Here is a 136,115-nt window from a genome sequence, read left to right as displayed (position 1 = left end):
TTAGGTGCTGATTATGGGATGATAGCTACAGGACAAAAACTACAGGATGATAATTACAAGATGATAATTGTAGGGTGATAACAGTTTGGTTACTAAATATCAAAGTTATATTTACATGTTAGATCAAAATGTACTATGAGGTTTTTCAAAAAGAGTTTTTCATGTGTACCAATTTTTAAAATGTAACTTTCTTATTAGAAATTTCATACAATATTTGTTCATTTTATATATTTGTTCATTTTACATAAAATTAGAATTATCTGATAAGAATGTTACTTTTAAAAAATGCCAATTATTTTTTTCATTTCAGACAAAACCAACTCTTCCATATGTGAAAAAGTATGGGATGTTAAAAGGTCGAGTTGGCTTAGAAATCAGCCATGTACAAAGAATTGGTCGACAAGTTTTAGAAGCTTTAAAGTTTTTAAGAGATGCTGGCTGGCCTTATGGTATGTTCACGAGACTTTTTTTTATTCACTAAAATTTTCTTTATCTTTCTTTTATATTTTTATTTGGTTGCACTAGTTAATGTTATGTTGTTACTATTTGTTGTACTATTTGTATTTGTTGTTTAGTTTTACAGTTTTTAAGAGAAGCTATCCTTTTTATCTTAAAAAAAGATGGAGAAAAAAAAAAAAAAAAAAAAAAGAAAGAAAGCAAGTTTTTTATGTTTTTATCGCAGCTTATAAAATAAATTTTTCTATTTTTATGAATTATATTACTTTTTAAAAATTTACTTTTTGGATTTTATTTCTATTGCAACATTTTTAGGTCACTTGCATGCTGGGAATGTTATTGTTGATGAACAGCAAACCAGGTGTGTTATTTTTTATTGCACATTTTCTGTTCAATTTGTTTTGTATCAAATTCAAGATTTCTTTCTTTCTGATTTATTTAAAATTTTTTGGTAGAAGATTGTTTATTTTTTCAATAATGATTATTTAAATTAAATCAACATTAAATTATATAAAAAATTTTTGTTATACCTGATATATGTTATACTTAATATATGTTTTATTTAAATTGTTATACATATTATTTATGGTATATTTTATGAATGTTTTATGTTCTATACAGTTATATACTATTTGTTATATATTGTATATATTGTATACACTGTTGTCTAAAAGTGTTCATTCACTAAATAGTTTGAGAACAAATTGACAAACACTTATTAAGTTAGTTAAAACTGTTAAACCTGTTATGTAAAACCAGCTTAAACAATTTTATTCATTAATTATGGAAATAACCAACAGTCTGTAAATAAAATGGTTTAAAGGTGTTCCTCAGAATCTGTTCTGCTCTAATGACTCCTCTCATAATAGTTTGGTTGGGTGTAAATTAACTACTTGATGATTTGGAGTTTTGGCCAGCAGATTTGGGTTCAGTAACCCCAAATTTTCATGTACTTGTGGTTCTTTGAGTAGTTTTTGACAAAATATTTGAATCTTGACTTAAATTTTTTTTGAACCTTTTCTTTGTTTACATTTGGCAACTGCAAAAAACCTGAAATTTAGATTCATTTGCCCACTAAACCCTTTTGAATTTGTTAAATGTCAAATATCTATACTTCTAGGACCACTGGAGTAGTTTTTTTGTTGATTTGTGGTTTTAAGAGTGGTCTATGCACCAGAATTCTACTATAAAGACCATTTGAGCATAGATTATATATAACTGTATCCATTTAAATTTCCTTATGCTCAATTTTATTGAAATCTGTAGCAATTACTGGACCTATCACTATCTCTTCTATTTGGTAAGTAAGATGATCAATCTGTCTCCTTGTTTTGACATTACATAAAGTCTTCCACCACAGAATCTATCTGTTAGATTCAATTTGTTAAAACTATTTAATTGTGTAAGCCACTCTTATTTGATTTATCTTGTTCATAATCGTCCTCTTTTCTCCATCAAGATTAGCGTTTGGAGGTATTTTCTATATAAAAATAGAAATTGTCTCACTTTTAAAGAAGTTGCTAAACTTTTTATGAAAAAAAAAGTTGCACTCTAACATTTATTTTACGATAATGAATCAATACATTCTCATCATGCCGTAAAAAAATAGCAGCATAACAAGTACATTTTAGAATAAAATTGAATATTTTCCCAGAATTTTTTCATTAAACAGATAAGTAGTTGCTGTAATCAAGCACCTATAAAGAATAAACAACAAAAATTCTAATTTTCTTTCCCAGTGAACTCTTTGCTTATATAAGTCTCTATAAAATTATATTAATTTAAATTTATAAAGATTGTCAAGTTATTTAAGATTTTTTAATTTAGACTTCTTGACATTGAAAATGGTATCTTAGGGTTGTCATCAGCATATCGTTCTTACATGATGGAGTTGAAATGTATTAAGGTATAAATGTGTATGTATGTATGTATGTATATATGTATGTATGTATGTATGTATGTATGTATGTATGTATGTATGTATGTATGTATGTATGTATGTATGTATGTATGTATGTATGCATGTATTTAAAGATATATAATTAGGTTTATTGAAAAAACATCTTTCTATGAGTTTTGTCTTAACAATAACATAGAAAATCGCACAGAAAACAACTTCAATTTAAATTAAAACTCTTCATTCATTTGCAATTATTTTGATTTATAATATATAAACAAAAATATCATTTTGTTGACCATATAATTATTTCAGAAATATAAACAAAAATATCCTTTTGTTGACCATATAATTATTTCAGTTTTTTTTTGGATTATTTAAGTTGTTAAATGGAATAAATCTTAGAAAATCAACCAAAAGCATTTTTAATTTCATAAATCCTGAAGCCATTTCTGTTTGATGCAATTTTAACATATGCTTTGTGTCATCTATTTTGCTAAGTTTTAAACATGTGTTTGTTATTTTATCAAACTTGAAATTTACAACCATCAGAAAATTGATCTTTTAACTTTATATTCAGATAAGATGAAGAATTATAACATTGAAATGAAATAATTTATTTACTACTAAACCCAAACAGAATTGATTGATTCAAAGCTATTAAACTAGCCAAGTATACTAAATTTGATTATTTTAAAAGTTTGATTGCTTCTAGCATTAAAGTGGATTTTGTTTGACTTTTTAGAATTTGGAGTCAATGGATGTTTATTGTTTTGGGCACTTGCTATATGAGATGACATTTGGTGCTTCATTACAGAATGCTACCATTATAAATTTGCCAGAAAGTTGTCCCCCTATATTAAGTAAGAATCCTTTTTTTTTTTTTTTTTTTTTTTTAAAAAAAAAATCTTTCTATTTTCTTTGAAAATAGATTGTGCACTAATTCAGCAAACATTTGAATGGAGATTGAAGAGTATACTGAATTAATACATTTTTATCAACAGTTTAAATTAGCTTCTAAAAAAAGCAAACTTTGGATCTCAACAAAGTGAAAATTGAATTTGAATCTAAATTTAAAGTTGTTTGGCAATGTAGCAACAAAGGAAGTAATAAATATTGATCAAATAAAGATTTTTATTAACAGAAATATGTTAAAAATTAAAAACTTTATTTTTTGAGAAGAAAATTTTTTTTATTTAAAACTTTATTTTTTGAGAAGTTCATTTAAAAAACCAGCATATTTCTTTCTCCTTGCCTGTCTCTGATCCATTTGTGTTAAACGCAAAGGTTTATGCATAATTCTCTGTTTCTGAAGACCAGAATGATAGGAACACATTTCTTCTTATGAATAGAGAATATCTTACAATAAAAATAAAGTCATTATAATATCTTATTCCCATCATACCTTTAAACATGAAGTTTTCTTAAGGGGGTTTTATGAGTAAAAAAAATTCAAGGGTATGCTTCCATGCTTCAGAAATAATTCTCAAAATATAAGAAACACTTAGAGAAGACCAGTCAAGGTTTTAAAAAACCTTTCAATTTGTTTACACCAACTTAATTTGAATTTTAAATTCTATTTGTGGGAAATTTAAAGTTATTTTCTGGTTTTCTTAACCTTCTTGTTGCTAGTTTTTTGTCAAGATTTTACTTGTCATACTTTATTAATAATATTCAATGCCCCCTATCTGTGATAGAATACCTTTTAATCAACTGCTTTTTGAAGTTTGAAAATCGTCTTTTGTTTTTTTTTATTTTAAATTTTATATCAAATTTCAATTTTTAAAACTGAGTTTAATTTGCACAAATTATCATCGAGTGAACTATATTTTGTTGAGCTAATATTTGTTGCTGTTTTTTTTTTTTTTTTTATAATTCTTTTATAAAAATTCAACAATTTACTATTTTTTTTTTAACTTTTTTTTTTTTTAGGTAAATAATTTTTAACAGTTAATTTAGCATATAATTCTAAAAAAATAGTTATTTTAATTTACTAAATTTTTTCAGTTAAGATAATGTACATTTTAAACTATTTTAATCAAACTTCTGAATTAAGTGAAGCTGTTGACTAAATAAAGCAAATAGATTGAAATGAGTTTCAATATTTATATATTATGTGTGTGTGCGTGTGTGTATGTTTATATATATATATATATATATATATATATATATATATATATATATATATATATATATATATATATATATATATATATATATATATAAATGTATATAGGTATATAGTTATATAATAAATAGAAATACAAATATAAAGATGTATAAATGTAGGTATAATTATTGAATGATAATTAACAATAAAACAAAGTACCAACCATAAAAATCTCAAATCAAAAAGATGATAGATAATGACAAATATATAAATTATCCAATACAATTTTATTTCAAAAATATTAATTCTTCAGTACAATTTTGATATACAAATTATTGGTCAAAGTTTGAAACCTTAGCAAAAAAAAATTGTCAATTTCGTCTGATTTTTCAAGAAAAATTTAACATTGAATTTTAAATGTTCAAAATAGGGATTGCAATCCCGCATTAATTTAGCGCATGCAAGATCCCGCAAAAACTACTGCGGGATCCGCGGGATTTGCGGGATTTTGAAACAATTGCTTTTAAACAAAAAAGGTCAATTCTTTTAAACAAAAAAGACAAAAAAGATATCAAATTAAAAGTCTTTATTGTATTTGTGAAACAAATCAATTTAAAAATTTATCTTCAGCTATTAAAATATTTTTCTTAGCTATAAATATAAAAAAATCATTCAAAAATAAGCAATTATTTAGCAAAACATTAGTCGAACTCGTTCAAATTTTTTTTTGTTTAATTAATGATTATGTTGAAATTTTCGCTAATGAGTATGTTCAAATCTTTGTTAATGAGTATGTTGAAAACGTGAAATTGAAAACGTGCGTGTATAATTGTAAAAAATATACTTTTAAAAACTACTTTTTAAAAAGTCTTTAAAAATTATTTACATCAAGATTTTAAAACAAAAGTACTAAGCATGTCGCAAATTAAAACTATATGGAATTATTTTAAAAAAAGTGATAATGAAGAAAATGCGAAGTGCATGTTATGTTCGGCTATTTTAAAAATTAATCAAAGATCAACTAAAGGGTTATTAATCCATTTAAAAACTAAACGTGGCACCGATTTAAAATCAAACGTTTTACAACAAGACGGAGCTTCAACTTCAAAACAGCATGAATCAGTTGAACTAGAGCCTAAAATATACATCGACTGCGAAGACGAAGAAGTAATTCCATCGAAAAAAGTCAGAACAATTGACACGTTTTTCGTAAAGGAAATTTCTATGGAAAAAAATGGTATCGCGCATGGTTGCAAAAGATGGCTTTACATTTAATAGTTTTTGCACATCTTCAGATTTACGGTACTTGTTTTCAAAGAGTGGTTTCCGGCTCCCTACTTCACCTAATACTATAAGATTGATGGTAGTTAAATTCTCAGATTCTGTAAAAACCGATATAATGCAAAAACTCACATCACTAAAAAAGCAAAATCAAAAGTTTTAGATAACGTTTGACGAATGGGCATCACAAAATAGTCAGAGATACTTAAACTTAAATGTACATATAGAGGCGAAACACTTTAATCTTGGATTGATTCGAATCCATGGATCGTGTAATGCAGAATATTGCGTCAAGTTAGTTTCAGAAAGGCTAAATAGCTTCGATATTGACCTCCAAGAAGACATTATTGCCATGACCACTGATAGAGCAAGTGTGATGGTAAAAGTCGGTAAAATGATGTCTTTCTATCAACAGCTATGTTATGCTCATGGAATACAACTTGCAGTTATTGATATCTTATACAAGAAAAACAGCGGAGAAGTCGAAGAATCGTTTATTACATATGAAAATTGTGAAGAAGAAGATGAATGTGGTAAAACTGAGGATGATGAAGCTATAAATAAAGAATATGGTTTGACAATGATTTTGGACCGAGCATCAGCTGAATTGGTTAGCAATTACAAAGATCTCATGAAAAAAGTGAGAAAGGTTGTAAAAATATTTAAAAACTCTCCTGTCAAAAAGGAAATATTTACAGAAAGATATCCTACAAGAACACGGGAAAAAGCTTCAGTTGATTCTTGATTGTAACACTAGGTGGGACAGTATGTTCGATATTTTAGAAAGATTTCATAGACTAAAAGTGTGTATTGAAAAAGCCTTAATTAATGTTGGGTCAGAAATTCGTTTCACCCAAGAAGAGTGGTCCCAAATCAATGACTTAATTATTTGCCTGGCACCACTAAAACTTGGTCTCGAACTTTAATGCAGAAGAGAATCGAACCTTGTCACGGTGGAAACAACTTTTCAATTTATGCTAAATAAATTGCGAAAGCAAATCATCACTTTTGAGCAAAGATTTAGCCGCGGCACTTCGTGAGAGGTTTACACAACGTCGTAATAAGAATTTAAATGGACTACTAGTTTACTTAAAAAATCCGACGAAGAAAATGAACTCGAAGAAAAAGAAGCTGTAGATTTTATTAACAATTCCCAAATACTTATTCCTACAATTCTATCGCTGAAAAAAGAATTGGAAAATCAAGCACAGAAAGACAAGAACAGCTGGACAGAAAATGTAAAGGAGAGACCAAATTTAGATTCTTTAGACTTTGATAAATTATTGAAGCCGGAAATGTCTGCCTATGAAAGTAATGGAGTAAGAGGCACGTTTCTAGATATAGCGCATAGTTACTTGATGACCATACCACCAATAAGCGTAGAGGCCGAGCAAGCTTTTTCAGCTGCTGGTTACATATGCAGTCCTTTGAGGAGTAGATTAAGTGACGATACTTTAAGTAGGGTCTGTTTCTTAAGAGCCCATTTCTTACAATCATTTTCTCAATTTGATATTTCAAAAAACAAATAAAGCTAATAGTTCTACGTAAAGCTAAAAGATGTTCTATGTACTTTGGCTTATCTTTTTGTTCATTAAATGTTAAGAATTATATTGATTTACAAATGAATTGCGTTTTTTGGCTTTATTTACCTTATCTTATCAATCTAATAAGTTGAGTATATTTTTTCTAAAATACTTGAAAGAAAAATACAATTGTCATTTTGCCTTTTATAATGTGCATAAGAAACCTACTAATCCCGCGCGGGATCCCGCGGGATCCGCACAAAAATTTAAAAAATCCGCGCGGATCCCGCGGGATTGCAATCCCTAGTTCAAAAACTGTTTTAATTATTTATTTATTTTTTGTTACTTGTTTAATTTCATTAAAAAATGTTCCAAATTTTCAGTTTTTTTAACTTTCAGAACCTATTTTGCTTTCAATCTTAAGTACAAAGTCATCAAAAATGGTATTACCTACTATTGATGATCTTATTGCATTACCGTAAGTAGTTCTTATGACAGCTATAAAAATTTAATTTTTTATTTTGGTTTTTCATTTTTTAAACTTTACACCCTGAGCTGAACATTATCACAAATTGATGAAAAAGCTTTACATCAAAGCCTCAATTACCCATAAACCTTTTTTTAGTTATTGGTATGGTCATAACTGAGGTAATTCATGACAATTCTTATTTTGTTTTTCAGTTTCAAATTTGAAGCCCTGAATAAAATTTATTTTACTTTTAGGTTTTTTAATGAAGTGGTTGTAGAAGCATCTAAACCATCATTCAAAGTTAGTCATCTTTAACCATTAATGCAATTTTTGTTTTAGAATGTTATATTATAGATATACTGTGTTACAAAATTTGTTCCTTGTATAAAATAAATTAAGGATAGTCAATTCAGGAAAATTCTGTCTTGGTTACTTCAGATTTAGGGTAAAATCTGAAGCTTCTTATTTGAAAAAGAGAGACACTCTTTTATTTTTATTACTGTCTTTATTAACTATAAAAAGAAAGTTTTAAATAACTGCTTATTGTATATATATATATATATATATATATATATATATATATATATATATATATATATATATATATATATATATATATATATATATATATACTAACTAACTAGTATTAGTAAAGTAATTAGTTTTAAAAATGTAACTGAAAAAAAAGAAGTTTTTTATCTAATTATTTTATTAGTCTCAAACATCTAGATGTTAGAAATAAGAAAGTAAATTTTATTTCTTTAAGAAATTATTTACTTTATTGTTAACTCTTTCATTGACATTTCAAATTTATCTCTGTTGATTTCAACATAAATAATAGCAGCATAGAGACATAGAAAGCTAATCTCAGATAGTGAATACAGTTCAGGAAAAGGACTTCATTTGTCTACATTTCTCTAATGATTTTAACTATTTTTCGATTTCAAAATTAAATTTTTTTAAATTTTATCCTACCTATGATAAAGTAACTGAAATTTATTTAAAGTTTTTTGTGTTTTTCACAAAATGTTTGATTTTTAAAAGGTCCTATAACACATTTTAACTTTATATTTATATTCTGTGGCACTGAATATAATAATTGGATTCATTATTGTCTATCACATCAAGATTCTTTTCTACAATAGTGGCCAAAAAGTTAGAGCCCCCCTGAAAAATACTTTTTAGTTAAATTATTATCCAATCATTATACAAACTTATTTTAAAAGTTCAAAGTAAAAAACTGTAGCAACTTACAAGCTTTATGTGTTGATTTTTAGATATTTCGATTGTCCAGGTTTGTTTCGATAGCTTTTTCAAATCCTTTTCAGAAGTTGAGGGTGAGCTGTGGCTTGAACTTTATAACATTCCCAGTAGTTTTCAGGAACATTGAGTTTAAGCAAGTGCATAGGCCAGTTGGGTAAAGTTTCTAATCCATTGTCAATAAACCATTTCTTTTTCACCACTTTTTGCCATATGACATGATGCTGAATACTGCTGAAAGGTTTTTTCAATCACTCAACTGTGTGTGCGTTTTAAAGTTAGTCTCTAGAAATTTAATGTAATTTGCTGTGTTAACCTTCTTTCCCTTTCCGAAAATCTCAAACCCACAAGGTTGTGTTGTTGTTATTGCACCTCAAACAATTAGCGATGGTGTGGATGTTTCACAGTTTTGGTGGTATATTTTGAATTAAACCTGATTTAACCTGAAGGTTGTTGTACATAATTTGAATCTGATTCCCATACTTAAGAAATTGTATTCTTATCCAAAAACATTACCCAGTCTCACTAATCAGCTGGTTTCATCATGTGCATTAATCTTAGCCATGAGTGGTTTTTTAAATGGATGTTGTGCAAGGAGCTTACATCAATGCCTTGATTTCTATGACCGGGGCTTACTTGTAGGTTATAAACAACAAAAGTTTTAAAGATACATCTAATTGACAAGTTGTTTTTTAAATCTGGTTGCACTTACTATGACAATCCCCAGAGCATTTTGCAAAATAAAATGTTTGGATATCTTGAGATGCTTAGCAATTTGCACTTGAGAGTATCCTTCTCACTCAATACCAGTTTGTCCTTTAAAAAAAATCACTAATTCTGTTAAAAGACAACCATCTGGTTTTTTGCCCGTTTATTTACACTTTGCTGTAAAGAAAATGCCTCCACACTGTATTGGTATAATGGAAATAATGTATTCAGAGTAAAAAAATATGTACTGAAATAAATCAATATTATTTGATTAAGTTATTTTATATATTAATGAATTGTATCAATTTGAAGACAACTTGACACACGTATAGCAATTACGGTAAACCTATGGTCATTTTTTATTTTTTGTTAGTAATTTGTTGTTGGTGGTGTAAACAGCTGATACTGACACCAGAGAATGTCTGTTGTAAACCTTTCCTCATGTTTCCAATTAAGTAAGACATAAGAACGGACATCTTTATTAAAATTTCAAATAACAGTGTTTTTTAGGAATCCTTTATTTTTGAATAGATTGTAAATGATTTAAAAGATGATTTCAGAAGTTTATGGTAAAAACTTTCTTTTGTATGACTTTCTACAATGAAGTGCATTAATACAGTCTCTTATCTCAGCATCCCTGTAATATTCCTCAATTTGATGTCCTGGTGAAATCTTTCCACTTGTTCATTACTTACATCACCTAGATTTTTTAGGGAAAGTCTCTGAATGGCAAAACCAAAAATGTACTTTATGATTACAACCTTTTATATTCTATTTTATTTTTATATTTTGATTTCAATTTTTGTAAAAACTGTGAAAGTTTGTTCACGAGTACATGGTCAACTGTTAATTAAATTTGAACTATGTAAATCTTGTTTAACGTTACCAAGGAAATTGAAGAACACACTTCAAACTTTTAGTTTTGTACTGTCGATAAACAGTCTCTGATCAACCGGAGAGTTGAGAGTTTTATATAACCGTTTTATATAAATATTTTATTTAACCGGAGAGTTTTCCACAAGGATTTGTTTTTTCTTTTGAGCAAATTAACTGTGGCAAAAATATCAAACAAAAAGTTTTTTCAAATTATTTTACTACTTCTTAATTTCACAAAAGAAATTCATTTACTCTTTTTCTACTTCACTTACAGTTAGGCAAGTTGAAAGATTCTTTAAAGCAAGTTCAAAATTGCATTGAAAGCAGGCTTCGGGATGATCAAAGGAAGGTTCGTAGGTTCACAGTTCTTAAAGTGTCATGTTACGTTTTTTTGTCATTTTTTAAAAGATAGAATTCGTTTATGATATTTTAAAGATCTGTTTTAAAACTTGATTTTTTCTAGCTGCGTCAATTCCATCGGCTAACAAAAGCACGCTCTGAGATTCTCTCTGAAGAAGAGAAAAAGAAACGGAAAAAATCATCCAATAAAGTATAATGTTCTTTTCTTTTCGCGCTTTGTAAGAAAAATTCTTTTCATGTTTTGTTTCAATGTAAATTTTATTCTTTCCACTTGGCTATATATACTTGTACGCGCATATTACAAACGGATGCGCGGGATTACTTCGATTAACTGATTATTGAATTCGAATCAGTACCTGATTAAACTCCCTGAAAATTTTCAACTTCAAATAATGAGTTAAATATTTCTTTAAAAAAAAAAAAAAAAAAGCTTGTCTCTGCTACCCAAACATGCTCTGATCATTTGAAGTAGTCCTGATCTCTGTTCAAATCATTTGAAATTTCTAGAGTTTTTGTCTTTAGAATGGTTTTCATCGGGAATATAATTTTGACCATTTCGCCATTAAAAGTGTTAAGTTTTAGAATAAAGATAGACAAAATATAGGAATAAAGGCAAACGATGAAGTTTGTATTTTATTTTTAGAAAGTATCAGTAAGCGCTGGGGCTGCTCCTGCAACGCAACAGAATGGTGTTAATAATTCAGGTTTTCGTATCAGCAGATCAAAAATGATCAAATCAAGTTTAGAGCTTGTTTTTAAATTTTAATTTTATATATATTACTTATAAAGCTTTTTTTTTTTTTAGTTGCTGCTCCTTGCGTGAATCAACCGACGAAAACATCACAACCTGCAGTACTGCCTGTTGTTTCAGGACTTCCTCCTCCCCCTCCCCCTCTTGCTCCTCAACTAGCGCTTTCTGCTGTGAAGGGTCCCAGCTCATTGAATCCATCTGAATCCACCGGAAGAAGTGCTTTGCTGTCTTCCATAAGCAGCTTTGGAAAAGGCAATTTGAAAAAATGTCAGACAAACGACAGAAGCTCCCCAAAAATCTGAGCAAAATTTTCCGTTTTGCAAATAACAGCAGTCTTTCTCTAACTAATACATTTGTTTGGGTTTTGTTTCGCATTTAAAGGTTTAAATTCTAAGAAATTTGATTGACTTTCTTAACTACTTCCATTTCTGAAATTTTATTCTTGATTTTCTTCGTTTTGTTGTCTTAGGTAAATTTCTTGATTAAATCATAAAAACTTAAAATCTTTCTCAAAAATCATTTAAAAATGCTAAAGCTGGTTTTTTATAAAGTAAAATTGTAATATTCTCTTTGTTTAATAATTCTTTTGTAATATATTTCCGTCAGAAATTTTTTAATGATGCAATTAAAAAGATTACTTTTTATTTTTTAGTTTTTTTGTCTTGAAAATTAGTTCGATATAAATAGGAGAGGCATGTTGACCCAAGCCGTAAAAAACAAAATATACTTAAGCTTATAATTATTAGTAAATGTAATCCGGGCTAAAGCAAGGATAGCTACAATATGGACCGGGGATTAGGTCCGATCTACAACATTAATTTTGACCCAATTGATTTCGCTCTGCTGAAAAATGTCATGTATGACAACGACTCAACCTGGTAACGTAAAAACGGCAAATAAAAATATTGTTATAGATTGCATTTTCATGGTGTCTACTTTTATGTTTATATATTTTTATAAACACCAGAATGAATTAGTGTATATAGAAGACTGTGTAATAATCATATGAAGGCTTTTCACATTTGACATGTCATTTTTACAGACATTCTGTCAGGTTAGAATTAGTTATTAAATTTTAATAGGTGATCAATATTTTTAAAACAGACTAAACTTTTTAAACTCGTTTTTAAATTATTTTTTTTTAAATAAAGATAGTTTTAAAATATAATTTATTACTTAAAATAATATCAAAATTTTCTTTCAACCTTTAAATGCGAGGTAGAACAATATCATTTTAACCTGATGATTCATTAACTATTGATTAAAAACGTCATGTTTAGTTAAAAGACTGAAAAATCAACTAATGCTTTGACCTAGCCAACACAAAGCCCAGACCTCAATGAAATTGAGAAGCTCTATAAGCAGTCAGGGCGAGAGAGCCATAGTAGCAACCACATCAGACATGACCAGTGAGTTAAAGGAGCTTTTTAAAAGGGTGATGATTGTTTTTTTTTTTATTTTTTTTTATTTTTTTTTTTTTTCATACCAAAAAAATTTTCTTTTTCAAAAAGACTAATTCATGCAATTCGATTGTTGTTTTGAAAACAACCAGATTAGAAAAAGTGTAATGCGAAAAATAAACAATATTTACACAGTAAGATACAACTCTTTGAGATTAAGTGTATTTCTATATTTCAGCATATGTATACTCTAATGATATATATTGAATTACTTCTTTTTATATATAATTTTTTAAACATTATTTTAAACGTACACATGTTGGGGGAAGGGTTTTTTTATTTTTCACTTTCTATTGAGATGAGGCTGTTTTTTAGTTGTATGATGGAATTTCTATCTGTAACCGACCAGGTAACACTGTCGCCATTTTTAAACTTATTTCTTAATTTTGACTCAAAAGGTCTTGAATGAATGTTTTTATCAAACCATGCAACAGTCTTCAGCGATTAAACCCACTATTGTTAATTTGTTTGTAATCTCTTTTTTAAGGCAATTAAACTACACCTTATTTGTCGGTAATTTGTGTTCCTACAGATGTTCATCAAATTTGAATACTTTATTAGTTACTAAATGTTACAATATCTTTCTCAATCTTTATATTTTTTTTAAAACTCGATTTTGTTATTGAAATCAATCTCATAGATGGCTCTATCAAATCAGATTGAACTATATCATGATTATTTTTATTATTTTTTTTCTTCTTTATACTTGCATTAAAGTTTTTCTAAAAAAAATAGCAAACTTGAATATGTTTTACTTATAACTCGTTTTTTGTCCAGTTTTTGATTTTGGTTTTTTAAACTTTGAATCTTTTGGGTGCGGAATTCGTTTTGAAGCTATTAAAGGTATAAGTATTTTTCCCATCGATTTTGTAAAAGAATGTTTGTAAAATTTTAGTAAAATTGCTTACATGAAAATACTTTATCAATTCTTGATTTTTTGTTTACTTTATATATAAATTCAAAATAAAAAGAGTAAATTAAACACTTAGAATTGAAATCTCCAATCTTAACAATAACATCTCTAATGTTAGTAAATATTCTATGACCTAAACGTACTTCTATGCAGAGGTGTAGGAACTTTCCTACTTACTGGTAAAATTATGACTGTAACATTCGGAAAATATGAAAAATCCTTTAAATTGTACTTAATTGTCGTATAAAAAGATTTGAGAGTCCCTGTCGGTTAAATTGCTAATTTTTGTTGTTTTGTTCGTTGATTTTTGTTAAATTCAACTAAGTTTCACGTGAAAGGTGACGCCTCACATATCTCCTTAATAAAACTTTTTGTTTAATAACAATTATTTTGCTATAAGATTTTTATTCGGTTAGATCACTCTTAGTTATACACTTTACTCCAAAAATGCGCAATTTTGAAGGATTTATTTTAGATTTTTTAAATACAAACTTGAGCTAATTAAGGTAATAAAAGCTTACTAATAACTTTAAAATGAGCAAAAATCATAGCAACCTGTTAAATTATTGAACGGTAGATTAAAATAAAGTGTAACGGTATTAGCGTAGGGTATGCACATTGCATATTAGAAAAGAAAATAAACCATATAGAAACTGTAGAGAGGAAACGAAACAAATCCCTTGCACAACTCACCCGTTATATTAGACGTGTTAATCCTATAACGCAGCCTTTCACTGATTACTTTTATATTAGGTTTAAAAAACTAATTCCACATGGAACCAGGTTTAGATTTGTCAAATTTCTTAAAGTGGGAATACCTTTACAGAAAAAAAACAAAAAAACAAAAACAAAAAAAAAACGATGTTTAATTATAATCACAAATGCCGAAGCTGAACTTTAAGTTATTCGTTAAACCAGATCAAAAGTTCCTCATATGAGAATTTACAATGTTGATTTTCAATCCGTCTTCCTAAATATTAAAATTACTTGAAAAATTTGAATGGTTTCCGAACCTCTCATATTCATAAAACGAAAATCACTATAACCAAACAATTTATAGATTAAAAATAACATATTCGCAGCAAGAAAATGTAAGTTTTAATAAAAATTAGTAACCAACTCCGATTACTTTGAAAAAAGTACTCTGTAACGAAGAGAAAACCAGAAATATTTTAAAATTAAAAAAAGAAGCCTAGTTAGGTATTACAATGACAAAAATTAATAAAAAAATTCAATCTTTACACAGCAACATTGAAATTCTTTTTATAAATTTTAACACCGGAGAAACGCCGACCGTGTATCTCCCTTAAAATGCACACAAGCATTACGCGGTGCACAAGGAAGGCAATAAGTTGTTAGAGATAATAGTGCAAAATTGATGTTTTAAAATTCTAGAGTTTGCTATTTTGATAGTTCGTTAGATAACCAATCAAGACCTTCATATAATCCAGTTCCTTGAGGAGCACATGCAGATTGAACGTACCACTGTAAATAAAGTTCAAATCATGGTTATAGCAAAAGAATCCAAAAATAATTACAACCATATAAAAGTATGAAAATACAAAAATCAAAGAAACAAAATAACACAAACTTTGATATGAAATAAAGAAACATACCTTGCGCCCTCGAAGATTATGTAGACCAAGTTTTTCAGTCATTTCAGAAACTGACAAAGCTTGCGGTAGATCTTGTTTGTTAGCAAATATTAGAATCGTTGCATCTTTTAGTTCATCTTCATTTATCTAAAATCAAAACAACTGCAAATTTTATTCATTGGATAAAATGTTCTTTACTTTTTAGAACTTTTTTAAATTTGCTTTTAAAATGAAAAACTCAAATTTCAAATTTTAAATTCTTATTCACAGCAACAAGTAATGATAATCACCATTTTATTCAGTTCTGCTGCAGCTTCAGACATTCTTTCTCTATCATTACTGTCAACCACAAAAATAAGACCTTGAGTATTGGTAAAATAATGGCGCCATAGAGGACGAATTTTGTCTTGACCCCCCACATCCCAAACAGTAAAACTGATATTCTTATACTCAACAGTTTCTACATTAAAACCTAAAAACAAAGTTCTAATTCTTAAAAATCTAGAATGTTCAGCTGCTATATTAACACACCATTATGAAACACAAATAAATAACAGTTGAGAGATAAAATCAAACTCTTACAGAACGAAAACAACACTATTGTAATTAAAAATTACAAACCTATGGTAGGTATTGTTGTAACAACTTCTCCTAACTTCAATTTATAAAGAATTGTTGTTTTTCCAGCAGCATCCAAACCAACTAAAACATATTGCTTTAAAAAACTATATTCAGTACATTAAATGCAAAGATAATTCACAACCACTAATTCAGTATTATACTTTGGTTATTTTACAACACTTGCAGTTCATTATTTGAATATATACACTAAATGTATGTAATTGTATGAATAGATACATTAAAAAGATGATTTTGGTTAGTCTTTTATATATTCATCATCAAAGACACAATAAATATAGAACGATACAGAACAGTAATAAAATTAGTACAGTATAATATACTTTAGTAATAAAAATTTTATAACATGCTACATGGCAAACAAACCAAGTTCTGAAAAAAACAATTGAAAAGGATCTTTTCAACAAATAAGCAAATAGCAAACTATTCTTTTTCTTTTTTTAAAGCAGATTTTCTGCAAATAATAATTTTTTTATTCCTTAAACTATTTGTCGCATCTTTAGAGAATTCAATTTGTTTTTACAAACATTTTTCACAAGTTCAAAGTATCTCATAGTTTTTTTCGTTTTTATTTAGCACCTATTTTATATAATTATATATATTTATTAATATTATGGTATTTATGCAAATTTATTGTTGCAACTGCACAGTTGCCGTATTAAAACATTCACATTAAAAAAATGACTAGCAAGACAGGTTTAAATCCAGTATATTTATATTTTTGGTTTCTCTAATGTGTATATGTAAGCGTGTATGTTTATATGTATGTATGTCAAGTGATTATTTGTTTACATAATCAAATCAAGGCAATTTTTAGCTAGTGTTATAAAGAGCCATTTATATCTTAGTAAAACTAATTGCTTGCTTTCTTTTGAGATGAAATATGTGGCATGACGGAAATATGGTTAGATATTACAACTAAGTCATACTTTAGGTATCGCGATAAAGAACTGTACAAGTTCAATACGATCTACTTTAAGTATACTTTTATGCGTAGCAAGCACATTACTGGTACACTCCAAAAAAAAACTATTTTACCAATAATCAGAAAAAATAGGGTTAAAAATTACAGCATATTTAGTCCATTTTCAGAAAACACATAAATATAGATAAAAAACGTCCAAAGTTGATATAAAATAACGGATTAGAAAAATGGCAATGAAATGTGGATCAGAATATTGGAATGGCGAAATAAAATTCTGCAAATACTTACCCATTAATATTCTCATATTTTGTTTACCGAAAAGTCTATTAAACAATGCTGATACTGTAAGACCCATTTTTTTCTGAAAATTTGTATATAATTTTTTTAAAAACTTTCAAATGTTTTAATTGACGATAATTATATCTACTCTTTTGGTTATCGTGGTCTACGCTTCATCCGTTCCACGTCAAGTTTCTTGATACCATAACATTATGTCTCGATCAGTTTAGAGACTTTAATCAGTGCATTAACATTACACAACCAATGAAATTGCAATATTATTCAGTTAGATCAAACGGAACGATACTTCAATTCGTTACGGATGTTATAAATTTATTTTGGATAATTGCACCCGTAAGCACATAGGGTTTTAGAGAACCGTTAGGTAAAATATTAAATAATATAATTAATATAAAATTATAATTTTGCACCCGATTGATTACTTTAATTTATCAATAATATACGAAATATATAAAAATCTTAAACAGGGGAATAAATATAAAGTTTTATCATTTTTGAATTTATTTAAAATGGAATGGTCAAGAGTGCCCAAACAAAAAAAACGAGGATTCGCAAAAAGGAAAGGGAAAAAAAAACTACAGAATATCAGAAAAAGAAGCTGAAAAATGCTATAACATTACTGATCTTTTTATTAGTAAAAATAATGAGAATAACATTAGTACTGCCAAAGGTGAACTAATTACGAGTTACACAGAATTTTCCCTTATTAAATGTATACACATCAATAATAAAAATTTCCAATTTTTTTATTGTGTGAAAATGGAATCCAAAATAATGTTTTCATGGTGACCTCAATTGATAGACTTCAAAAGTGTATACTTGAGACTTCATTAATTGTAGGAACTGAGAGATGCACTTATAAGTTGTTTCTCAAAATAAAAAAAAAAAAAGGCAAATGAACTCTGTGGTTTTATAAATATCACTCCATTCAGATTTTAAATGATGAGATTAAATCTTAAGTTAACATCAAAAAAACGTTTTGTCAAACTGACCTTCCAAACCTTTGTCGACCAGATGATACTGTAAGATGATACTGTAAGATGATACTGTAAGATGATACTGTAAGAAATCCCTTTAAAAGAAGTTCTTAAATTTTTTTTTCTATAAAGATTGTTTGGCTGTTTTCAAAAGATGAAGAAAGAAAAACTGAAATATTTGACATGGATCCAAAAGATTTATAAAGTTTCATGAACATGAAAATGGTAAAGTTTTTGTTCGTCTTAAGATGCAAATTCTTTCAAAAAACAATTTGATACATTTTTATTCAATCCAAAGAAAGAATGCAAAAAGTAAAATATCGAAAACATACTTTGAATCGAAACGCAGATGTTGCTAAGTTTAAAAGGAAAACGGAGAGGGGAATCAGCTTTCCAAGTGAGATTATGAATTGGCCAAAGATTTACCTAATCTAAATCTTAGTCACTATAAGTGTTTGAAAATTGTACTTTTCTTGGCTAAAAATAAATCATACTGAATAAGCATGTTCGACCAGTTATCGAAAAAAATAAAAGACACCTGATCGAAGTCAACAGCTTCAAAGGATAACAAGTTATCAATAGCTAACTTAATTATAATAATAAGAAAAAGTAAAGTAAAGAAAAAAAAGCTGCAAGTGAGTATTTTTATCTGAAAAATAGTTTATTTACATAATTTTAACATATTCAAATGGACCAATTGTTTTATGAATTAAGAATGAGGACAAATTTTTTGTCGATAAGATTTCGACAAACTTATAAAGTTTCATTTCGGCTCCTAGAAATGTATTAAAAAAACTTTTTGATGTCAATGCACAGGTAATTGCAGCCATTATTCATAGGGCATTTATATTATTTATGTTCTTTCAGACATTTTCACTATGTAGAATTTTAATGTAATAAATGGTAATTAGCAATTTTATTTGGAAAGCTTTGTGATTCTTATTAATTTAATTTCTTTTTTTATTATTATTATTATTTTTTTTTTTTTGTATTTAGAAGATCTGATTAGAACTTTTACTTTGTTTTTTACTTCAAATCTGCAAAATTGTTATTTTTTTCTCCTTAACAACAACAATACGCGCATAATATTAGAAGTAACCCCAAAGTTATTAAGTTTAACTTTTGATTTTTTAAAAAATCCTACCTAAACTTTGACGATTTCTGCAAAAATTTAATCCAAAGTTAATTAACTTCAAATTTAATGAAGCTTTGAAAAAAAAAATCGAATATTGTATCGCCCATTTTTTGAAGATATTATCTCTAATTTGATTCTAATCAAAATCTCAAACGATTTCATCAGTCTTCGTCCACTTTTTTCCGCTATATTGAACTTTACACAATAGTACTTATGTCATTGTTACTATCCTGTATATCAAGCCATCTTTCAAGTTATTAAGAATTCCAAAGTACCTGAAAATTTACTACCTATTTTTATGTAAATTATCGCTATAACAAGTCTTACAATGCGCCTTGTACCAACGATGATGTTAAAAATACCTGCGCAGGTACCTGATCAAAACATGAATTTTTAACCTGTCTTTCATAAAAACGGGAGAAGTTTACAATTTCCAATTATAATTATTGGTGAATTTGAAAGTTTTACAATGATTTTTTAAAGAAAGGACGTTATTGGTCTCTTCAACTTGAAAAGGTTGTTGTAAAAAATATTGAATCAGCAATGAAATTAATTTCATCGAAAGAAAGAATTAGTGAAAGTAAAAAAGACTGTTAAATGAAATTGCGATGTTTTATAGACGTTACTCTGCGTATATGAGGGATTGTAACTACAAAAAAGATTATATAGAAAGGTTATATAGCCATCACTGAACTTGGGTTGATGGAGAACTCGACAAAGAACAAATATCGACATCAGCGGAGGCATCTACGTCTAAGAAGCGTGGACGGCCAAAAGAAAGATTTTAAACATTTACATAATGACAGCAAGCGACGGAATGTCAAAAAAAAAACGAAGAAGAAAGGGATCTTAAATATGAATCATTGTAGAAAGCTGCACGCTCGCAAAAAAGTTATTAATTTTAGTAAGTAATAATTACTTTTAAAATGCGCTTTACTTTTTAAATCTTCTTCTAAATAATTTATTTAAGCATAGATTATATAAAGCATAAGTTATTATTTCTTCAAAAAATAAAGCTAAAATTTTAAGTAATTTTTACTTTTAAAAATAAAATCAAAAACATTCTCTCAACGTTTAAAATTGGAGATAGAACAAAATAATTCTAACCTCACGATATGTGATTCCCATACTTATTGTATGTCCAATTAATGATCCATTTATGCCTTTTTAATGTAAAAATAAAAATTAATATTGTATCTACATTGGCACGACAAAAAAATAAGACGAAAACTGTTAGCTGAAAACAAATGCTTCAATATACAGATTGTTAATTTCGTGATGCTATTGATGCTGTTAAAAAAGGTATGATTGTGTACGCAGCAAGCAGGACATTTGGAAGGTTTTTCTATCGAATTTAGCAAGTTTTTCTCTAAAAATAGAATAATTCTTGTTGATTTGTTCCCAATTGCAACACATATCTTGCACCCACTCGTTGTAGCTATTTTTGAGCCGATCAAAGCAAAATGGAAATCCTTTTGCCGACAATGGCGCATCGACCATCAAAGACTGAAAATAAACAAGGAAAATGTACGAGTAACTTTAAAATCATTCATAATCAATTCATCTATGGCAATTAAAATCAAAAAATAGTTTTAAGGCCGCAATTTTCCCGTTCGATACTAATAGCGTTGACTACACGGAAATTGTTCAAAAATTAACAGTGCCAATTGCAATTGACGCTGCAACTATTTATTTAGAGCAGAACCTTTCAAAATGTAACTTTATCAGCTTCTTCTCACAAAGCTGACGGTCGCTTAGGTTGAAAAGGTGATCTTGAGTACTTACAGCTATTTCATTTTTGAAAAAGAGCCACATCTAAGATAAGTAAAACCATAATTTTATCTGATGACGTACAACAGAATAATGAAAATTAACCACCAAACTGTAATGTGGAACATGTATAAATGATAGCCGATGTGGAAATGTTGATTATAATATTTCAGCGGAAACAGAACCAAAAACAGCTTGTTTTAATTTAAAAATAGCAACAGAAATTGTAAAACGATTTAAGTTTCAGGGTGAGAACAAAATTTTAAACAAACCCTTAAAATATTATATTTGTGGTTGCAAAAATCATTTCTAATGCTTTTGTACTTTTTTAGTAACCAAACAAACTATGATAACTTTCGTTAAACTCATAGGTGTGGAAACCACTCTGATTTTACAAAAAAACTCACAGGTGTGGAAACCACTCTAATTTTACAAAAAAATCTGCGAGTGTAACAAAACAGCTATTTTTATGTTATATTAAACACTGATAATAGAATAATCGAATATATTATCACTAACTACACACGTATTCCACATTCAAAACGTTTTAAAAAAAAACGCTCTTAAACTTCGTTTTAAAGCGGAACTCTTCACTCTGACGCTGTAAGAAAATTACTCGCTTGAAAAAAAACTCTGCTTATCCATTCGATATCATTATAGGGATCAGACATCCGGACGGATAAATTGATAAAATAGCCATATCCGGTGCATCACTAATACAAAGCACAAGTCCTAATAATCATAAAAAAAAATAAAGAATAGTAATTGTGTAAGTGATAGCAGTTATGATATATCACTGGTTATGTTAAAAAATGAAATTTAGAAGAAGAGGTTAGTTTGATCAAGTATTTTGCCTTATCAATACTAAGAATTATCCCACTTAAATTTGAAAACTTTGATTCTTTGTGCTAGATTTTTAAAATAAAAAATTAAAATTAAAAAAATATATGGAAAAAGTTGATATAGGAGATTAGTTGAATCAGTTAGATACGTTTCTTTTAGAAAATAAAAACAAATTTTGTTTCCAAGTTGAGTTTGCAATATAACCAGTACTATATTGGCCAAGAGCACATGTGGCCACTTCTCCAAGTAAATTAAATAATGATCATGAATAACAATATAACATTGACTACAATAGAAATGGCTGGAAAACTCATGGATTTATCAATGAGAAGTTTTAAACTCATCTTTCTCTGTAATGGAAATAAAAAAGCTTCTTTGCCGTTGAAACATTTTGTTTATTTGAAAAAGTATGTTGAGCTGAGTTGAGCTAAAAAAGTATGTTGGAAAAAATGTTGAGCTGAATCTAGATAAATTTAAACATAAAGGCCATGGTTGAGTTGTTTGTGGCAGTTTAAAAATCTTAACTATGCTCTAAGGTTAGCAAACCAGATATATTACATTCACATTCACTCAAAACCTCTAAAAGTTGTTTTTTAAAATGTAGAAAAAGAAAGTTTAATAGATCAAAAAATGTTTTGCTTTCACACCAACATGCACACACATTCACACCTAACTCCTTTATATTAAATTAGGAATGATGAAGTAGTATATAAAAGCACTATCAAAAGATAGCAAGTGCTTTGAGTCAGTTTTATGGTAAATCAGAGGGCAAGCTATAAGATGGAGTGCTTTTTGGGTCATATGTAAGAAAAATTATGAAAAAAACTTAAAATAGTTATAGTAAAAATAGTTAGCTTAAAAAATAAAGTAAAAATAATTAGCTTGAAGAGTATTTCAGGGATGCACTGAAACAAGAAAAAATTCAAATATAATGTTGAAATCATGTTTAAAACAAATAGGGAGCAGCATAAGTTTTAAAGTTCATTTTTTAAAATTACACCTGGGTTACTCTGCTGGGAATTTAGAAGTTGCAAGTGAAGAACAGGATAAAAGATTTCACCATTATATCTAAAAAATGGAAAAAAGGTATCCATCAACCCAAAAAAATCCACAAAGAAATTTGTTGCAGCAGTTTTTACTTTTTGTCTGTGTGTGTTTTTTTATAGCATGTTATTTCTAAAAATTTCTGATGTTATTGGAAAAAGCTGAAGCCCTACTAGAATTCAGCCTAAATAATGTAGAGAAGAGCTAAGTAAAGGTAATTTTTCAAAGTTTATTTTTGCAGGCCTGCAGAATCTATGAAATCATGGTTGCTATTTTGTCAATAATCTCAACTTTCTGTTCAATTCTAACTAATAAAAATTCTCATTTTATTTTTCTTAAAGTTTTGGTGTTTTCACATAATTTACTTAAACAGTGAAGATAAATTCAATTTTATTTGATAATTATTTTTCTAAGCATCTACAGTCATCACAATAGGCATTTTTTTAAATTAATTTTTTAATATTTTACAATGGATAGTGAAGATGAGGATGACCAAGATTTGGCAATGCTTTGTTGATCACTTGATTTTTTTGTCTAAGTAAAAAGCTATCAAGTGATCAACAAATGTGGTCTTTTTCTTGTTCGACAGGACTATTCTCAGCATGTACCTGTTGTACTAGTAAAACATCAGTGAATTGTTAACATTCTCACAATGTTGGTTGATACAAAATGCTAGAGCCAACCCATATCTACATAGATTAAAACAATCTATTGGAAGGTTCCAACCTTGTGGAAATAGTTCTAGAAAAGAATAGAAACTGTATAGGTGGGCACAATATCCATGTTCAACCCTCTGGTGATAGGCTGTTTTTGAGCCTAGCACTAAGGTTTAGGCACTAAATACTTCAATCAGATAGCATACATATCTTCTTTATAATGAATTTACAGAAAAAAATTTTTTTTGAATATTTTTTTTTGAAAATTTTTTTTTTTTTTTTGCAGTAGCATATTTCTAAGCAGCTGTTAATTTTAGCTAGCACTTTAAGGGTTAAGCTTTTTATGTCCTTTTTGAGTTCTTAAATTTATGCATTTAAGTTTATAAAATTTCACTTTATGGATATAAATATATTTTAATTATCTAATTTTAAATTCTAATATTAAACATTGTGTTGTAATGTTTAGTCTAAATAAATGAATTATGAAGTTAAAGAAGGGTTTTTGTGTCCAATATGTTTTCAAGATTTAAAAACTCCTACAAATCTTTCATCCCATTTTGAAGAGGCACATCAAGATGACAAACATACTATTGCTCAACTTCGTTCAGTGTTTGGAAAAGCAAAGCGAAAAATTTTGAGGCAGGCTGAAATCCAAAATAAAGAACAATCAGAAGAATCATCAAAGAGTGTTGTTCTATCTAATGGAACACCTGCAACTGGTGGCATTGATGTATTCTTATGGGATAATCAAGAAATTGGTTTGTTTTTTAGAATTTTTTTTCTGAAAAGGTTTCTCAGAAATAGAAAAACAAATTAGATGTGATTGAAGTACATCAGAAAAGCAAAACGCACACTCATTTATAACATTAATGGCATGTTTATGTGCTTTAAACATTTTATTTGTTGTTTATACTCTTTTAAATTATCCTAGGTCAGTATCAGTCACACCTAAAGTTGTTTTGTGAAGATAGAAAAAATACAATTGAAAGACAGGTGGTGGAATTAAATAAACTTCTAATTAGACTTGAAAAGGTAGTAACTTAAAAATATTTTCAAAAATATTAAATCTTTGTGTATGTATTTGTTTTTGAAATGTATGTATATGAGTTTTTTTAAATTTATTTTTATGGAATTTTAAAAAAATCCAATAATTGTTTTTATCTCATAAAAGTATTTAAGTTATTTGAAAAATATTTTGATACTTCATCAAATTTATAAAATAATTTAAGATAATAGTTGGTAATGAAAACAAAAATCTACAAAACCTTATACCACAGGCTAATGTGGTATTATAACAATGCAGCACACATTGTTAAAATCATGTTATTCAAATATTTGTTATTTCCATTTCAATGTCAAGTAAACTAGTCGTAATACAATTTCCAAATTTAAGCATGGTAAATATTTGCTGGCTTCAGCAAATGTTTACCATGCTTAGATTTGGAAATTGTATTTTCTTTTAAAAAGTCCATAGTGATTTAATTAAAGGATTTTTTTGGTGCAACACTTCCTCATTTTTTATTGTTTTTGCTCCATATCTCAGCACATGTAACAATTACCAACTACAGGTGAAGCTTCATGCCTACCATCTGGTACTGATATATTAGGTTCTCAGGAGTTTTGAAAATATGATAGCCAAGCACAATTGCTACTGCACTTTTGCATCAAGATACTCACTATCTGATGATGATTGATTTTAATCACTTTTCATTTTCAATTATTTTCAAACTGTTTTTTTTTAATTTTTCTTAACTAAACTTTTTACCATAAATTTTTTTGGAGAATCAAAAAGTTGTGATTCCTTGAATGGAGTTTATAAAAAATCATGCAAGTCCCATATATTTCAATCATATTTTACTTTGTATTTTGCTGCTTAATCTGAATTAGAAATAAGTTAAGTGCTGTTTTAATTTTAGCTCATGAAGAGTGGCATCTATTCTTCGGAATCATCTTTAACTCTACCAAATGTTCTTAAAGCTAGAAAAAGTTAGTTTTTGCAGTTAATTTTTTCTTGTGTAAGTATTTGTGCCATTTTTCAAGAAATGATAATGCGAAATCAGGTTTTGCTCTGAAGCATGACCTTTTTTAAAGTTCTTTATTAACTTATGGCTCTTATCTTTTAAATTACTTTTATAAATGTAATAGTTTTTTTTTTTAAGCTTTTTTTACACAAGTCAGATGCTTAACAGTTAAATATAACTATAGATAAAAATTCAATGATAAGCTTGTTACTTTTTTAAAATTTTTAATATTATCAACTTAACATTACTAGTTTTCATATACTACTGTCCTATTATAGATTTAGAAAGACAGGTTGTCCCATGGGAAAATGATAAAGGAGTAGAGTTCTGCCCACACTGCAAAAAGAGGTTTAGTTTAACATATCGTCGACATCACTGCAGATTATGTGGCCGGGTTGTATGCGATAACTGTCTCAGTAACTTAAATATGCTTCTGCCAGGTAATAACATTTATTTTAAAGTCAATACCAGAAAAATATTAAAAGATTTAAAGTTTTTGGCTTTTATTTTTATAGCTTTTGATTGTTGCTTGGTTACTAGCTTTTTAAATTGAAGAATATATGAGTATTTATATTATACGTAGTATTTTTATAATTTATTTAATAAATATTTACATTTCTTTAGTTTCTTTATTAAAGTTAGACAAATCTGTTTTTATGAAGTCAAATCAACCTGAGGAGGATAATGGCTTAAGAGTTTGTGATTCTTGTGAAGGTATTCTCAATAGGTTAGTGTGGTATTTTTTCTGAAGACAAAGATGAACTTTAATTCTTAATAGTTCATCTTTGTCTTTGGTAATCTTATGTTGATTGTGTTTTGCACAAGTGGTCTGTTTATCAACAATTATTCAGTTTATAAAATGGTTTAATACAACTTTTATTATATATTTTTTTATGACTTTTTTTCATTTTTTAACAGAACAAAAAATCAAAGTACTGGAGAAACTATTTATGTTTTATATTGTTAACTACAAGTTCAAAAAAATAAAAGTATTTGGAAATCTTATAAATTTTCTACTAAGTATTTAACCCATATTTTGTGTGAAACTAATTCAAAATAGTTTCTCAGCAAGTCTTTGTGTGTGTGTGTGTTTTTTTTAATAACAAAAGTTTAATAATCATTTGGTTAAACTTAATTTAAAAAATAGACATTAGTGTATCGAATTATCTAGAATTTGTTAAAGTGTGCAATTTTCATATAAATTTTTTCACATAACTTTTTTACATTTTGTCTTTATAGTATATTTTTTTCATTTCATTTTTTTGCAGACAAATGCAACTTCGTGAAATAACAATTGCAAACACTGCTCTACAGCAGTTATATGAGGTGATTTTTGTATTATTTTGCACAATTACTTGGAGTCCTGTATTGTAACGATAAGTATGATCATACACATCTTTATAAAACCAACAATCATAATTTAAACTTTTCTCTGCAATTAAGCCGTTAGCTTTATGTCCAAAATAAAAATTAATGTGTTAAGTTATAAAGAGTAAAAGTTATAAAGAGTAAATATCAGTTTTCATGAAAATCAAGTTCCAGGTATTTTTTAGCAGCCCTAGTCTTTTTACTGTATATATATAGTTTTATTTATTATTCACTCAATAAATATCTGGTGTTTTGGTTATTATACATGTTGTGTTTTATTTTACATCGAGAACAAAATCATTTATTACAAAGGCATCAGAGATCTCTTTTTAAAAAATATTCCTTGGCCATAATCTATTTGGCTAAAAAGGTTTTTTTTTATCTTTAAGTGAGATAATTTTGATTTGTTATCTATAAATGAATTATTTTTTTCTACCTCAATAATAAAGATCTTTTAAGTTTAAAAATATATTTTAAAATATAAACTTTTAGTTTGAAGTGACACTTTTGATAAAAAAATTTCTCAATGTTTTCCTATTTTAAGAAAATGAAGTCATCGATGTATGAGGCAGACATGATTCTTCCAAAATTCTTAAAAATGGCTGACTCGTTAAAGTATGATACTCATTTTTATCCTTTATTTTTTTTATTTACAAAATTCAATTGCAGTGCTGTATTTTGATTTTAGTTCCGGAGAAACAGAGCTTGGACTTGAGGCGGTTACGGAAACGAGATTAAAGCTTTTAAAGTATTACGAATCGGTGGAAAATATAAGGTATTCCTAATTGGTTTATATTGACTGCTTTTTATTTTATTTATTTGAATAAAATTTTAGTATAAGCAACTAAGTAGTATCGAAGTAAACAGTCAAAGATTTTAAGATTTTGATATGCTGAGATTTTTGCTGAGATTTTTTAGTCACTTGTGTTTACTTACTCTTTAATTTAAGTAAATTTAGCAAGTGTGTTTAAATTTAACAATGTCGTGTTTAAGATTATTCTTTTAATTCTTTTTAAGTAAGCGGATTCAGTTTCTTGGAGTAGACAAAGAAAAGCAACCTCATGCTGGGGCCCTTAGATTGCAGCGATCAATTCGCACTTACGCTTCAAATTATTTATCAGAAAATATGTTTACGCTACCCGGCTTACCTTCAAAAGAAAAGTATGCCGATAATCTCAAACGAAAGGAGCAAGAGCGCATGCGAATACGTGCTGAAAAGAATCTTACTAATTTAAATGCTAAACAAATAAGACTTTCGCAAAACAAGAGTCAAAACAAGCTTGCATCAACATCAGACAATAGAGCTGATCCTCAGCAAGTTCAGGAGAATAATGTTGGTTTTGGATGGGTTCCTACACCAGTGACAATTGAAAAAGTGTCAAATCCTATTCTTCAGCAGATTGAAAATATCAGGGGCTTTATTCAGCAAGCCAAAGATGCAGGAAAAGTTGACGAAGTTAGAACATTGCAAGAACATCTTAGAGATCTTCAACTTGAGTACGAGCAACAGGAAAAGTTATATTAAATTTAAGTTATGAAAGAATCGATTCTTTTTTTAATTACGCATACATTACCATACGATGAAAGTTTTTATAACTATTTTTCTATTTGATTTCTTTTTCTTGTTGATTAAATATATATTGTTAATAATATAAATAGTTTTTTAATGCAAATGAAGTTACTAATAAGAGACATTCAAAAGGTAACAATTACGTTTTCAGGACGAACAGCTACTCAACTTTAATAAGGGAGTTTACAAATTGTTCGCTATTCTCCATCAATTTTGCTTTACTTGTAATAGAAATGTGAAAATTCAATTCATAAAACTAAAATTTGGATTTTTATTTTTAAATATTTATCTTTATTTTTAAAAAAACTTTAAAGAAATCAATTTTATCTAGACAACTTTAACTAAGAAAAAGACTTGAAAAAAAAAAAAATTTGTTAACAAACGTAAAGTTGTATGACTCTAAGGTATCCTTAAACTTCAAAACATTTTAAAAATAAATATGTAAAACTTTTTATTGCATATTTATTTTTAAAACAAGTAAAACTCTCTGGTCAGTTGTTTTCATTGGCATCCCGCTTTCATAAACTCTCAAAAGAAAACATTACGTCATTTTAAAATGTCGACCAATCAAATACTTTTTTAGTTTCTTAAAAAAAAAAAACTAACTTGATTTCCAAAGTTTTTAAAATTTCATCACTCAACGGGTTTTTAAATTTTCTTTAATTACCCTAAACTTGAAATTAAGTTGTTAATAGAAAATTTCTAAGCCATAAAAATGTTTAATACCAAACAAGTGCATTGAAAAATGCAATCAAATGCTTAACACAGATACTTAAAAATTCAGAGTGAACATCTTTTTACATACCAACAACATAAACTTGCACACAGTTGCTTAAGTTAAAAGTTTCCCTTTATGAAAACAAGGGGCTTGGGTTACGTTGAAAATACCTCATACACTTTAATAGAGATTACTTGTGGATTGATAGATACAAAACAATTTTTAAAAATCTGAGAGGTAGCTCTTTTTTTAGAAGAGATCTTAAAATAACCTTACCGAAATTTCATTTCTTTACTGTATAGAGCCCAAACCCCATTTTACTACTAATGTAAACATTAAAATTTTGGTAATTAAAATAATAGTTATTGCACAATAAGTAATATTGAAAAGTTCATAAATATGAAATATATTTACGTATGTATGGAATAGAAGCTGCGTGAAGATTGCTTAGGGAAAATACAAAATAAAAAAAAATTCCAATATATTAAAACGATATTAAGGTGTAATATAACTCCTTTCTTTTAAAGCCTTTAAAATTTTCCCTGACGCCTTCCTCATGGAATAAATTTAAAACCAATTATGTTCTTCTATAAAATTTTGTTGGCATAATTATATTTGTTTTCATCATTTTTGCGATACATTCATTTGCGTATTCTGACAAGAAAATCTGAGAAAGTCTTTGGCAAGCATCAAACCGTAAAAATGTCTTCTTTGTTTCCTCACTGATCTCAAAATATAACTGGATAGCGTGTTTTATTGTTTTTTCAAAAAAAGTTGAAGCCAAATTGGTCTCTCAAGATGGCGGCGTTTAGAGCTCTTAGTGGTGGCCGATGTACATTTTATAAGGTTTTACAGAAATATGAAGAAAAAAAAATTAAACAGAATTATTTCTGAAAGAAAAACTAGATTATGAAATAAAGTTATGAACAATTGAAAAAAATGAAGTGATTAAAAAAAAAAATTAGACAATCAAAGAAATTTAAATACTAAAGTTCAAAATATTCAATATACTGTTTAAGTGCAATTTACGATAAAAAGTAATATTTATGTATAATTTATGTACCATTTAGTTCTTAGTTACCCAATGCAGTGTGTTAGATGGTTGATATAATTTATAAAATTTTAAAGATTGTTGTTAGTTATTCTGGCTTAAATCCTCCACAAAAACTGTTTACACAAACTAGTACTGCCAAACAGTCTATTGGTTTGTTGTTTTTTTTTCAACTTTCCACAAAACAGTATGTTTTTTTTTCTGATAAGTATACAATTTCCCCAACGACGCTGGTAAATCTTGATTTTAGTTTTAAGACTGTTTGAATTTCAATGAGTTCAATCAAGAAATTTTTTGGTGCGCTATCTACATCAGTGTTTATCGAGCAGGAAATATAGCAAACGCGAGGTTTGGAATTCGGCAAACTTTGTTTGGCTTTCATTGTGTCGTCATTTTATTTTTTTTTTAGGATGCCAAAGTGCCAAAGTAGAAAAATTATAATTTTTAATCTCTTAACTGACTTTTAAATAATATTAGTTTATTTGCAAGTTTTTATACGTCCATACAACTGGACTTCTAACTGTCTTTGTAAATCTAACTTCACAACTGCATTCGTTGAGGTGCCCCATTTTAACAACAAGAAATGCTAAATCGCATATTCACTGGTCATTGTTTTACTTACGCGATTGTCTTTCCTTTAATTTTCTTAAAGACCGCTGCATCCTTCCTCAAATGAGATTATTTCAAGATAAGTGCACGCGACTTAATAAAATTTATGTTAAATGTTTATTAAGACTTTCCACACAGATTTTGTTAGTGAATTATGTAGTGAATAAATATCATTTATTCTGCATATATCTGCAAAATGCGTTGAAATTTTATGTATTAATCCTAAAAATCGCTTTTGATGACCAATAATTGCAGGCGTTCAATAACCACATATTCCACATGGTGAAATCCAGCTCAGGTCAATGTTTTTAATGATTGCATCTACAGTTTCAGCATCTACAGAAATAAAACTAGCTTTAACAGTGTTATCGTGTTGCTTTCTTCACTTGTAGAATATATGCTGTTGAATATTCAAAATTTTCTTTAACTTCTATTTTATTTTTTCGCTAATGTACAGAAATTTTTTGGTGACCCACAAGATTTTATACTCTTTGTTGACAGTAAACAATTGTTAGTACAACAAATACACAGATTATTCAGAATGAATAAATGACCTTCCACTTCAAATTTACCACGTTCTGTACCGATTTTTTTTAATATATAAACATACCCCCCGACAGTTCACAAATTTGTAAGCGATATTCCATGCTTATGCGGACTACCGTACGAATCGAGATCGATGAACAACTTAATATAAAATTTTATTATAATCCAAATTAGAATAAAAAGACCTTATTTTTTATAAAAAAAAAAAAAAAAAAAAAAAAAAAAAAAAAAAAAAAGGAGAAAGTTGAATCGAATTTCAAAATGTCCTAAATAGCACATGCCAGAGATAAAAAAATTTTTTTTTTAACGTTTTGTCTGATTTATGCGTTTTTGGGCTTACTGAGTCCGAAAATAAAAATAGAAAAAGTCCACTCGCCATTTTTCCGCTTTATACGGAAAATGAGAATTTCTTTTTTTAAATATTATACTTCGGCATTTTACCATAAAACACACAATAAATCTAAATTGATGTAAGTTGGCAGTGCTGACAGTGGCACCTTAAATACTACTTAGTTTTGTTGCGTAATTCTTCTTCTTCACATCAAAACTGCTTGTTTTCTTTCAGCCAACATAACACTTTTCAGCTTTTTGCATATGTGCTCTAAGTATGGCTGACCGTGATTGAAAGAGATTAAATAAAATCTGTAAATAAACAAGAGTACGGTACCAGCTGAGCTTTTCTTAATTTTTTTATATAGCCTATTTGTCCTATTTTAAAATACAATCGAGGTCAAATTGTGAGAAAATTGTAGGTGAGATAAAAAAAAAAAAAAAAACTGATGCTGATGCGATTTTGACAGCTAAAATAAATACAATCACAGCATATTTTTTTGTTCGTTTGTGTATTCTATAAAACATTTATTTATACTTAAAAGCTTTTCGAAGTTCCACACTAATTTTTCTTTTAAAACAAACCTGAACAAAGAACAGGAAAAAAAAAAATAAAGGGGCGTAGTAAAATTCGAATTCGAAAAAGAGATTAAGTTTTTTATTTTGATTGTGATCAGGTCTTAATATTGATTACTAGTTTGTTGATTAACCCTTTCATGCACCGTCTATTTTTCCATAACTAACATAACCCATAAAAAATCATCTACAAAATGACAGCAGTACTATAAAATGTTAAAGTAGACTTTTTCTACAGCCTTTTTCAACTCTCATTTTTAAAATAATATTGTTTTCAATCGGTTAGAATTTGAATTGGGGAAGCTTAGTTTAATTTGTTGTTATAAAACAACCCAGCGCATGAAAGGGTTAATTGAAAAAGTACTTCTACTGACCAACAATATATTTAATGGGAAATGCTCAGTAACACTCAATAAGATTGAAAACTCAACAGAACACAAACACGTTCGATTTTTAAAGTAACTTGATTGTAAAGATTAAGTTTCAAGTGGTTGGTGCCACCCTTTTGAAAAAGATGTGAGGGGAGAAGAAAGGGAAGGTATAGTCGAAGATGTCAACCTTGAGATTGTTTGAATTACATGATAAACAAAAAGAGTGTATGAAAAAAAAAGTAGCCTAAACTATCTGGATTTTGAGGAAGTAGACAACACCTTAACTATTAAACCTCAACTAATCCAAGTTTAGGTAAAGTTTAAAAACAACAAGAGCACAATTAGCAAATACTGAAATTTTAGCTAAGATTCTATTGAAGCAATTACTTTAAAAAATAAATATCTTTATACTCAAAAAAAAATATCTTTATACTCAAAAAAAAAAGATTTCTATATTCTGACTAGAGCTATAAAACATCAGTGTCTACCTACATAAGCAATAAATAAGCTATTACAGGCCGATATTCAACATTTAACTATAATTTATATACTTTGTGCCTTCAACCATAGCTCTATATAATTGAAGTCTTTAATAACCATTGTAAATCTATGGTATCAAAAAAGTGATATTCATAGATGCTTAAACTACACTACTTTGATATGATATGATATATGTGTGTGTGTGTTTGTGTGTAAGCATATATGTGTGTGTGTATGTATGTATGTATGTATGTATGTATGTATGTATGTATGTATGTATATGACAAGCAATATATATATATGTGTGTGTGTGTGTGTGTGTGTGTGTGTGTGTGTGTGTGTGTGTGTGTGTGTGTGTGTGTGTGTGTGTGTGTGTGTATTTGTACATATCATTTATCAAAGTAGTGTAGTATAAGCATTTATGAATTTCACTTTTTGATACCATAGATTTAAAATGGTTATTAAACACTTCAATTATATAGAGCTATGGTTGAAGGCATAAAGTATATAACTTATGTTGTTGAGTGTTGTATATGTTTATATATATATACATATATATATATATATATATATATATATATATATATATATATATATATATATATATATATATATATATATATATATATATATGTATATGTATATGTATATGTATATGTATATATATATATATATATATAAACATATACAACACTCAACAACATTATTCGAGTGTTTATGTCGCTATAAATTACTTTTCTTTCTACGTAAGAACTTATTAAATGGAGTACTTTTTCGTTTGACTATGTTTAACAAATTATTTATAGGCATTAAAAAAAAAATTATACCATTAATTTTCTCAATTTACATTAAACTGCATGCAAATATGATACGTAGCTCGAAACAGAAGCATCGGCTAAAAATACTATTAGTGGACAAACTTACCTTTAAAATGGTGATATTGGAGAAGCGGCCACGGTGTTTATTTTTATTTAAGTATCCAATCGACATAAACCATAATATGGTCACGTGTCCTTATATAGCCTGTCAGCTGGCATAACTCAAGAAAAAAATTATTGTATGGTGATGGCGTGCCAATAGTTTTAAGTTATTTGATTGTTTCTTCAAAAATGTTTCCCAATTCAAACGATACAGAGTTTATTCAACCCCCAGAAGCTCCTGTTTTTGAACCAGATGAAGAAGAATGGAAAGATCCTCTTGGATTTATAGCAAAAATATACCCATATGTTGTTAAAGTTGGCATATGCAAAATTAGACCTCCGCCGGTCAGATTTCATTCAATCAGTATTTTCAATTGATCTTTGTTTAAAATAAAATATATATAATTTTTTGATTCTTTATTTAGGATTGGCAACCTACCTTCTCTGTTGATGTTGAAAAATTTCGTTTTACGCCTAGAATTCAAAAACTTCATGAGCTCGAGGTAATATAGTGTTGGTAATCATTGCAATGCAGATTGAACCAGCAGGTGTTTGAAAATAAAGAAAAGTGAAGGATTTTTCCAATCTGGAAAAATATTTGTTAAACAAGAAAATTAGCTACAAATAAAAAGAAAACAACTACCAAAAAAAAAAAGGCTAACAACTATTTGTGTGAATAGTTTGCATTGTGGGTAATAAAGCTCAAGCAACCCTTAAGTATCTTATAAAACTTGTTATTTCTATTTTTGTTTTACAATCAAAATTTATGATGTTTTACTAAATATGACTTAATTTCTTTTAATTATCAATGATTTAAGGAAATGCTAGTAGAAAATTTTAAGTTACCCCCTGAAATATAGATTTTCACTTGTTCTATCAGGGGGTTGGAATTTTAGATTTTAATTTTAAGAATAACTTTACTTAAAATTTTGCTTTAAATTGCAAGCAAATCAAACTTAAAGTTATTTTCTTCCCCACAAATAAAATAAACATGATAAAGACTCATCGAAGCTTTACTCTAAAACCTACCTAATAGGAAGCAAATTTTTTATTATAACAAAATTAAGGTTTATAGTAAACAAAAGTATTTAATAATGAAGGTCATAAAATGAGAGTTGAAAGCAACTTAACCAGAAAACTTTTGCATAATTGTATTGTGGTTGTTAAGTGATGTAGGAAACCTTTAGTTAGTTAAACAATTTAGTGAAAGTCACTAATTTTTATGTTTTTTTGGCAAAAAATTTTTTCTTGGACCTAAGATAGTTAAACATAATCTAGCATCAAAAATAAGTTTGTTGCATAAAAAATAATATATAAAAATCCTTGGCTTCCACTTTAAATAAATATTTTACATTTTAGGCAAAAACCCGTGTCAAGCTTAACTTTATTGACACTATAGCAAAGTTCTGGGAATTGCAGGTGCTTGCTTTTATAATTGGTCTTTTCTTTTATTTTCCTTTTGTAATTATTTCTTTTGCATTTTGATTAAAAAATTAGCAAAAAAAAGTATTTTCTATTGCTATTTAATGTTCTGTTTGACAGGGATCGTCAGTAAAACTTCCAAATATTGAGAAAAAGCCATTAGATTTACATGAGCTGCACAAGGCAAGGCTGCTTTTTATAGTAAACATTTCACTAAAAGTGGGAAATGAAAAAACGTGACTAAATCAAAATTAAGAGCAATTTTTTTTTTTTTTTAACAGATTGTTCAAGCAGAAGGTGGTTATGAAGATGTAACTCGATTGCGTCGATGGAGTCGTGTTGCCTTGCTGATGGGTTACTCTGGCCCTCAGGCTAGTGCAATCTTGAGACGCCATTATGAAAAAATACTATATCCTTATGATGTTTTTATGTCTGGTGCCATGATAGGGGAAAGTGTAAGTTGACACATTTTTAGTTTTGTAAGATATATCATAAACAATCACAAATACAACAATATTAGTGTAATACTGTAATAATCTAAACATTTTTGCTTCACTTAATTGATTTGACATGAGTTATGTTTCTGAGTATATTATTATTATGATGTTATTTTTGTTAAATATTTCACTTAGATTACTTCAATATTACAAAATTAACTAATTGTTTTTTTTAGAACCCAACACAAAGTGCATTTAAAGAAAGGTTTGAGGTGAATAAAAACAATGACAATGGTGACTATAATCAATCTTATAGCTCGCATCATACTCGTCAATCAAAGTATAAAAATGATTTTGTGGATGATATCCCTGAAGTAAGATGTTTTGAGAAAAAATCTTTTGATAAAATTATTTCGATTTTTGATTATTTACTTATTAAAGTATTATTTACTTTAAATAAAAGTAAAAGATTTTAACATTTATTTTTATTTTTTGTTTTGTTCATTTCTCAAGGTTAATTTTGAGACAAACACAGAGTTAAAAAGACTACAATTTTTGGCACCTGGTCCTAAAATAACTGGTTCAAAACCTGCAGGTTTGTGAAGTGTTTTTATTTTTATGTTATGTTTGTAAATTGTACTGTTAATCTCTTTCTTCAAATGAATTAGGTCGAACAAAACGTCGCAACAAGAAATATGAAGACCATTTTGTTGAAGATAGTGAACTTTGCGCAATTCAAGGAGTCCAAAATCCTGTTTATCAAAGCAATGATAAAAACATATTTAGTGTAGTTGCATCATGGGTAAGTTTCTAGGTTTAAACTATTTTGTTTCAAAAAATTTGAATTTTTTTAAATTCTGAGAATTGAAAAAAGTAGCACATATTTGAAAAGTACACTTACTAATTATATTAATGTTATTAACTTGTTATATTATTTATGTAATAATATATTTCTTATATCTTATTGATATAATAATATAATTTTTGAGTAACCTTACCTTTTTAGCAGGGGATTCAAGACTACAGATGCTGTATTTGTGAATGTGGAGATGAGGAGCATTGCATGCTACTGTGTGATGCTTGTGATTCATCATATCATACATTTTGCTTGATCCCTCCTCTTCAAAGTGTTCCACCTGGTGATTGGAGGTGCCCAAAATGTGTAGCAAAGGTAAATAGTTTCAATGATTTTTTTTGTCCATATCATTTACAATGATCGAAAATGCATTCCAGAGATCAGAAAGCTAATACAAATTTCATTATAAAATGGATATGCTAGGTAACCTTCATTCTAAAAAGTAAATTTAATTTTTTTCTAGCATTTAAAGCTTAGAGCAGCAGAGTTTAGCATGTTTCTTTGAGGCTTGTTCAGTTTGACATTTTAAATTTGTTTTATATAATAATTTGTTTGTTTTTTGATTTGACGATTACAGCTTCTCATAAATCATTTTAAAAAATGATTTTTAAATATCAATCAAAAAAAATCAATGGCAATAAATTGTAAAGTTTTAAAGCTCAGTTAAAATGTTTTGATTTCATTAAAAAAGGAAAGTAATAAAGTTACAGAAAAAAAGCTCTGCAACAAAAATTTTTTTATACATTTTTTTTAATGAGAGGGACTTTCAACAATTAATTATTACAGGCAACAACTTAGTCAACATTTTATGTAAAAAGAGATCATTTAATGATAATAAAAGAATATTCAGAATGTCACTATTTTGTTCCTCTCTTTATATTAACAAAAGTTCTCCTAAAAAACTGTTCTTTTAATTAAGTTTCTTTTTGCTTTTTATCTTTGGGATCCCTTTGCTGTCACTTATTCATTTAAAATGATTTTTGCAATCACTTTATATGAGTTAAATATAACCCAAGTTAGAATTTCTACTGCTAATTTATACTTAAAACATGTTGATTACAACATTCAAATCTTTATCATTTTCATAGGAATGTAACAAACCCACTGAAGCCTTTGGATTTGAACAAGCCAAAAAAGAATATTCTTTGCAAAGTTTTGGTGAAATGGCAGATAAATTCAAGGAAGAGTATTTCTCAATGCCTCCCCATGTTAGTATTTTTATATTTTGTAATTTTGGCTAAAACTCTCAATACATTTTGATATGTTTTTGTTTCATCTATGTTACATTTGTTTTCTGCTTTTAACATTTATTTTGATATTTAGGAAGTACCATTACATATTGTGGAGAAAGAATTTTGGAGACTTGTACATTCGATTGATGACAATCTTACTGTAGAGTATGGAGCTGATTTGCACACAAAAGAACTTGGATCAGGCTTTCCACTACCAAATAATACAGATGATCCTGAAGATCAAGTTTGTTTTTTATAATATAAAAACTATAATGATCCAAAAATTAGATCATTTAGACAAATCTTAGAATTATATGAATTATAACTTGCTATCTGATAAAAGAATGTAAAAAGCACCAGGGCTTTACTTTCTGATGACATCGGGAATACAAACAAGCTGCAGCATAATTTAAGGATTGTTTAATAATTTTTTTATTTTTAAGTTAAAACTTAATTTTCCCTTCTTTTAAATGAGCATCAACTTTATGAATTTCAAATGTGCAGTGTATTAGTTTGAATGTATGATAAGTGTGCAAAAGATTGCTTGAAAATCTAGTGGTTGTATTAGATATTTTTCAGGTGTTACAAATTTCTCAAACAAGTTTTTTTTTTTTGTAAAATTTGTCGGAGAAAGAGAAAAAAGAATTGTAGTTTGAATTATTTTACATTATTTTGAAATAATTACATTAAAAAAACTGTTATTTTCAAAAGTTTATTCACTTAATCTTGAATATGTTTTTGACCAAATTAAAAATTTCTTTTATTAGTAATATCTGTTTTTTTATAAAATTTATCGTTTTTTTAGCCTTACATTGATTCCCCATGGAATTTGAATAACTTAGCTAATAATGATAAGTCTGTGCTAAAGTTTATCACTCAAGACATCTCTGGAATGAAGGTAAGTTTTTTTTTTTATTGAGATAGGCAGAATGTTTGTTGAGCCGAGCAAAGAGTTTTTTTTAACTATTTGTTATATTTTATTAGCTTCTTTATATGTTAAAATGATTTTAATCATAAAAGTGTGTTTATAGTTTTTGTGTGTGTAAAAATAGTAGCTATTTCTGTATTTCTGGCCTGGAAAATAAAACTTTTGAGTTTTAATTCATAGGTGCCTTGGTTGTACATCGGCATGTGTTTCTCAAGTTTTTGCTGGCACACAGAAGACCATTGGAGTTATTCTATTAATTACTGTCACTGGTACGTAACTTAAAATTTTTTAAAATTGTATATATTAGTTAAATATTTTAATAAATTTTTTTGTTAATTAGTTTAGATGTTAAATCAGAAGATTTTAAAAGTTTGCCAGTTGTGAAATTAGCTTCATGTTTGAATTTTTTTGTTTTTGTTAAATTTATCATTATTCTAGGGGAGAACCTAAAACATGGTATGGAGTCCCTGCTAGTGAAGCTGAAAAATTAGAGAGTTGTGTAAAAAGTATTGCACCTGAGTTGTTTGAGAAAAGTCCTGACTTATTTCATCACTTAGTAACAACTTTTTCCCCAATGACGCTGATGAATTATGGAGTACCTGTATTTCGAACAGATCAGCATGCTGGAGAGTTTGTTATTACATTTCCTAGAGCTTATCATGCTGGTTTTAACCAAGGTTATAATTGTGCAGAGGCTGTAAATTTTTGTCCTGCAGACTGGGTAAATGAGTTTTTAAAAAATTTGTTGTTACTTTTGAGTATAAACATTTTTTCTCTATGATATTTTTGTTTATATTGTTGCTTTGATTAAGCTTTCAATTGGATTTGATTGTATCGAGCACTACCGAAAATTGCAACGAGCTGTAGTATTCTCTCATGAGGAACTTGTCTGTAAAATGGCATCAGTTCCAGAAGCATTAGACCTTGAAATTGCAAAAAAGTTATATGATAATATGAAATTATTGGTTGATATTGAGTTGTCTGAAAGAGCAGCTCTCCATGAAAAGGTTGATTTTATGCAGTGATGTTTTTCATAAGTACTTTCTAATTGTACACTGATTTATAATTCTTTTTTTTCTTTTTTTTTTTTAAGGGTATAAAAGATAGTGAGTTTTGTCCCTATGAGCTTATCTCAGATGATGAGCGCCAGTGTGATTTTTGCAAGTGTACAATATATTTTTCTGCTGTAATATGTTCATGCGATAGCAGTAAGTGTTATCATATTTATATGCAATTGTCTCTGATCTTAAATGGCTTAAGAGTTTACTGCTCACAAATAAACAATAGTTTGTAACATTTTCTCAACATCTTATAAATAAGCCTTGTTAAAAATTGAAGACAACAGGGGAAAATGTTTGAATATTACCAACTGTAAGTTCAAATGGACAAAAGTTTTTATTTTTAAAATCTAATTTTGCTGAACTTTTTTTCAGAGCGTTTATCTTGTCTAAAGCATGCAGATGAACTATGTGTTTGTCAAAACATCAGAAAGTATATACGGTAAATATAAGAGTTGCATGTTTTTTTCTGTGATATTTTTTTACAAGATGTGTAAACAATTATTAATATTTTCGCTTTTTATTTTCTGTTGTTTTTTTACTACAAGGTATCGATATACTTTAACTGAACTCCCAGAGATGTTAAACAACTTAAAAAAACGAGCTGACTCTTTTGACAATTGGGAGAAGCAAGTGCAAAAAGTCTTGTCTTGTTCATCCCAGGATAGATATGGTGTGTTTTATTTGGCAGTCAATGGATTTTTTGTTTGTTAAATACTAAAAATTTGAAATGAACCAAAGGATTCTTTATCTAGATTTTTTTCAGATTTATTAAAAATTTTTGTGATGATTTCCCTTTAAGATATCTCAGCTTTTAAAGAGCTTATATATGAATCTGAGCAAAGTCATTATCCTGACTGCGAACTTCTTGAGCAACTTAAGTCAACTGTTGTTGAAGCAGAGCAATGCTCACAAGTTGCAAATCAGTTTATTGCAAAAAAACACAAAACTAGGTTAGAGTTTTTTTAACTAACTTATTTGTAACTTTTTGTTCCATGCTTAAAGATAAAAAAAAAAGGCTTGAAAAAGTGAAATGAGTACTTTCTAATATATTTTTGGATATCTCTTAGAAAATCCAGCAGCATTTCATCTGTACAATTACCTCGTCTAACCCTGGAAGAACTTAATGATTTTGTTCTTCAAGTAAAAAATCTACCGTGTATTATTAAAGAAGCTAAAGCAATTGATATACTTATGTCACAAATTGATACTTTTCGACATGAAGCTCGTCTTGTTTTGAATTCAGACAAGTACAATGAGCAAAAGGTTTCTGAATTGATAGAACACGGCAATTCGATAGATGTTGAATTGCCAGAAATGCATGAGTTAAAAATGGTATTGTATTTATTAATTGACCTTCCTAGTTGTATGTATCCATTTAAAATCCACTTGTAACCATGTGCACTATAAAAAATTTTTATTCTATAAAATATTAATGCTACCATCAATATGAACCATAAAGGTTTTAAATACATCAATAGGTTTTAATTACTTTAAACATTAAAATTAAATGTCTAAGAGTCACACTTTTGTAACTTTCATTTAAATTACAGGTTATTTTTTTAAAAAAAAAAAAACAAATAAACCCTGGGCTCATATCGAAACAGCAAACATTTTACTATATAAAAAAATATGTAAATCATATATGGTTATATATGTAATTGTATACATAAGCATGCATAACTTTATTATTGAGTTTGGCACTAGGATCTGAAGGCTTCAAAATGGCTTGGAGAAATAGTCCAATTGCTAAACCAAGAAGAGCCCATTTCACTTGATGTTATCCGAACATGTGTTGATCAAGGGATTGGACTTAAAAAAAAGCCAGGTTTGTTATTTTATAAAAAAAGTTACTACCTTTGTTTGAAAATGATTTGATTTAAAAGCTAAGTTAATTTAAAAAGTAACTTTCTTAAAGCTTAAAAAAAACAACCTCTTTTCATTAGTTTCAACTGAACCGTTATCTCAACTTAAAGAATTATTATTTGCTGCTGATCGATGGGAAGAAAAAGCTAAACTCTGCCTGCAGGCCAAGTATGTCATTTTACATATTTGGAAGTTTTTATTGCTGCTTTTTAGTTTAAAAAGGAGAAAGATCTTTAGAATTTTTTAGATTATGTACCTAGTAACTATGATTACTATTTATCTGTTAATTATATAGTAAATATTGTATATTTAAATTTTTGAATTAGAATTTTTTTAAAATCATGTTTTTATCAAAAATTAAACTAAGGCCTCGACACATGATTGGCACATTAGAAGTAATTGTACAAGAAGCTTCAAAAGTTAAAATTCTTCTGCCAAATGTATCAGCATTAAAAGATGCTCTTGTTAAAGCAAAAGAATGGACATCAGAAGTTGAACGAATGCAGGTATTACTTGCTTAAATAAAAAAATTTGATCTAAAAACAAAATTAAGTTTAAAATCTGATGAAGTTGACTGACAAGGCTGCAATACAATGTTAATAGCTTTATTAAGTTTGTTGCTTTACATACTTTAGAGCGATGACTATTATCCCTATTACGATGTATTAGATGCCCTAGTCACTAACGGTAGACCTATTCCAGTTCGCTTAGAACAATTATCCCAAATGGAATCACAGGTTGCTGCTGCCCGTGCCTGGAAAGAACGTACCTCTAGGATATTCCTGAAAAAAGGATCAGAGAAAAATTTGCTTGAGGTAGCTATTAAAATGATGATGAAAATTTATTTTATTAAGTGTATCTTCATTAATTTAAATGGAATAAAATTGTTATTGCAGGTCCTTAGACCTCGTAAAGATGTTGGAGTGTTTGAAAATAAACAAAAAATAGAGAAAAAAAATGATGATTCAGAAAAGTGCAAGAAACACGAAGAAAAGACAAAAAAATTAAACGAGAAGAAAAAAGATAAAATTGATACTAAAGATGAGATTGAAATAAAGTGCGAGGACACCAGGAATGGAGCTGAAGGGAGTCGTTACTCAATCGATGATTACTCATCGTATGATCCAGTTGCTGTTGCACAAGCGTTAAAACTTGCGGAAAGAAATGAAATTGAAGCTATTAAATTAATTAGAGCTAAAAATAGAGATAAGTTAAGTACTGAAAACATAGAAGGTCCTTATTGCTTATGTCGGAAACCTATAGAAGGTCTTATGGTCCCTTGTTCGCTTTGTTTAGAATGGTACCACACAACCTGTATTGTTGCTCCTAAAACTATATACGGTAGGCCTATTGGAAAAGGGTTTACTGCGTGGTCTGTATCGCGTGAAGTTCATTACCTGTGCCCTGGATGCTGCCGTACCCGTCGCCCACGTATTGATGCAATATTATCTCTTCTTATGTCATTACAGAAACTTCCAGTGCGTATTGCCGAAGGAGAGGCACTTCAATTTCTCACAGAACGTGCAATGAATTGGCAGGATCGTACTAAAATAGCTTTATCCCATCCTGAGATTCAGCGTATCAGCGATTGTGTAAAACGTGATATTGAACAAACTGAGAAGCAAGTCACACACTTGCTTTTTTTACAAAGACTACTTACTGTACAAAAAGTAATTTACATTAAAAACGAGAATCAGTTAAAGGAGGAGAACGAACTTGAATTGAGAGAACGATTGTCTATTAAAACTGAGCCAATAGATATTAATTCGCCAGCTGCGCAATCATTTGAAACTAAAGCTTTCTTTGCAGAGCCAGGACTTGAATGCACAGAAGAAATGTGTAACGGTAGTCCGGGCTCTAAGGAAACTTTTAAATCCTCTTTCTCCAACCCTGATATTGTTCGAGTTCAAAGCGCAAATTCGTCACGTGCGCAAAGTCCTATTGATGTTTGTGTTCCACTCGTCGAGCGAAAAATGCTCACGATGCAACCACTGCCTAACTTTGTCTTGGACGAACTTGAGGTACTACTATACGAAGGTAGTGTTCTCGAAGTTGGATTAGACGAAGTACAGATCATATGGGCTATATTGCAGGTTCAAAAGCCGCTCTTGAAAGAGGGTTGCATGATAATGGTAAACAGATTTTATACTAAAATTTATATTTCCGTCTCAATCTTTTTTATTTGATACAGAAGCACTATTATTACTTTAACTTTTAACCAATTTCTTTTTTTTTTTTTTTAATTTGTGTGTCTCAAAGAATGCAGATTATCGTCGCAGTCTAGCAAAAAACTTAAAGAAACAGAGGAAACGGAAGCTTGAAGAGTCAAAGCACGCAAGTAAAGCAGTTACTTTACCCATGATCGACTGTGCTGCCGTAAAGAAGCTAAAAGAGATTGTTTCGCATCGTAAGAAGGATGAAAAAGCCGAAAAGATTCGCTCTCCCATAGTAGAGAAAGAAGACGAACAAGATGAAGATGACTGCTCTGCAAAACCTTGCTTGAAACCTTTAGGTTCCTTTTTGCAATATTTATTTTTATGAAAGTTTTTGATTATCAAACTTTAAAGGTTGATGCAAAAACATTTTCTATGCTATGATTTTGATCATTTAGGCGAAGAAGTTGAGTGGGTACAATGTGACGCTTGTGAGAGTTGGTACCATTGCGCTTGTGTTAAGATAAGTGCTCAAGAAGCAACTAATGCAGACGAGTACAAATGCCCTTATTGTAAAACAGAGACAAATGAACAAGATGCGCCTAGTCTCAACATTATCGCAGAGTTGGCCCATCAACTAATTAAAGATGCTCCTGTAAATAATAATGATTTAGAGAATGGGACTTCAGACAACAACATTTCTTTAAGTTCACATATATCTGGGTTAGATAGTTTGTTTTGTTTGGCCGATGCAAGTCAAACTATGGATACTGCGCCATTATGTATTATGTCTTCGGAAACAGCTTCTGTATGGAACTATTCCAAAGAGATAGCGCCGCGTGTTGAACTTGTAATGGAATAATTGCGATTTCAGGCCGTCACTTTAATATGCATAACAAATCTTTTATATCTGTATTTTATTTTCTGTTGTATATTCTATTTTAGCTGAGTAACTTTGGGACAAAAAGAAATAGCTTTTATTTATTTACAGAGTCTCTTAGATGGTTTTGAGTGGCTCTTTTGAGTATGCGACTCTCGCCTAACATGTAAATAGTAACTTAATGTAATTATTGAGGCCGTTTACCTTATACTTTCGGCTGCCGACTTTTTATACGGACTGTTTTGAGAGAGAAAAGATTATTAGAGATTTTCGTAAAATAACAAACGTTTAGTTAGAAAATCTTGTTTTCTTTGTTTCAGCTCATTTGTCCTCCCCTCTGAAAAATCATGTGTTGAAAATTATTATGCTGCCCTCATGTTAGCAACTATCCATTCAATCAATAGCTGTAGTTTGTATTTGAACCATTATCGAGTTCTTAAAAAAACGGTTTCAATCTCTTTGTTTTAAACTCAGGCAAAGATTTTTTTTACGGTTTTGTTTTTATTTTCAAAAAGAACAATTAAGAGTAAAGTTACATTCTTCAAAATACTTTTATAAATATATTTCTTAAAAAAATTCGATCCCCAGATTATTATGCGATTGAGTAGTTTTTCTATAAGTTACTGTGTTGGAAAGAAAGTTCTTGCGCCTTCACAAATGGATCTCATTAGAACATGGGAAGTTACATGATTTCTAAGAATATTCTAGCATTTAATTTTAATGATTCAACGGTACCTTATTTTCTAGAAATTAGTACTGGTGATTACTCGACATAAAATGTTAGATCAGAAATACCATATTCGACACTGCATCTTTAGCCGAGCATATAACGTATGCCAAGCCCTAGGCCATAGCAGTACTACCAAACGCACTTGTCAAATTTGCTTTCAACATTTTTGTTTCAATTATTTCCAACTCGAGCATCATCCAAGGTCTGGTCGTCCAACCAAAAATGATGAAGCAGTGCACAAACTGGTGGATGGGGATCCAAGACTCAGTGTCGCTGTGTAGCCTTCACAGTCCGATATTTTCACACATCAGCACCGCACTGTCTTCATTCATTAGGAAAGGTTCTAAATTTAGGGATTTAGGTTCCCCACAGGACATGTCTCATTTAACATGACAAGGACATACGCTTGGTAATCTGCATATTCTTGCTTTTCAAAAAGCGAGGCTTTGATGATTAGATCACTTAATCACAGGCAATGAAAAGTGGATAATTTATGTAAACTTCACACAAATGCGTCAATGAGTTATTGTCGAAGAGCGAGCAGAACACACACGGCAATATCATTACTTAAACTTATAGAGATGGTATGGGAAATTTTGTCCTACCCGCTATATTTTCCAGAAATCCCTCCAATCATCTGTTTGTGTCCTGCAATTTCACATATCAAATAAGAGCTTCGATGATGTTTGATAGTTCCAAGCCGACATTCATAAATTTTTCGAGGCGCAGCCTACAAGGATGAGATCCATTCCTTGCCTAATAAATGAAGAATGGTTGTTGATAATAATGGGGATTTTATTGAGCGATAGCGATATAGAACATAAACTAACGGTTGTCAGGGCCAACATTAATAAGAAACTCCTTAAATAAGAACAAAAATACAACAAAGGAAAAAACAACGAATCACCGAAATCTTCTAGATGGTTAAAAAAAATCTTACATTTTGTTCATAATATATTTACAACTTCACATTTTCATTTTTATTCCTGTTGGCTTAAATCTCAGTCAGAAGATTTAAAGATCATCTGTCCAATCTTAAAAGTGTCATCTGTTCCAAGACTTGAAAGTCTTTAAAAAGATCTATTGAAGTTAAAAAGTCACTTATTTACGACTTTAATAATAAGTTTATCTCCATTTAAAAGGGAGATAACAAAACAAAAAGTTTGTTTATCTCCCTTTTAAATGGAGATAAACTAATTATTAAAGTCGTAATAATATTAATGTAAAATTCTTAGTCTGATATCAGGGTTGGTTTTTAACTTTTTAACCGAATGTTCTGTTAAATTCCGTTTGTTAAAAATCTTTACGGAATAGCTAAACGCCCGTGCTTAGTCTCTACAATTTGCAAAAATTGTATTGCAGTCAAACTGTTTTTAAGTATTAAAAAGTGATTTGCCATTTATTTACTCTAACAATAGGTATCTTGTCTTATAGACAAATTTATTTACTCTAACAATAGGTGCCTAATAGACAAACTTTTTACGTTCAGTGAATGTTTAAAATCTACAGAATTTTAAACATTCTGCTTGTTTCGTTTTGGATTAGATCCTGCTGCAAAATTCAATGATTTCTTAAATTTTAACATGAACACATTTCTAAATTTATCATTTAAGAAATTTATTCAATAAGCTTCATATTTCCGATTGAACTTTTAACAGCTCTGTAATGCCCGTACTTATGCACTGTATATCGTCGCGTACGGTATTACGGTGCCGAGTTTTATGCTGATTTTTTGAATCCTCGAAGTCTTTATTGACTTCGTTGATACAAATATTGTTGAGCCTATCATCAACGTTTTTTTCCAGCTGTTTTTTGCTGTAACTTTCCTCTACTCGTGATCGGCAATCTAGTGATTCACTTTGACTGTTTTCAAGGTCACTTCTATCATCATCTTCCAGGTCAGTGTCATCAGAATCCAGTTCACTAGAAGAAGAGCTTTCACCAGATGACAAATCACGGTCACTTGAACTGTTATGCGGAGAATCATAGCCCATTTCATCTCTCCAAGCATTCTTTTCGATTTTTCTTAAATTGAATGGAACATCGTCTTTGCATATTTTGGTGTTCTGTAAGTTGATAACAAGCGACATGATTTTTTTAGGGGTTAATCGCTGTATCCACACACAATAATCGTTTATGTAAAGTTCGTTGAGGAGATACCGGTTTTCGTCTTTTTGCAAAAGTTTTCGCAAATCAAGAAAACATCGCAGAATATGAGATTTACCTAAGCAAAAAAAAAAAAATGAATAAAAAATTCTACTAAAAAAGAAAAGAAAATATTGCACAAGACAAAGTTAAGTATTAAGACTGCAGTGCAACTTACCGAGATTGAATAAAATTATAGTATCGTCGATAACTTTGTTTAACAGGTCCCAATTTCGATAAAGAGGATAGCATAAAGAACGGGATGCAAAACTTATTAAGACATCCTTTAAAGATTTATGGACCTAAATATCAAAAAATCTTACTAAAACATGCTTTAAAGATTTACAGACTTAAATTTTATATCTCTATTTTTTTTTTTAAAAAAAAAAAGAGATAGAGATATAGATCTTTTTTAAAAAAAAGAAGACATTACAAATTACAGTTCAATAAAATCACATTTTGAATAAAAAATATCAAGTCGTTGTGTACAATTGCTATCCAGTTAAGAAAATTCAAAAAATAAAAAAAGCACCTCCAACCAAGACAACGTGGAGCTCAATTTTGATACGTTCCATGCGGAACAACTCTAAATAAACAACGAAAGATAAAAAGTTTAATAGTTTGCATTTTTAAATATAGCCCAGAAATGGATAAATTATCCACACAAAAAAGAATCTGACCGTGTGTTCCCCGTCAGTGGTTCTTATGTCATAACAATAAGCCAATAAAATATCAACTAAACTTAGACAGCATATGGTTTCATCTTCTTTCGAAAGGTTATGTAAAAATAAATGTTAAAGAAAATGCGCACGCAAAAACTCCGTCAAGTTAAATGTTTGTGCAACATTTCGATGACTTTTTATGAAATGTTACGAAATGAGAAAACTTAGATGTTCAAGTAGGATTCCATCAAGGATTCCTGGGAGAGTTAAAGTTGATGGGAGAAAGAAAAAACAATAAGAGAATTAATGGACGATCTCAAGAATTTATTTTTTCTTAAATTATAAAATTTAAATCAGGTCTGAAAAAACACCTTGATGTATTTATAGCGCAGTAAATTCATATTATGCAAAACGAATTGAACACAAATAATATCCACATCTATTTTAAAAAACGAACAACAATGAAAAGATATGATCATTTTGAGGGAGTTGCATCATCTGGTATTTTTCATCTTCCGTAAATTCAACTAAAAATCACATCAATTTAAAATATAATACATATATTAAAATATAATACATACATATATATATATATATATATATATATATATATATATATATATATATATATATATATATATATATATATATATATATATATATATATATATATATATATATATATATATATATATATATATATATATATATATATATTGAATATGTACAAGTACTAATAAAAATAAATAAATGCATAACATATGCAAGTACTAACATAAAGAACTCTTCTCCGCAAAGAGAGCATACGTTTTCAAACTAGAGAAAAGAAAGGTTGAGATAAAATTAGCTAAGAACGGAAAACGCAACTAAACTAATAATACTTAAAGGAAGCAGCGTTCAAACTCACTTGAGAATTCTTTGTATCGTGCTTCTTATTAAACTTATTTAAGAAATCTTCGTAATGTAGTTCTTATTAAATCTACTTAAGAATTCTTTGTAACGTACTTACTAAATTTCCTTTCTTTAACAGATAAAAAATCTACACTTGCCGGACTTTGTAAAGCTATCGAAATAAGTATATAGTTGCTTAGGATTAAGTGAAGACTTACCTTGATTTAAGAAGGGTCTCTGTCTCTGGATGACATGCAGTCTAAAAAAGATAACAATATGAGTGAATCTTAATTTACAACTCAACAACAAAAAAAAAATAGTCATATTTTACCTGCGACGATTCTAAAATATCTTCATAATCTTTTAACCACGGTGGACAAAATTCAAGCAGAGGTTTTATTAGCTCATCATCCATAAAATCTGCTCTAAATTTTAGCTTAAATCAGTCAAACAAAATAATTTACATAAAACAACAGAATTCAGAAAAATTAAGTTAAACAAGTTTAAAAAAAGCAATTAACCCTAAAAATGCATACTGTATCTTTAAATTAGCGAATCATACTTCTATTGCATAGTGTAGTTGTTTCAGAAGATGTTTTTTAGCATTTCGTAGAGTGATAATTCAGCTACTTTTTTTTTTTTTTGTTAAATGTGCTTGTGTTTTGATAGTGGTGAAGAGAGAAGTCACAAATTTTAAATTCTTGTCTTAAACTTTTTTACAAAGAAGAGAGAAACGAAGCTCAACTTAAAAGTTCTGAATCGTACTATTTTATATCTACAGCATTACAGAAAGTTGTTTTAAAATGTTTGGTTGATTTTTATGTCAAAAATAATCAGCTTTATTTTGTCTTTGAAGCAATAACATGTGTTGTAGGATAATTGCTTTTTTTTCTTCAGAGAATATTTGTATTGTTTCTACTGCAGTAAAATCTTTTCCTTTAAAGAGAAAGTTAAGTAGAAATTTAACAATACAAATTTGAATTAAGAAAACTCTATGTAGAAATTTAACTTTCTTAACCTCTTTGAAGCACTGTTTTGATATTCTTATATTTTTATGCAGTCTACTGCATGGAAAGATAATATTTGAACAGTGGTTATTTTTTTTATTATAGCTGTATCCTAAAATCTTTTATGGATCTTCAAAGATGTTAAGAATCCCAATTTGAGGAACAGTTTTCCCTGTAAACCAACCTGAGCTGTCTGAAGTCAGTGATTTATCAGGTGGATCTGATGAAGACTTTATTACATTTAAGTCAAAATCAGAATATACTTATTCAGAACTGGATAGTGATGTTTCAGGCGTAGCATGCACTGGAACAGTGCATTTAAACAGGTTCCCAAATATCAAGAAGCCTATTGACAGTGAACTAAAAGAAGAAGGTAGAGGTTCAACTACTGTCAGGATAACCACAGTTGATAATATTTAGCTTCATGCTGTCAAATGGTTCAATAACAGGGGTGTTGCATTATTAAAAAGTTATGAGATGATGAATCCAATAACAATTGTAAACTGCTGGGATGCAAAAGTAAAAAAATTGTTCAAGTCAAACAACTATCTGTTGTTACTACATACAACAAATATATGGGTGGGGTAGCCCTTCTTATTGGCATGCTGAGTCTGTACAGAATCCATACTTGTTCCAAAAAGTAGTATTACAAACTCATTTAGCATTTTTTTGATTTGATTGTAGTACAAGCATGGATACTCTATTGTAGGGACATAAAAAAGGCACAAGCGTGCATATTTAAGCTAAAGTTTGTAAAATGCTTAGTCCAGTCTAACAAAGTTTTAAGCAGTAGGTAAGGATGATGTTGACCATCTTCATAGAGCAAAAAAGTGAAGGGGTCCTGCTGCAAATCCAAACCTGAGCCACCCACTGGAAAAGACAATATTGGTCCTTTTCCATCTTTTGTAAACAAAAAAGGCTGTTGTAAGTATCCAGGCTACACTGGAATAACAAAAGTTTTTGTGTGAAAGTGTAAAAATCATATATGCTTTACATCTAATCCTAATTGTTTTTGAAAGTTTCACAAACAATCAGTGAAAACTAAATTCTGTATGAACTATTTTCGTTTGTATTTTGAATCTATTTACTGATTGTTGAAGTTGAAGCTAGTAAAAAAAATCTTATTTTTGAATATTTTGATTTTCTTTTGCTACCCAAGAGAGTTGTACTTAAAGCTAAAGCAAATTTAGATTTTGTGTGCTATTTTAGATTTGAAGTTTTTATGTAATTAAATGTATTTTCGAGTTCTTGTTGTGACTTTGTGGTTAACTTAAGATATTAACTACTTTTGATCCATTATTGTTTTAAAATGTTATTATCACTGCATATTGTTGCCTTAAAGCAACTAAATTCAAAAAACCTCATTTGGGAGGTGTAAAAATCTTTTTTGATTACTCCTTGTTTTTTTAAACCTATTAAAATTAAACATTTTTAATAGGATTTTTAAGTTTTTTAATCGTGTGTGATAAATAATGCAATAGAAGGTTAAACCAGGATATCAAAAAAACTTAAAAAAATCATGTATTTTATTGCTGAATCATGATGACTTACATGTAATGATCTTTGTCAAACTTTTTGATTTCTGCTGATTTTCTTTGCCTTTGCCTGTCTGATGGAGCTGTCTGCTCTGGTGAATCCAAATCTATAACTTCATACAACTCACCCTTGAATACATAAAAGATAATACTATGAAATTGTGAATTGTATATCTAATTAATACACAAAAAATCAAAAGTTTTACAAAATTTTTTACTAGATAAATGTCAAAAAAAAAAATCTTCAAAAAAGATTTGAAAGGAGAAAGAAATTTCCAGAGAAATCAAATAACGGTTTAAATAGACGAAATTCAAAACAAAAAAAGTTTTTTTTTTTGTACAGAAAAATGAGGTTGAGATGAGTTATAATCATGCTCACCTTAAAACTTGCAAACAAACCCGAATATTTGTTGCCAAAGCCGTATTTGTGCTCATAACATTCATCTGATCCCTACAACAATGTACAAACATTTTAAAGTGATTATCTTTGTTATAGCCAGTGATATGTGAGTGACAAAAATCTTACAAAATCTTGATTTAAGGTTTGCTCAATCTCCCAAGTAAATTCATCATCTGCAATTTCTACATCAAGTTGATCACTACACACGTTCTCTACAAAAAAAAATCATTAAAAATTATAATAAAGTTAACAAATGACATTTCTTTCAAAAATTTAAAAAAATTAAAAGATAGGTTAATGAAAAATATGGCGATAAAAAACATAACTACCGGTTTCTACTACTTCAATAAGCGGTTTATTGGGAAGTTTCTTGTTTGTTGCCAATAGCAAAGTTAACATATCAAGATTAGGGAAAAACTCTCCATAATTCAGTTTTGGAATATGAATTGTAAAAATCCCTAGGAAAAAAAAACAGTTTGAAAACTTAATAGTGTGCACTCCCCTTTCTATATATTCTCTCCAATTAATAACATACTCTGAAAGTTTAATTGTAACCAGAATTTGAAGGCCCTGATGGGGAATTTTGTAAAGAATATTGACCTGAAACTGTGCTGCAATAACATGTTAAAAATTCCCTAATTGATGCTGATTTTGTTTCACCAAATTAAGTAGTGTATTGCTTGTTAAGTGTCAATAATTTGAAACACTTATAAAATATTTATGGAAAATATTTGAACATTTTTTCAATTATTAGTTTTCTTTAAACTATTTTACTGAAAACAGAAAGAAAATCATAAAGCCTGACATTTCCATTGAACATTTGTATATGAATATGAATGGTATAAAACTCATATAACGAATATGGAGCATTTTTTATGGTAATTCCAAAATCCAATTTCATTTAATATTTGCCTTTTTCTAAAAGGTACTTTTCTAAAGGCCTTAGAAAGCAACAAAGGTTAACTTAATGACCAGATTGAGCAAGAATGCCCAAATCTTTAACAACTAAATTGAGTAAGGAATGACATCATTCAGGATGTCAACAAAAAATCTAACAAAAGACAAAAGAAAATTACAATTCCTCTATCAAGTGGTTCCTAATAGCACTTAAGACCATCATTTTCAGCATCACCCTATAGTTGGTTTACTCTTCTTCATATTTACACTCCTAGTCAAGAATTAAAAGCTTGATATTTATACTCATGAATTAAATGCCTATAGTAAGTACAAAAAAGTACATTAATTTATGATATAATCTGTTATAATTTATGATATAATCTGTTATAATTTATTTATTATTACATTTTTTTTTTCATTTTAATAAGCATCTTGTTTCTCAAAAAAAATTTTCTTTTCAAATAAATAAAAAGTATGTTTTATTCACCTTTGTGGATGTCATAGGTGGCTTGCTCTTTACCATTTTCAATTACTTTACAGGGAAATGTTAACCTAAATTAAATTTTAGGATTGTAACAGTTTTTATGAAAATAAGCTAAATTTATATGCATCAAAAAATATCAATGCAAAAATTGATGAGCAAACTTTAGGTTAATAAGCAATTACCTCAAAAAGTAAGGTTTTACATAGAACTTGAAGTCAAACTCTTCCATGTATATCTCTACATCATTGGCCTAAAAAAAAAAATTTTTACCAAGAAAAGTTTATAACAAACAGCTGTTTGAAAAAAGCTATTTGCATAAAATATTTTTTGCCACAGAGTATCTGTTAGGCTTCCATATGAGAAAATTCTGACACTAAGGGTTGCATCCAGGATAAGCAACCCATAATCTCAGAACTTTGCATTGTTGCAGGATCTCATTAAACTATTAAAAATCTCAAATTTCTAGCTTATACACATGCAGCACTAGAAAAATGGCTGTTAACTTTCACTGAAATCAGCTTTTTGCGAGCAAAACGCAGCCATTTTTAAATTCTTGTTTCATTTCTCTCTGTTATAGTCAAGTCTAAATTCAGAAACTTTTAGAATTTCAATATTGAAAAAGATATTGAAGTTCCAAAAGATTTTCAAATCAATATGAACTTTGTTATAATCTTTTCAAATTTGTTTTTCTGAATTTTATTGCAAGATTTAAAAGTGTTTTATTCAAAGATTTTCATAAGATGCTTCATGAGTCTTAAAAGTTACATAAATTTAATTTTTTAAATTAGAAAAGATTTACAGACTTAAGACATTTGATCTCAATCTTGGAGTCATAATATTAAGAAGTTATATAAATACATACTTAAAACTTCAGCTGTAAGTTGAATGATAAATTTTGTGATGTATTTAATGAAAATCAGAGTTCAACAAGAACTCAAGTATTTAGTTGATTTTAAAATTCATTGAATTTAAAAATAAGATTTTAGAAATGAATGTAACTAATTTAATTAATAAAAAAAAATCATTTTAAGATTAAGAAAAAAAAAAAAATGATGAAAACCTTATTATATTTTTATCATGTAATTAAACTGTTAGAATTTTCTGGCCAAATCAATATATTTTAGCTTCAGTGAAATGCAATAAATTTAGGAGAAATATCAAAATTTCAAAAAAGCTGCTGAGCTATTTTCAACAGATTCATACCTCCAAAATCTAAACAGCTACCAGTTTTTAACTTTCTGGCATAAACAGAACAACAGAACAAATCACCAAATTCTGGAACTATTAGTTTCATTTATTTATAAACTTAATAATTTTCAAATAAAAATAACTAACACTTAATAAGTAATTAATCAACCTTAAATTTTAATTATTTTTAATAGAAAATTACTGAATTGCCTAAATAATGATAAATTATCCCTTTTACACAATTCTATTTAAAAAAATAAATAGCAGTACTATATTGTTAACCTAAGGAACCACTGTTACTAAAATGTAGTGATAATTCTATTTGACAAATCATTTTTTTGTGGATGTCTGAACAGTTTTGAATAAATTATTCAAAACTACCATCATTGGTAATTAGTTAAACAGAGAATTTTCAGATTTGTAACAAAATGGAGTTTGTGCAGTTATTACTAAAAATATTCCAAGAAGAGCCAGAATAGATAAGATTCAGCCATTCATCATTTCGATTTCAATTCTAGAAAGATCAAATCTAATACTATGAGAATAATCAAAAAACAAAAAAATTGCCACAAAGAAAACAAAAATTTCAACATTCCCTTTGAAATTTTGATATTTCTTCTAAATCTACTGGATTTTACTCAAGCTATTTTCACAAGCTAAAATATGCTGATCTTGCCCATAAAAGTTTAATTCTTATATAACTATTTAGAGTTTAATAATATGATTAAAAAATAATCAGGTTTTAAACAGCATATTGATCTGTGAATTAATGTAAAACAATTTTTTGGTTATAAATTAACAGAAGATCAACTCCTAGATTTCCTTCATATTATGGTTTCAAATTTATCATATACTTAGATGATGGTGGGTCTTTTTGAATCAAGATCATAAATCAGTTTAAATGATGCTTAAAAAAATTGCTTCAGTTTATTTATCAAAACACTTTAGTAAACAAGTAACATTTTCATTCCAGACGTGTTAAGTGTTGAGTTAATGGCATTTCAATAGCTAACCTTAATTTCATTTAAAACTTATGTAATAATGGTAATAACGGAGTTTCCACACCCAAAAACTCATGAAATCATATATGTGTGAAAAACTGAAAAACGTGTCCACTATTCGAAAAGCTTGTTACCAACAAGAAAATTATAGCCAGGGGACTGTCAAGCAATCTGGAAAACTTGAATGAAGAGGCATCAGATAAAAAAACAAACTCTACAACTTTTAGGCTAAATATATTTGATACTCTGACAGGAAAGACTACCTTTCCAAGAGTTAAAAAAATTCCTCTCAAAGAAACTCTATACCACCTTTCAGAAATATTGTAAAGAGCTGCTTTAAAAAACGTTAACCCCTGGTTATATTGCATAATGTTCAAACCAGGTCTTTGAAATCTCTATTAACTGTTAAGCGCATATGGTGGGAAAATACCTGTTTCTAGGTGTCAGAGATTGGTTGATTAAATACAAGACGGAATGTGTCTAAGCTGTCAAAAAACAAAACCTACGTAAATATTATTAGGTAATATTTCTACTAGATTTTAAGTTGAATATTTCCATTTTATTCGGAAACTAAAAACTATTACAAATGTTTGCAATATTCACATTTTATTCACTTTTTTTAAACGTGCTACTATTTATTTTAAGTACAAAATATTTGAGCTGAAAGTACAAAACAGTATGTTTGAGGTTGGAAATCATAATCTTGTCCAGCATTAATGGCTTTCATTTAAGTCTTATTTTGCTCATTTATTGTTTTTTTTAAACTAGCAAAACCTTCCTTTATAGTTACTAATTACTTAATGATTAGTTTATACTGTTTGGTGAAGAAGTCTAGAGCATTCTGTTGTCCTAGTTTTTCATCCATAAACATACCTTTAACATTCCAAAATAAAATGAAAACCTTTAAAAATCCAAAATAAGAAAATACATATAAAAAAATGCTAACCTTCACATAAGGAGCCTTAATAACAAGAATCAAAAATTCGCTGTTTTGGTGAAGTTCAAAGCTTGGTGTTAACATATTATGATTAATGAATGAAAAATACCAATTAGTTTTGTACTATAAGTGATGACTTTTAATAACATTTTGATTGGTTTAAAAAAAAAGAAAAAGTGAAACAATTTAGTTGTAAAAATATTTGAATTTTTACTTATATTAAAACACACAGTCATACACCTAAAAGTAGAATTGTATAACATGTTACTTTTAAATATGAATTTAAAAAAATCTATATTTTTAACAACTAAATCATTCATTAAAATACCAGTCAAATAAAAACTAAAATAAGATTTTTTCCTGGATTAAAAATCAGGTTTATACTTGCTATTGAACATTTTTTCAATAGGGATTTATCTGGAAGAGCTACTGATATATTCAACAAATTTGATTATATATATATATATATATATATAATCAAATTTGTTGAATATATCAGTAGCTCTTGCATATATATATATATATATATATATATATATATATATATATATATATATATATATATATATATATATATATATATATATAATATATATATATATATATGCATATTTTAAGAGAAAATAAAAATCTAAAAAAGTATATACTAATAAAAGAAAAATAGACATAAGTCGCTAAAAACATTTATATATTAAAAAACAATTAAACAAACAAAAAAATAACAACAACTTATAAAACTTTTAACTCTTTTCAAACACATTTTCTTTACATGTGAATAAAATTTGTTAGCAACCTGATGTTGATTTCCTGTTGAAATTTTTTAAATCTTAAATGTTTTACTGAAATTATTTTAAATAAATTTGCTTAAGAATCAAATTGTCCTTTGTTCTAATTGACATTTTGCATTGAAAAAATTGTCATTTGTCTGGATGTGTTCTAATAATTAGAGATAACTATGCTACCAGCTATTTGCCATTGGTTGTGGATTTTGTAAATATGACATCACTACAGCAGAAACAGATAACAAGAAACTACTAAACATCTGCCTAGCATCTTCTGAAGCTCGCGAATTTGCAAAACTAATAAAAGAGCAATATACAGCTGCCCATGCAGCCCATTTCAATCTCATCATAAGTCCGCACATACTAAACACCATTCCTAAAAGGTTAAGATAGTCAGCAATTGGGTCATCTCCAGGCTTGTTTGAAGAAGGCTTGTAGCGATAAATACGGTTAGGACGTCGGGGATCATTTGACAAATTATTCATTTTATATTTTATGTGTGCTAAAAAAAAACTTAAAGTATACATATAACTAGCAAATCATGTATGAATGTATGTATGTATGTATGTATGCATCTATGTATGTATGTATGTATGTATGTATGTATGTATGTATGTATGTATGTATGTATGTATGTATGTATGTATGTATGTATGTATGTATTTATGTATGTATGTATGTATGTATGTATGTATGTATGTATGTATGTATGTATGTATGTATGTATGTATGTATGTATGTATGTATGTATGTATGTATGTATGTATGTGTGTGTATGTATGTATGTATGTAGGTAAACACACATGCACAAACGCACATTGCAGTTTTAATCAGGTGACTTACTAGTTATCATTTCTTGCAATGAATGATCATCACTGTTAGCAAGATTAGTATCTCAAGATAAAAACATTTAAGTGCAAAAATGTTTGAGAAAACTCAGAAAGTAAAGCTTAATAATATATTTTTCTGTACAGTGCACCTAACAATATTTATAGGCTTCAGCATTTTATTTTCATATACTTTAACAATATAGTTATTTACAATACTGTCTAATTTTTATTGTCATTTTTTGCATCATTATTGATGTAATTTGTTAACATATAAAAAAATGTCTTCTGGTTATCTAACTTAAATACAGAGTGGTAACGTTAGTTGGATGCGAATGTTCTTACATCTAAGTACAAACCAAATGTTTCTTGTATATTCATGCTGCTAAAAATTACACTGTATCTATATTTAGATACTTTTAAAACAATATATCTAATTTTTGATGCTCTTTAAAAGAATCTCGTAGAGTTCCATCAATATTCTTCTATTTTACGTCACAAAGTTTTACGTGTTTAATTTGCCGGTCAAATGGCATTATTGTTGAGCAGTATGCTGTAAGGAGGATTTTAGCCAACTTTTTAATGGATATTAATTAATAGAAAAGTATTAGACCTTAACACTTAGAAATACAAATTTAAAGTCATGTTAAACCTAGTTTAAGAAAAAGGATACCGAGAATAAAATTCATTCGTTTAATTTTTTTCCGTTGAGTGATTTCAACAACAAAAACAAATGAAAATCAGGCTTTAAAAACATTCTCTTTTATTTAATTCCACATAAAATGTGTTTTGAAAACTCATGAAGAACCTTCTAACAACTATTCTCCCTTATCTTTTAGTTGATAGAGGAAAAGTTAATATTTTTCAGATATTTCTTGGCTTCTTTGTTATTCTACAACATACTAGTAAATAATAATTCATTTTCTTTACGGTGTGTTTTACGGTGTTGAATTTCTGATTGGTTGTTTCATAATGATTTAAAAAAAAAAAAAAGGATTTGATGACAATTGCATCGTTAAATCTTTCAATATATTTCTGTATGAATTGTTTATTGTGCTTCGAAGTAATCGATGAGTAATCGTGGGATTAACTTAAACTATTTTTTAAGTTTGCTGCTTACTACTCAAAGAAAATCTTCGCTGTTTTAGCGTTTAAAAAAACATAATGAAGCGGGTTCGTTTTTTTTTCATCTTGTTATGACATATTTAATTTCGAAGGATTCTTTTGAACACTGAAATTTTTTTATTTTTTATTAAATATTATTTTGATTCTTATGTTAGAACTTTTTTTTTTTTTTAGTTAATTTTTTCAGCAGTTGTGCTCATTGCTATTTGGATTGAGTGCGATGCAGGTATCCAATGCTTCTCTCTTTACATCCTAAACTTAGGCTTTTAGTTCTTTTGAATGCTTACATAACTGATTATGTGCAACATTTTCTCAAAAAGGTAATTGGATAGAACCGTGCCAGGTTTCATCGTGCTCATGGAGCTGTGGAGGAGGTACTAGAATTGTCAACTATACAATTTGCAACTCAACTGGTGTAAATGACACATGTGATCCAAGATTACAAAATCTTCAAACTGTGCCCTGTGAAGTTGTACCTTGTCCTTCATCCAGTAGGTATTCTAAAACTTGCATCAACAACATGCTCGTCAACCACCTGACACCATTTTGAGCATAAGTAGTTGTTGAAAAAAATGGATTGAGGTTGAAATTATTTTGTAAATGAAATTAAGATAAACTTAGCGATAAATACTTCAATCTCCATTTCAAGGAAAAAAAAAGTGGTTGTTAAAATAAAATTTCTTGGAGTTACTGGTTTCTCGATGATAACCTTAATACAATTTCAAAAGCTTTTTTACCATTAATAGTTACTTGCTTATAAAAGTAATTGATTATTGTTGATAGTTAATCAAAAAAAGTTTTTGGTTACTTGTTGCTATAGCAATTATTTTTGGTTACTTTTTGCTATAGCAATTTGTTGCTCTACAACACTGCTTGTAAGAATCGTTACTTATTCTAGCAACTTAAATATTTTAGTTTGTATAGTGAAGAAAAACACCAAGTGTAACAAAACGAACACCGACTATATGAACTTCATTCCTTGTTTCAAAAACTTGAACATCGACGAGGAAATTCTCAACGCATCAATTAAGCTGTTGACTAAATGGAATGCTGACTACGTTGAAACAAGATACAAAGGTAATTTAATTTTTAAATAAGTGACAGGTTTTTTTGTGCAAAGAACTAAAATTATGATTGGTTCATTTGCATACTACAAACTTATTATTGGTCCATTAACAAACTGTAAAATCTAAGATTAAACAAACATAAACATATAAACAGGATAACAACAACAACTACTAAAAGAAAATGTTTTAAAAAAATTTAAATAAAGATAAAGAGTGAATCCTGTTATGTGAAAACTTAACAATCGAAATAATCCGATGGATTTTCCATTTAAGACAAATTATGATGGATTGACCGGCTATGAGAACTTTTTTTGGGGTTGCCATTATGATATTTATTCGGTTGGGTTGACCTTTATAAGAGTTTCTTTGATGTGCCGATGGCTGATTTTGCAATACATGATTGATTTCTGAGAAAAGAAGAAAAAAAGAAACATATTTTAGATTCATCCGCACTTCACATGTAATAAAAACATCGACTCTTGTCTCTTGTTACAAACATTTTAAGGATCTCGCTACCTATTTACCAGTTATTGTAATTACTAACAACAGTCTTTCTTGACAGACGCGTTGTTATAGTAACAGAATGCACAAGCAAAAAACCCTTTATTAAAGAAAGCGAAAAAACAAAACTTTAAAATCATGTTTCCGAATACATTTTTTTTCTAATTAAAATTTACTTTTAGAATGTAACTGTGACGAGTCTCGTATGAATTTAATGATTTTGGAAATTGAAGACGACTTAGAGTTTTACTTATCTCCTACCCAGAACAAAGTGCAACTTGCAAAGGATCAAGTGAAAGATATTCTTGATTGCATGCCAGGAGTCCCGGTTGATAAAGTTTGGGATGTTTACGATACGTTAATTGAAAAAGCTGCCATTTTGGCTAATGTAGATATTGAACTTCATATCCGGATCGATTTTTTGAAGAACGCAATCGAAACTTGTAAAGGAAAAGGTAGATTTGTTAATAAAATAATATTTTTTTTTATCGCTGGTCAACAAAAAAAAATTTTTTTTTTTTTTTCTTTTTTTTAACTGTTTGTCAAAAAACAAAATTAAACACCTGATATATATTTCTGAAAAAATTTTCATTTTTTTGTTATAGGTAACCCACTTGAATACATCAAAACTGTCATCCGCAGCGAGCTTTGAAAAATCAGTGGTTTAATTCTTTTTAACTTTTAATATCCAAACTTTTCTATGTAACTAGTTAAAAGAATCACATTGGTAAAAGCCAAAAAATTTTTTTGCATGATATTAAAAAAGCACATGTATTTTTATCTTTAGTTTTTAGTTTATACTTTATTTACATTTTCCTGTTAAAACTACACCATAATTGATGCAATCATAAAATTTCAGCGATAAATCATATGAAGTCATAAGTATTTATAAACTATTTATTTTCCATTGTATTTCTAATAAGATTTTTATTACTAAAAGTTAAAAACTTCGGCTTCTCTAAAACTTGCAGCACTATCCGCTTTAGTTTCTCCCTTCTTTTCTTAATGGTTTTCCGTTCTCTTTGATTATCTTACAGCCAGCCTAAAGCTCCTGTGCTTTTACACTCTGTTTATTTAAAATTGTCAGAAGTTACTTTTAGATTTCTCAATGAACGTCGTTAAGAATATTATATTCTGCAGTTTACATTTTAATTCGAGAGATTAGTTTATGGAATAAACTTAATCGATTTAAAAAGTGATTTAAAATTGAAACATTTCGAAATGAAAACAAACGAGAGATTTTTTTTTAAGTTGATATTTTATAGGTCCGCTGTATTCTTTTCTTCTACTCAGGAAAAAAAGTTCTTTAGAATTTCAATAGATTTGGGATTCTTTTGGAACCTTAACGAATTTTTTAAGATTCATACAGAACTCGTATAAAATTATTACACGAGAGAACTGTTTGTTCTGAGTAATCATTAACAAGATTTTACGATGCAACCGGGGGAAACAGAAACCAAACTAGAAAGCTTAAATCAAAACTAAACAGATATTTTTTAATGGAAACGTTTGAAAATAGAGATTGGTAATTTCAGAGACACAGTCTTAAAATCAGATCAATAATAGAAGAATCGAAAATTTTGAACCCCAAATAAAATGGATTTACCTTCCTAATTTTCAGGCTTTAAGAATTTGTAATTTAAAATAATAATTTATTATAAGAGTAATAGCAATTATTGTAAAAATAATTTTTTATTTTACGTTTCAAACGTTTTTTTTTTTCTTTATAAACAAAAAAGAAAAGGGAAAAAAAAAAGAAAAAGGTATTTCAAGGTATTTCGTTTACCCTTTAGATCTCGATTTTTATTCTCAAAATGTTTATCAACCTAATGACATGAAAATGTGACCACCATCATAGAACATTTATCAACAAATGAAATAAAAATATGAGCGCAGTCATAAAAAAGAAATTTTCTTTAGAAAAATATAGGATAGAAATAAATTAAATAATCGAATTTATTAATAAAATTTATTGTAAATACTTTTTGTAATAACAAAAATTTGTTAACAACAATAAAATACTTTTATACATAGAAAAGCAACAAGGAAAATATATGTAAACAATATTTCCCACGAAAATAACTCAAGAGTGAAGTAGTTCAATGTCCACTATGCTAACCCGAAACCTTCTGGACATTCGTTGATAGCTTTAAGCATTTGAGAATGAAGTTTATCATAAGTTTCGTATGCCGGCAAGTCTAGCTGGTTGAAACTATAATTTAGGAAAAATAAATAAGTCTTTAACAATTACAATACTTATTGCAATATGCAGAAAGCCATTTTATTCGTTAATATTTAAGAATAACGGAATAAAGTGAAGCACCTTGTCTCAAAAAAAAAAAAAAAAAAAACTTACCAAGTGTGAGCACAAGGTAAACGATCGGTAGAACGATCATCACGATGAATTTGAAACTTTTGAGGGCCGTTCATACCTTCCAGTGAAGCAAAACCTTGTAAAGGAACTTTTGAAGTACCAGTTACAAATTGTAAGAACTTAGCTCTATCAGCTTGATCAAAAGAACGCAACGCACGCCACAGCCATTGTATCTAATGATTTTGACAAACATTTTAAAACTTAAAATCTTAGAAAAATAAAGAGTTTAATGACGTAAAAGTGTTTATGGTTTCACTTACTTGTAATGAATTTTCGGTATATTTATGATACTCAGTGTTCATTTTTAAGTCTTCTATATCAATCGTGGGAAGGCCGGCAATCAACAATTCTAATTCTTGTTCATCAAAAATGGATATTAATCTTTTTGGTATTATTTCGTAAAAGCCTTCCAGAAAACTTTCTATTTGCTGCCGAATTGATCCGGTCATTTTCTCTTGACACACTAACTTTACATACTCCCGCTTCGTCTCTTCAGTCACAGGTATATTTCGACCATTTGGTTTTAGATCATGAATCTCGTTCATTCCAAAAACTTGGACCTAAACATAAATCATAATCCAATTTTAATTAACTAAAAGCAGATTTTTTCAATTAAAAGATAACTATGGCTAGTGATATAACCCATTAAAATGATTAGCTAAGAAGTTTTATATGACAAAACACCATTTCACATTTTTTTAAAAATATAAAAATGAATTAAAAATAAAAAAAACTGTTAAGTAACCTACAATAAAAATTACAAATTTAGAGAAATACCTCTGCAGAAAAGGTAAGCTCATAGCCCAGATCGTCAATATCATGCTCCAATAAATAAACTAAACCTTGGTAAAAGCCGTAATCCTCAGCTTCCATATCAGTGTAGTGGACAGACTTTCCAAGGATATGTTTGTAAAAAGATCTATTTTCAATAACAACAAGAATAATTTACTCACCCGAAAACGAAGTTTTATTTGAGACACAAAAACATTTACAACGTTTAAACTTTTACGAATAAATATTTGAAATAACCTTGTAAAGTAGCAATCTAGTAATTTGTTGTCATAGATTGCTTTAGCAACAATTCTCCCAGCAAACTTAAAGTATGAGAGATGATTCGGATTACAATGAGAATGTTGATTAGGAAGATAAGTACTTTTCTCTCCTTGTGAATTCGTAAATAAAGCATAATTTGGGTTGAACATCTCACGCGCCATGATACCGTACCATTCTCGTAGTAGCCCTCCTAAAATTTATCAAATAACTTCAGTATGATGGCCTTATAGAATAAAACATAAGTGAATAATCCACGAATAAAAGTAGTTAGACATAAAGAAAACAAGGAAGCCACCATCAACAACAAAAAATATACCTGCATCCTGACCCTCTTCGCCATCAAAAACAACATACAATCTGTTTTTTAACTCTTCAGCAGTTCGACGATGAAGTTCTCGATAAGAATCTTCAAAAATATGCTCTCTGCGAATGTGAACTGCCATGTCTTCACGACGATGACCCTAATCAATTTAAATATGCTCATAACGATTTTTACTCAAAATACTTTACAATAAACACAATCCAATTAAGATTTTCAAATATTTACGTAGGTTACGATGCGTAATTTAACTAATAGACTCCAGCAAAAAAAAATACAGGTTTAACATTTATTACCTTGTCTTCCTTTTCAAGTTCTTGTCTGAAATATCTGCGTTTTACATCAAAATCAAGTAAACGGGTATGATGCACAAGTACAGCAAACGGTCCATCAGCTAAGGAGCTGCTTGACTGCCTCAGAATCTGATTCAACACAGTACGATGAGTGTCTTCAAAAAGAAAGAGATAAACATTTGGAACTAGTTAATTATAAATAAAAATTAAAATTGTATAAAATTACACTTAAATTAATCAACATAAAATTCTGTTGAAAAAGAGAGAAAGAGAGAAAAAAAAACAACAAAAAAACAACAAAAAAATAAAAATATTAATATTTCATGGATTAAAAAAAGAAATAGAAAAAAATAGTCACTAACCAGCAAAACTTAAGAATTTGTGCGTATCAGCAGACAAATTAATCACTGTTGAGCTAGATTGATCCATAGTTGTATTGACAGAGTGTACACTAGGGGAAAGAGGACTTTGAGGAATTTCTTGTGTGGATGTATTGGGTTCAATATTTTTTAAAGGCTTATCTTCCTTCTCTGAGCCATGAACAAGAAAAAAAGCTTCAACAGCTGGTTGTAGCACAAGAACTGCATTTGGATCTGACGTTTCGGCCAGTTCTGTTAATGCTTCTCCTAATCAAATATCAGTGTCATAAAATGTAAAAATAAATTCATATTTTTTTTAAAAAAAAAAAGCCTCTAAAATTCCTGTTAGAATATTATAAACTTTAAACTCACCCAAAATATCCCAAAGTTGATCTAAATTTAGCAAGTTACTGAGTCTAGCAAATTGTGGAATGCTTACTTCTTCAGTTTTCTTACTCTCATCTACAACAAAAGTAAGAAAAATTCTTTAAAGATAATTAACAACTCAACTTTTAAATTACAAAAGATCTTTTTCAAAACAGCTTTTGAAAACTTATGTTTTTCATAAAAATTTATAGTCACACACATATTATAAAATATTAAGTTTTCATTATTCTAAAATATTTATTACCTCCTACAGCCATGTTTGTAGATGAGCTTTCCTAAACATGAATATTCTTTAAAACTTATACAAGAATAATTTTGTCTACTTAAAAGTGAGTTGGGAAATATCATTTTTCCATAGAAGCTTTAATAAAAAATTACAAACTGTATTATGAATATATTACAAGTTATCTAACTTTTCACTATTGATGTTATTATGACTACCAGTAAATAACCATAGAACAAAAAAACTTTGAAAAAAATAAATGAACAAAGTAGTTACTGTAGGCTGATTGGCTGGTTCAGCACTAATCCTCAGAATATCACTAGAATTACTAGTTCCACCACCAAAACGATCAATCATTTCATACATAGCTTCCATATCAGCTTCAAGAGCTGCTACAACTTCTCTTAAACTGCTGCCTCCATGTTGTAAACGCTCAATCAAACGAATACCTAAATAAGTTTAAGCTCAGACAATTGTAAACAGATACAAACTTTGTGAATATTTAAAAATCATTAAAACGATTTATCAATTTTCTACAATATCAAGCAACACAAATACTTTACAACAAAAAATCAAAAACTTGTTAATACTATTCAGAATTACCTCTATTTCTTTGAGAACCTATTTGAGAAACTTTAGGTTTTAAAGCAGACTTCTTTGCAGCGTTGCGGAGCTGCAGTATAACTTTAAGGATTCGCAATAATAATAACTGACTTGATCGTTTGGCAGTAAGTAAAGCCATGGTAGGAAGATGAAGCTCAAAAATAATCTAAAAATTAATTCAATGGTAAAATTTAAAATTGCAAAAGTTAGTAGTCAAAAAAAGATGTGACAACCCATTTCTATATACAACTTTTTACTTTGTAGTTTAAGAAGTTAAAAAGTTTTTTTATTTGTGGATCTACGACATTGTTATAGCTCCCAAGATTGAGTTAAGATTGAGACTCTAGCCACTCCAAGATCAAGATATTTTCACATTTTTATTAGAAAAGTTTCTAGCTGTTTCCATACTAATAGATCCATTAGTAACACTTTTTTTTTCTTCTCATAATAATTTCCTTGTATGTGAACATGAATTGGATACTAACATTAGATCCAAACAGCATAAACTTTGAATGTCCAATTTCAGAGAATCCAATGTCCAATCCAATAAAGATGAATTTAACCAAACCCATATGAGACACTTATAAGAAACCCAGAGTTTCTTTGCAGTAGACCTTCAAAATAGTCCTAAAGCATACAGCATTTTTTAAAAAAATTCAGCACTTAAGTTGATATTGTAATTTTTGCAGAATTCAGCAGTCAAATAAGTTAAGGGCTTTCTTGAATTGTCTCTTGAGAGTTTTGTGATATCCTGTTTTCTCTATTATTGGTCACACAGACATTCTGTACTTTTTTGATTACAATATCATCTGGCTAATTGTATTGTCTAAAGAACATTTTAAATTGTTGCTTTTAAGTTGTTGAATACTCCAAATAAAGCTGCACCTTGACACTGAGATGACCTTCATTAGGCTTCTTGAATTACAATAAGCCCCTGTTTCTTTAGTGAGTTTCTTTTTGGTCTTATCATTGCAGTTTTATGAAACATAGTTAACTTAAACTTAAAAAAAAAAAGAACTCTTTAAAGAAAATTAATTTTTATAAACAAAATTTAAAGTTATAAAGCAAGAATAGACCACTAAATATTTGCTATATTTTCTGATATTAAAAGACCTGAGAGTGGAATCCTCTGAACTAAGCTAATCAAAATCATTTAAGCAAATAATAATAATAATAATAATAATAATAATAATAATAATAATAATAATAATAATAATAATAATAATAACAATAATAATAATAATAATAATAATAATAATAATAATAACAATAATAATAATAATAACAATAACAATAATAATAATAATAATAATAATAATAATAATAATAATAATAATAATAATAATAATAATAATAATAATAATAATAATAATAATAACAATAATAATAATAATAATAACAATAATAATAATAATAATAATAATAATAATAATAATAATAATAATAATAATAATAATAATAATAATAATAATAATAATAATAATAATAACAATAATAATAACAATAATAATAACAATAATAAAACAGAACAATCTTAAAATGAAAAAGCTAAAATTAAAACATCAAAAGAGAAAAAAACAATACTAAAAAATCGTACAGGTTTTTGAACATTTCGTCTTTGCTGAGCTGCTCCCAATAAACCAATACGCCGAGGCTGATTTGGTAATCGAGCTGCTCCTCTCCCACGCCAAGGTTGACTCCTAGCTGATGCTGGATTTATTATTACTGAAGCATTCTGTTTTAAAGCCTAGTATTTAAATCACTTTATCATCAATACTTTTTTCAAAATAAGTCACTACAAAATATTACAAAGGGAAAATTTTTGATTCATAAAAATATTTTTATATTATTCTTTACATAAAAAAAAAAACATTTAAAAAAAAAAAAAAGATTTAATCAAATGCAAAAGAGTCTCACCTTTGCTTTATTTTTACAGTTATTATTTTGCATGTTGTGTTCTTTTAATTCATTTAACAGGGCTGCAATTTCCTCACGTAAGATATTTGCAGTTTCTTGAGCACCTTCTAATAAAAGTTCAAGGATACAGTCTCGTGTTAGTGAGTCAGTTCTTGACAGTTGCAGCAAAAGTGTTGTTGCATCTTCTAAGCCCTCATCAGAACATGTACCAGAAGCCAGAACATTAACTGCCATTCGCAGTTGACCAGTCAAAATAGAAGGTTCTTTCTCTGTTATTTGAACAAAAGAAAGGGCTGGCGATGAACGATTTTCTGTGAAAATGAACAATAAAATAAATTAATTGCAAAAAATAATGAACACTTACATAATTAACATAATTTAAAAGTTGGCTGAATTAGCAAGTAACATGTATTAAAAGAAAAAACTTCACAACTGGTAATAAATATAATTCATTTACAAATAAATTTTTAGGTTGTTAATTTTATGAACAGAAAATTTATTTGTAAACATTCTCAGCGCCCCACATAAACTCTACCAGTAGAAGATGTATCACTATGAGCGTTATGATGATCAATATCCATACATTCATCATCTGCGCGTTGCTCCAGAGCACTATAATCACTCTGCGCCACTGTGCCATCAGAAACAACTGAGCCTGGAGAACAATGAGTGTAAATTTTGAGTTATAGATTTCATGAAAAAAAGAAAAAAAAAAAAGTTAAAAGAGTTAAAGACCATTACCATTTGCATGATGTCTTGACTGCATCTCTACTGGATATGATATTCTTTCAAAAGTATTCTCAGGAGGTTCAACAAACAATGAAGAAGTAATTGAGGCAGTTTCAGAACAAACTGTACTAGACTCAGCAGCATGCTGCTCAGGGTCTTCAAAAGCAGGCTCATGATGAACTATGCTTGGTTCTACAAAGGTGACTGTGTGAATTGGTTGTGATATTATGACATCATCAGGAGGATGTGCACTCTCTTGATTAACAGCAGGGGGTGATGGAAGATGTTTTTGGCGTTCTGGCAAAGAAGTTGAAATAACAGCTAAAAGACGCAATAACTTGTCAGATAAAAGAGTACTTTGTTTGACAACTGGGTGAGATAACATACTTAATATCTGCCCAAGTGGTGATGTAACAAAAGAGTCGCTCAACTGCTCTTTTGGAAACTCACGCAACATTTTTAATGGTGCTTTTCCTTTTAAATTTGGACTTGTTACATTTAAGCGAACAAGAATGTCCCAAAATTCAGTTGCAGAACCTCTCTCTGTCTCAAATGATTTACTTGGTCCAGGCTCATTATTTAAATTAGTAGACTTTGATTCATGTGAAGGAGCAAAGTTAGCAGGAAAATTTTTTGCAAGAAATGACAGCGCCTCCAATGTTTGCTTGCAAACATCAAGACAAGCTTGCTGGTGAACAGTCACAAAGCAATCAGTTGGTTTCTTCCCTACTGCTTGAAGTTGAAAAATATTGACACAACCTCCAAAAGCCAGGTTCAAAGTGCGGGAAAGCCATTGATGCTTTTGAGTCAAGCTACCTTCCTCTCTTGCTGCTGATTCTTGATTTTTCAATGGCTCAAATGACATGTTTGAGCTTTCCTGTGAAAAACTGCTTGTTTGCCTTAGTATTGAAATTAATGCATTAATAATCCATTGCTTGGTCAAATTATGATAACTTAGATTTCTGAGAATTCTATGAAGTCGAGATGAATTGATTGCAGTATCATTTAAAAAAAGCAACACTAGTAAACATGTCAAGCTCTCAGGATCTAACAATTGAGTGCCAATTTTTTTAGAATTGTTAGATGTGCTGTCACTTACTTGCCAAGCATTCATTTGATTTTGGGGAAACAAACGTGCAAACTGAAACCCACCACGAGAGTTTCTACGTGTTATTCCACTGTGTCGCAAAAGCTGTGAAAGATCATTTCGAGTTATTGCTCGCTCTGCATGAATCCTCAATTGACGCTGCTCAATTTCACGCCTTAATCCTTGTGCTTCTGATGTTAGTTCTGGTGGTAAAACAGCTAATACTGTATCATCCATATCTGCAAGAACTTGGCGTCTAAGAGATGGATCTAAATTTCGTACAAACTCAGCAGGGTCAACAGGTTGTTCTGGTCTTTGCTGAGCAGCATTATAACGAGCTTGTTCTTGCCGCTGTTGCTCTAAAACCTAAAACCAAAATTACCACAAACAAGAAAACTTTCTTTGAAAATGCTTTTTACAGTTTTTTATATCTGAAAAAATTAAACACCTTAGATGGAATCAATTATAATTCATTAACTAAAGAAATAAAACTAAAAATAACAGCATGCTTAATCTTTTTCAAACTATACATCAGGTACTTTCATCAGAAAATCAACAACTAAAACATATTTACTTACCTCTCTTTGCATATCAGCTGGAAGTGCAGCTAAAAACTCAGGAGATATTTCTTGGGGTTCCTCAGGAGCATTAGCTTGACTTGCTGAAGCTGTACTAATAGGACGACTTAGTCGTATACCGAACTGTTCACGTAACACTTCTTCCCTGTAATATAAAACAAATATGTGAAACAGTTGGATCTCTTACTAACAAGTAAGACATTTTGTTATTATCAAATCATAACTAAAGCACTGCGCAATCATGTTTGATATTAATGTTTATGCATTTGCTTTAATTTAAAAAGATAACTACAAAAAAAACAAAACACAGGCTTTAAAACAAAAAGAGAACTACCTGATATTTTCAGGCAAAGCTGCTAAAAAAGATGGATCAACAGCAACGGGAATACCCAGATTTTCTAGCTCTCGTTGTATTTGTGCTGCTGCATTATTTATACTTGCCTCTGCACTAATTGTCTGTTCAGATACTGAACTTGGTAAACTGCTTGAAACTGCTGATGCTTCATTTGTTGTACAAACTTCAACCTCTTTGAATGTTTCGGAACCATTAGTAGTGGAAGTTAAAACGCTTACCATAGTATCAGCTGAGGTTGCAGCAGTGGATGAACCTGCCACAACTATATATTGAGAAGAGAGATAATAAGAGATAACTAATATAGAGTAACAGAGAATTATACTTTCAATAGCACATGGATACAATATAGAATAACAAAGAAAAATAGCTTCAATAGAAACATGTGTTTGTTAATGATATAAGAAAAAAAACATTACAATAGTAAAAGCTTAAATCGAAAGTTTTATAATAAAATGTTAGTCTGTTCAATCATACAAATTATATAAAATAAAATACATGAACATAGCATGATTACCATTAGCAGCTCTTAAGTTTGCTGTACTGAATGGTGTTGGTGAAGTCGTAGCAAGCTGCAGCATAATTGCTGCGGCAAGCTCAGTTGCTAATACAGTTCCTTCCTCTGTTCTATTAGGTTCTTCAGAAACTCTCTCTGATGTCTGGGGTGTTTGGGAAAAAATAAGATTACTCCTAACTTGGCGTACACTAGGTGTTTCACCTGGTGTTGCATTTAGTACAGAAGAAATGTCTGGAAGTTCATCTTGCTGTAAATTTGAGGAGTTGCGAGTAAGTGGAGTAAAACCTAAATCACCTGTAAGTGCACCATCATTCTCTCTTAAACGATTCAATCTAGGTGCATCATATGGTGTTTGTTGTGAACTGATATGTTGTATCTGGTTGACACTTGGAGAATTTATAGTAACTGGGACCAGCCCAGAAAACAGAGAGTCTCTGAGAGGAGCATTTGGGGCAAGATCTGGTAAAGGATTAAATGGTGTTATGTAATTTGATGGTGTGTCAAGCTGAGTTGGCAGACCAACTGATGATAAAAGACCTTCACTTCGCATACTTTGAGTAGAGATTAAAGAAGTAGCTGGAGCAGCATTTCGAATTGAATCACTTGGAGTGAAAAGGGATTGATAAGCAATTGAAGCAGGTATTTGAGTTGTTGAGGTGGAAAGTGCAGAAGGAGAAACATCCATTGGTTCAGAATTTTCATTAGTCATTCTGTTTCTGGTATTTGGATTTGAAGCAGAGAGTTGATGAGCTTTTTCTTTTTCGCTCTCCTCCTTTTTCTTTTTCTCTTCAGCAACTTTTTCTTTTAGTTCTTGTAACTGAAGCTTCTCAAGATGAGTCACAATAGAAGGTTTAACAAAGTTTACAAGGTCATGAACACTTGAACCATCCAACAACAAACTCTCTAAAGTCCATCTAGCTAATGAACTAGGAATAGAGTTCAAAACACCAGGTGTTAATTCATTACCCTCCATTTGACTAAACAAATCTTCTTCTAAAGAGAGGCCATCATTGGTTTGATTAGTGTCATCGCCAATAAATATCTGGGCTATAGAATCTGAAATCCAAAATCCAAATTACTCATTTTTTTAACAACACAACAAATAAAAACAAAACAGAAAACAAAATAAGTCTCAGATGATAAGTAAAAATACCAGGATTAGAATTTCCATGTATATGAATAGTGTTTCTCTGAGTAAAGATGCGACCAGCTCCTCTGTTAGTGCGTGAACGCACATTTCTTGCTTCATTATTTGACAATCCACGAAAATGCTGTTCATTGGGCTGCTCTAATAACATAGGATGGATTAAAATTGATGAACGATTAGCTAAGGTAGGGAAAGCTGTGTCGTTTTGTTCATCTATATGTGGGATGTGAACAGTAAATGCAGGTTGTGGAAATGATATCTCAACTGTATCACCTAAAAAGAAAAGAAAAGAAAAAACTAATTCACATTACTAATTCACCCATCGGATTAAGCAACACTACTTTAAAACTTACAGTACATAATCTATTTATTCCTCAACTGAATTATCAAGAAACTATTTTTACAAAATGTTTTTCACATTTTTTACAGATTTATTAATTAGAAAATTTGCAAGAAATTTTTTATTTTCATAAATAAATACCTCAATGATTTTGTTATTTTATTTTTAAGCTTAAAACTTTCTAACAGAAATTGCTTACAGAACTTATAAAATATATATTATCAACTTTAGATTGTTAACATTTAGCAATATTGATAAATTAGTTAAGCAGGTTTTAATTGACTTGCACATATTTTCTGATGAAAGAAAACTTTGAGTTTAAGTCTACCATGTTACTATAGTAATCAGGCTCAGAGCTATTTACTTTTTGACAAAGCTAAAAAAAAAAAACATGTTTTTTTTTTTGTTAATTGCTAAAATACTATTTCTAGCTTTAAATAAAATATTTCTGCAAATAAATTACAAGCATTTGAAAAATGAAACAGATGTGCAGTGAACAAATTTACATTAATGTTCAATTAAAACAATATGAAATTAGTAAACAGATAATTGTAAAATGTAGCTGATTCTATTGACAACAATGGAGATTGATTTTGTATATATTACATAGTTTTATATAACAATATGGTTGTTATAAGAAAAATAATCTGCTGTATTTTATTTAGAAAAACAGTCACTATGATTTTTAGGCCAATCACAAATAGGTCAATGGGAATAATGATCTCTTTTTAGACACTGGTCATGGAAAGGTAAAATTGTACTATATAAATGCTAAAATTTTAATTTAGAAGATTTTTATGAGACCTAATTTGAAAGGCATCCAATAAAAGTAACTCTTGCAACACATTTTCATTCACAATAATAAACATTAATTCTTTACATTACATGCACATTGACCAAACCTTGAAACATTATGATAAGTATGCAATAAGTATGTTTGATTTACATAAACATTTTTTTAGCTGTATTTAATTCAACAACCTAGAGCTTAGATCTTGAACTGTCTGAAATAATTAAGAAATGGAAACTAGTTTGTCAACCATATTTGGTACTGATAATACTGAAACATTTTCATAACATGTTGCACATCATAACCAGAAACAATACATTTCTTTTGATATTGAGAGAAAAAGTATAATGACCTCCTTCATCATCATCTTCTTCAAAGATAAATGGATTTCCAGCCAATGGCACTGTAGAGTTGAGACTACCATCATTTACTCCATGTATGTCATCTTCATCTGTGTCTTCTTCATCAGCTTCATCCTCATTAAGATTTTCTTCATCATCATCTTCATCATCATTATCTAAATAAAAAATTTATTGATAAAACTGTTTTACATTTTATTCTAAGAAGTTATTAATAAAAATAATCTCATAATCTCACAATAAATGTATAAAAATTGATATTATGTATTGTATGTGTGCGTGTGTTTAACACTAACACACACTAATACTAACATAAACACTAACTAACCACCAAAAAATTAAAAAATTAAAATAAGCTACTCACAAAAAGTTATTAAAAAATTAGCAGTTAGCAAGAAACAGACTGATGTTTTCGGAGTAAACAAACTTTTAAAAAATTTTATTTCAATCTCAAAGAATTACAAACTAAAAAAAAAAAACACCCCAAGTAAAGTAAAACACTTTAAAGTAAAACACCAAATAAGGTAAAACACCCAAAGTAAGGTAAAACACTTTACCAGCACCTAAATCATCTTCCATTTGTGAATCATTTCCTTGATTTTCTGTAATAATATTTCTAAATGCTACATCTTCATCATCTTCATCATCCTCTCCAACTTGTATCTCCAATTCAATTTGACTATTTGGAGCTCCATCTGCATTGTTGGCAGTACCTTCATCCCCACTGTCATTGTTGGCATCACCATCTAATGTTACAAACATATTACCATGCTGATCTGAATCAGTGCCTGTGTACAAAAATTTTATTTATAAACTTATTCAAAATAATAAAAAAAACATTAACATGTCAACAAACTTTAAAAATTTAATCTACCTTCACTTCCTTCATTAGACATTGTATCTAAGTTATTTCCATCTTGATCTAATGAACTATCTGAGTCATCATTTAAATCAGCACCATCAGCTGCATTTGCTTCAAAAAATATTTCTTGTTCAACTCCGTTATCACCTGAGCGCTCAGTTACTAGAGTTTCTGCAATTATATTGGAACTTCCTATAAAAAAAACCTAGACATTTCAAAAACCTGAAACTTGCAAACAATAACATCTCCATGTTTGTTAAAATTCCTGTTAGTCCCAAATCTCAAATAGAGTTATTTAAAATACATTAAAGTTATTTGAATCATATCAGGGTTACTTGAAATTTATGTTTGGTATTAACTATTCAAATTATTCTTTTAACAAATTCAAAGTTTCTATAGATGTCTAAAAAAGTTAAAGTATACTTTAAAAAAAGTGGAAAGTATTTTAAAAATTTTAATCAAGATCAATACACACCATTAGATGTCAGCATTTCATTGATCACTCCCTCTAAATTATTGTAGAAGTTTTGACCTAAAAAAGTTCAATATTAATGTATAAAACAAATAAGAGAAAAAAAAACATTTTTAATGTTTAAAATAGAAAATTTTCATTAAAAAAAATATTTTATTGATAAAAAAAAAAAATTTAAAAGTTCTCAAATCTAAAAAAATGCTTCTCATTCAGAAAAAGGATAAAACTATACATAAACTTACTTGAGGCTTGAGCTCCCACATCCACCTCTGTTGATTGAGATATTATATTAGGAGTTTCAGCTGTTGCTAAAAAATTAATTTGTGATATAATAAAAAAAGTTTAAATCATGAGTGTAATGCAAAAATATATGAAGCGGTGCAAAATAAATTTGAAAAGATATATAGAAAACATGTTACAAAAATGCTTACATGTGTCAAGAACTGTAGTACTTTCCTCTTTTTGCTCTTTTTGTAAACTTTTGGCAGGTTGAACAAGTTGAGTGTTAGCTAAGTTTGTTAATTTCTCTAATGGTTTTAACATTGTATTAACTGTTGTTACCAAATCTTGACTTGATAAGTCCAGGCTGTGAGTGCATCGTGCCAAATCTGCTATTAATCCTCGCTTAATTAAAATTTTTACAAATCCAATATTCTGCACAGGGGGCTGAGAAGTAAAGGAAATGGGTGCAGCCGATTCAACCATTAATGTTACAAGATTAAAAAGTGCTTGGAGCCGTAAATGTTTAACTTTACATTCAGGTAGCATTAATGCACGTGTGTAAGATGCTTTTAACTCATCTACAAACACACTTTCAATTTCAGTGTTATGCCAGTATGTTCCAACATAGGATAAAAGTGCACGAGACAGTGTGGAGATATTGCTTGGTTTACTGGTAACTTTTAAAGGATCAGAGTCTTTGTTAGTATGTGGCAGTAGATAATCAAAAAAGAAAGCAAGAACTGGACCATTTATCTGAAATAAATTTGAATTAAATGAAATCATTAAAACAATAAAAAACCTTTTTATACTGATTCTTTATACTTTTTTCACTAAAAATAAAAGTATAAAATTAAAATGAAAAAAGTAAAACAAACTAAACAAACAAAAGGTCACTAACCACCATAGCATTTGGAACAGGAGGACCATCATCAGGATGATGGTAGTTGAACTCAACTATTAGTTTAGCAACTGCAGCATAACTTTTCACAAGCTCAGTTAACAGACGAATTATACAAGTTTCTGAGAGCAATGATTTAGTTGATGTTTCTGTGGTAGATGGGGTGGGTGTCTCTAACAAAGGAGTTGGTTGAACTGAAGCAAAGAATAAAATTTCTAAACTTATTTCTTCAAAACAAAAGATTGTTCAAAATCTTTATATATAGTTTCAAACAAACTCTTCAAAGTAAAAACTTCAAGTAAAAAAACTTTAAAGTAAACTTAAAGAAACAACATTTTGTTAAGAGCGAAATATCTAAAATTAGTCCTAAAATATGCCCTTGCCAAAGCTATATTCTTTCAACATGCTTTTGTTGCATGTATCAAATTAATAACTCAACAAATATTTGCAATTTTGAATTGTATATTATATATATATTTTTTTCATTTCATATATATCCAATCCATTTATGAATTTATTCACTTACTGTTTAAAAAACAAACATGATTAGATTTGAGTAAAAAAGTATAGATTTTTTGAACTAATTAGGAGCCAATAATTTTATCTAAACAGTAAATTTGTCATGCTAAAACATTGTACTAAAGAATGTACTAAAGAATGCGAATAGAGAAATTGTTTGACAGTCAAAAGTCCTAATAACAATTGGCTTTTTAAAGCTGAAGCTTCAGAGAAACTCAATTAACATAAAAAACTTTGCACTAAAAAAAACATTTTAATATGAAATATACTAACCATCTTATTTAAAATCCATCGCTTTTTAAAAAAAATTATTTAAAAAAAAACAACACACCATTAGCAATTTCATCTTCATCTACATTTTCTCCTCTTAATCTGCGAACAAGTGAAGTTTGTGGTGATAAACGCCTTTTAACCTCAGGAACTGGTAACAGATTATTAGTTGGCACAGTAGCAACATTGTCTAACGATAGAAGATGGCGTTCAATAAGTGAGTTTAAAAGTTTTTTAACTAAATGCTCCATTTCTGGGTTACTTTCTACAGCTCCATCTAATCCCAAACCTTTAATTTCTTGAGGTACTTTTACTATTTGGGCTGAATTTGGCGGAATAGTTTCTTCCAATTGGTTACGCCCACGAGAACTTGGCAAGAGAAGTTTAGCAACTTTCATAGTTGTTTCTATGTAAAGGTCTGTATTACGACATGCAATAGGTCCTAATGCACGAAGTAGATAGTGCAGCTCACGTGCACCTAGAGAATTTTGCCCAACACCACAGAACATGTTTGGAATACCATTATTACAAGCAGTCACTACAGCTCTTTCAACGGCATGTTTCATTGTTTCTGTATTTTCAACAATATGTCTCAATAGTAAAATAACTAAAGGAATTGCACCTGGAAAATTTGAGCTTTCCTTTAAATTCAGAAGGTGTTGAATGCCTCCTTTATTTGCAAATTCTTTTGCCTGTTTAAAATCACGAGTCAGTCTTAACAACATTCTTATAGCTGCATTTAATACATCTGAAGCTACTGGCATTGAAAGAAGATCTACTAAATTGCTAAAAAAAGAAAAAGACTGTTTCACTAATATTAATTAAAACTAAATGTAAATTGAAAGACCAGAAGGGCCTGAAAAATTACCTAAGAAGCTCTTCATTATGAAGCTCAGTTAGTCCTGTAATTTCATGATCTTTTGATTTTACTGTAAAAAATAAAAATGATTGAAGTTTATATTACTAAAAGTTATTAATCATTAGTTTTTTTATAAGTATCAATTTTAACAAATGGAAACAAAAGGAATGGACTTACAAATTTTTGACCGATCACTTATGTCAGCTTTCCTCTTTGCACCTTTTCCTGTAGCTTTGTCGCTTTTTTTTGCATCACAGTCAATTGGTACAGCAGATTCAGAGTCTTCAATTTTTGGACAAAGCATAACATCAAGCATGATAGGACGACGGTTACCAGTCTCTTCATTTATCTAACAAATGAAATGTTAAATGTTAGTAAAAATAAGATTAACTGTTAGTAAATTAACAGTTAGATATGGTCTTATAACATGGAACCAAATATTCATTCTTTTTAAATCTATTTCAATAGACAGAAAAGGATAAGAAAGATGATTTCAAAAAAATTAGATTTGTAATATATCTAGAAAAATGTAAAAAAAAAAGCTTTTTTTTCCCAGCTGAAAAAGAAATTTACTGTTATTGTGTAAACCAATTTTACATAAAACTGTTTGTTCAAAGTTTTACTTTGATAACTCAATTATGTTGTTTTTTATGTTAACATAATCAATTTATGTTTGTCTACTCTGCATTAATTGATTTTGATGAAAACTTGTTTCTTTCACTTTTCTTTTACAAAAATTTCTCAGCAAATTAATTTTAGAGCCTAAGATAAAAAGCATTTACCAAAAAAATTCTATTTATTTGTCATAACAAAAGTTTTCACCAATAAATCTATCAAATACCTGAACAAGAGTGTTGAACAACACCATGTACTTTCTTCTACCTGAGGTAAATCTAAAAATAGTAAAGTAAATGCATTTTAAGAAATATAGAATATCTTCATTTAGTTTTTTTTAAATAAAAATTTGAAGGCAAACTCAGCTGAGTTTATTTTTTAAAAAATGAAACAAGCAGCAAAATAACAATCAAGTAAAACAAACCTAACAGTGGATTCACCAGAATGATAGGCTGTGTCAATAGATGCATTATTACTAGTGCTATAGTTACACCACCTGCCACTTCGATCATCAAACCATTTCCAAATATGACTACAATTCTATTGTTTAATAAAATAAAATAAAAAATACCAGATACAAATATTTTCTAAGTAATATTTTCTAAGAGTTAAAACTTCTTAATAAAAATTCTGACTTATTTGATGACATTTGACAATATTTGTTAACTTTGCTTATCAGAAAAAAAATAACTTTAGTTAAAGTTATAAAAGCACTGTTTAAAGAAAAAGAACTTGATTTAAACAACTTATTATTTACATAAAACTTACCTGCACTTTTCTTCTCTTCCACACTAGCGAAGTACGTTCATAATGGTCAAACATAAGAAGAATGGGTGCCAAAAATCTGAAAAGAAATAGCATAATCTCAATTTTAAATCTAAATAGCAAATCTTGGCATATACTGAAATCCTATAATCAATTGAAAATGCATATTTTAATAGTAAATAAAAAATTACCCTGGTGTAATAGGTAAATTACTGAATTTATTTATTTCAGTGATGGCTTCCAATGTGTGTTTAAGCAAACTAAGAATCTCATGGGTCCATGTTTGAAATGTAAGTGCGGCTTGATTTTCGTGGTTCTAAATAAAAATTAACCTTAATTAGGAACTAAGTGCTTTTATTGGTCATTATTGCTTGCTATTTGCTATTTTACCCATGAAACTTTTTTCAATTTAGGTTGTGTGAATATAACTTATTCTTTCTGAATTTTTTTACCTGTGGTAGTCACAACAATTATCTAGAAAAATATAATTTTTTTTTTAAATGTGAAAAATACTCATGAAAAAATTTAAGAAGAACTTCTTAAGCAAGTTGTCAAAACTCTCCTTCTTCTGGAGGCAGTGATCAAAGCTGAAGGAGGAAAAATTTCCAAATTTTAAATTTAAAGACTTAATGTACAACATATAATAAATTATTGTCCATTTCTAACTGATCCCATGTTAATTAGTTTTTTCATAATTAAATTTGATTTGGTAACTCAACTTGCTGCAAGTGGTACCTTTTACTGTAAAAATTTCCTGTCTACTGAATTCTTTTTTGTTAGATGACAAAAAAAAAAAAAAAAAATTAATTATATCTACATAAATTTCCTACCTGAGACAAAAGAAGAAATAAATGCATCCGCCTAGTTAATTTCTGTGCGCAAGCTCCATCACAAAGTAATTCTCTAAGCTGCTGATGCATCTCAAAGTTTCCAGCTTTAATTTCTCTTAATTTGTCGTCAATTTGTGTAGTAATATATTCAGCAGATGCCATTATGTCTTCAGATATACTAACAAGCATGTTAACCTTCCATTCAGTTTTGTTGCGTCTTGATGCTACTACTAAAAGCTTACATACACTATGCACTGCTTTTGGTTGAGAATCAATTAGCTCCATGCATCCTTCTAGAAGAGTGTCAGTGAAAATATCAATAAGTTTACTTATCTCTGCAAGTTGGTCAGTTGAGGTTTTTCTTTCTTCAGTTGTTACATCATCAATAATTACAGCTGGCTTTTTATCCTTTAATAGAGATAAATTATCATTTAAAAAAATCAATAAAATACGATAAAATATCAAACCTCAATACAAAGTTTTAATCTTAAAACAAACTTTTACCGGCTGTAAAGTGACTTCCACCTCCTGACCAAGAGACATAGCTATTGCTTGTAGCATCATATCCTCTTCTGAAGGGTCAACTTCCATCACCTTAACAAATTGAATTAAGTTTAGAAAAACAAATTTTGATGGTGGATTAAGGTTACATTAAAAATCAACATACATTAGACGCAGCTCGAAGCCTTGAAGATCCTGATGGCATTGTTAGTAAAAGTTCAGTTGCAGCTGGAAAATTACCATGGCATGTTATTAAAGCTTCACGTGCCTGTTCTTGTTGGAAACCCATATCAACAAACTAAAGTAAAAAATAACAGAATAAACAAATGAAAATATCTGTTTTTCAGAGCCACATTATAAAATGTCAGAAAAAAGATTAAAATAAATTAGCTCAACTCCAACATGTTGAACAAACATAAAAAGCTTACTGGACTAACAATAAATATTGCAAATAGATGAAATTACATAAATATGTGTATTGATTTTAACAGATTTTAGGGTGCTGATTATGAAAAAAATATTTAAAAAACTCCACCATCTCCAAACTTTTTGCTATTAAGGATTAAAATTTTTTGAATACAGTCTAAAATTGAGTAGGTTAGCCAATTCAAAAACAGGCGAATTTTAAACTATTTTCTATCAAGCCAAAGTCATTAAATAATTGTAATTAGCTTCTGTAAACAAACTCTCATGGATTACTAGAATTTAATCAATTAACTTATTGATGTATGCTAAGAAGATCATTATTTGGGATAGTTCAATTTTTTTCTACAATTTCTATTTATTTTACTAGAAAAGGGTTAATGAAGCTAGGAGCAGACTATTGCATAAATAACAATATTGTTTTTTTTTACTCAGTAGGTACTTATGTGCAATTCCTAATGTTAACTTAAAAGATAGCGTTTTGTAAAGGCTAAAACTCACTGGACAACTTTTGATATAATTGTGGCAAATAACTGCTGGCAAAACAGCAAAAAATATATATCCTATTTCTTGAAGAATGTTTTTAGCATATATTTAGCCTTTATGATTGGTAACCAATATATCTTTTAAATTATGCATGGATTTTTTTATTTATAATAAAATTTTTATATTTGTTACACAAGATCCAAAACATCTCTTTTTTTAAAAGAATAACCTGCTGCAAATGTTCCTCACTGACTTGCTGTATACGAGATGGGGTAGGAGTCTTTTGTATCTCTACTGTACTGCTCTTCTTTTGCTTGCTATCTTTTGGCTTCATTTTTAGTGCTAGTGTTTCTTTTAAAAGGGCTTCTCCACTCATTATATGACACATGATACTTACAATTCGTTCTGCTATTGAGTGATTATCTGAGCAAGCATAAATTTTGCGTTCCCAAAGCAGAGTGACTGATTTAAAAGCAAGCTAAAGAAAAATAAATAAAATCTACAAGTTATTATTACAGGCTGCATAAATATAAACAGGAAACTGCTAAGAAAATTTATTTTAAAGATAAACATTAGTTACCATATGTATCTTTACTAGAAAATTGGCTGTATCAAATGGGGTGAACCCAGGGAGAGTAGAAGATGTTGGTAAACTATAGCTTGATTCTAAAACTGATTTTGTATTTACTAATCGATTAACTAAGTCTAGCCAACCTTCAAGAAATTCACTGAGGCCCACTAAAAAAATCATAAAAATTAACTAAGAAAAATTTCAGCGAAATGACTTCAACAAAAACATTTCAACAAAATTTTAACTTATTTACTGATATACTATATGGATTTTTTTCTTAATGATTGTTTTAGAGTAAATGCGACTAATAAGACAGACTACTTAATACCATAAGAAAAATTTCTGCCAACTGGTAATTTTTGTTGTTAAACTTAATACTAAAACACCTAGAAAGTGATTGTAGAGGACTTGTGTACCAAATGGATCTTGTATCAATTAAACCTTGAAAACAAACATTTAGAAGTTAAATACTAGTCATTTGGACATTATAAATAAGTCACTTTTAAACATTTCTTTCGTAAAGTGGTTCATAAAAAATTCTTCTTAGAAAATATTTGCTCCAAAGTTTGTTTACTAGAATGTGGTATATAAGAATATGTAGTTGATATCATGACTCTATCTAAAGGCAAGTCTATGCACAACAAGAAATTGGCCCAAAAAAACAGCAATTACTTTATTGCAGATATTCTGGTGTCTTGGTTGGAAGTGTTTATAAACCTATATCCTTACATACACACTCCGCATCAAAACTTTGAGACCACTTCAAAAAATTTATAACTTAACTAAACCATAATTTAATTCTTATTTTAAATATATCATTCTAATAAATAATAGCTTACATATATGCATGAATATCTAAAATATTTGGACTTAAAATAAAAAAATTTTAAAACTACTTTATTTTTTAAGACATTTTAGATTGAACCCTTCTCTAAATTATTTTTATATAAATTTATAAATTTAAAAAATGGGCAAAGCAAAAGACATCACCAAATAGTTCATAATTATCTTAAAGGAAGTATATATAAAAAGTAACCCAGTACATTTAGTACACAATCCTCTACTCTATACAAATGCTCATTGTATAATTACAGAAATATCTATTTGTTAAAAAGAATATGTTTATCATACTTCTTGAAATATTTAAACTCACCTATACTTTTAATATTTGTGCAGTCATACAAGTATTCTTCTAAGATCCAATTAAAAAGACTGAGAAAAAAAAAAAGGTGATATATATAGCAAACAGTTTGTGAAAGAATAGTGCACAGAAGTTGAAGCTTAGTTTACTTATGCTCTTAAATTATTTGTTAATTACAATTTAAAGGGAAAAAGTTTTTAAACAGGTTTTAAACCTGTTTAAAAATTCAAAGTAAAGGAGGCAAAAACTTTACATATCACCATGCTCAACCAATGTTCAATTTTGACATAAAAATCACATAAAGATGACTTTAAATTAGAACTTCTGCAAAAAAATTAATAAAAACTTGAATGAAGTAAGTGACTAAAATTGTATAAATATAGACCCCTAACCACATGTGTAAATCTAAGCAGACTTACTTAAAAAGTGCTTCCAATCCTCCATCTTTTTCTAACTGCTGTAACATGAGGTGATAAGGGTTTTTTGCAGTATCAAACAATGCCACAGACCAAATTCCAATGCAACATACATAAAATGTTAGCCTAAAAAAATACTTTCTTTAAGCATAACTTTTAAACCTACAAAGGATTAAAATAATTTTCTGCTAGATTACATTTTTTTTTTTACATATGCATTCTGTTACAAAATACATTTTGGTGATTACCACAACAAATTAAAAATGATGTTGATATGTTAAAAAAATTTAGAAAAAAATCTAATATCTTGATTCTGCCCATCATTACCCCAAGGTAAGAAAGAACCTAAATTTTATAAATATAGTTCATGTTGATTGACAACGAGCTGACTTTTTATCAACTTACTGTCAATCAAACATTAAAACCAAAACGTATCTCACTGTCTTAGATTTACTCCTAACACAACTAGACGGACAATTTATGAGGTTTGTAACGCAGTTGGTTATTTTGATTGTCTCGAAACAAATCAATTTTTAGAAGAACAGAAAATTTCTTTTTGAAGTTAATGAAAAGTATGCTAAAATGTCATTTGATTTAAAGAAACAAGAATAGGATATGAAATTTGCAATATTTTGTTCAACAACATTTTGTTTTGTACAAAGTTTCTATAGAAAACAAATGGTGTCAGACCTACCCAATGTGTTAATACTTATCAAAGCAAGTACTTAGAATCTAAAGTTTTCTTAATCTTTAAAATTTTTCTCTGTAGAAACATTGCTAAATTATTTAAGTGATGTTGATAAAAAATACTGCATACTTTTCTATTTTTTTAATGATAAATATTAGATTAATACTGCAGTAATTTGTAGCATTGAAATAAAAATATAAAAAAGAAAAAAAACTTAAACAAACCGTAGTCTTGGTATATTGATATTACTTGGACATTCCCATTTTAAGCAACGCACCATAGAAGATGTTAACTGAAAAGTGATCATGCGTGCAGCAACACTTGGCTGTGAAGGCTGTGCAAAAGTATGTCTTAATAGTCGAGGGCCTTGTGTACCAACACACTGATGTACAAGCAAACCAAATAATTCTGCTAAAGCACGACCAAGATGAGAAGAAGACAACAGAAGCCATTTTAACAATGTCAGATTGGAGTTGTTAGTACTATCGCAAGATGTTTCACCTGAAAATTTAAGTAGCAGCAAATTATTTTTTATTATGGTTACATGGTTCATTAACATGTGTTAAATCAAAAAAAAAATTAAATATACAATTCAAAAAAAGTTTGTGAGTAATTTTTATTAGGAGTAGTGAAATTTCTGAATACCAAATAGTTTATTTGTAGGTAGACCATTTTAACAAAAATATATTTATTTTGATATTTAAAGGAGTATGCTCAAACTATTAGATGTGTAGAGTTTTGTTAGAGAACTCATCCTGTGAAAAATATGCATCCATAATTTTCCTTTATTAAATTAAGTAAACTTAATGGAAGTTAATTAGAGAAGAGAAACAAAAGAAAACAGTTTTAAATGCTTTAAAGTGGCAACAAAAACCAAAAACATACATCAGAAAATTTTATTCAGTAATTTTTAATGAGCATATTTTAAAAGTTTTTTCATCAATAAAAGTTTACTCATAAAATTTGTGCATCTTTCAATTTAGAGCAATGTATCATTTCTTTCAAAATATAAAAAACTATTTAGAACAAAGTAAGAATAGTTTCACTTTGCTGCCTTTTTTTAATTTTTTTTATTCACTTTAAAAATACATTAAATTTAAGTTATTACATAAAACTATGCATATATTTAAACTACCTGGGTCCACTTGATGCTTTTCTTTTAACTTATTTAAATCTTGATTAGCAATAGATATGTCTTCTTCAGAATTTGTATTAGGTGTACATAAAACTAAAAGCAAACTACTTTCCCAGACAAGTTTGGCATAAAGTTCAGTGAGCTTCTTAAGAACACACTGACCAAGATCTGAACCCCACTGTGAAATGGACATATTTCGAATATCAGCCTATAGAAATAGTTATGTATTTATCCACTTAAGAAAAGCTACAGCACAACTTAATGGAAAACTACTTCAGCATTAAAAAAAAAAAAGATTTCTAAAATATCTATTCCAGCAAATAAAATAAAAATATTATTTTAGCTCAATCTGCTGTGTTGTATTAAAGTTAAAATTTTTAAATTTTGTTTTAACTTTTAAAGTGGTGTTTAAATCTGTTATAAACATCTCTTATAAATAAAAAGATGTTGGTTGTAACTTATAAGTTAATACTTCAAATTTGCTTTATGGGAAAACCTCTATCATTTCTTAAATTACCTGAGCACCACGACAAATAAAAATGAAGACATTGACATAAGCATGAGTAGTTGACATTGCATGTACAATTGGAGTTTGCTTGTAATCATACAGGGCTTCAAGAGGAACTTCTGCAGAAGCTAGTTCATGCAAAAGAGAAGATCCCTGGTTTTCAGATCGAGTATAGATTAAGTTCAACTTATCAATTTGTAAATTAAGCTGTGTAAGACCTTCTTTAAAAACTCTTGAATCTTGAGCTAACAACTAAAGTATCAAAATTTCCATATAAAAACAAGGCGTACTAAACAGCAACGAGGAAAACATTTTTTAAAGAACAGTTTAAAAAATTGTATAATAAAATTTTTCTACCAACTCACATTGATAGACTTGCATACTTGAGCAACAGATTGACAGGCAGGCATAAGTGGGAACTCCAAAGGAAAATTTGGCATGTCAAGTAACTTAAACAATGGTTCAAGACCACCCAACCTTACAAATTCAACACAATGATCATCTGTTCCATTATTGCTTAAAATACTATCTAAAAACTTTGTCTAAAATCAAATTGTTAAAACACTGTTACAAAAAAAAAATGAAACTGTAAATAAATAAGTAGAAGAAAAATTATTTTCACTTACAACATTTAGCAAATAGTCAACAACAGGAACAAATTTTTTGTGAGTCCTAAATAATAATGATAAATAAAATATTTACAATAAAACCATTAAGGAAATAGGGAACTTAAAAAGTTTCATTGTATAAGTATATATGAAATTTTTTAAATAGACTTCAAGGGTATAATTAATCAAGTAAACTAACAACTTACTTGTAAAAGTTAACACAATTTATAATAATACTGTTCAATAGTTTGAAAATGAAAAAGATTTATTTTATTAGAAGCACATTTATGTTCACTTTATTAAAGCATGCATATGTTAATTAAAAACATATTTAATATGTTTATTAACATTTATAGAATTGAATAAAAAGCATACATTGAAGATTCAGAGTTTTCTTGATTTTCACTTTTTCTAACCAAAAGAGTACGATAATCATCTTCCATCTCATCATCAGAAATATTATCTTCTATATTATTGCGTGATAAAGTATCTCCGCTAGATAACTTTGCTGATTTTTTTGATAGAGGCTTTGACTTTTCTGTTGGATGGAAAGCAACAATATTACTATCATTTCCCATCAAATGCAATTGCTTTAAAAGCTAAAAAAACAACAACAACAACAAATAACAAAAATACAAATGCTTTAAGAATTAAAAAAGAAAAGAAAAAAAAACAAAAAAAAAACAATGAATCAAAGTTAAACTGTAATGATTGACAAGAATTTACAAAAACTTGACATTAATTAAAAAGTCTCATTTTGTTATTTCATACAAAAAAAGAAAAAAAGAAAAACCTTAATAATAGCTTTCATTGCATCAGTCTTTAATGTTGGCTGATGCCGCATTAATTCATCCATTGCTGATCCAAGATGCATTGCTGTATCACCTAAAAATATTTATATAACTATTAACAAATAAAATTGTATATCAAAATATTATTAAAAAGATCTAGATAAATATGTTTGTAATTATTAACAAGTTTATTGCGTATAATATTTAACACAAGCTATTTAAAATGAAAAACAACTTTTTTACCTGATCTTTAATCACAATAAAATATACCTTGGGGGTCAGCACTTCGTCGCCTTTTCATTGCTGGTAGATATTCTGGTATAACAAGAATCCGAAATAATCTTTCGAAAGGTGAACAAGAAACAAAAGCATTAAGACCACGAGTATTCAGACACAAAGCACTTAGAGTATTTGGCAGAGATGCAAGATTTTCACGAGTTGCAGGAACCTAAAATATAAATATTTATTAAAAAGCCTTTTATTTATCATTAATTACAATAATTCATTTTGTGGGCTTTAAAAAAGATTGCCATTTAGTTTACCATGCACAGTATACAAAATTTGAAATACAAAAAAGATACCTACATCTTTAAGAAGTAATGCTTTTAGAACAACCCATGTTAACCCAGTGTCTTGCAAACTTGATAAAAGAGATGGCTCATGAAATATGAAAACTGTAACAACATCAGTTGCTGCAAAAAAAAAACAAAAAATAAACACTTTATCAGGTAAAAACATCACAAATGCTGTGCAGACTATTTTATCCAATATTAATATTGTAAACATAAATTAAATTGCTAAATAAAGTTATAAAAAACAAAACCCAATAAACTTATAACTAATAATTTTAAGAAACCTTTATGATACCAACTTAAAACCAAAAAACTTCATCATTTTCAGAAAGAGAAAATAAAGCAATACCCAGTAAGAACAGCAAAGCTCCATAATACTCTGCATTGCTAATAATAATTTTTAGAGAATCTTGGAGATTCTCATCCATCAAAGTTCGTGTATATTCAGCAAAAGCAGGATCAGGAATGGCTTTTTTTAAGAAATTTAAAATAGATTTTAACAGAGCTGCTCTTTGAGGTAAACACTGTTGGGAAATAGCAGATTTAACAGCACTCTGAGTTGAAGATTCTGAATAAAAAAAAAAAAGAAAAATGAAATACATTAAAGAGCACTCTCTCATGAAAAATGAAAATGATTTTCTTCTAAAACATTAAGAGCTTTTTCTTTTATACCTATACAAAACAAAAACTTAAACTGCTTTGCCTAATATTTCCAATTTTCACTTTGAAGTTAAAACATTGAAAATGAATAAACGCCGAAAATATTGAGTGTAAACATTTGAATTACTTTCTTATCAACTGCTTGGCAGAAATTTTCATAAATAACATTAAAAAATTTTATAAAAATTATAGCTTGCATTAGTTGACCATGGGAGAAAAATAGTCTCATTCTCAATCATTCTTTAAGTTAAAAAAATAGTATAATCTAAGAGAAATCTTTGAAAACCTCAGAAAAAGTAATATCTGTTTTTTCTGTTAGCATTTTTATGTTGAACAACTATAAATTCTCCATCAAAACATAATTCCCTGCAGTTAATAAACAACACCATTTAAAAAATGGGACTTTATATCCTTCTTCAAATATAAATTATCAAGGATTTTACACAGACCTTTCATTTCTACATCTGATGAACCAGAGGTGGTTGCAATTGTATTTAATGAAGCTTGCATAAAATCAGCTGTAACATCAGATGTTGAATTTGGTAGTTCATTAGAAAGAGCAGGCCCATGATGTTTACTGCACAAAAACACCTCACGCTAAAAATATTACAAGGACCCAAATATAAATAACAACTTAATAAAAATTTAACATGAAGTAGATTTTGCCACTTAAATTAACTTAATTATAAGATTAACTTTGCTCTTAAAAGTAGAAAGTTCAAAAACACACCTGCAACCGCCCAACCAATGCCTCCAATCCATTATGAGTTTGAAAAGCAGCCATATCCAAATTTGTGATAAGATCAATAACTCTAACAGCTCTTGTGACAAACTGCTTAAAAAAGAAATAAAAAATCAAGACAAAACAAAAATGACTTTTTTTATATTTTATTTATGTAATTTTTAATTTAAAAAACAAAACGCTTTAAAAAAAAAAAATCAATTCACTGACCTAATATAATAACAAAAATAGCAATGTTTTAATTATTGCAATAACAGCAACAATAATTAAGTACTTTGTGTTTGACAAAGTATGCAGTATAATCATGACAGAGACCATAATACAAATATACATTTTGAATTGAAATATAAGTAGTTATTAAACTTTTTTTTAAAAAAAAACATATATATATATATTACATAAACTTAAAATCATGACACTTACAGTAATGTGTTCATTTTCTCCAGGCCAAACCACAACTTTTAGTAAAGATTCAATAAGACCAGATGCAACTAGAGCTTCACATCCTGATTCATAGCTTGCAAGGTGATATAAAAACGAAAACAACGCAGTTGCCAGTGATTGAGTAAAAGGTTCAAGATCTGGGTCTAACATTAAAAAGTAAGAAATTTCTAATATTTTACCAACACAGTAAATGTTAGTTATTTTATTATGCTGTTCAAAATAAGAAAACATACTTGTCATATGAAGAATGCACTGACGAACCAATGATGGCAGAAATCCATGATAGGATGTTGCTCCTGTGCATTCAATTATGGCCTGAAGCCTTGGATTTCTATCCAGGTGTATAATTGCTGTTAACGTTTTGAGACATGAAGCTTTTACATCCTTTAAAATAATAGCAACAAAAAACATAGCAACAACAAAACTGAACTGTTTTTTTAGTAAAATGCTAAAACATTTTATGCATATTTAGATGAAACTAAAATTGAAGTTTGCAAACAAACAAATTCTTAATTTACTTGAAGCGAACAAAATAAAGTTTGCACATAAAATTTACTTCCAGGTTTAACATTTTCCAAAACAATTATAAAACCAAATAGTTTTACTTATAAAAATATTAAAAAGATATTTGAATTATGAATTTTCATTGGAATTAAAACAAAAAAACAAAAAAAAACAAAAAAAAACAAAAAAAAACAAAAAAACAAATCTTCTTAAAGTATTAGACAGTAATATCTATAACTTATTAACTACTGGCAATAATTTATTTTTTGCATCTAAATTGTCTGAACAAAATATGAAAAGAAAGAGAAAAAAAAAACTTACTAAGTATTATTGTATTGTAATTCAATTTTATGTAATTCAATGTTTGACTTACTGATAATTTTTTATTTCCATCCAATAACTTTAACGTATTAACAATTTCCTCTATAAGTCCATCATAAACAATGAAATTTACATGTGATGTGGCATTTGAATAAACTAAAATATAATGCAAGTTTTAAAAATCAACAGATGTTTAGGATTTCCAACTCTTTCAACAAATGCAAAAACATTTGAAGATGGGTAACTCTTTTCCTCCAAAAAAGATTTTTGTATCTTAAAGTTGCATAATTCTTATTTTTAAATTATTCTCATAATTCTTCAATTTTTAGATAAATTTTATTGAAGGTGCATAAGCCAACAATGCCTATGTACATCTTTTTTCATACAATAAAAATAATTAAAGGAATTTTTGTGCAAAAAAATACTGTTTTAAAATAACAGCGCACAGAATTTGTGTCAGATTTGTGTCAGCCACACAGAAATCATATCAAAAATAACTGTAAAATTTAAAACAATTTTATTGCAAGATCAACAACTAACAAATACCTAGAATTGATATTGCTTGCAATCTTGCTTGAACAAATTGTAGTCGTTTTTCTTTTACAGCCATTGCATGAGCAAGCCTCAAACGATGATAGAAGACCATCTGTAAAAAAAAAAAAAAACTTCATGATAACTTTACAAAAAATTATCATTTCATAGACAAAGATCAACAACTAACAAGTACCTTTTACTACACTTTATATTAACTCAATTTAAAATTACTAAGAAATTTGTTTTAGCCTAACAATTCTATGGTCCATGATGGTTTTAACAGTTAAAAATATAAAGAATTGACTGTATTATTGCTCTTCCCTCCTATCAGGAAATAACCTTACAATTTCTTAACATTGAGTTTTATGAAAGTTTTATGTTTTTACTACATAATTATATTTACTGTAGTAGGTTACAGGAAATCTTACTAAAAATTGTACTACTGTAATTAAAACTGTAAACATCCCCTTCCTCTATCTCACCCACAGTTTTTTATTTTAATTTATGTTTACAATATTTATTTTTACAATATGAAGTGTCTGGTAAAAATGTTTTAATCAAAAAGATGATTTCTCTGATTTGTTTCATTGAGTTATAGTTAAGTTTTCATGTAATTAAGTTTGGTTTCATTCTGCTCTGACATTTTCCCATTCTGACTTAGCTGAGTTTACTTCTTTCCATTTTCATTCTGACTTCTTACAACACTAAGTCAACAAAATTCCATTCTGATTTGTTTCCATTCTAAAAAATTTTCTGTTCTGGCGTTAAAAATTTTCCCTTTCATTAGCTAATTTTAAACTTGTTGAATTTGTATATGGATATAACTTCTGCAAAATCATTAAATCAGCAAATAAGGTTAACTATACCTTATTTACTAATGATTTTGCATTACAAAATCTAATTATTCTTTCTTCTTTTACCAGGTTTTGTGTGTGTGTGTGTGTGTATATAAATGTATACACATACATACATATAAATATGCATAAACACACACTAACTTAGTAGATTATGCTAAAAACATTTATAGTTCAGTAAATAAAATTTAATAAACTGACTTGCATGCTTTCAGGCAACTTCTGTGTTTGTAAGATATTTTCCATGATTGTACCAACATTTGAAGACATATTATGAACATTCTTGAGATCAATACAGTGTCTCTAAAAATAAGAAGTTAAACTTTTAAGATGCATATTATCCCAGGTTAGAAATTGCTAACAATTGTAAGTTAGGCCAGGAACTAATAGTATTAAACAAAAAAAAAACAAAAAAAAAAAAACAGTTTTGCAACTCACTAAGTTAATAACATTATAAAAATAAAAATGTAATTAGATAGAGGATTTAAATAAAAATAATCTCTTCAAAAACTTCAACACTCTTTTGTATGAAGAAGTTTAGCTTCCGTTTGTACGTGCTCCAGGAGGCTGGGTGGACCTGGTGTTATTGTATCATGCCAAATTTGTGACAGACTGCTACACGGCCCATAACATCAATTTTGTCAAAAAAGTTAACCATCTGCCAGCCAAGCTGGAGTGTTACCAAATTGAAGACTTTAAAGGTATTTTGATAGGCAAAGTGTACAAGAGTAACTGGCAAGTTAAAGACATGAAACAACTACAAACCAGAATTCGCATTTTCAATTTCAGGTCAACTCATCTTTGAGTTGGCTTAATTCAAAATAACAGACAAGTGTAAAACAAATCTAATTGAAATAAATTAAAAACTAAAAACTCTATTTAAAAGTATTTTCATTTCATATCTAGCTTAAAAACTAAGGGAGTAATTGCTCTTGAAAGTCAGTCCAGATATTTAGTAACCACCTGTTATTGCTGTTTAAGTTGTTCCATTTGCATTCAGTTATTCTGAGATTTTGTTCAGCACATAATAATTTATAGAACCCACATTTATTTGTAATATTTTAGATTGCAGGCTAAAATACTCACTGCTATTTTACACTATTATTTCCTACTGTGTTTGTGCTGTGATTTTGATAAATGATTTTTATTAAGTTTATTAAATATATTTGACATTAACAAGTTGTTTTTTTTTAGCTACATAAATTATGACATTTTGAATAACTCTGATATAATTAGTTCTGTATTGATAATCTTTTAATTTATCAGCTATTCTGGAATCTTGTCAAAAAAATTATCAAGGGGAAGCTATTTCTTATTTATTCAATTATTTACAGTATTTTTTTTTCTTTTTCTTTTAAGCATTTGAAAACAACTTTGTTGTTATTATTATTTATATATTTATAAGTATTTATTCAATCCAATTTTAATGTTTGATAAAAACAATAAATTGAAGATATCAAGTTTAATTTATTGGTTTTTGTTATTTGCAATTATGTCAGTTTGAACTGTAAAATGTGATGTTTAAAAGAGTATTTTGCAAATATCCGAGTAAATGCTGCACAATGAAGTAGATTTTTAAAAAAATAATAATAAAAATATTTTTAATAGAATTATAAAACATATTTTACTTTACCTTTGCTGTTGAATTTTCTGTAGAAGAGTCTCCATAATATTCAAAGTACAGATGACCAGCCCCTGAAGGTATTTCCTAGCATTGACAAAACATGTTATATATTTGGATACTTAAATAAACTAATAAATCGACCCATCACAATCTATTTTACAATTATGTATAACTGTTTATATTTCAAAAACTGATACATTATCATAAATTATTATTGTAGAAATCACAAAAGTGGTTGATTGAAAAGTGATGGCATGTCCTCAAAAAATAATGCTCATTTTAAAAGCTTTTAAGTATGCCTTCTGGCCTTAATAGTTAACAACAAGGTATTGTAAAGTTTGTATACCATAACTATTAGAACCATAACAACTACACATTAAATACTCAGTAGTATTTAGAGCAGAAATTGAACACCCAACTAAAAAACACTTTTAGAATTCAAGATAAAGTAAAGAAACCTCTGAACAGCATTGACTCAGTGAGCATCCTGCTTCTTCCCCACCCCATGTCTAAAGAGAGAAATCAACTAAACATTAGACATGCCAACATACCATAAGTAATAACAAGATATAATATAACATGAATACAAAATAAGATGATTTAAGGATGATGACTAAATAAGAATAAAATATTAAGCTTTTTGCCCATTTAAATTATCAATCTGAACGAAACACTGATATTTTCTTCACCTGAGCTAAATTTGAGAGTTTGATTTGAAGAGCTTTTTTCTTCTCAGATGATAATCTGGACAAATAATTTGAACGCTTACTGAATACATAGATGAGATTCAGTACAGAAAGAATAAGATTGCCATCAACACAATCTAGCAGTGAAATCAAGTGCTAAAGATTGAAGAAAAGTTATTAACAACTTGTTTAGTGTATTGCCACTTCTAACATTAAATGATGTAGAAAAGACAAAAATCAATAAGTGTAAAGATTCTCACCTCCATTGAGTTATATAAATGCCTAGCATAAGAATGCTCAATAAGAAGGGCTGTGAACTTCAAAATTTGAAAAATCAAATCTTGCTGTTCTTTCTAAAGCATAACAAATTTGAAATATATATGATTTAACAATTTGAAAGAATGAAAAATATTTACTGGAATAATTTGCAAATTAATAACTAAAATTTGAATAAACAAGCAAATATTCAATATTCAAACACAATATAAAATTTGCTTTTTCCTGTACCATTTTTTTTATGCAAGTTGTGTAATGGTGTTCCAAATAATTATTTTTTCAATTTAAATTTTAACCTTGTTAGGTTTTCTTTTTATCATTAAAGCTTTTTGTGAATGAACAAATGAGGCTCAACACCTATTAATTGATTATATAGAACAAATCTATCGTGTTTTGTGTATTTAAATTTCTTATCTGCTTCTCCTCTATAATTAAAAATATTACAGACAGCCCAAGGAATTTGATGGTTGTACTTGATGCAAGTTTCATTGTCTTCAATAATACAGAATTTTTTAGAGATAAAATTTTTGTACAACTTTTTGTAGTGGGTTCTTGAACTTTTTTCTTGAGTATCAGAACAGCTTGGCACCTTTTGTAATTTAAAAGAATGAAGACCAAATTTATTTAAAACTTTTGCAACCAAAACTGAGAAAATCTTTTTTTTTTTGTGCATTCCTTAAATAAGAGGCCTGGGTTAATCTTGAAACCATTAAAAGGTTTCTAACCACTTTTTTTATCTTGAAAATCCTCCTACTCTTTTACCATCAAATTTTTGTTTGATTAATTTTGTTTAAGAGTAAAATTTGAATATCACCACTTTAGAGATGGTTTAGAGATGCATTCAGAACTCTTGCTATTGAGTTGTAGCTTCTAATTTTCCAAATATTTATGCAAATATTTTTCTCTTAAGTAAAAAACAAACTTTAATTTAATTGGAAAGCAATAACATTATTTTGAAATCATTACATGTTTTAACAAAACACCAAAACTACTAAAAATTCATTAATACAACCACTGAATGATAAGGTGTATCATTTATTTCACATTTATTTTGTTTACATGCTTTAGCACTAGATACTTACTTTGATAAATTAGTATTTGTGTATTCTTTATTTTTCCAGGTGTAATTTCATTCTTCTTAATTTAGGTCCAATAATTTTGTTGCATTGAAAAGAGCAGAGTATTTAATTATTAAAACTTAAGAAAATGAACTTGAAAAAAAAAAAAAAAACTTTCAGCAATTTTTCTCCCTCTTTTTCAGTGTATTTAAATTGTTCTACTGAAAAAGATTTACTAAAGATATTGAAAAAAAATTCCAAGAAACTTTTATTGTTCTCAATGTACCTCTTTCAGGCAAGACTAAAAACTGTGCATTTGAGAACATTGCTGCTGCATATGAAAGTGCTGCATATGCAACACTTTCATATGCAGCAGCAATGAAACATCACCCATAAACATCAATTCCAATGACATTTTTTAGATTTAGGGTTTGCTCAAACTAGTTAAAAACTTTCCTACAGCTGATGCCAAAACTGTAGAAAACAGAAAAACTAGAAAAGAAAATTTTTCAATGCAGAAGTTTTATTAAATTGACCTAGGAACAAAAAATAAGGGGTCCTAAATTTTAAAGTGAAAATCATCTTCATTAATCATGCTTAGTTCAAGCTGAAAGGAAGTGAAAATAATACATATTGTTACATTTAGGGGCGAGAAAATCTCTAAACTATTCATGAATACATTGAATTCATGAATGCTCATTTCATACACAAAAATATATGATCTGGTACGGTTTTATGGCAAAGAGGAAATGTCAATTTTCTTTTTAGACGATTGTGACAATCAAGTAAAAATAGTAATATCAAACAAGAAATGTTAAAGTGAATACAATGCATTATAATGTAACCATTACAGTTTTTATATGACATCACCTTCATGGAATAATGGTTATGATGACCAAGTCTGGTCTACATTACATATAATCCAAACAAACATAGCAATATCTAGCGGGAAATTCCTCAAACATTTAAACATTATTTTCATTTAATATTGAAATCTAATATAACATATCCTTATCTTCTTACTAAAAAGCTAAATCTTAAAGTCCTTTTTGGAAAATTCTATCCAAAAAACACAATTTTAAAATTATTCTGAGGTATGTTACTTTTGTTTATCTAGTCTCAAATCAAATTGTAAAACTCACAGTTATATTTGTCTGTATTTACATTTGGTTATATCTAAATTTGTCAATATTTATATTTAGCTATATTTACAGATCTCTCTTAGCTATCAAAATTTAATTAACTTAAATATATTAGTAAACCTCTAAGACATTTTTATTGTAAATTAAATGTTTTGCCATTTCGTTTTTTACATCAATTGTATGTGAATTTTGATTTTATAACTTTTTTTAAAATAATAATAAACAAAAAAAGTTAAATAGCATAATATATGCATCCTTCTAATATATATTTATATAAACATATAGCTGTATGTAATATATACATATATATTTATTAGTAACTGTTCTGCTAGTAAATCATTATATTGTTGTTTTGAATCATAATTAGAAAAAGATAAGTAGAACTTTCTATTGAAACTTTTTAATAATTACCAAAAAATGCTCATAACCTAGGATATTTGGCAATTCTTTAACTTTTGCATACAAAAATAATTGCTTATTAATTTGTTTTTATATCAATGACAATTAAATATAATTTAAAATTTAAAAAAATGACAAAGCATTTTTTTTAAAATATTGTTAAATTATAAAAAAGCAAATATTAACTTCATCAACATTTGGATTTACTAATTCAAAGCCTAATACAGTATCAAAAAAGTAATTTATAAGCAAAACTGAAAATATTTAGGTTTCATATTAAAAACTGAAATTTTTTTGATAACTGTAAATTATCAAATTTTTAAAAAAAAAGTTTTTTGCAGTTGGTTTTTTGATGAAGAGGAAATGTGTCAAGAAAATTTTTAATGTGCCTCATGCATTAAAAATACTTTTTCAAATGTATCTAAACCAACCTAGTATATACTAAGTTATGTAGAAACATAAAATATTTATTACAGCTGTTTTTTATTATATATTCAATATGCTAATTTATCATAATAAGAAGATTTAATACCCCTTTCACTTCACCAAATGTTTGGAGAAAAACATCATATTCATAGATCCATTGTTTATCTTTAATGGGTCTAGCGGCTGCAGCTAAGATTGCATCAAAACGATCTAACACATCAATCCAATGATACAGTTCACACTAAGAATTAATAAACAAATATTATCAATTCAGATTTTTAAAAACTGAAGCGTTTTATATTTTAGCAGGTGGATTATTTCTCAATTCACTGAGAAATAAGATTATTAAATATTGGTTTATAAAACACATTTGTTCTACAAGAAAGTTTTATTTAGAAATAATACTCTTAAGAACTGATTAACTAGTAAAAAAAAAAAAAAGAAAAAAAAAAAAAAGAATTAAAAATCACCTCCTTATCTTCGTTATATAAAATGGCATAAATTCTTTATTAAAAAATGAATATTTTGATAGCTTATTAAAAAATTACCTTTCCAAAATACCATATATTGATTTTCTGCAAAGCTGGTAATAAATGTTCATCAGAGCAACTTTTCAGCTCATGGATAACTTTAGCACAATCATCAGGCTATAAAAAAAAATCACAAATTTCACAATAAACATAACTTATCTTATTTAAATTTGCCTATCTAACTTCATCCTCATAATGATGAAATAAACTATTTTAAAACTGAATTTAAATTTATATACTTTTTAAATATATAAATTTAAAAGTTGATATACAATTAAGCAGATAAATTATAAGGCCTGATAACTGAAACTTACAACTATTTGATTATGAAAAGTATTGCAAATCATAAATTGGCAGGTGCTTTTAATTAAAAGAAGGCATTGGAATAATCTGCATACTTCATTAAGTTTTTTTTTTTTAATACATTTTAGCTATAGGTCTTTTTAATACATTTTAACTATAAGAATAAATAAGTTATGATGTAAGTGAACAGTAATATATGTGTAAATTTATTTAAATACACGACATTAAAAGAAATTTCTAATCTTACGACATCTGATGTTCCTTTCTTAACTTTTGATCTGTCTATTTTCATTTTCTTTAGCTTCTTCTTTAAGAGTTGTTTTGTCTCATTTCTTATTGTATTTCTTATTTCTCAATATGTATTTAATGTGTTTTACTAAAAAAAAAGATAGGCAAATAAGAACTGGTGAACTTATTTATGCAGAATTATTTTTAAAGTCATGCGCAGGTAAAGTCAAGGACAATATCCTGGATAGTTTAGATATATGAATGGTAGTACGGTCCTTAAGGTCCCACTATGCGCTTGCCTCTCTAATATAACTTTACCTCGAGCGGATGAAAAACACATAGTTGCACTTTTCTAAAAAGTTAAAAACTGCGACAAATTATGACAGCTTTCATCATGTTTTCATCAAGGTAAGGTTAAACGAGGCTAATTTTACGCGCGAAGTTTGTCGTTGTGATAGTAAATGCCTTTTTGCTTCATTGATGATTAGAAATTAATATGTCTGTGAGTATATATTTATATTCATATAACTTAACGCTTAATCAATCATTATTGGTTTTATCAATTCATTATGATAAAAAGTTATTATGTAAGGTTGTATTAGGGATGTTAACATCTACAAGGATAAAAAAAAAACGTTAAATGATTTTAGTGCGTATACGAACGTTTTGTGCCTTTTTTAACATTCAGTTATTTCTCAAAAGAGTTTTCTAATCAAATAGTATTTTTGGATTGCTTCATTGCTCCAAAAATTTTACTTAGTTTGTTATTTTGGGTTAACTTAAATATTTATGACAACAGGACTAGATACTTTGTACCTTATTATCTAACAACACAATAAATAAATAAGAACGCAATAAATTAATTGCATCCTTATTTACTTATTGTGTTGCTAGATAATAAACACTTAATTTAAAAGTTTAATCTGCGACTATAAAAGGCCTATTTTTTTATTACTGCTTCAAATTTTTACATAAATTTCACAATTTCACATATCATTTTTTACACAATCTTTCAATAGAACAAAATTAGCTTCATTACAAAGTTATTAATTAGTATAATGCTTCAGTTGGTTACAAGTACATCTTGATCTCATAATTTTATTAGATAAATATTAAAAAATTAAAAAATAATAAAAAATGATACTGATAGTTATAACAGACATATTTAGAACTTTGTCCATCCTTTTTAATAATGTTACAACTCTAAAATGCTTATAATTGAATTTTAGCTCCTTGATAAAATTGCTGAATATGGTTGGAGAGTTAAATGTTATTCCACTTACATTGACTCAAACTGTTATGTAGCTTTTGTAGCTGTTGTGTTAGTCAAACTGATAAGGATCTACCAAGTAAAATTATTCTAAAAATGATATTTTGCTGGCATTTTTCAGCTCAAACTGTCAAACAAACAATACTAGCAAATGTAATTTTACTGTCAGCTGATTTGACAAACATTTGGAACAAGACATGTATACCAATGACTTATCAGCCACTTATCTTGTCAAAGCTGAAACATGTGTTAATGAAACAGTCTTAAGAATCAAGAATAAAAAAGGAGGAGCTAGTAATTCACAATGTGCCCAAGTTAAAGTTTAAATTTAATCTGCTTTTTTACCAATTACACAAGAAGGTAGATGTGTAAAAGTTGAAAAAGATAAACAACTTTTAAAAGATCAGCAAGATGTTTATAAGATGAAAATGAGCAGCAAATATTATTACAACAAGAGTTAGCAGAATAGTTTAGGCAAGCTTAAAGAATATTGTATTAAGCAAGCCTAAAGAATATAGTATTAGGGAATTATTTTATATGGTGTAAGCCAACGTGGTTTTGATAACAAATGTGATAATGTAGAGGGCGATATTTATGACAAACTTGAAATAGTTATTCCCATATATCACCAACAGAACTTGTGTGCTGGAATGGATGATAACAAATTTCTAGTAAAAAAAAATACAAACCAAAATAAACTTAGAAAACCCAAAACCAAATGTTGATGTTTTTATGACTGGTGCATGTTTGAAAAAAACTGCAAATTGCAGATTTCTGATTTGGACTTACACAATCTTGGGCAATATTTCAGTTCTACATAAAAGTTGCTGATTGATGACATTTTTTTTTTGAAAGCACATTGTTGAACATGGCCTCCTAAAGTTGAACTTGTGTCTTGTTAGATCAAGTGATGTAGAGAAATTAATGATGAGTTAAAATGATAAACAACAATTATGCTATACATTGGTGTAATTTTCAAGTGTTTTGCTAAAAGTGCCTACAGTTGACAATTAAAATAAGCTATATTAGGACCTAATATGGAATAAATTGTTTCTGTGTATATAAAACTGTTACTTGTTGAAAAACTACCTCATGCATGAATGAAAATCATGTGGAAAAGTTTTAGTGTAGATCAATGTAAGCTGTTATTAAGAAATAGTATGAAATTTAAATATATGTTTTAGGAAAACTTTAGGCTGTAAATTTTTAAGCTTGATATTCTTAAATCACACAGTTTCTGTGCTTATTTAAGAAAAATATTAGTTTCCAATTTTTTCTTAAACCTATTAGGGTCAGTTTCCAATCATCCATTTAGCTACAGGAAAGGGATGAGAAAGTTAATCATGTTAGTACGCACAGTTTAATTTTGACGTATTGCACCATAGTATATTTGGACCATGCTGATTATTAACCAGTCTCAACTCAGTTAATTTGTAACTCTTGGTGATTTAGCTCTAATTCTATTGCACATTTCTTGCCAAATATTCCTGACTACCTGATATTATTAAGTGTTAGTTCATCTAACCTTAAAAGTCTCAATAGAAATTTTTTTGGTAAAGATTTCTATCTTTTCTCTGCACACTGAATGTTATTTCTCTTTTACCTACCCTATACATCAAGCAAAGTCATCAAGCTTCAATGCCATTCCTTTTATTTCAGTTTCAAACTTGAAATCCAGTTTGTTTTTTTTGTTTTTTAAATTTTATTTGGAAGATGTCTAAATTTATACCAACATCTTCCCAAGCAGCCATTGTTCTTCTAAACCTTATTTGATATCTTGTTAATGGAATTTTTATGTCCCATATAATTAGACTAGTTTTTCAGAAAATCTGATTTTTTTGCTTCTGAATTTCTTAATTCTTTGTACTTGTATAAACCTTAACTCAATCATATCTCTTCTACAATTGATGCAAGGCTTTTAAGAGCAGTCAGAATAATTACAATCAATTAGAACAGAATTGTTGGTATTTTGCATTTACACTAAAGAATGCTTAAGAACTTTTCAAGATCTTCAGTAAACATCGTTTTTCTAGACCAGAAAAACATCAGTTACTTTATTGCACAAATCAGTTAATCTTTCTTGGATGGTTATTTCATGAGATTCAGTAGGATATTTAAACTTTTTTCTATTTAGACCACTGAGACAGAAGAGCATTCATGACCTTAAAATCCTTAAAAAGAACCTAAAGTAAACAAATAATTCCACCTACAAAATAAAATTTAAAAGCCCTGTTTAAGAATCCTTTTTTTTTTTTTTTTTTTTTTTTTTTATATAATTGATATTTTTTTAAATTTGACATCATTATACATTGATTTAATATCTTTTGTATTTCTTAGCTATTAAATTTATCTTATTAGGATTCAGAAAGTAGTCCTGAGCGTAGCTCACATAGAAATCATGGTGGAGATGAAAGTCCAAGGACAGGTTTAGTTACCTCAAGTCCTGGTCGTGATGATCTTGCTCCATTTGAAGATGAAACAGATGTTCTTTTAGGAAATGATACCAATGAGGTTGAAGAAGGTGAAGGAGAAGAGTTATTTGGAGAAAACATGGAAGAGTATGTATTTACTGTGTTGTTGTTATTATTACTGCTGTTAGTTCTTTCTTTACAATTTAAAATTTCAACATAAAAATTATTTTAATATTTTTTAAAGGGTTGATTAAATCAAAAATATTCAGTCCTGACCAAATATTAGCATGCTTTTCTAGGGAGCTGAAATTTAAACACCAATGCACACAATACAAACACTTATATTTTACAAATTATATCTATATATGTAGTCCAAGTTTTTCTAGAATCTTTACACCCTACCCTGTTTTAAGTAAACACTGATTTAAAATTCATAATGGCAGTAGTTCAGCTAGTTATTTAAAACAAAATTTGAGATGAGTAGAGTCTATTCAACAATAAACCCTTAATTGAGTTTAAATAGAAAGTTTTTATTGCTGATAAATCAAGGCAGTTTGAGAATTTCAGAAAATCAACCAAATTGGTTTGGTTCTGTTGGAGAATGTGAAGATTGATTATCTGAACAAAAATATTTTCATTACATCAAGTCAAATGAGAAGTTTCATGACCAATTTGTTCAGATATTGGGAGAATCTCCTTCAACAGAACCATTAACCTTTGATAAATCAACTTTTAATATTAATTATAAGTTATTTGTTGACAAATGTTTGTCACAAATAGTGGAGCAGGACAATTATTTGATGTTAAAAACAGAATTAAGTTTAAGTATTGTTCAAAACAATCATATGTTTGATGTTTCCTTTTTACAGTATACTACAGAAACTGTAATAGTATAATAAAAAACTATAAAAAAAAATTAATTGACAATAAACAATGGCACATAGGGAGACAACTAAGTGGATCTTAATCAAATTTTAAGATCAAATTTTAATTATTTAAACTCAAGAAGAGTAATATTCTAAAATAATTATTAATAAGGAAGTAATAAAAGATATGAATTCTTTTTTCTCAATCTTATAGAGATATTTACAATCTTTTTGATTTATCTCTTCTTCATCTAAAACCTCTGTGCTTTATTAAGTGGTAATAGCCAGTTTTTTCTCTGTTACCAAAAATTTATGATAGTATGTCAGCAACAAGTTTAAGGAAGCACTCTTATACGAAAGTTTCTTGCCACTAAAATCAGTTATTCCCTTCTCTACCTGCAATTTGTTTTTCTGTAAAGAAGTCTTTGTTTTGCATTTTCTTCTTTTGTTGTAAATTTCACATAATTATGCGATGTGTACCCAGAGAAATGTTTTGTTACTGTTACCAAGGCTTTTATTGAAGGATATTTGTTATGAAGTACATTGACATTTTTAGTGATTATCGACCAATACCTCATCTTGACACCTATGAGCAGTCTGTTCTAGATGATCAGGAACAGAGTGATCTTGATATTGAAACCAGGCTTGAAGCAGAAAGACAGATGGAAAAGCGAGATAGGGAAGAAGGTTTTGTAACTGGTAGAATGCGACGTGGATTGTTGTATGGTAACTTTTTTTTTTTTTTTTTTTTTTTTTTTAAACATACAAAATTTTTTGTAATTTTTTAATAAAAGTTTTTGTTCAAGTAGAGTGTGACTCTATTTTCCATTTTGTTAAAATATTTTGTAAATACAAGAAGTAGTTCTAAAATTGTCTTCTTTTTTTTTAAACATTGAATTTTAGGTTTTATGCTAATCTGATTTTATTTTATAAATTAATTTTAGGTAAATTTTTTTAGATGAAAGTGAGGAAGATGAGGATGGTGAACCTAGATCAAGACGTCGTCGATTAGCTGAGCGTGCTGCAGAGCGGGAGTTTGCAGATGATGTGGAGGTATGTTGCAACATTTATGGTGATGTAATTATCCAACTAAACTTCACAAACCACTTTGTATCTTTTTAACACTGTGGATTTGGAAATCCAGCATTGGTATTCTTTGTTAAAATTATTACTAGAGTAGTTTGCTGCAGTCAAATGTAAACAGGACAATATTCCTGATAATTTGAATATTTATGATACCATTTTGATTTATTTCTTTTTTTCTAATTTTAAGTTAAATTTATACATTTGTTTGTAGATGATAGAAAGTATTGAGAATTTGGAAGATATGAAAGGCCATACTGTGCGTGAGTGGGTCACATTGGCTGCTCCTTCATTAGAAATAAAAAATCGCTTTAAGCAGTTCCTTAAAACTTTTTGCGATGAACATGGAAATAATGTTTATCGTTTAAAGATAAAACAAATGTGTGAAAACAATAAACAAAGTTTGATTGTTGATTACAACACTTTAGCCAATGAACATCAAGTATTGGCTTATTTTCTTCCAGAAGCACCTGCTGAAATGTTAAAAATTTTCGATGAAGCAGCAAAAGAAGTTGTTTTATCAATGTTTAAGAATTATGAGCGTATTGCTCCAGATATCCATGTAAGGATCTCTGAGTTACCACTAATGGAAGATTTAAGATCTTTAAGGTAAGATTGTTTCTTTGTCTGTATTGCTGCTAATGCTTTGTTTCATTCTGCTGTCACTTCACTTATGAGTATTATGCTGTCAGTACATTAAAAGTATTCTGTCAGTATAATGTAACAATTATGCATTGTTTTTTTTTGTCCTATATGTACTATAAATCAAAACCTATTTGAACAAAAGTGTATACATATTCAAAATCTCTGGTTACCTTATTTATCATTTGTTTATGAACATTTTCCTATACCAAATTCTAATATATATGTTCATATGCCGCCTATCAAAATTTAGTTGTTTAAAAACCCTTCAATTCTATTGCATTAAGAGGAGCTTACAGTTTGCTTATAAACTATAATTGTTTACTTAAAGCACTTTAATTTAAAATGTGGTTTAAGTCATGTGCAGAGTTATTGTCTTGTTTATTTAATGTTTTTATAAAAAAATAGATAAAAAAAAATTTTCTTTGAAGAAATTAAGCTATTTTTTCACTTAATATTACTTCTTTCTTAGACAGCTTCACTTAAACCAGTTAATAAGAACATGCGGTGTTGTAACATGCAGCACGGGTATCCTACCTCAGCTAAGCATGGTCAAGTATGATTGTGTGAAATGTAGGTTTATCCTTGGTCCTTATTTCCAAGGGCAAAATCAAGAGCTCAAACCTGGATCATGCCCACAGTGCCAGTCGAGAGGACCATTTGAAATCAACATGGAAGAGGTTTTAAACTTTTTTTTTATACTGCTAATTCAAATCCTGATTCCCAGTGATATTAGAACTTTTCATAACATAGTGGCCTCTGTGTTAGAATCACTCACTTGTCAATATTAGTTACTCCTGTGTATGAATATGTGTATGCAACAAATACATTTTAGGAGTTATTGATTTTTTTTATAGACACTATATCAAAATTACCAGAAGATTAAAATACAGGAGAGTCCTTCTAAAGTTGCAGCTGGGCGTTTGCCTCGCTCAAAAGATCTTGTTTTACTTGCTGACCTTGTTGATTCTTGCAAACCAGGAGATGAAATTGTAAGAATTGTTTTTTGTTTTCTTTTATTTGGTCCTAAAATGTGTTCAATAGATTATTTTTATTTCTTTTAAGTTTCATCTACAGCATCCCAATGAAATGTTACATTGACAATTCAACTTCTTTTTAAATTAAACTTAGTTTAGCACATTTGCATTTTCAAAGAATTATGCAATCAAAGATTCTTGGTTTTTCTTGTTAATTAGATATTTCTATAATCATAACTTAGGTATTGTTAAGTATTTGATTGGTGTTGTTAATAGGAAGTCACTGGAATATATCGCAACAATTATGATGGATCTCTTAATACTGCAAATGGTTTCCCAGTATTTGCCACTGTTATTGAAGCCAATTACATTACTAAGCAAGATGATAAAATGGCAGTAGGAAGCCTAACAGATGAAGATATACGTATGATCAATACATTGTCAAAAGATGACAGAATAGGAGAAAGGGTAAAATTCATAATTGATGGTTCTTTTCTGACATTCAGGTCATGTTGTTGTTCTAATCACTCACAAATATTACTTATGAATACAGTTTGTTTGCAGGTTTATTTCTTTTTGTATTTGTTATTTTTCCTCAGATTGTAGCTAGTATTGCTCCATCTATATATGGTCATGAAGATATTAAGCGTGCACTTGCATTGGCATTGTTTGGTGGAGTAGCCAAAGATCCAGGTAATTAGAGATTTTATTTTTTGCTGTAGTTTGCTCTCTAAGTTGCTATTTAATTCTATATACTCGAGTCTTTAGGTTGAGATTTCTCCTAACTAAACTTTCATGTTTGTTGTATTGAGTAACATGCACAACACTTAACAAAAATACTAATTTGTACAGGCGGAAAGCACAAACTTAGAGGTGATATCAATATTCTATTGTGTGGTGATCCAGGGACTGCAAAGTCTCAGTTTTTAAAGTATATAGAGAAAACAGCATCACGACCTGTATTTACAACAGGGCAGGGGGCTAGTGCTGTTGGTTTAACAGCTTATGTCCAACGACATCCTGTAACTAAAGAATGGACATTAGAAGCAGGTGCTCTTGTTTTGGCTGATAGAGGAATTTGCATGATAGATGAGTTTGATAAGATGAATGATGCGGATCGAACAAGTATACATGAAGCAATGGAGCAACAGAGTATTTCAATATCAAAAGCTGGAATTGTCACTTCTCTTCAGGTACACTTTTTAAAATTTCATTTGTTAGTTTATGTATTTACTTTGTAAATTGAGTTTTTTATCAACTTCTTTAAATCTAGGCTCGTTGCAGTATTATTGCTGCAGCGAACCCCATAGGTGGTAGATATGACTCTTCCTTGACATTTGCTGAAAATGTGAGTAGAAATATTTTTTAATGTTGATTAAAGTAAACAGCAGCAAGTATCTTTTACTTATTTTATCTTTAGTTTTTGTTCATCAAGAGTTTATCATCAAGAATTGTTGTTTTTTCTTAATTCTATTTTATTTGCTTTTTCTTAAGGTTGATTTAACAGAGCCTATCTTATCTCGTTTTGACATTTTATGTGTTGTACGCGACACAGTTGATGCTGTTCAAGATGAGATGCTGGCAAGATTTGTTGTTAACAGCCATGTCAAACATCATCCTGCTTTTACCGGTCAATCCGCCGAAGATCAGTTGGTAATATTTTTATTTTTGTCTATAGATATATTCATCAAATTCAGTTGAAACTCCTAAATAAATTAAAACTTTTTAACTCTTTGTGATAAGATTTTACATATGCTTTTTGAATTAGATATTTAAATGTTTCAATAGATAAGTTTATTATAATGACTATTTTAGGCTTCTATGAATGATCCTGGAATAGAGTTAATTCCTCAGGATTTGCTTAAAAAATACATCATTTATGCTAAAGACAAAGTGACTCCCAATCTTTTGAACATGGATCAAGACAAAGTGTCGAAAATGTTTGCCGCACTGCGAAAAGAATCGATGGTATGATTACACAACGTTCGAATTTAACATTTCTCACTGCTACTACAGTTGTTTCAAATTTGTTTTACAAAAGTTAAAACAAAATAGAAACAGTTTCTTGACCGCTTTTACACCGAACCAATTAATTGACTTGTTTGAAAGTGAAAAAGAAAATTGAGATTGTCTTAAAATACTTGTCGTCGATAATTTATCACTTCTAGTAAACAGAAGGTCTATTGTATCCAATTCTTAGGCTCAGTTTTTTTTTCTTTTTAGATAACAGGTAGTATACCAATCACCGTTCGACATATCGAGTCAATGATAAGAATGTCCGAAGCACACGCACGCATGCATTTGCGTGAGTATGTGCACGAGGACGATGTTAATATGGCTATTCGTGTAATGTTGGAAAGTTTTATTGATACTCAGAAATATTCCGTTATGAGAAACATGAGGAAGGTTTGTTTTAGTTTGAATTTTTTGTGCAACTTAATGAACGTCTTAACGTTGACTAAGATTGGTGATTCTTTCTTACTTTTTAGTCTTTCGCTCACTATTTGGCGTTTAAGCGAGATAATAACGAGCTCCTCATGTTTGTGCTGAAGCAATTAGTACGTGATCAGATTACTTACCATAAGAACAGATATCATAGCGAGCCAGAAATTATAGAAATACAAGAAGATGAATTTGCTGATAAAGTAAGTTGGAATTTTATCTTTCAACTTTGTTGTCTTGATTGGAATTTTTTACATAAACTGTTTTCATTATTTTTAGGCTCGACAAATAAATATCCACAGTTTAGTAAACCTATATGAAAGTGACTTATTTGCAAACAACCGATTCAAACACGATAAAACACGAAAGCTCATCATCCAGACATTGTGAACTATTTGATGTCCATCGCTATTTAACGGTCCTCCATACTCTCTTCAAGATATTGATCTCTGAAAAAAAAAAGACTCGTAAAATGTTGACAAAAGCGTCTGATAAACTTATATTTGATAAGTTGCGCAAGAGTTTAAACTTAATCGTAATGATTTTGGAACTTGTATAATAGTTTTGGAGTATATTAATTAAATACAGAATTTTGGAATAAAAGTAGCACTGAGCAGATTTATAAATAAGCAAAAAAAAAAAATTTAAAGTTTATTCCTCAGTTACTTTGGTTCTCGAACAGGTGTGTTTTTTCTGTGTTAACTGAAAGAAAATCGGCCAAACATAAATCTTTGATATATATTTTTGAGTTGTTACCGTGGCTACAACAGCCCTCGTTAATTCTGGGATTTAGAATTTAGATAAAGCTTTTCTTGGATATTCTTTTGTCCAAATGCTTTAGAACTTGATCAACATCGTATTTTTCTGATGCATTGGTTCACTTGAGTGAACTGATTCTTGTACTTAATAAAATTTAGTTATCTTTGAAATTACCGACCTAATTAAGTTGATCTTTTTCTTTGTCTGGGTTTAAAATGAATTTTCCTGTCTGTTACGCCAAAAGTAAATACAAAATGGCCACTTAAAAAAAAACATCTAAAATTAACAAAACAAAATCTAAAACAATAAAGTTATCTTGGTAATAAACATTTTCTGTTCCGCTTTTCTCTCACTTTTCATATTGCGATGAGTGATATGGTTGAATTGATTGAAAACTATAAACTTATGTTTAATTTATTTCGTCTTCCTATCTAAACCAGGAACCGGTTGCTTTTATTTACATCCAAGATTTCTTTTCCAAAGCTCTTAGAGACAAAGGTCAAGACTAAAATCTTGGTTGGATCTTTTTGAGAGAAAATTGCTATTTTGAAAACTTCCATTTGTGAGAGAAAACTACTATTTTGAGGGAAAATTTAAAACTTTTACTTAAAGATATTTTGTATTATTGATAAGATAATGGGTATTGACTCAAATGTATAACACTATCAGAAAAGTCTATAGAAGTCTATGGAAGCAAGAAAGAAATACATTTGTACAATACCGACTAAACTAAGCAAAAAAATTTACAAGAGAGTAATATGATATAGGTGTTCTTAATAAATCATTACTAAATTTCAATCCATTTACAACTGGAATAATACTAACTAGAAGAGAAAAACCGTCACCAATTTTGGAAGAATCATGAACATTCGGGCAACTGCATAATAATAAAGTATGTTTAGCTTTTAGAACTATTAACCATCTTCATTTTTTTTTTTTTTTTTTAGATAGATAGTAAATTCTTTCAAGATTCCTATTCTGTATGTTGTTATTGATCCATTTCTGTGACTCCAATATGGATTTAAAAAAAAAATAATGATAAATATTAATAATAGAGATAAGAGCAGGTTTGTCGAAAAAGTTAATTTCTGTGTGGCTTCTTTTCTTTGCCTGCCATGTTTTTACTGAATTGTTCCGAGTTTCTTTTCAGCCGATTTACTTTCAGAAAGGTTGCACTCGCTCGTTTAATTTCAAAATTATTGGAACTGAGTCCTTTGTATCGTGTTTAAAATCTGCCAAACTGGCTCTTAGAGGCTACACAACTTTTGCAGACAATAGGGCGTCGCCTTACTCTGTGCCGGATCAAAAATTTAACAAAGGAGATCCTATGCAGCAACAACAAGAGGATGAGGAATTTGATGTGAAAAGAAATCTTATTGTAAATTATCTTCCACAAACTTTCACTCAGGATGAAGTAAGTCAAATGTTCTCAAGAGTAGGTCCAGTCAGTAATTGTAAATTAATTCGAAACTATTCTACTGGACAGAGTCTAGGATATGCTTTTATTGAGTACCCAACAGCTCAATTAGCTGAAGATGCAATTAACCAACTTGATGGCATGAATCTACAAGATAAAAAACTCAAAGTGAGTTACGCTCGACCATCATCAACAGAAATAAAAAATTCAAATGTCTATGTGGCTGGTTTGCCTTCATGGGTTGATGAAGATCGTTTATTGACATTGTTTTCACCATTTGGTTCAATTATAACACATAAGATTTTGACAGATGCAGCCAGCAAAAGCCGAGGTGTTGGTTTTGTCAGGTATTCATTAAAAAGTGATGCTGAGAAAGCTATTGAAAGCATGGCAGGTAAAGTTTTACCTGATTCAACATCAGCTCTAATAGTAAAGTTAGCTATTCCTCCTGCCTCAAAACAGTTAACTGCTGCTTCAGCTCAACAGCCACTAAACTCCATAGCAGGTGTTGCAAAGCAAGTAGTTCAGTATAACCCAATGGCTGTAAGCAATCCAGTATATGTATATGGATTACAACCCCATCACTCAGAACTTACGCTTTATGAGTTGTTTGCACCTTTTGGTGGCATCTTAAATGTTAAATTAATTCGTGATAATGCAAAGCCAGAAAAACCTTGTAAGGGTTATGGGTTTGTTAATTTTCGCAAACAAGAAGAAGCTCTTGCGGCAATAGGAACTATGCACAACCATGCATTTGATGGGAAAACACTACAAGTATCTTTTAAGCAAAACAAACAGCTAGGAACTCAAGCTGCAGCCATGAATCTTCTTGTGCATCAAGGAATAGCAACATCTCCAATTGCACAAAACAATCTTAGTGTTGGACTAAACTATGGGTATGGTGCTGTAGGTCAAGGTGTTTATCGATAAAAGTGTTCTTAAGTGTAAGTAAAATAATAGAAGGTTCAACTCAAAGAATCTGATAAAACAGGTATGTTGTATGTGATATAGCATCTCAATAATACCAACATGACTTATACTCTTTTTCAATCCCTGGGATTTTACTTGTGTTAAAGTTTTCTTTTTCTTGTTTATTTATGTTATTATACTTCTTACGTTACTTTATATATTATAATTAGTATTTTTACTTTAAAATAAGTATTTGTTAAATATATTTTATAATTAGTACTTATTATATATTAACTATTATATACTTTATGATTAGTACATATGCTGTTATAAATATTATATAATATTCTATGATTAATATGGTTTGTTTTTTTCTTTAATTATTCATTTATCATTAAATTCTTATCTTGCTTTTTTGGGGTTTTTTTTTTGTTTTTTTTTTGTTTTTTTTTGGGGTTTTTGTTGTTACAATTGGAGGATTAGAATTTTATCATTATTATTATTTTAAGACTTATTTTGAATTTAAACAACAAATTTCACTTTATCTTCATTTTATTAAAAATCAATGGTTTCTTGTTAAGCTTTTTTTTTCTTCTTGTAAGCTGTTATTTAAAAATATAGTTTGTTATGATTATTATTATTTTATTTTTATTTTTTTTGGTCATTTGGAGTTCAACTTCTTTAATATAAATGCCTGAGTCAATTGTATTTAATTTTGGATATTTTCTGTTTGTTTATAAACTTGACTAGGAGTGTTGGTTCGATTGGTTTTCATTTTTCACAATTTTCGTATTTAATTTTTTAATATATATGCAATAATTGTTTACTCCTATGGAGTTCAACTATTCATTAAATGATTTTCTTGAGGATCAACACAATATTTGTGTTGTTTTTAATGAAGCAAAAAATCAATAACCATAAATTATAAAAAGTTTGAGATAGACCTGAAACAAGTGGAACAAATTTTCTAAAATAGACAAATGTGGTAGTAAAATTGATTAAAGCGGATTTATCTTCTGGAAATGGTAAATTTGTTTAAAATGGTAACCTTAAGGATAAGATGGAGTCTTATCCTTAAGGTTACCTTGGAGTCTTGTACTTAAGGTTATTTGTTTATGTCAATTCACCTTTTTTACTAAACTCATCATTCTTAAAAACTAGGAATTTTTTTCAAGTTACCTGAAGGATTTTTCTTACTTTAAACTAGTTGTGGTCTATTTTTGTGGTTTGCATGTGTCAGTTGTTAAGCAAAGTTTTAAATGGAAGGTCCTTCAGCCTGGTTAAAATAAAAATACCATCCTGTTGGTAATTCATTGGTTTAAGATATTTTAAGTCTGTCATGCATCTATATAGTTCTGGTTGGTTGAACCTTCATTCTGTTTTAAAATGCTTGGAATGGAATTTACACGTGATATGAATGTTTCATCCTATTTTTTAAAAACCATGTTATTTTTCAGATGATTTAAAAAGATTTATATTGGTGAGCAATGGTGATATTTACTATTAAATAAACCGCTGTTTGAATTTTCATCTCAAAATGAATTTTCATCGAAGATGTTCTTTGCTCGATTCCCTTCATCTTGGCTGAATTTTTGTAGAACGTCAATTAGTAAGTTGTCTATTGAAAGTAATATTAAAGCGCTTTTCTTAAATAGTTTAATAGGGAAAATCCGAAGAATATGATTCAACACAATGTCCTTAACATCTAACATTCTTTAAAAACTTAGACACCATTTTGTTTACAAAAAAAAAAATTTTTTTCTTAAATAACAAAGCATTCTTTTTGTTTTATTTTGATTTAACTAGTGAAAATGGCGCAGTCTTGCGTTGTTTTTAGTACATGTATGTACGCGTTTATCTGTTTTTTATATTCTTTAAAATAATCCAATATTCTTTTTAGTGAGATCTGAAATCCTGGTTTACAACGGAGAGGGTACAAAGTATGTTGATGTTGTTTGTAATTCTCTGAAAGATCTTCTTTCCAGTAAATATTTAATACGAAAAGTAACATCAGAGGAGCTACACTCTAAAGAATGGCTCTTATCTACTAAACTTCTTGTAATACCGGGTGGAAGAGACATACCATATACAAAAGATATATATGCTTTAGCGATTGATAATATCCGAGAGTTCATTGACAAGGGTGGTTCGTACTTAGGGATTTGTGCCGGTGCATATTTTGCCTGCTCTGAGGTTGTATTTGAAAATGGAACTCCGCTAGAAGTTCTCGGGCACAGAAAGTTACTCTTATTTAAAGGAATTGCGAAAGGAAGTGTTTATGAAGGGTTTAAGTATGGCTCAACTGCTGGTGCACGGATTGCTAGCTTGCAATTACATAATCCTGAGCTGAAAAACAAAGTTACTCATGCTTACTTTGATGGAGGTTGTGAATTCATACCCGAAGTCGGGTTTACGGCATACGAAACTATTGCTACTTACAGTGACTTTGTTGAAAAGAAAGCTGTTGTATGTGTGAAGTTGGGCGAAGGCAAAGTGTTGCTGTCCGGAGTTCATCCTGAGATGGACATAAAATATCTTGATGAATTAAACTACACATCTTGTCAATGGATTGAAATGATAAAAATTTCTCATTCCCAAAGAGAATTATTTAGGCTGTTTGTCAAAATGCTTCTTTAAAAAATCTTTGAAAGCGAACCTTATTCAATTAATTCTGTTTATGAAATAAACTACAAACTCTTTTTTTCTTTCAATCCGATGTCCACATTAATATCGTTGTCAGATTGACCGTGCGTAGTATGTGTAAATTAATGTACTTAGAATCTACGGTGAGTACGAACTCATTTAAATACGCAGCATAAATAATTAAATTTTTTTTCAACTTCTCTTATTGAATATAGCTTTTGTTTTTAAAGAGATGTCACTATTGCACATAAGATAAGGATTTGGATTTAACACAACTACCTGATAATGAATAAATGTGTTGCTTTGCATGAATTTGTATTCTGTAAAAATTTGATCCTCCTAAACAGCATGTTAGCTACTCTATTATTGCAAAAAAAACATTTAATTGTCGTTGTGCCAGAAGTGACATTGACTAAAGGTGACTTTCCACTCATCTGTTTTTAGCTACGGGAAAGGGATAGGAAAAAAATGAATTTGGACAGATCGGATGGGATATATTCATTTCCACTTGCACTGGTCAAACTTGCTTTACTTTAACTTTCACTTTTAAATAATGATAGCTAAATAATGAAAATGGTATCGTTATCGATTCTCAGCAGAAGAACTTTACATTTGTTATTACTGAATTATTTAAAAATCAAAAGAAAGCTAAAGTATAAAATAAGTATCTGGGTCAGAAAATTATTTAGAGAAAGAAAAACAAAAGGAGCATTCAATTTATTTATAAAAGATATGCAACTTTTCGATCACGAATTCTTTTTTACGTTTTTTCGAATGACACCTACAAAGTATGAACATTTGTTAAGTCTAACTGCACCGGCGATTACAAAATCTTCCCTAAGACGCGAGACAATTAGAGCGAATGAATGTTTAATGGTCACTTTGAGATATATTTTTGGAGGCACTTCACAAATAGACCTATCTGGCATGTTTCGAATAAGTCCGACTTCCATTGGAAGAATAATAAACGAAACCTCTATTGCTATATGGACCATTTTGTTGGCTATAGAATATATTAGCTATCCAAAAAACAAAAATGAATGGAGATCTATAGCAAACGAGTTTGAGAAGAAATGGAACTTCTCCAATTGCATAGGGGCTATAGATGGGAAACATAGTTATGCAAGCCCCTTCAAGATCAGGCTCGTTCTACTTTAATTATAAACAATCTCACTCTATTTTTCTGATGGCTATTTGTAATGCAAACTATGAATTCACACTTGTTGATATTGGTGATACTGTTAGAAACAGTGATGGTGGTGTATTCAGAAATAGTAAAATGGGAATTGCTTTTGAATCAAAGTTATTAAATATCCCAGAACCTTATGAACCAATAGGTTCAAGCGTAAAACTGCCATATGTTCTATTTGGAGATGAGGCATTTCCCCTCAAAAACTATTTAATGAAGCCATACCCTAAAGAAATATTATCTTTGAAGGAAAGGATATATAACTATAGATTGGCACGTGCACGCAGATCAATAAAAAATACTTTTGGTATTTTGGCAGCAAGATGCAGAGTTTTTTGCAAACCAATTATTGCAAAAGAAAATATTTTAATTAACGTGACTAAAGCTGCCACTGCTCTGCGTAACTACCTTAAGCATGGTTGTCAGTTTGAACCATTAAATCAATATTGCCCTTCAAAATTTGTTGATTATGAAACACCTTCTGGTTTGCATGCTGGAGAATGGCGAAGTAATGTTTCTGATTACCAAGACTTAACACTTTTACAAAAACAATTAGGCTCAAATAACTATACTCATGATGCAAAAGCAGTGAGGGAATCATTTCGAGACTTCTTTAATTCTCCCCAAAGACAGGCTCCATGGCAATATGATATGGTTACTCACACTCAAAACACATGTGATCAAAGATGAAATTCCTCTTCCTATATATATATATATATATATATATATATATATATATATATATATATATATATATATATATATATATATATATATATATATATATATATATATATATATATATATATATATATAGGAAGAGGAATTTCATCTTTGATCAAATGTGTTTTGAGTATGAGTATCATTCATTATCTGTGTGTTTGTGTGTGTTATATGTAAATATATATAGTTTTTTTAGTTACTTTATTTGTTTTTATTTTTGAAGCATTTTATTGTTTACCTTAATTGTATGTATTGAATGTAAAAATAAATAAACATCTTCCTATATGAAATATATTTTATTTGAAAATTAAATTTTATATTTTCATTCATTGTCACTTTCCATTTCAAGGAGGATTTCCATAACTTATTTTTGCTAATTTGTTTTTCTTTTTTGAAAGATTATGAAAAGAGCTTACTAAGCTTTTACAGAATAACTCATGCGGATCATTTTCATTTATTTTCATCAGTTTAGTTTGCTCCACATCATTCATTAATGGAACCAAGTTCCAAGGGGATATTATTTTTTCAGTTAATTAACACTTTTACTTTTAGAATATACGGGAAATGCTGCGGTATAGGGAGTTATTGAAGAAATACAAGTATGAAACTGAAGAAATTAGCAAAGAGAACATAAATAAAGTAAAGGCTACTTTAGCTACTTTTATTTCAAAAGTGAAGAAAAAACTAAAACAATGTGGTCGAAATTACGATTCATTTATAGAAAAAGAATATGAATGGCTTCAAAAAAATCTTACGACTAATAAAAGAAGCCACTTTGGTTCTGGAAATCCCGATAAACTATGGGTGGTCCTTTGGAAGCAAAGCAAAAGAGAAAAAATAAAAGAACTAAGTGTTGAACATCATCGCTCTATTTTTAGTCAGCAAGAAATATATATTTTAAAAAAAGTCAAATGTTTTACAGAAAATTCAAAAAAGACACTTTCCATATAACCTTTCCTTTAAATATGAGTGCAAAGCAAGCTCTTGATTTAAAAGTGAAAGTGATCTTAGGGATAAACAAAATGATCAAAAACTTAGCCCTTGGACACATATTTATTCCCTTCTTGCACGATACGTCAGTGGAAAAAGTTAAATATTATCCTAAAAATTTTTTTTTCTCTGATTTTAGTTGTTACCACTAACATGTTGCTAAAACTGAGCTTATGTAAATGGTATAACAATACCATAGTAGCAGCTGAAATAAATGATGGTAATTCTACCAGAAGCATGCAAGTATCAAGTAGAGTAATGAACCAAGGATGTTGTGCATTTGCTTAAAATTTCTAAAATTTTAATTAAATACATTTTACAGGCAAATCCTTACGCGCGCGTGAACGCGTATGCACGCAATGTACGTGTCAAAGGTACGTGTAAAAAATAATTTTGTTAACAAATTTAAATTCTTTGACCCAAAATACTATTATTTTCACATACAATATGTTTATTTAAAATTTTTATCACATTTTATTGAGTTTTTGCCGTTTTTTGATCATCCTGAGTCACTGTGCGTCGTTTCATTGAGAGATAAATTATTCGTCACGTTAAAATCTTTTGACTGCGCAAGTGAAACTATTTAAAAACCGAAATTTTCAATGTTCGAAAATACAGTTCACAGACAGTGACGACTTTCAGGGTTTCAGAGCAACAAAAAAGCCTTTCACTTTTCCAAAGAATAAGAAAGCTAGAACTGGACTTACAAATTCTCATAGACATTGGGCTATTATAGACTGGAAAATAGTTTTGTGGAGCAATGAGTCAACGAATAATATGAAAGGTCCTGATGGCAAATTGAAGGGACGTAAACCTAAATGATAAATGTTTTGGATTCTAAATACACAAAAGAAACAGTCAAGATAGTGGTGCAAAAGATGCTTGCTCTAGGGTTGTTTTTCAGGTTTTAGTGGAGTTCGACCAATACAATACATTAATGGCATTATGGATCGATTTGTTTATCGTGATATTCTTGAGGAAAAGATGGTTCTTTATGCGGATACTGTACAATCTTTTTAGTTCGAATCTCCATAATTCGAAAACCTCTGTAATTCGACGAAATCTAAAGTCACCGCAAAATGCGCTAAAGAAAATCTTTTGTTAAACTTTTTATAATTCAAATCACTATAATTCGAAAACCTCCACAATTATTTGGACCTGTTAGTGAGAATCTCTCTGTAAATTGAACTTTTTAATTTCTGACGTATAAAAAGCTCGTTAACCATTGAGCTCATTTTTCAAATTTCGAATATTTTGAGTTTTTGAAAAACGGTTATTAACTTTTGTTTTAAAAAAAAATCATTCAAATCATCAAAATCAAAAGAGGTTTTAAAAATCTTTAATATTCCACCGAACATTTAACCTGGAAAAAGAATAAAGATTAAATCTTCGACGCTTTTCATTAAGGAAATTAGGCTAAACGAAAAAGCTATTGAATCCAGGTTGAATGAGACCACACAAGAAAATATCGAGTCAATCGGTTTTTTCTTATGTGATCTCATTCAAAAGTAAAGAATATACCATCAGTTATTGATATTAGTATATTTTTTTAGTTATAAAAAAATTGCTTGTGTTTTGGAGTTCAATAGTTTTAGTTTTTTTAAAAAAAAACGGATGTAAAATGAATTTTCATGAAAATTAAACTTAAAAAATTTCACACAAGTATGAAATCATGCATATTTAAAAAAAATACTTTAACAAAAAAAGATAAGAATAAAGACTGCTTTACATGACTTATAAAAACGTTGCCTGTGTTTTTGAGGACAGTGTAAAAATTTCTCACTACAAGAATTGTTGCTGAACCTGTACTTTGTACCGTTGTTAAATACTTTCTTTAGTGACTAAATACGTTCCAGCTATAAAAAGACCATTTTGCCTCTCGTTCAGTGATGTATAGAAGAATTTTAGCATAGATAAGGTAAGTTAGTCTTTCTACAAATTACCTATGATATATTAATAATTAATGTATGAATTTTTTTGTTTTTCCTCGTGTTTTCTTGACTTCTGGACTGTTGATCTCTCAACTTGTTAAGTCTACTGAAACGCTTTTTTTTTTTAACCGAAAAATTTATGTTACATTTTACCATTTTTTTCCCCTAAAATTATTTCCTGAAAACTTCAGAAAAAATTATTCATTTCACCGAGGGAAAACAATTTTGTTAGAAAATAACATTAAATTTTTCGATTTTCTTCAAATAATCCTCCCATTTGTTACTACTTCACATCAATCTTTATGTCGTTTTCCCAAAGGATTCAATATTGATATCAACCTTAAACAGAATCTCAGAAATAAGATTTTTGTTCGGTAAAGTTCAATTGAATTGTAATCAGGTTGATATATCTTTTATTTGAATCTGCTGTTCTAAATTGCACTAAATTCATGGTGGACTTGTTCACAGCAAAGTCCTCACTGTGATGTGCTCCAAAAAAGCATGAGCAACTTTTTTGTAGCTATAAAATACTTTAATTAACGTCTATACTTTAAACGAATTGTGTAAATGAGAATGTAAAAGTTTTTGAACAATTTGTGGCATACTGGAGTACTGAGGATAGCTTTTTTATAATAGACGGATAGTATGATTTGAGTTGCTTTTAGCCAAGCCTTTTATTACTTTTATCTGAAAGCTTGATGAGGAGCTAGGCATAGTTGGAAGTAATGGGAAAACAAATCGGCTGAGTCTGATTGTGCCACCAGGAGAAACTTGTTTTTTTTTTTAAATCATCAAACTTGAAATATTATCTCAATTTGAAACTTTCTCCACATGTGCCTTCAAATTTTGGGCTTATGTGCTTGGAGTGCAGACTTTTGCGCTTTCTAATTGCTGAAAAATACCCTTGATACTCTCTGCAGGCGGTAGGGTTTTTTAAAAAGATACTTGTTTGGAACAGGAGTAAACAGGTCGACTTCTTATCTTTTTCCCCTTGTTGCCAAGCAGTCTTGCAAATTAAACAATTGCAAGATTTTGGTGAAAAATCGATGAAAATCCAAAAAATTTCTGGAAGTTTACAATTGTCTTTTCTTGAGAAATGTCTTGCAATTAAAAAATGCAGGTCAAACCAATTCAATTTAGAATTCTTTCTTCTATTTAAAAGAATCATGAATTATTTTATAAAAGCACAAGTTGTAGTTTTTTTACAATTTCTACTTTCTTATACAAATTTCTTTTTAATCTGAGATCAACTTTTAAAAAAACCGCCTCGATCTATGTTTGTACAAAAAAAATTAATTGGTTACTATGTTTGTACAAGCAAAATTAATTGGTTACTATAATATTGATACCGGATTTACGGCAGAGTAAGCCTGAGTTAGAGATTTTGAGAGGACCTTCTATAAAATTTCGTTAGCTTTAATGCCAAAATAAAAATAGTGAATATATTTTTCTATTACTTAATTAACATGGTTTGCAAATTATTTGATAAAATGGTTAATTTTTAAATTAGATTAAAATAAAATATGATAAAAATTTAAAAAATTAAACAAACAGACAAATCCGCGCAATGAGTCGCCAGTAATTTTCTATGAAATTGTTTTTTTTTTTTTTTTTTTTTAATTTGACAGTTCGTTTCTTTACTGAAATCATATCTTAGATTATTATTATATATTTTAGACTAATATTATATCTTTCAGGCTATCGCTACATATTTTAGATTATTATTATATATTTTAGATTATTTGAAATTAACTTTTAAGGGTATTTTACTTGAAAACTCTTCAACTAAAAGTTCACTTAAGAATAATTTAAAATATTTGAAAAATTTTTAAGTCATTTTTAACTAAATTTTTGGTTAGATGTTTAAAATATTTGAATTTTTTTTAATTTAACCGTTTTTAGTTTTAGTATTATATTAGTTTTAAATTTTCAGACAGGAAAAAATTTTTCTTAAATTTCCCAATAACAAGAAAGTAATTGTTTTTTACCAACCAAATATCAAATAAAAAAAATTTTGAAAAGTACAAATTTAACTAAGGAAGCAACAGACTTTAGGATTTGTTATATACATTAAGAAAATTTTTAACTTTGGTATTTTAAAATAACATCTCGTGAAAGCAAATTATCTTAACAGACAATCTTATAATAAATGACTCCCTTTCTATGCGGTCATAATTGAGTCAGTTTTGCTGATTAGCAAGTGTAAAAATATGTAATTATTCAATAAAAAATGTTAATTTCGCAGATGCAAAAAATGCAAACTAAATTCTTACGTATTAAAAGATCACTACAAACAACTAAAACGTTAATTCTTATAAAAATTAGTTTTTATACGTTCATACTTCTTAAGTGTTTACAATTTATAGCATTTCAACTTTGTGTTGTATCCGTTGGCAGCAAAAAATTTTAAAGGAAATTTTTCATTCTTTTTACTCATAACAAAAAAAAACGTGTTATACACATTATCAAGGGAATAATCTCAGTTTAATAGATATTGGCACTAATCTTTTGTTTAGTGCAAAAAAATATTGATAAGTTCGTGAAGCAATATTTTAAAATGTTTGCAAAATGCTTGTTTAAAAAACTTAACGATATGTTTGAAATCTTTTTATATTATCAGTGATAAACACAAAGGGAATTTTTTAAACTTTGCAAAAACAGTGAACAAATATCTACAGCAATATCAGCTGATATAGTTTTCACATAATAAGGCTCATTTAAAATTTATACCTTATTATACACGCTTAGAAGAAACCGAAACATTTATCACAGATCTAATAAACTTTTAGATTTCTAAAAGGTTTGAGAGATTACGTGAAGGTTGGAAGAAATTTGGAAAAAAGAGACTTTAAGATAGCGATCTTAATCTTTAAAAGCAAATATTTGATTAACAGTGAACAGCATAATTCTATATTTATATGACATTATTTTGGTATGTACTTAAAATATAAGACAGGCAAAGGTTCGAAAGTGAAATATACAATAGAAAATGCGAGTGGAAAATGAGCAACCTCTATAACTCTAACAATTAATAGGAAATACGATTGATAATTATAAATTCCATCCTACTTTAATTGAGGATTTTTAATTTAAGTGGCGTTACGGGCAAAGTTCACCTTTCCATCGACGCCATATGCGGTAAAAAATGTCCATTCCAGGGAATGTTCAAATTTTAAAAAATCTAATTATTGAAATTTATTTATAAATTTGTGTCTATTTATGGTAATGTATTTATAAGTATGTCTATTTATGGTAATGTATTTATAAATATGTTAAATACAAGTTAAATCCTTTTTAAACCCAGTTAAATCTACTGAAATCCCAACTAAATCTACTGAAATCAGTTCGCTTAAAAATTCTCTAATAAACTTGATCGTTTTCCATTTGCGGTTTCCCACACAGCATCTGGGGCAAACTTTGACATATAATTAAAATTATTGACAAAGTAAGTTTTGTCGAATCCATGACCTGGTATAAACGTCTTTAATTTGAAGCTATCCAATTTTGTAAATTTTTTCGTTTGAAATAAAGAGTGACAGGTTAAGTGATGAAAAAAGAAGAAAAAAAAGAAAAAGAATTTTTTTATTTGAATAGACAAATTGACATTACCCTATAACGAAGTTTTGGATTGTTATTTTATTCTGAATCTGATTTCCATCTGCACCCGGTCTTTAAGACATACTATAAGTATGATAAGTAGAAAAATGTTCAACACTGCAGTAGTAAAAATTGCTTTAAAACTAGAATCTATTTTTTAAAATTTTTTTAATTTTAAAATGTTTTTTTTAGTGAATATAAAATAAACAATAAAAATAAATATTCTTTCAACAAATAAAAATGTTTCCCTTGAGTTAAACAAATAATAATCAAACAAAAAAAAAATGATGTTAATAATAATATAATAATAATAATAATAATAATAATAATAATAATAATAATAATAATAATAATAATAATAATAATAATAATAATAATAATAATAATAATAATAATAATAATAATAATAATAATAATAATAATAATAATAATAATAATAATAATAATAATAATAATAATAATAATAATAATAATAATAATAATAACAATAATAACAGTAATAATAATAATAAAAATAATAATGATAGTAACAATAATAATAACAATAATAATTAAAAAATGTTATTAAAATTGTTATAGTAACTTTCATATTTAATAAAAAGCGTAGAAATAATAACAATAATAACATATAAAGCAAATAAATTTAATAACATTTATGTAATTTTAAATAAAATTCTAATATGTACAATGAAACTTTATCAACCAATCCAGTCCATAAAATATTTTTAAAAAATATGAAGTGACCAAGAACCAAAGCTGGACACGCCACGAAATATAATAACTGGACACATCACGAAAAAAGAGATCAAGATTGTTAATTCTTTAATAGCCAAGTCACGTGCTCAATTTAGGGGGAATAACATATTTTCGTCATCTAATTTTGCGTACAACCAATTTTTCGACCCTTTTTTTTTTTTTCACAGTTGTATTCGTTATTATCTTTCGCCTCAAGTACTAATTTTTTTTTATACTGTCATAAAGTTTCGTTATTTTTATGGTGTAGCTTTGGGCTATCATGTACACACGACAAGGGAACTATGTGGATAGCCCAATCTCGACATGAATCCATCGCACTTTGGACTGCAGCAATACCCTCTTCCTATAAGAAAAAAACAACATTAAAATGTGAAACAGCGGTTACATAAATTTGCATTTTGAAATTTAGGTAATGAAACATTTTTATTAGTAAAAAGAAATTTTTGAAAAATTTACTTTTATCGTTCAATGCTTTAATTGTCATGCTTTCTAACTCTTTTTTTACCGGATTTGCAAAAATAGTCTCCAGAAAACTGGTGACGAGGTGTTCGATGTCTGAAATAGAAATGAGCACAGTTAATTTTCATCGATTGTAGAAATGATCCGAAGCAAATAAAGTAGCACGCTGTTTCAATAAAAATTTGAAATAGCCGGATGCAACGGACAGTTTTTGTTATGAATAATGAATATCAATATATAATTATTAACACCAAATTAACAACGATTCGTAACACCATTAATATTTGCATTTATTATTTACACTCAGTCAAATATTTTTAAAATGGCTTTTCTCAATGTTGCGAATTAGAGATAAAAACTCAAAAATGTTGTTTTGAAACTAAGAGTAGACGTGTGCGCAACAGTTGTACACGTCTATTATAATACATGACAGAATGTTTAATATACACATGTTCGTTTAATTGACCGTTCGGCACGTTTGTTTAATAAAAAAAAATAAATGACGTAATCATTGTCACGTGTTAAAGTTTTTGTTTTTGCTGATTTGAAAAAATGTTATTGTGATTTTTATTTGCAGAAGGAATATTTGCATAGTTAACACAAATTATTATGTAACACATAGTTAATTAGTTAAAACATTAAAGCTGATGAGCTACTAAGAAAGAATAAACGAAGAAAAAAAAAAAAAAAAGAAATTGTTAAGTTTAATACATCTGCTATCCGTGACATTTTTTTACTCGTGTTAGAAAAATTTATGATCAGTTTGTATCTTTTTTCCGGAGCATAAACAATTTTAAAGTTAAAATAAAATTGGATATAAGTTTCCTACCTCTATTTTGCTGCAAAAGGCAATGAGGAGATTCAGAACTCATTCCCAAACTACTTAGTAATCGCTTAGCAGTAGTTAGCTCGCACAAGTCGTTTTTATCTTGAGAGAAACAAAAAAATAAAAAAATAAAAAAAAGAGATTGAATCGAAATTTAAAGAAAACGAAAAACATGAAAAACAATCAAAAGTTTAATAAAAATAGAAATAAAAATATAAAACGCAATTATTATATATGATTTAATACGTACTATCTTCGATCATTTCCGTGGCATACGTCATGGATACAAGAAGGCATGCTAAAAAAAAAAAGGTTTTGTTAAAAATACAGTTATCGCTTACCTAAAGTCAGTTTAATTTAGGGCTTTAAAAGTTAGTGCACCGCTAAAATTTCCAGATATAAAAATACAAATATAATACCAAGATATGCGAGCAAATAAGTAGTTCTTTTATCCATCGGTTTCTTCCACTCTAAGGTTTAATTCTGCCTGTAATGCGATTGTCCTTTGTGCTCTGTTTGTAATGCTATTGTGCTAATGACCTCTCCTTCTAGTTTGTCTGCAACTAAACTTTATATTAACCCAGAGAAGAAATTTCTGTAACGCCTCCTTAAGTCTGACCAAAGAAAAGATTGTATAATTCAGCTAGAGCGATTGCGTTTAATAATTAATTATCGTACAAATGTAAAATGGAAAGCAATTGCGGATCAACTCGCATTAGGATCTTGGCATTTCTTTTTTCTGTAATAGTCAACTTCTTAAATTATGCACGATTTAAAGTAACGTACAATCAAATTGTTCATTGCCGTTAAAATGACGTAAAGAGGAAAGATTTAAATACCTCCGCGTGATTAATGTTCAATGAAAAATAGATACACAATGACGCCGAAACATGACGAAGTTTTGTACCAAAGAAAAAAAGGGGTGGATCTATTTTGATCGTTTTTGAAAATGATCTTCCTGGAAACAGTTTTTATGATGAAATTTTATTTCATTTCCAATAAAAAATGATGATTGCAGTTCAATATTCAAGATGATTGAGGTAGGAATCAGTAAAATAATTGACGTTTGGAAAATAATAATCGATTTTCAATAAAAAGTTTAAAAATAGAATAAGAAACTAAAAAAAACCAACTTGTTCGCATTAATCACGTTCAATATAATTAATTAGCGTATTTAAGTTTACAAAGTTTGTAAGCAAATCAATATCTCAGTAAATCCATTACTTTGTTTTTAACGAGCAAAAAAAAAAACTTCCTCAGTACAAAAATGTAATAATTCATAATTACATGTTATCTAAAAAAATAAATGCTCATTTTATAAATCCATACAAAAAAAACGAGCAAATAAAGCGGCCCGGAATAAAAGAAAGAAAACGCAGTTGTAAATTAATAATTCATTTATCGTGTTTATCCTCTCTTTTTCTTCAAAAATAACGTCATTTAACAAACGGCATTTGAAGTTGTCAGAATTTATAATTTTCATAGATTGTGAAAAGCATAATTAATGCATATTTTTTCTCACGTTTTTTTCGACGTTAATGTTTGTTGTCGTTGTGAGAGAATTCTTATTCAAATCGGTTTTTGCAAACATCTCACAGACTTACTCCCACGATCGGACTCTTTTTCTCCCTTTATCTGATGTATATTTATGCACAAGATAAAGTATTTTACATTTATATTATTTATAGGTTATATTTATATCTATTCTATTAAAAAGATCTGTAAGACAATAAAAGTGCAAATTCACGGGTAGATTCTAAAATTTTCTGTAGAGTATAACATTCAAACTATTGTTTTTTGAGTTCTTTATAAAGAATTGGAGTTAAGACTAATAAATTTTTACTGTCAAAGTTTTAAATTGTTCTTTTGAGTCGGATTTTTTTCCCAGCAAAAAGGACTAGTATTTATTTCGACATCCAAAAAAATGCTAACATTTATTAATTTTTTTTTTTAAAATTCAAACCAGTTGTTTTTCACTCTTATATAAGTTTATGAATCATTTAAAGATAACTGAGGTAATATGTCTTTCTTTCTTCTTATTCTTTGAAATCAAATTTTGAATGCATTTTTTCTAATCACCATAATCATAATAACTCTCTCTTAACAATTTTTAAACAAAAAAATTGTTTTTTCTGAACATGAATTCTTGCTTATTTCTTCGGAAAATTCAAATTTCTCCTATTCAAAATGTCAGTTTAAAAAGAGAAAAATGGAGACAGGTATAGAAAAAAATCTGCAGTGATGTTTTATGAATTTTAAGGTGGCGAAATACCATAAAACAGTTAATGCTACATGATTTCTCGCATGATTACTCCACTCGAGTATTAGCACGTGAAAGTTGCGCAATCGATTCGTTTTACGATTTTTTTTCCTTTTTAAAACCTTTATATCCTGTTAAAATTGTAGTGGTATGTATATTAATGATGGTTTAATACTATGCGCTGTGCTTCAATTATAAATGAATAAATAAAGAGGTAGACTTCTTTAAGCAGTTATTTTAATCAAACTAGTAGTTTGAATAGAAGCCTTTTTTTTTTACCTCCCAGAATCATTAAGAAGTATAAAGAGACTTTATGAGGACGGCTAAAGTAGTTTTCGATTTAAAATAACGTCGTCTATAAAAATGCCGTTTGCTAAACTGATTTTTTTTTAAAAAAACGGAACTTAGTACTTTTTCACTAGTTTCAGTTTTGTTTCATAAAACAACTTTACTATTGAAAAAGCGTAATTTTTTAAAAAAAATTAAAAGATATTTACATCTTTACTCTCAGAAACCGGCATTTTTACTTTCGAAAATCTGCATTTTTATCTTATAGTTTATCCTTTAACTCTAACGATCCTCAAAGTGAAAATGACGAGAATGTTAAACCTCACCACCAGAATGGAATTCTTATCACAAAACTATTTGCTAACAAAACTTGTTATTGTTTATGCATTTTGTTTGTTTGTTTGGAACGAAAGAACTCAAAATGTAATACCGTTTCTTATTAGGAACGTTTCCTGACCTCAACGTGTTCATGGCACCATTCGCAAACACACATGTTCAAACGCACACACGAAAGCACGCATACACGCACGCACAGACGAATACAAATAAAAATAGACATCAAAAATACTTTCTTTGAATATGGTGAAAACATTGAACAGACTAAAAAGCAAATAAATTTCTTTTAGAATTTTATTGTTGTCAAATTTTCACTAAAAAAATTTTTAATGATGCATTAACTTTCGATAATTTAACTCTGTTTATTGTGAGCAGAAGTCGATCCTTTTCAAATTTAAAGAAAGTAAATTCTCTCATTTTTAGGGATTACCGGCATAATCTTATATTTCATGCCAATAATGAAGCAATGCGCAAGTATCGTCTATTTTGAAATTTAACAGCTGTTCTTAACAGCTATTCTAGGAACGGATCAAATTATATTTAGAACTCAAAAGCCAAAATACTCAAAGGATTTTCTAAGGGAGAATTAGGAATCGCTCAGGAGATAAAAAAATGTAGCTACGAGTTTCCAGAGACTTCGAGTGATCGAATAAACTGTGTAGCAATGAACCAAACAACTAAAGCACACACACACACACACACACACACACACACACACACACACACACACACACACACACACACACACACACACACACACACACACAGACACACACACAGACACACACACAGACACACACACACACACATACACACACAGACACACACACACACAGACACACACACACACACACACAAACTATCAGGTAGCATACTTTTTTAACCTTTAAGCGCATATTCACTGAATGAACTATGAAGTTTAAATTCACAGATTTACTCATCATGATAAATGGAGCCTGGTTGTTTTTCCGGTCTTCAAATTACTCAACGAAATTGATGCGTTGATTATTAAAAACTACTTGTAAAGAGTTTTTATGAAAGCATGACAAAAATTGCGCCTCATGGACTGACAAAACTATGTGGCTCTTCTTTTTCATTTTTTTAATCATAAATAATTGATTCTATCTTTACTTGTCCTCTTAACCTTGTTGCCTCATTTTTTGACGATAAGCTTTTTGCTTTATTGGCTTACTTAAAGAACAATCTCATATTAACGTTTTATATGCAACACACCTTATTTAAAAAACTGGTTTACCATTTATTATATAATCTCATCAAATGTTTAAAGTTATAAAGCAAAGTTATCAAATTAAATAAGACAAAAAAAAAAAATAATAATGATAAATAAAAAGACAAAGGCAACAGGTTCATACAACTTTTCAGCGCTATAATTAAGCTTTCAAACATTATTACAGGTTTTATGGAACAAATACACCAGCTTAAATGGCTTCACGTCGAGCTTTGCAAAAGCAAAATTTTTTGAATTACAATTTGAGGAGGAAGCAGCTGTGCGAGGATGTGACAGATTTAATATCTGGAGCTTTTTTTTAAGCTGGTCGTTGTGATTGTGATTGATCGTGATGAACAGCCCACGAGTTGCCATCATGAAAGTGATTTAGAAATGGATCAAAAAAGATTTTTTTGTGAAAAATATACGATTAAAAAACAGCATAAATTACCTTTTTATTTTCTGTTATTCTACTTACTATAAATAAACACCTAATAATAATAACTGACCACTCAAGACCACACACCGTTTTAAAAATCAAAAATTCCTAATTAATTGGATCTATTTTGTCTAAATGGATTTAAACAAGATCCGGTAACGTTTCAATGCAGGTCGCCCAATTATGCAACCAAAATAGGGTTTTATAAATAACTAGATTGATTGCTTGTTAATGCTCGTATTTTAGCATCGGTGAGAAATTTTGTCAAAAAGTTGCTGGCTTACATCCAAAATTACTTATGTGGGAGGCTAGAAGCTGAAGAGGTGCTGGAATTCCTTCAGTAAAAAATGGAATGATTTACATTACAAGTGAAAAGATTTCAGCTAATTAAGTTTTATAAAAAATTTTAAAAAAAAGGTCAAGGGAAAATTTAAAAAAAAACAAAAAAGAAATGTAATTATTAAAAATCTTAGACTATACTTTAAAACTTTTTTATATTAAATAGTTATTTCACGCCCCTGTCTTTAGCTATAATAGTAAACTCGGCCCATCAAACTTCTTTAAGTAAATAATATTTTTAGTTTTATTTTCCAACAGCTGGGTTTTAGTAGATTTTACATTTTTTTTTTTTTTTTCTAAAAATGATATTAGTAAATATTTTAAAAGCATGGTTTCTCCAGCTTTGTATTGAGGACTTCCTACTTTTTTTAACATCAATTATGATGCACGATGTTTGTAGAAAAATGAACAAAATATCACAATGATCAACAACTATGCACAATTGATGCTTATAAACCAAAAAATTATATTATGAAAACCGAAAAAATATTCCTTTTTTTCATCGAAAAGTTTTTTGGATTGTCTTTCTTTATGCTAAGTATCTTGAGATGATTAAAATAGCCGATTTGAACAAACTTGAGCATTATCGCATTCATCATCACAATAGGCCAGACTATCACCGCTTCCAATTTTATTTGGAACGTTTTGTTGGCACTCAAACATTGTTGAAAGGCGAAACTTATTTTAAAAAAATAGTTTGATTTTGAAGTGTGTCAGTTTATACCTAAAGATTCCAATGAATTTCTTTAAGGAAGAATGAGTTCGGATTATCTCATCATCCATTTGCTTCTATTTTACAAATAAAATGGATGGAAGCAAGTGGGTGCATTCAACTAGTTGCTAAGTAACATGACGCAGGAAAAATGCTATAATATATCCTGGTGGGCGTATATCCTGGTGATTATACACTTACTAGGATATACACCAACTTGGTTTAGCCAAAAAAATGTTAAACAAAAAAATAACGGCATGAGATCAGAAAAAAAAATATCAAATTTATACAAAAATAATATTTTGGTATAATTAAAAAAGACTTTTATATATATCCTTTGTAACTTGTCAGAAATGATTTATCTAAACGTTTACTGCAAGCTTCGTCATATGATGTTTAACCTCACTTTCATTATAAAAAATTCATAACATTTCTGACTTGAAAAGTAATTTAAAAACTAAACTGAAAAAAAAATTTAAAAATCGTGGAAAAACATTTTCTCTCTTTTTAAGGAAGAATGCAGTTGCTCAGAACAACGAAATTTCTAAACTGAATGTACCAAACATTTTTGGGGTCAAGAAACTCAAGTTTAGAGATAAAATTGACTCTGAAATCTGAAATCCAGAAGAATCAACACTTATACGAGCTATAACAAAATGCACAAGTAATTTTTTAATGCTCAGAATGATTCCTCAAAAATCTCCTTAAATCCATTTTTACATACTATCTATTTAAGAACCTTACCTACGTGTAAGCACTCACAAATTTGTTTACAAAGACATTTGGTTTGTCTTTATTGATGAAAAATGTTTGAAATACCGCAAGAAGAATATCAACAAAGAAGAAGAATACGAGTTTCTATTATCGAACCAAAATTTTCAATACTTTTTTTTTATCAAAGGTGTTATTTAACGTAGCGAAGCAATCAAAGAATCTTTGTACAGATTCTTCAAAATTTTATTTTTGTTTATTGATTAAACACGATATGCTTGATATGTAGCTTTAAAACAAAAAAGTTACCAAAAAAAAACCCCTTCAAAAATTCAAAAAACTCATGAAATGTTCTATCTTCTTAGTTTTTAATTTTAAAATAACTGTTGTTTTTTTCACAATATGAAAACATGGCAAAAAGTGGCTGAATTTAATAAAGTGATACTTTTAGTTTTGTTCAAAATTGAAACCTACCATCTAAAAAAGGTAAAATATTAAAAACAAACGTGAGAAAACTTTGAGAAATATTCCCTAACATTCATTTTTTTGAAATTGCATGGTAAATAGTCCAAGCTATCAATGTTTTACGTAATTATTTATACAAATACTTAGACTGTTGGTAGTAGATTTCAATTAAATTTTTTTGTTTGTTTTTAAGGCCATTGTTACCTACCAGATGGTGGAGATCTTTTTAACCCTAAATTCTGTTTGTTTGTTCTCGCCGTGTTAACATTTCCGTGGAATCTTACATTGGAATTGAATCCAAAATGTTTAACTCGCTAATTTTTAACTTCTCTTTCAATACTACACCCAAATTCAATTACTCAAAAAGCTTGTTTACTTGCTTATTGGACTCTGAAGCTGAAGGCAAAGATGTACGCACGTTACATTTACGCGTCGTAGATCTACGCTTGTACATAAATGTAATGACTTTCTTCCATCTGCATTGGGTTAATATGATAACAGACCTTAATTGTTTTCCCAAACGGAATTAATTTGATCCGAGAAAAAAAACTGAATTAAAAACAAAATGAACTTTTTAGCAACAAAATTAATGGGAAAAACTTTATGCATAAAGTAACAGAATATCCTTTTAGTGCGTTCACAAAACGTCATTTCCTGTTAAAAAATGAACTCTGCTATTACGTTATAAATTCTACCTCTGTTATTACATAATAAATTAAGCCTCAATTTTTACGTAATAAATTAAACCTCCTTTATTACATAATAAAAGAAGTCACATAAAACAGTTTGTGAGCACTTGACAAAGATGTAATACTATAACATTCATTATATTGTTACTTCTAAAATAATTTCATTAGTACATCTTTAGTTTTGTTTTGTTGAACTATTAACATCGCACTTTACATTAGACTTACTTTACATATTGCATTTACATTATTTTACATATTTAATAGAAAAAGAAGTTTTCTCATCAAAAGACTACTTTATGTGCAAAATATGTGCTTAACAAATTTTATAAAATATAAAAACGGCATGAAGCTAAAATCTTATATGGCGAAAATTTTCGAAAGTGCCAATCAAATTGTTTTCTTAAAAACCCTGTAACTTAAGCATCATTATTAAAAAACGTAACTTTCTGTACAAAAAGATTTTATGCTGGAAAAATATTAGAAAGAAGAATTGGAAAAATGTTGAAACGTAGTTTTAAATGAACTTAGAGAAAGAAAAACGAAGATAATATTATTGCAAATTCGAAATTAAGGGTGAAGAGAAAGAAGTCAGATGATTGATATCACCATAACGGCCGAAAGAAATTTCGGGTTAGGGCCCTGTGGAAGAGTTTTTAAAGGCCCTGTGGAAGTTTTCTTAAGCCCTCATTATGATTAATTATATACCCAGGACTAATAGAAACGTGCTCTGGTTATTAAAAAATTAAAAATAAAAGTTAATTAAATCTTTTAAAAGTCAAAATTATTTAAATCTTTTAAAAATTATTTTAAAAAATTATTTGTACACACACGGGGCACCGGGAATTAAGGATCTGCGTCTTGGAATCGTATTCTCGAAATGAACCGGGAAAAGCGTAACGAGACGAGAAATTTCCCGGAAAAAATAACGAGACAAAGGAAACGATTGTCCCGGAATAAAGTTGTAAATCAGGATATAATTTTTTTTCTCGGAATTTAAAAACTGTGCCCCGGATAATTACAAAACGTTACGAGACAGATCAATTATATTAACTAGATATCTAACTCGCGCTTTCGCAGTGAAGAAAATTTTTTACCAACCAAGTTTGTTTAGCCAGCCAGAAATGACGTACAGTGACTCAAAACAACAACAAAAATGGCACTAAACCCCTCACAATTTTTTTGGTAAAAATAGTGCCCTTTTTTAAATAATATTAAATTAGAATGATCATTTATTTAAAAAGTAAAAAGAGTTTTTTCATAAAACTTTTATTTTACATTTTATGGTTAAAAGAAGTTAAATATTTTAATATTATTTTCAAAGAAATCTAAAAGATGAGAGATTTTTATTTAGTAAAAATGGAGAACTTTTAATCTAAATTAAAGTCTATATTTACTTTTAAGATTTAATCTTTTAACTTTATATATATTTTTTGAAGAAATACAAATGTCAATGAACCCATAAAAACCTTGTCTTCCGCCATTTTTTAACAGTGGTTAATTATATCAAAATAAATGAAAATGGCGGAAAACAAGGTTTTTATGGACTCATTGACATTTGTGTTTCTTGAACTTGAGTTTTTTTACTTGTATGATCAGTTTCAACATATCAAATATAGTTTCAAGAAACATATTTTTGTCATCATATGCTACTTAGAAATTTGTTAAAATGTTTTTATTTGAATAATGATTTACTATTGAAGAAGTGCTAGATATTTGAAATAGCATTATTTAACAACTTCAGTATTTCCTGTAATATACATGTAACATTATTTACTTAAACATTATAGGGAATGTAATGTGATAATTGTCAAAGAAATAATAACATAAAATGTTAAACAGTGTAAAGTGAAAAATGATATAAAGTAATCAAAAATATTTCTGATATATATTAATGATTTTAAAAATAAAAACAACAAAAAGATTAGATCTTATCCCGAATATACGTGAAATAGGAGTGGATAAGTTACGATTTTGGAAGGATTTACTAAACGAAATTAAATAAAACTGAAGAAATTAGCAAAGAGAACATAAATTAATGCTACTTTAGATAGACTTATTTCAAAAGTGATGAAAAAAACTAAAATAATGTGGTAGAAATTATGATTCTTTTATAGAAAAAAAACTTTGGATAACCTTCCCCTTAACTATGAGTGTAAAACAAACTCTTGCATTAGAAGTGAATACTGACCTCAGCGGTAAACAATATTAAATGATCAGAAACTTAGCCCTTGGACACATATTTATCCCCTTCTTACAATATATTTTAGTGGAAAGAGTTAAATACTATCCCAAAAATATTTTTTCCCCCCTGATTTCAGTTGCTACCATTAACTTTTATAAAGCTGTGTTTATATAGATGGTATAACAATATCAATAATAGCAGCTGAAATAAATAATGGTAATTGTGCCAGAAATTCATTATTTAAATTTCACATAAAGGATTAACTAGTATGTGTCGTTATATCTCGTTATGTCCCGCTAAAAAGATGTAAATTCCGGGAAATTGTAAAGCTCCTATTTTGTCCGGGACATCTCGTCTCGTCTCGGAATCGTCCTGGATTTCGAGTGAAAATTGAAAATTGTCTCGATATTTATCGTTAATCGGGACAAAGGTTTGAGGATCGTCTTGTCTTGAATAAAAAAAAATAACGAGACGCAGACGCTTACCGGGAATCTTCCCCGTTCACACCCCCTCTCGGCGGCCATGGATATCACCATGGCAATAAAAAAAAACTTTAGTTCTTAATAATTGCTGTTGACTTGAAAAATCCATCAAAAAATAATTTAAAGGAATAGAGATTCTTAATTATTTATATTTATCACCTGAAATAAATTTTTTAAAATTAGATTTTAAAAACTTTTAGAAAGAATGAACTGTTATGTCATCTTAGTAAGAAACCAAATAAAATAATTATAAATTTAACACTTA

The 136,115-nt window shown here is 28.6% G+C and overlaps 11 protein-coding genes and 1 pseudogene across 24 annotated transcripts in view; 7 read left to right on the top strand and 5 right to left on the bottom strand.

Annotated features, from left to right (window-relative positions):
• The window catches only part of LOC145192726 (PX domain-containing protein kinase-like protein), a 23,042-nt gene extending 10,707 nt beyond the window's left edge, over positions 1 to 12,335 (top strand). For 4 of the 6 annotated variants that reach the window (XM_090086040.1, XM_090086025.1, XM_090086030.1 and 1 more), the window contains exons 11-20: positions 311 to 449; positions 772 to 817; positions 2,284 to 2,362; positions 3,099 to 3,216; positions 7,667 to 7,745; positions 7,991 to 8,036; positions 10,855 to 10,929; positions 11,044 to 11,130; positions 11,584 to 11,644; positions 11,746 to 12,335. In XM_090086040.1, the coding sequence (XP_089942166.1) occupies positions 311 to 449; positions 772 to 817; positions 2,284 to 2,362; positions 3,099 to 3,216; positions 7,667 to 7,745; positions 7,991 to 8,036; positions 10,855 to 10,929; positions 11,044 to 11,130; positions 11,584 to 11,644; positions 11,746 to 11,993 (978 nt within the window). In that variant the 3' untranslated portion in view covers positions 11,994 to 12,335. Of the gene's footprint in view, positions 1 to 310; positions 450 to 771; positions 818 to 2,283; positions 2,363 to 3,098; positions 3,217 to 7,666; positions 7,748 to 7,892; positions 7,916 to 7,990; positions 8,037 to 10,854; positions 10,930 to 11,043; positions 11,131 to 11,583; positions 11,645 to 11,745 lie in introns of those variants that run through there. The other 2 variants (XR_016452064.1, XR_016452065.1) reach the window with 2 other exon arrangements.
• A 2,579-nt stretch (positions 12,336 to 14,914) lies between these two features.
• On the bottom strand, positions 14,915 to 17,710 carry LOC145192135 (ADP-ribosylation factor 4). The gene is made up of 5 exons (XM_080069311.2): positions 17,512 to 17,710; positions 16,281 to 16,361; positions 15,950 to 16,131; positions 15,681 to 15,806; positions 14,915 to 15,549 (listed from the first exon to the last, which is right to left on the bottom strand). Exons 1-5 carry the CDS (start codon positions 17,576 to 17,578, stop codon positions 15,466 to 15,468), a joined length of 540 nt encoding a protein of 179 aa, XP_079925437.2. The 5' UTR covers positions 17,579 to 17,710; the 3' UTR covers positions 14,915 to 15,465.
• A 4,403-nt stretch (positions 17,711 to 22,113) lies between these two features.
• Positions 22,114 to 28,984, top strand: LOC145192597 (rabenosyn-5-like). 3 transcript variants are annotated; one of them, XM_090086006.1, is made up of 10 exons: positions 22,114 to 22,236; positions 24,415 to 24,706; positions 24,880 to 24,980; positions 25,865 to 25,934; positions 26,248 to 26,409; positions 26,594 to 26,696; positions 27,238 to 27,295; positions 27,882 to 27,952; positions 28,026 to 28,112; positions 28,355 to 28,984. In XM_090086006.1, exons 2-10 carry the CDS (start codon positions 24,424 to 24,426, stop codon positions 28,860 to 28,862), a joined length of 1,443 nt encoding a protein of 480 aa, XP_089942132.1. In that variant the 5' UTR covers positions 22,114 to 22,236; positions 24,415 to 24,423; the 3' UTR covers positions 28,863 to 28,984. The 3 variants fall into 3 exon arrangements, with proteins under 3 accessions (XP_089942132.1, XP_089942123.1, XP_089942140.1); XM_090085997.1 differs by lacking the exon at positions 22,114 to 22,236 and having other exon boundaries at positions 24,376 to 24,706; XM_090086014.1 differs by lacking the exon at positions 22,114 to 22,236 and having other exon boundaries at positions 24,413 to 24,706; positions 26,608 to 26,696.
• Positions 28,985 to 34,576: 5,592 nt separating this feature from the next.
• Positions 34,577 to 45,640, top strand: LOC145192653 (lysine-specific demethylase 5A-like). Its single transcript, XM_080069961.2, has 27 exons — positions 34,577 to 34,853; positions 34,934 to 35,011; positions 35,868 to 35,927; positions 36,051 to 36,113; positions 36,212 to 36,385; positions 36,604 to 36,741; positions 36,881 to 36,962; positions 37,036 to 37,169; positions 37,374 to 37,538; positions 38,312 to 38,431; positions 38,547 to 38,699; positions 39,261 to 39,353; positions 39,564 to 39,652; positions 39,822 to 40,104; positions 40,196 to 40,390; positions 40,477 to 40,591; positions 40,817 to 40,883; positions 40,990 to 41,114; positions 41,244 to 41,394; positions 41,512 to 41,776; positions 42,149 to 42,269; positions 42,388 to 42,475; positions 42,675 to 42,813; positions 42,943 to 43,122; positions 43,204 to 44,439; positions 44,567 to 44,819; positions 44,919 to 45,640. The coding sequence occupies exons 1-27, from the start codon at positions 34,698 to 34,700 to the stop codon at positions 45,320 to 45,322; spliced, it is 5,127 nt and encodes a 1,708-aa protein (XP_079926087.2). The 5' UTR covers positions 34,577 to 34,697; the 3' UTR covers positions 45,323 to 45,640.
• A 2,030-nt stretch (positions 45,641 to 47,670) lies between these two features.
• Positions 47,671 to 57,388, bottom strand: LOC145192461 (protein SHQ1 homolog). The gene is made up of 15 exons (XM_090096081.1): positions 57,227 to 57,388; positions 54,274 to 54,341; positions 54,095 to 54,159; positions 53,040 to 53,168; positions 52,837 to 52,922; positions 52,690 to 52,761; positions 52,327 to 52,439; positions 50,100 to 50,193; positions 49,987 to 50,027; positions 49,653 to 49,693; positions 49,352 to 49,404; positions 48,896 to 48,997; positions 48,748 to 48,801; positions 48,394 to 48,517; positions 47,671 to 48,294 (listed from the first exon to the last, which is right to left on the bottom strand). The coding sequence occupies exons 1-15, from the start codon at positions 57,299 to 57,301 to the stop codon at positions 47,702 to 47,704; spliced, it is 1,710 nt and encodes a 569-aa protein (XP_089952207.1). The 5' UTR covers positions 57,302 to 57,388; the 3' UTR covers positions 47,671 to 47,701.
• A 500-nt stretch (positions 57,389 to 57,888) lies between these two features.
• LOC145192262 (PAT complex subunit Asterix-like) lies at positions 57,889 to 58,536 on the bottom strand. Its single transcript, XM_080069472.2, has one exon. It carries the CDS (start codon positions 58,524 to 58,526, stop codon positions 58,176 to 58,178), a length of 351 nt encoding a protein of 116 aa, XP_079925598.2. The 5' UTR covers positions 58,527 to 58,536; the 3' UTR covers positions 57,889 to 58,175.
• A 1,329-nt stretch (positions 58,537 to 59,865) lies between these two features.
• LOC149894355 (uncharacterized) lies at positions 59,866 to 62,299 on the top strand. Its single transcript, XM_090092418.1, has 6 exons — positions 59,866 to 59,999; positions 60,126 to 60,177; positions 60,272 to 60,442; positions 60,867 to 61,028; positions 61,702 to 61,974; positions 62,125 to 62,299. Exons 1-6 carry the CDS (start codon positions 59,991 to 59,993, stop codon positions 62,169 to 62,171), a joined length of 714 nt encoding a protein of 237 aa, XP_089948544.1. The 5' UTR covers positions 59,866 to 59,990; the 3' UTR covers positions 62,172 to 62,299.
• Positions 62,300 to 63,474: 1,175 nt separating this feature from the next.
• Positions 63,475 to 100,139, bottom strand: LOC145192219 (E3 ubiquitin-protein ligase HUWE1-like). 6 transcript variants are annotated; one of them, XM_090092369.1, is made up of 65 exons: positions 99,849 to 100,139; positions 99,317 to 99,415; positions 98,875 to 99,009; positions 95,728 to 95,820; positions 95,471 to 95,623; positions 95,240 to 95,290; positions 94,791 to 94,865; positions 93,359 to 93,460; positions 92,316 to 92,415; positions 91,822 to 91,925; positions 91,178 to 91,328; positions 90,924 to 91,087; positions 90,489 to 90,590; positions 90,208 to 90,355; positions 89,448 to 89,666; positions 89,112 to 89,218; positions 88,797 to 88,974; positions 88,529 to 88,620; positions 88,111 to 88,334; positions 87,754 to 87,799; positions 87,493 to 87,669; positions 87,137 to 87,379; positions 86,620 to 86,827; positions 85,709 to 85,985; positions 84,800 to 84,922; positions 84,393 to 84,451; positions 83,249 to 83,406; positions 82,898 to 83,146; positions 81,926 to 82,057; positions 81,763 to 81,852; positions 81,259 to 81,666; positions 80,620 to 80,744; positions 80,432 to 80,507; positions 80,088 to 80,203; positions 79,890 to 79,941; positions 79,226 to 79,397; positions 79,058 to 79,118; positions 78,251 to 78,975; positions 77,401 to 77,594; positions 76,712 to 77,255; positions 76,523 to 76,588; positions 76,284 to 76,340; positions 75,821 to 76,000; positions 75,504 to 75,734; positions 74,940 to 75,104; positions 73,464 to 73,730; positions 72,311 to 73,366; positions 71,776 to 72,058; positions 71,442 to 71,586; positions 69,789 to 71,229; positions 69,583 to 69,702; positions 69,048 to 69,358; positions 68,728 to 68,877; positions 67,131 to 67,296; positions 66,804 to 66,976; positions 66,549 to 66,579; positions 66,290 to 66,379; positions 65,921 to 66,184; positions 65,562 to 65,713; positions 65,263 to 65,407; positions 64,923 to 65,136; positions 64,671 to 64,812; positions 64,154 to 64,453; positions 63,876 to 64,066; positions 63,475 to 63,731 (listed from the first exon to the last, which is right to left on the bottom strand). In XM_090092369.1, the coding sequence occupies exons 1-65, from the start codon at positions 99,891 to 99,893 to the stop codon at positions 63,629 to 63,631; spliced, it is 13,020 nt and encodes a 4,339-aa protein (XP_089948495.1). In that variant the 5' UTR covers positions 99,894 to 100,139; the 3' UTR covers positions 63,475 to 63,628. The 6 variants fall into 6 exon arrangements, with proteins under 6 accessions (XP_089948495.1, XP_089948511.1, XP_089948484.1 ...); XM_090092385.1 differs by having other exon boundaries at positions 75,510 to 75,734; XM_090092358.1 differs by having other exon boundaries at positions 90,489 to 90,593; positions 99,849 to 100,010.
• Positions 100,140 to 100,210: 71 nt separating this feature from the next.
• Positions 100,211 to 110,199, top strand: LOC149894354 (DNA replication licensing factor mcm2-like). Its single transcript, XM_090092408.1, has 16 exons — positions 100,211 to 100,331; positions 103,458 to 103,657; positions 104,933 to 105,102; positions 105,335 to 105,429; positions 105,674 to 106,068; positions 106,574 to 106,781; positions 106,959 to 107,093; positions 107,355 to 107,546; positions 107,678 to 107,771; positions 107,931 to 108,271; positions 108,352 to 108,426; positions 108,573 to 108,731; positions 108,894 to 109,046; positions 109,302 to 109,484; positions 109,568 to 109,723; positions 109,800 to 110,199. The coding sequence occupies exons 1-16, from the start codon at positions 100,326 to 100,328 to the stop codon at positions 109,908 to 109,910; spliced, it is 2,673 nt and encodes an 890-aa protein (XP_089948534.1). The 5' UTR covers positions 100,211 to 100,325; the 3' UTR covers positions 109,911 to 110,199.
• A 1,199-nt stretch (positions 110,200 to 111,398) lies between these two features.
• On the top strand, positions 111,399 to 113,431 carry LOC149894353 (ELAV-like protein 2 pseudogene; annotated as a pseudogene). Its single transcript, XR_016455803.1, has one exon. The product of XR_016455803.1 is annotated as an ELAV-like protein 2 pseudogene (transcript).
• Positions 112,475 to 115,292, top strand: LOC145191899 (uncharacterized). Its single transcript, XM_080069027.2, has 3 exons — positions 112,475 to 112,687; positions 114,063 to 114,214; positions 114,506 to 115,292. Exons 2-3 carry the CDS (start codon positions 114,160 to 114,162, stop codon positions 115,240 to 115,242), a joined length of 792 nt encoding a protein of 263 aa, XP_079925153.2. The 5' UTR covers positions 112,475 to 112,687; positions 114,063 to 114,159; the 3' UTR covers positions 115,243 to 115,292.
• Positions 115,293 to 124,164: 8,872 nt separating this feature from the next.
• On the bottom strand, positions 124,165 to 126,607 carry LOC145192681 (uncharacterized). Its single transcript, XM_090076897.1, has 5 exons — positions 126,139 to 126,607; positions 125,970 to 126,017; positions 125,723 to 125,821; positions 124,891 to 124,989; positions 124,165 to 124,777 (listed from the first exon to the last, which is right to left on the bottom strand). Exons 1-5 carry the CDS (start codon positions 126,173 to 126,175, stop codon positions 124,692 to 124,694), a joined length of 369 nt encoding a protein of 122 aa, XP_089933023.1. The 5' UTR covers positions 126,176 to 126,607; the 3' UTR covers positions 124,165 to 124,691.
• Between the last annotated feature and the right edge of the window lie 9,508 nt (positions 126,608 to 136,115).

Source organism: Hydra viridissima, unplaced genomic scaffold (genome assembly GCF_058129835.1).
Source record: "Hydra viridissima isolate aposymbiotic clone 2 unplaced genomic scaffold, HvirCarnegie_v1 scaffold_1, whole genome shotgun sequence".
In the NCBI taxonomy this organism is placed as follows: domain Eukaryota; kingdom Metazoa; phylum Cnidaria; class Hydrozoa; order Anthoathecata; family Hydridae; genus Hydra; species Hydra viridissima.
The sequence above is the reverse complement of the archived record's forward strand: the minus strand, read 5'-3'. Positions and strand labels throughout refer to the sequence as shown.

Bases quoted from the DNA above. Each gene is read 5' to 3' on its own strand.
- LOC145192135 (XM_080069311.2), bottom strand. From the start codon at position 17,578: ATGGGTCTTACAGTATCAGCATTGTTTAATAGACTTTTCGGTAAACAA. The intron at 16,362-17,511 runs GTAAGTATTTGC...AATATGTTTTAG, and splicing joins AAATATGAGAATATTAATGG to TTGGTTTGGATGCTGCTGGA. The intron at 16,132-16,280 runs GTTTGTAATTTT...CTTTGTTTTTAG, and splicing joins TACAACAATACCTACCATAG to GTTTTAATGTAGAAACTGTT.
- LOC145192597 (XM_090086006.1), top strand. From the start codon at position 24,424: ATGAATTATGAAGTTAAAGAAGGGTTTTTGTGTCCAATATGTTTTCAA. The intron at 27,953-28,025 runs GTATGATACTCA...TTTTGATTTTAG, and splicing joins AAAATGGCTGACTCGTTAAA to TTCCGGAGAAACAGAGCTTG. The intron at 28,113-28,354 runs GTATTCCTAATT...ATTCTTTTTAAG, and splicing joins GAATCGGTGGAAAATATAAG to TAAGCGGATTCAGTTTCTTG.
- LOC145192653 (XM_080069961.2), top strand. From the start codon at position 34,698: ATGTTTCCCAATTCAAACGATACAGAGTTTATTCAACCCCCAGAAGCT. The intron at 37,539-38,311 runs GTAAATAGTTTC...TCATTTTCATAG, and splicing joins GCCCAAAATGTGTAGCAAAG to GAATGTAACAAACCCACTGA. The intron at 38,700-39,260 runs GTTTGTTTTTTA...TCGTTTTTTTAG, and splicing joins CAGATGATCCTGAAGATCAA to CCTTACATTGATTCCCCATG.
- LOC145192461 (XM_090096081.1), bottom strand. From the start codon at position 57,301: ATGTTAACACCAAGCTTTGAACTTCACCAAAACAGCGAATTTTTGATT. The intron at 48,518-48,747 runs GTGCTTTTTTTA...TTTGATATTTAG, and splicing joins CCACGTTGTCTTGGTTGGAG to GTCCATAAATCTTTAAAGGA. The intron at 48,295-48,393 runs GTAAGTTGCACT...TTTTTTGCTTAG, and splicing joins TATAATTTTATTCAATCTCG to GTAAATCTCATATTCTGCGA.
- LOC145192262 (XM_080069472.2), bottom strand. From the start codon at position 58,526: ATGTATACTTTAAGTTTTTTTTTAGCACACATAAAATATAAAATGAAT.
- LOC149894355 (XM_090092418.1), top strand. The intron at 61,029-61,701 runs GTAATTTAATTT...ATTTACTTTTAG, and splicing joins CGTTGAAACAAGATACAAAG to AATGTAACTGTGACGAGTCT. The intron at 61,975-62,124 runs GTAGATTTGTTA...TTTTTGTTATAG, and splicing joins CGAAACTTGTAAAGGAAAAG to GTAACCCACTTGAATACATC.
- LOC145192219 (XM_090092358.1), bottom strand. From the start codon at position 99,893: ATGAAAATAGACAGATCAAAAGTTAAGAAAGGAACATCAGATGTC. The intron at 66,580-66,803 runs GTAACTACTTTG...ATTCATGTTTAG, and splicing joins AACCAGCCAATCAGCCTACA to GAAAGCTCATCTACAAACAT. The intron at 64,067-64,153 runs GTAAGTGAAACC...CAAAATCATTAG, and splicing joins ATACCGAAAATTCATTACAA to ATACAATGGCTGTGGCGTGC.
- LOC149894354 (XM_090092408.1), top strand. The intron at 103,658-104,932 runs GTATGTATTTAC...TGACATTTTTAG, and splicing joins TTTGGAGAAAACATGGAAGA to TGATTATCGACCAATACCTC. The intron at 108,272-108,351 runs GTACACTTTTTA...CTTTAAATCTAG, and splicing joins GAATTGTCACTTCTCTTCAG to GCTCGTTGCAGTATTATTGC.
- LOC145191899 (XM_080069027.2), top strand. From the start codon at position 114,160: ATGTTCTTTGCTCGATTCCCTTCATCTTGGCTGAATTTTTGTAGAACG. The intron at 114,215-114,505 runs GTAAGTTGTCTA...TATTCTTTTTAG, and splicing joins TTTTTGTAGAACGTCAATTA to TGAGATCTGAAATCCTGGTT.
- LOC145192681 (XM_090076897.1), bottom strand. From the start codon at position 126,175: ATGGATAAAAGAACTACTTATTTGCTCGCATATCTTG. The intron at 125,822-125,969 runs GTACGTATTAAA...GTTTCTCTCAAG, and splicing joins CACGGAAATGATCGAAGATA to ATAAAAACGACTTGTGCGAG. The intron at 124,990-125,722 runs GTAGGAAACTTA...TTTCTATTTCAG, and splicing joins CCTTTTGCAGCAAAATAGAG to ACATCGAACACCTCGTCACC.